At 31.9% G+C, this 125359-nt stretch overlaps 5 protein-coding genes across 6 annotated transcripts in view; 3 read left to right on the top strand and 2 right to left on the bottom strand.

The window, feature by feature from the left end:
• Nucleotides 1–7738: 7738 nt before the first annotated feature.
• LOC129221300 (uncharacterized) lies at nucleotides 7739–16565 on the bottom strand. Its single transcript, XM_054855760.1, has 4 exons — nucleotides 16390–16565; nucleotides 16114–16170; nucleotides 11631–11862; nucleotides 7739–8167 (listed from the first exon to the last, which is right to left on the bottom strand). The coding sequence occupies exons 1-4, from the start codon at nucleotides 16425–16427 to the stop codon at nucleotides 7823–7825; spliced, it is 672 nt and encodes a 223-aa protein (XP_054711735.1). The 5' UTR covers nucleotides 16428–16565; the 3' UTR covers nucleotides 7739–7822.
• A 284-nt stretch (nucleotides 16566–16849) lies between these two features.
• Nucleotides 16850–28236, top strand: LOC129221286 (metallo-beta-lactamase domain-containing protein 1-like). The gene is made up of 4 exons (XM_054855743.1): nucleotides 16850–17085; nucleotides 19989–20149; nucleotides 21618–21732; nucleotides 27924–28236. The coding sequence occupies exons 1-4, from the start codon at nucleotides 16926–16928 to the stop codon at nucleotides 28163–28165; spliced, it is 678 nt and encodes a 225-aa protein (XP_054711718.1). The 5' UTR covers nucleotides 16850–16925; the 3' UTR covers nucleotides 28166–28236.
• Nucleotides 28237–29572: 1336 nt separating this feature from the next.
• Nucleotides 29573–68236, bottom strand: LOC129221285 (UDP-N-acetylglucosamine--peptide N-acetylglucosaminyltransferase 110 kDa subunit-like). The gene is made up of 21 exons (XM_054855742.1): nucleotides 67905–68236; nucleotides 67485–67550; nucleotides 64560–64710; nucleotides 61445–61688; nucleotides 60240–60308; nucleotides 57957–58073; nucleotides 55197–55276; nucleotides 54434–54523; nucleotides 46950–47196; nucleotides 46453–46553; nucleotides 44172–44325; nucleotides 43988–44089; nucleotides 43448–43627; nucleotides 42380–42532; nucleotides 41996–42085; nucleotides 41776–41901; nucleotides 36860–37147; nucleotides 34445–34621; nucleotides 32940–33092; nucleotides 30456–30832; nucleotides 29573–30009 (listed from the first exon to the last, which is right to left on the bottom strand). The coding sequence occupies exons 1-21, from the start codon at nucleotides 67930–67932 to the stop codon at nucleotides 29853–29855; spliced, it is 3150 nt and encodes a 1049-aa protein (XP_054711717.1). The 5' UTR covers nucleotides 67933–68236; the 3' UTR covers nucleotides 29573–29852.
• A 260-nt stretch (nucleotides 68237–68496) lies between these two features.
• Nucleotides 68497–90465, top strand: LOC129220312 (diphthine methyl ester synthase-like). Of its 2 annotated transcripts, none has more exons than XM_054854709.1 (8): nucleotides 68497–68690; nucleotides 70476–70536; nucleotides 74100–74163; nucleotides 75231–75339; nucleotides 78083–78203; nucleotides 82329–82368; nucleotides 85771–85874; nucleotides 90174–90465. In XM_054854709.1, exons 1-8 carry the CDS (start codon nucleotides 68556–68558, stop codon nucleotides 90401–90403), a joined length of 864 nt encoding a protein of 287 aa, XP_054710684.1. In that variant the 5' UTR covers nucleotides 68497–68555; the 3' UTR covers nucleotides 90404–90465. The 2 variants fall into 2 exon arrangements, with proteins under 2 accessions (XP_054710684.1, XP_054710685.1); XM_054854710.1 differs by having other exon boundaries at nucleotides 85771–85862.
• A 15163-nt stretch (nucleotides 90466–105628) lies between these two features.
• The window catches only part of LOC129219923 (putative lipid scramblase CLPTM1), a 22135-nt gene continuing 2404 nt past the window's right edge, over nucleotides 105629–125359 (top strand). Inside the window, exons 1-9 of the mRNA XM_054854240.1 lie at nucleotides 105629–105765; nucleotides 106105–106314; nucleotides 113281–113433; nucleotides 114134–114251; nucleotides 114688–114773; nucleotides 119140–119257; nucleotides 120256–120358; nucleotides 122537–122775; nucleotides 124022–124308. Coding sequence (XP_054710215.1) covers nucleotides 105697–105765; nucleotides 106105–106314; nucleotides 113281–113433; nucleotides 114134–114251; nucleotides 114688–114773; nucleotides 119140–119257; nucleotides 120256–120358; nucleotides 122537–122775; nucleotides 124022–124308 — 1383 coding nt within the window. The 5' untranslated portion in view covers nucleotides 105629–105696. The remainder of the gene's footprint in view (nucleotides 105766–106104; nucleotides 106315–113280; nucleotides 113434–114133; nucleotides 114252–114687; nucleotides 114774–119139; nucleotides 119258–120255; nucleotides 120359–122536; nucleotides 122776–124021; nucleotides 124309–125359) is intronic.

The raw sequence follows: 125359 nt of genomic DNA on the forward strand, positions 1-125359 counted from the left end.
AGCTTGTAATACCTTTTGAAGAAGCAACTTTGAAATTTTAGCATTTATCTCTGCAACTTAGCTAGAAACTTAGCATAAATGGAATTTTACATTTTTCAATATGTGTGGGGAAATCAATGTAAACCTGTAAAATGGATTTTTTTTTTGGCTTTTTTTTAAAAAAAAACCATTTTTTAAAAAAACCAACGTGGTTTAAACCAAACAACCCTGCCCCTCCCTCCCATGTTTTTGTCTGTTTTCTGTAATGCATAAGGCCATTCTTTACTTTTTTATGTGTTGTTTTCATTACTGTGTGCAATCATGCTGTCCTTTTCGAATTGACCTTAAAAGAGAGGGGGCTGGTATTAAGAGAGTGACGCAGAGCTCCTTTTTAAGTGGGATACAGAATACCTCCAATTTTAGGGGGCCCGGGGGTTACTCCCCCAGAGGAATTATGCAAAATGGATATAAAATTCTGCATTTTGAAGTCTTATAAATGTTAATTGGAAATAATATGAAAATATTTTTTTTTAAAGTTTTACGCTTTAAAAGTGCTTTGTGATGCAAGTTAATACTTTAAAAGAAATGGTGCACAGATTTAGAAAATAGGTATCAAGAGAGTAACAAACTACCCATTTGAACAATTCTTAATTTATACACTTGATAAGAAATAAAATTGAAGCACACTTTGCTTAAGAGTTTCAAAGGCTTGTCTAATTATTTTCAAGGTTTGGTTGGTTAGATTGGGTTTTTGGCTCAAGAGCCCTAGTAGGTTATACTGCGCCAATTCTTTTCAGAGATTTTAGAACCTATTAATAATTTACACTTTTTATTCTCTGAAATTGAGTAGTAGATTACACAATTGTAACAGTATTGTTCAAACTTTGTAAGAAACAGCTATTTTAAGTTTAAAAGAAAAAATAAACTTTAGATTTCTCATTACAACAACCTTTTTTTAACTATAAGTAGTGCAGAAAACGCAAAGGAATAGGGGTAGTGTATCTTTTTTTTTTGTCCGGGCTCAACAGATAAACAAATGCAGTAGAAGTAAGATAAAAGCAATCAATACAAAAGAGTTTCCAAAATTCTGCATTCGGGATTAAATAGCAAAATATGAAGCATGTGAGTCACAAAGATTTATTTCAAGTAATATATTACAAACGTGAGAACCATGATTTTTACATTTTTGATGCAGGATGTAGCAAGGAGCTGAATTTGACATGTTTTGGCATTCCTCCCCTACAATTTGTTATAAATTTTAAAATTTAAGGTTTGTAGCCACACGTTTCCAAATATTCAAGGTTTTCAAGTACTTGAAAAAGAAATTAGTTTTTCAAGCACTTTCCATTTTTTTAAGGAACAAATTGCAATTTTTTGGGAGTTAGGGGCCCACTTCAAAGCAGGGGCCGTAAGCTATAGCTTGCTTATCTTATAGGCAGATTCGGCCATGCATGTAATTCACTCTTGCCTGCAGATTTTTGTTTGATTTTTTGTAATTTTAACGAAAATTCGTAAGTTTTTATGGTTAAAGGATTTTTAAGATTTTATCAATGTGTGTAAGGTTTTTATCAAATTTCAGCAAATTTTTCCATAACTTTTGATGACTGAATTACTCAGGTTTCAGTAATGACAATAACTGTCTCATTTAGACTTAGATGGATTATGACTTACCTTAATTTTTAAACAGTATTTAGAAAGTAAGTAAAATGGTACTTTCCCTCTAAGTAAAAAGATTCAATTAATCAGAATGCTCAGATAACTGAAATTTATTCAGTTTGCGATAGTATTTACTTTTCTTTCTCAAAAAAAAAAAAAAAAAAAGACAAGCCGAAAATTTCCCAAGAACATGAAGTACAGTTCTAACTATTAGTTTTATATACAAATTTTTTCCTTTAAAAAATAAAGAAAACACAGTCATAAAAACAGTTCATCAGGTAATAATGCGATCTTACAAAAATTGTGCAAAACTTTCGTGCTGGAAATATATCTCTCTCACATTTTCTTTTATTCAGACCTTTTCCTTATAATGTATGATTCTGGAAAATCAGAAATTTAGTTTTGAACTGCTAGGGATTGAGATTGCTATTTTCCCCCCTAAGAAATCAACGCATTGTTTACAGTGATTTTACGTTCTGTTTGTTCAATGGTTGGACAATTTTTCCAGTTTTTTGTTTCATTGTTAAATACATTCGTTGAGTATGGTGTTAACTGTTACATTTGATACTATTTTGCTGTACAAAAACCTTTTAGCTATGTACTTTGTTTGCAATCATACATTTCAAATCAGCCAATTTGATTTGAACGTGTGAATCCAGAAGGTTCTTCAAAATCTTCCATCTGTAACAACCCAAAACATCTAGTTTCTGAAATCACGCAAATTGAAAATAAGCATTCTGAAAAGAGAGAAAACAAATCGTAGCGAGTAGATCGTTCTGTTAGCGCGAATAGGGGAGGGGGGAGTGAGGGTCCCAAACGTCAATTATTATAAGTATTGCAGCTGAAAGCATAGCTCGTTTAGCCTATATTTTCATTCATATACTTGCCCAAATGGTTTTCAGTCCAAAATAGTGAATTTAGACCAATTTTCAGTACCCCAATGACAGCTGTACTATTTGTATTTAATGTTCGTTTTTTTCTTTTTCTTTTCTCCTTTCAGAAAAGGACATTCGCTATTCTCTTCATTTTCATTGAACTATTCAGAAAAGAAAAAAATCATGATTTTTTTAAAAAAAGATTTTGGAAGATAAGTTGTAACTATATAAAGTCCTCCCAAAACTGGGGGCATCGCCCCTTTCCCTCCCCCCCCCCTATAAATCCATCCATGCTCTTCTAAACATTCAAAAACAAAAAAGTTTTTTTTTTTTTTAAATTTTTGGAAGATGTGTTGCTACTAAATAAAGTCCTCCCAAAACTGGGGGGGGGGGCATTGCCCCCCTCTGCCCTCCCATAAATCCGCCCATGATTATTAACACCATTCATTCAATAAAATAATAATGTGATAAGCAGAGTGCTGTGCTGTAGTAAAGAGGGAATGATAGAAATATTTGGGTTGTTAAAATGCAAAGTTAATTCAAATTTATTTTGTATTTGTATGTTGGGTTCAAACTATCATTAAAAAAATAAAAATTAAATTAAAAAAATAAATAAATGCTTGTTTTTAAATTAAAGCTAGAAAAATCAGTTAACGTCAACAATGATGTACTCTCAGAGTTTCACCAAATGTTGTTACCCCTCAATGCAAAACGAAAGGGACATTTCTTCGTATTTATGAATCTATCTATGGAATTGTAACTCCAAACCAATTTTGATAATAGAGAAGTTTTCGATTTTTCAATTTTATTTTTATATGATATAGTAACATGTATAAACATCAGAGGTGAAAAAAATTTTGCGATACGATAAGAATTTTTTTTTAATTAATTTTTAAAGTTTAAGCGCTTGTGACGTCAAATGGCATGCGCTCTTCGATAGGGGAGAAGCTGAAGGTCACTCATTCGACTTCGAAGACGAAACGTAAAAGGCTTATCTCCTCGCATTTAACTCCTTGCGTTTCTGGAACATTAAACCTCTCCTCCTCTCGGAAATATTCGAATATCATCATTGATGTTACATGAGGAAGATTATTTAGATTGTGCTTTAACGAATCCGGTCTCCATAGTGTGTTCAAAAGGATTATTGAATTTCTAAAAAATAAAAATATCAGCACGCTCAAAATGTCCCTAGCGAAAACAAGGGATCTGCGGCAGAAGTCTGCCCATTCGCGCCCTGTGACGTAAGCTCGTGACGTTTCAGAAGAGCGTACTTTTGCCCGTGAATTTTTAAAAATTCATTAAAAATCAACCACGGTGTTTTAAAATTCGGCGATGGTGAATTTTTTAGTTTTGAGGGTCAATTAACAATATCCAATAGCCAAAATATGAACATTTAATAGGTTGCAACTTCCCTATTCTTTGTATATTCGAAACCCAATTTGATCAGGAGTGTTCTTTGCAGTACTTTAATTACAATTACAAGAGATATTGTAAATAAAAACTGAATTAATTCTTTCACAATTTTAATAGCAAAACCTTACTTTCAGATTAAAAATATTAGTATGAGAATGTGAGACAAAGTGAAATGCTTGGGCGGATACAGGGAAGAGGCCATGCCCCCCCCCCCCCCCCGCAAAAATTTTAAGAATAGTTAAAATCCCCCTTTTTTGAGCAAAAATGCAAAAAATTTCCCTTATAATGCATAAAAAGTCTAACAATGAGGGGGGGGGGCATGGCCACCCTGTAAAAGTTTCAAAAATAGTTAAAAACCTTTTTTTAGAGTTAAATATAAAAAAACCCATATTATTCCTCGAGGTCTAACATGAATATAAAAACAACGCCTAGGTGCCATAAAACCACACTGAGGAAGTTTCAACTTGTTTTTTTAAACCTTCTTTCCTAGCTTGTTGAAAAAAAATTTCATTGCAATTCATGTGAAGTCTAATATTAATGGAATCAAATGCTGGAGGGAGGGCATGGCCACCAGGCCACCCGACGAAAATTTCAAAAATATCAAGTGTATGCCAAATATTTCGGTTTAATTAGCATAATGGACTCGTCTTGTTAGATGTGCTTACTCCTCCCATGGGGGAAAGAACAGGGATATGTATTAGGAAGTGTCCCAAAGATCTATGACCGAGATGTCTCCCACAAAGCGAGCAGGAATAGCTGGATGGTTTCCGGTCTCTTTAGAAGGTACGCATATTGCTGTTTATGACAATAAAAAAAATAACCACAATTTTAGAATTTAGAGAAAATTTCTGTCTAGTTTCATAAATAATTCAATATAAAAATATGATATTTTGAGAAATAGATGTAGCCAGCAGTACACTTGTACCTCTCGTAGTCCTCTCTTTCCAGAAAAAACTTTCTTCCTCCCTGGAACACACAAAGAGGCTCAAAACAGATTTGATTTGCCACACTGCCGGCACCAAGAAATCTGTACACCCATTGCTGCCATAATTCGGATAAAGCTCAAACACAGCTATGCAAATTGATCTAAGATCTAAGATACAATACCTTCAAATACACTACTCTGATATACTAACGTGTTTCAATATTCCATCAGAATAGACGAACGAAAATTTGTTAATAAAAAGTTAGTAATAATAAAATGCATTTAATAATTGCCCATTAAGTCATGCTTTTAATATCTCCTCCCATTAACATCACCAAAAATAGTGTAAAACAGCCTTTTTAGAGCTACAATTTCAAACTATTTCCGGGAGAGGGTTCCAAACCTCTTGTTCCCTACCACTGCCAAAAATAATTCGAATGCATCTTTAAGACAGTAAATTAGAAAAATTTCTTGGTGTGGAATTGCGAATTTCCCCTCCAGGTATCAAAACGAAAAGAGTGTATTAAACTGCATTTTGTGCTCTATGAAAGCAAAACAAATCTGACGGATGACCCCCCCCCCAATCTTCCTCTTCTTAATGATATTGAAGATAATGCATTTTTAAGATATCAATTTTGAAAAATGGGCGGGGGGGGGGGGTTGCACACAAGCCCTTAATATTATGAAAGACAGTTAAAATACATTTCTAAAATTACAAATCAGAAAAATTTCCTTCGATGGGCCCTCAAATCTATCCTCCCTCTAACATCATCAAAGATCGTCTAAAACTGCATTCTTAGAGCTACAATTACGAAAAATAGACAGGGGAGTGCCACCAAACCTTTTCTCCCGTAACATTACCAAAGATGATCTAAAATGCATTTTTAAAGCTACAAATTCAAAAATTTACCCTGGGAGAAAGCCCTGGGCCTCCTTACTTCGGAGTTGATATTATACTTATGGTTGGTTCATATCGGCTTCTTCTTAAATCAGAAATCCTATACAGTCGCCTCAGAACAAACAGTACTGATTACAGGAATATCACTTTGAGGAGACGATATATACACACATTTGTTTTGAAAAGCCGAAAATAATTGGGAAGGTTATAGCTTTTGTGTCGCCTAGTGATAATTCCTTAAAAAATGCTCTGGTTAAAGGTGGGCTCTATATTGATATTTGTAAAATTCTTTAATTTCCAAAGCATCATATTTTTCCAAATGGCCCCCTCCGAGAATTCTGTCTGCATCCACCCCTGGTGAAATATTAACTCTGCTTTTAGCGCCACCTACCTAGAAGTATTTTAACTACATAGTCTATTTCAGTCAAGAAAAAATTATCTCTGGAAATCGAAGAGTATGATAATACAAGCCATTTTTAAAAATTAATGCTCATATTGAAATATTATTAAAGTAAGTTAATAATTTTAAATATTATTAAAGTAAGTTAATAAATTTTAAATATTATTAAAGACCTACCATTATTGAGTGCATTGTTTATTTGTTTAATACTAAGCTTATTTTTATTTTAAATTATTTGTACATTAACCAAAGGCATACAGGGCTAAGTGAAATAGTTCATTTCATTTACTTACTCAATCCTTTATCAAATCATTTATTAATTATTTCATTTACATTCCTTTATTTGATACTTCCAATATTTATACATTCATTCGCTATTTATTCACTTGTTTATTTTTCTTATACATTAACTTATTTATTTATCCGTTTTATGATTCATTTCCTTTTCATTTATTCATTCAGTCATTTGATAAAGATATCTTTAACAATAAAATAGAAAATATTTCATTAGATTTTTTTTTCACTTTATGCCATGAAAAAAAAAGTGAAAAATTTTCACAGCACAAATTTACTGCCAAAAAAAAAAAATGTTTCAATGCAATTTTATTGTAAAATATATTGTTATTTCTTTATGTACCGCATTTTTCACAAGAAACTTCCAATTTGTTCTGTTTGAAAAAAGTAAGTCATTTTGAATATTTCACTTTGCTCCACATTCCTCTACATTTTGAAATTCTAACCCTATCAAACAATCGGTAGCTATCAAGTAGTTATACCTAACAAGCATGAGAAGTTTTTTTTTCCAAATGGCCCCTCCGAGCACTTGAGTTAAGTACAGATATCTTCAGAGAAAACACTGGGGAAATATGCTTTTTAATACATGAATCAAGTTTTAGGTATGTACTGATTAACCTTTAGAAAACTATAATGGGCCACTAAACCTATTATTTTTAATCAGTCGTTTTTTTACCGATTGATTGGGTGGGCGAAAAAATAAGTTCTTGGTTAAGATTACATTTAATTAACTAGATTATGAAACTATACTGAATAAATTTATTGCACCTACAACATTAGAGTAGAGGTGAGGACGACACATTCATACTTTTATTTAGGTAAAAAAGGTAACAGAGAAAATTCAAAATGAAACTGCAATTTTTAAGGAAAAGATGAACCAGATTTTATAAACACAAGAGAAAGACAGACTTTTCGGGGAAAAAGGGAACAGTTGGAAGCTTTGTTACTATAGTTATCATTAAAAAATTATTTTTTTGTTCAAACAAAAAAAAAAAAAAAAATCAAGTGCACAACATCAATGTGAGAAAAACTGATTTCACATATTCGTTCGGAGGAAAATTGATAACTCAAATTAAAGTACAGAGGAAAATCCTACCTCAATCTTTCTTTTGCAATACTAGCCACTAAGATAAGGTGGAGAAATGCTTTAAGTTGTACGGTGCTCATGAACATCCAGAATAAAAAAAATGGTTGGCCAGCCGACCTTGCAATGAGCATTGAGAGAAAAAATAAACAATATGCAAACAAGAAAAGCAGACAAATATTTTTGAGCTGAATAATAACACCATATACCTTATGAAATGTTTTATTTTAAAAAGTAAAATATACACTGAAGCAAATTAAAAAAAAATGGCATCAACTCATATCTTAATCACTGTACATTATCTTACATGTACGCTGAAATTAGACATTCTTTGCTTTTCGTAATTTATGAATTCTACATTTGGTTCTAAATTAGTCTCTAACGATAAGAAATTTTCATTTTTCAGTTTAGTACTACGAGCAATACATTTTGAATGATAATAGTCTTTCTCTGAATTGTGTTCAATGACATTTGAGTTACTTTGAAATTTATTTATTTCTTCAAGAGTTTCGCTTTTAATAAATGATTCATCATCCATTGTTGAACAAGTCACATTTTGATCTAACCTTTTTGAGTGCTTTAGTCTGAAGTTTATTTTTCTTAGAAGATCAGACAACTTCTGATTTATGCACAATTCATTTTTCTAAAATAAAAAACATAAAATAAAAATTGTTGTCGTAAACTTAAATTAAAGGAATCATACAGTTTAAAATTTAAACAAAAAGATAAAGGCAAGATGTAATTTTTTTTAGAAAAACAAAATCGTATGCAAATATAATTTACGTTACTTCACAAGTAAAACACAATACCAAGACTATAAGGGGTAAATGGTAAAAATATTTTTGCATGAAAGTAAAGTTTTGCTTCAAAGATTAAGAAGTCAAAGCTCAGCTAACCTGAAAACTTTAAGAGCTCTTTTAGCTTGCATGACTTGCACTCCATTTGACACCATCAAAACATTATTTCTTTAATTTTCAAAAAATATTTTTATATTTGAAATATAACAAAATAAATGACTAACAGTGTTTTTTTATGTAATATTATATTATACTATTATAATTTTAAAAAAAGTAATCCCAAGAAATGCTTGCGGAAAAGAGAAAAGAGCATCGACACAATGGAAGCTGTTTTTCAACTTCATCATGATAAATTTGAAGTTGTGAGCAAAATCAATTTTCATCTAGATTGAGCATGTTTTGCACTGATGAAAGGACTCCATAACAGCCTTGAAATAGATATTTTCAGCATTTATTTGAAAATTTGTGCTTTATTTGTGTTGCTTTTTTATTTTATTGATTCGTCTGTTTCACTCAATTCATCTGTAGCAGTACACCTTAAAATTTGTCAACTCACCAAGACTTAGAGTGAAACGCCATTTCACCCATACAATAAGAATGTATTCAGTTTTTGGCAGAGAAATTCGGATGTTTCTACTTAATGATATGCACAGACGATTTTTTTTTTCAACTGAAAATTATTTCTTTAGTTGACATTTCATTTATTCATTTTTAAAATTATTTTTTGGCAACAGGGAAAAAAACAAATGATTTCTTTTTTGATATGATGTATTTATTTTATTGATCTTATTAATTTTAATCCTGTTTTTTTCTTTTTGAAAGCAGCTAAAGATTTTTTTAATGGAATAAAATGTATTTGCTGCTTTGTTCAAAAGGTGCTGCTACTTTATGTGTTCATTTATTATTATTTTTTTAAGCATCCAATTCTTCAGATGAGCAAAGCATATTTTATTTCTAGAAATCAGCTTAGAATATTTAAAATATGGTATAAATAATTTGCGATTTTAGCTAATTTTGAGAATTTTGATCAGATGCTAGAAAGTCAATTTTGGTATACAAGAAAGTAGGCTCGTTTAGTTCTAGGCGGAACTTCTTGTTTGCAATGCAATGATCAATAAATAAAATAATAACTTTTCATTATTAACAGGTATGACTGCTGTTTAATAGTTTAAACCAAAGTCAGTGAGTTATTTTATTGATATTCATTCTCCACTTTTTATGCTCTACCCTTACAATATAGTTATTAATCAAAAGAATATTTTATTAAAATTACAAACTTAACTTTTAGATTACTGCTTTAATGATTTAATGAATGTTTTAAGTTTAAAAACATTAAAATTAATAGATCAGAGTTAAAATTACTGAAAACTAAACTAGCTACATCTAATATGTAGCTAGTATGTATCTCAACAGTTGACACCAACAAGACACAAGCTATAGTACAGCTTGAGGACTTTGTATTTTCCAGGGATGACGTTTTACTTCATTTGAAAAAAATTAAAGAAACTAAGGCTCCGGGACCTGATAATATTTATCCAAAAATTTTAGTTGAATGTGCGGAGGAATTAGCAGATGTAATCGTAAATATTTTCAATGCTTCTCATAACTCGGGGACAGTGCCAGAGGACTGGAAGCTGGCTAACATTACACCGCTCTTCAAGAAAGGGTCTAAAGGGAGTGTGAGAAATTCTAGACCTGTGAGTCTAACTTCGGTGGTTTGCAAAATTTTTGAAACATTGATAAAAATTAAGATAGTAAATTTTCTAGAGACTAATAATCTATTGACTAGTTTTCAGTACGGTTTCAGGAAAGGCAAATCTTGTGCAACTAATTTAGTACATTTCTATGACAAAGTTCCCATGGCTTTGGACAATAAGAAGCCTGTAGATGTTGTTTACATTGATTTTCAAAAAGCTTTCGATAAGGTACCGCATGTTGCTCTACTTAGCAAATTAGCTGATATAGGAATAGGAGGGAAAACTTTCATTTGGGTAAAAAACTGGCTGACCGGAAGGAAACAAAGGGTAGTTGTAAGGGGAAATTACTCTAATTGGAGTGAGGTTTTAAGCGGGGTTCTTCAAGGATCAGTGTTAGGGCCTGTTTTGTTCATTGTTTTTATGAACGATATTCACAAAAATATTTCTGGGAACATGAATTGTTTTGCTGATGATGTCAAAGTTATGGGGACTATAGATAATGAAGAACAAGCAAAACAGCTGCAAGAGGATCTAGATCATATTACGGAGTGGGCTGATAAATGGGGTATGGCTGTTAATGTTGGGAAATGTCAAGTGCTACATTTAGGGCATGGAAATAAGTGTACAAGTTATTATTTGCAAGGTTCAGTCATTAGTCAGGCAGACAAAGTTACTGATCTGGGGGTCTTAATAAGTCAGGATTTACAATTTAGCCAACAGTGCAGCATTGCTAGTAACAAGGCCAATAAGATGCTTGGGTTTATCAATAGATCTATTTCAAACAAATCTAAAGAAGTTCTTCTGCCCTTATATAGAAGTTTGGTAAGACCTCATTTGGAGTATGTTGTTCAGTTTTGGTCTCCTTATCTTAAGACATTAATGTATTGGAAAGGGTTCAAAGGCGAGCTACAAGGCTAATAAATGGACTTTCTCACTTAGACTATGATTCCAGGCTTAAAAGGCTAAAAATGTACAGTCTTGAGCAAAGAAGAGACCGAGGGGATATGATTCATTTGTTTAAATTTATTAAAATGAAAGATGTTACGGGGCTGAAGTTTAGCACTGAAAACAGGACAAGGGGTCATTGTTTTAAGCTATTTAAATCTCAGGCTAACATGGATGTTAGGAAAAATTATTTTTTTAGCAGGGTAGTGGAACTTGGAACAGTTTACCGGAAGAGGTGGTAATGAGCAAGGGAGTAGATAGTTTTAAGAGGGCCATTGATCTTCACTGGGGATTGTAAATTGACTAGGACCAGTCTAGCTGGGCCCAGAGCCTGTTGCTGGTCGTCACTTTTGTATTTGTATTGTATTTGTATAATATCTAAATGAAGCACACCCATTTTGCAAAATATGTATTTTTACAAGGGCTGTTTTTACAGGTTTTATCCACCTTTGGCGAAAATGTGCCAACCCTAATTCCATTTCTTTTATTAAAATTCAAACCCTGATAACAGAAGAAATTTATTTCATGTTTCCTAATATGAGATGTGGAATTTAATATAATTTTATTTCAGAACCATATGTGCATTTATAAATATGAACTGCATTGTAACACTGGAAAAATATGGATACCAAGTGATGAAGAAACAAGGATAAGAAATGATGTTTACTTTTACTCCAAAAGTTGCAGATGAAAGTAGTTTCTTGTCTTGTAGCAGTTCACAGCCTGTTTTCAAAGATATGAATAATACACCCGTTTTCTTGCACCACATTTTCAATGAGTGGTAAATAGCTGAACTAGCTTTCTCAGGATTCAGCATGACAATGGATAAAGAGTTTTTCTCCAGTCCCCTCAAAACAGCATTTGTACCAACAATTAAATTATTTGACTTGTTCAAACTCCTAAAATTGAGTGAGAAAACGAGAATGAAATAGGGAATAAATTATTATCTATTTCAATATTGACAAGCACTCAAATGTGATATAATTAGTGTGTTAGCAGCAGCCAAGCCTGGTAGAAGAAACAGTGCTACAGGCGCTGCGACACCCATCATAGATTTTGAGAAGTTTTCGGACTACTTTTGAATTGGAAAGATTTTTTTAAATGCTTTCTATGCAGATATATGAAATTTAAAGTTTAACAGTACTTTCGAATGAAACAGGATAAAAAAGTTTTTAAAAAATGGCAGGAACTGAGGCAAGATGCTCATTTTGGCACCAACTTGTGAAGCTTAGTAGGTTCTTGTTCAGAAAAGAATAAAGACATCTATAGAGGCATATGTATAGCCCGTGTTCAAGAGGAAGGTTTTAGGGGTTAAACTCCTCCCATTGGGGGGGGGGGGATGGATGAAAAGTGCACATTTGACTGAAAATTAACTTTAATGTTGAGATGTGTACAGCATTTTTTGAAACGAACATTCTTTTTGAAGTTTCCCGGTAACTTACGATGGTTCTCTCTTTATCAACTAAAATCATGTTTTAGAAAAACAGTGATGGAGGAAGGAGGCAGGGGCGGATCTAGAGGGGGGTCATGGGAGCCATGCTCCTCCCAAAGCCTTGTGACCGTAGGAATTTTTTTAAGAAAAAAATATGAGAAGATATCAAAATTTAACATGTGTTTTACTGAAAAAGAAGTATAGGTAGAAGATAAAGAAGTATATTGGGAGATAAATTATGTCCCTATCCTCGAAACAAAACTTTTATTTCCAAAATTTTTCTCCATCTTTTACATCATTTCTTGATTCCAACTACAGACACTTGAACGATCTCTAAATGCTGCTGTTCTCAGAGTATACCTATTGTTCACAAGCCCAAAGAGAGCCTAAATTTTCGTTTTTATGGCTTTAATTTCAAAACTAGGGGGAGAACTTTCCTTTCTCATGCCTTTTCACAAATGCCTTGATATGTAGCAAAAAATTGCATTTTATGTCTTTAATTTAGAAAACATGTCAACGGAAACTAGCTTATCCAGCCCTTATCACTTAACTTGCTTAAAAGCAACTTAAATGAAATTTTTTGGGACTTCAATTACAAACAATTTTTGATAGGACCCCCTCCCTCCCTACTTTATATCGTGATAATAGCTTTAAAAGGAGGTTTTTGGAGGAGCTAACGAATCTTCCATCCATTTCTAAAGTATGTATAAATATAGTTAAAAATCAAATTTTTAGAGCCTCAAAGGCAAAATATTTCCAGGAAGGAAGGATTCTAAGCACCTTCACATTTCCATTAATGTAAGCAAACATTACGACTTAAAGGTGCATTTTTAGGCTGACAGCTGAAGAGGTAGAGAAGAGCACCCCTTCTCTTCTAACGGATGTATAATGACAGAATATTTTGGTTTCTAAGTTTTATTTTCAAAAAGTATTTTGGGGCCAGCGCATTTTCCTTTCTCTGTACATCATCAAAAATAGACAAAATGCATTTTTAGTTTCCTAATTTTCAAAAATTACTCGGAAATTTAAATTTTGAATTGAGGGAGATTCCTAAATTCACCCCTTCACCTAATGTCTCGATACCCTTAAAACTGAGTTTTTAAAACTTCATTTTAATAAAATTTCTGGAGAGTTCGGATTTTGTTCAAAAATTTCGGGTGGCCCCTCCCAAAACAATCGGCTGGATCCGCCACTGGAAGGAGGAACAGTTGTTTGGGCAGTCAATGCAAAGCACTGACTGCATTTAATATTTCTTCTCATAAGGAGGTTATGATGACTTAAGTGTTTGACAAAAAGAGATGAGTGTTGCCGCTACGAAGATGAATAATAATTGTGTTGGGTATTGTAATTTGTATCTGCAACGAACCCCTTCCTACAGTATGAAAGGCAATTAATTGGGAAATGTTATTTTTTTCATTTTATCACATGTAAGCGAACGAATAAGCACTCAAATTCAGCTCAGAGTTCAAATAGCAGTTATTGTCAAACTAGTAGCTGTTTGTACACATCAGGTAAGTAGCAGGCAAGTGGCCAAATTCTTACGCCAAGTGGCTAGAAGAAGGCAGTGTTAGTTGCTTGCGTGTTGTGGGAGTAATTAGAGTCCTGGATATCAGCCCTGAAACACAAGCTAAAGTGATTGCACTTAGAGAACACACTTTTAAAATGTTAGAAGAAATAGGCAAAATATGTGGAGTGAGTAAATCAAGTGTCAGGAGGTTATGGCAGCGGTTTAAGATGACAGGAAATGCTGGAACCAATCGTATTGGAAAATGAGGCCGAAAAAGATCAATTTTGGCTTGTTCTGACAAAAGTTTACATTGAATGAGTGTTATGAATCCTCGATTAACTAGTTTTGATCTGTCCAAGTCCATGGTGGCAGCTAGTGTTGACATTGCACCTTCAACAGTGAGATACAGGCTTTTAGAGTGTGGGTGGAAAGCAAGTCGACCGTACAAGAAGCAATTTCTCACGTCTCGCATGAAGAAAAAAAGGTTAGAATGGGCACGAAAATATAAAACATGGACTGAGAAGGACTGGGAAAAGGTTTTATTTTCTGATGAAACACATTTTGTGGTTTAGGGACTTATATCCAGGTTCGTGAGAAGGAGCAAAGGTGAATCTTTTCGTCCACACCACATTAATCAAGCACCCAAGTATCCGCCTAAAAAGACATTTTTGGGTTGTTTCCGAGTTTCAGGGACAGGATCCCTTGTTCTCGTAGAAGGAATGATGAAAAGTGCCAGCTACGAATCGTTATGGACCCAAAATGTGCTTCTAACCATGTCTACACTTTGGCCGAATGGAGATGGCGTTTTTCAACAAGACGGCGAGAGATGTCACACATCAAAGCAAATTGTCAATTTCTGCTGTGCCAGTCTAGTACATTCCACGCCAAAACGTGTCTGTGATGTTATTAAGTCTAGGGGAGGTCATATTAATTATTAGTTTAAAATGCATTCATGAGAAACTTGAATAAAACTGATTTTTTTGAAGAAAAAAAATGCATTTCCCAATTAATTGCCACAATACCGAATTTACTAGTAAGTAACCGCTCTAAGCCATTGCTAAGGCAGAAATACTTAAAATACACCACCAGCTCAGTTATTCCATCTGAGGACTGCAGTTTCCTGCTTTTTAGCATTCATCAGCCCAGAAACCCACCATTACTGCAATCACTCATCTGGGGCGCTAATTCTACATTTGCTACCAGTTTGTTTGGCTCTCTTGGCTCCTTTAAGAGGTTTTCTGCCTCCAGCTCAGTTAATTCCTATTCCAGGCTGATGAGTGCTAAAAAGCATGAAACTGCAGTCCTCGGATGGAATAACTGAGCTGGCGGTGTATTTTAAGTATCCCTTCCTATTTAGTTTTCTAAGAGAGCACTACCTTAGAATATAAAACCTGAAAACATCCTATCATAAAAGAATTTTTAATTTTCTTGGTACTAATTGCAATATACTGCACCAGTAAACAGATAATAGGTTCTAATCTAAGCAAGCAGTAAAATGAATAAATACTGTGGTTACTAAACGCAGCCAGAATTTACCTACTAGGATGTGGGGTTCATAACGGTCCTTAAATGCACGGTACAACCTCGTTTTTTCAGACTAACTGAGACCAAAGCAATCTGATTAAACCAAAATCCCATAATAAGCAAACACATTCTTAAATAAACAGATTTTTACTACAACAAAGTTCAACTGCAGTGATTTCGGACCGACACTCCAAAGCATGCCATATTGTTTGTTAAATTAGTATTATTCTTTATTGTACATTCTATGCAGGAGTTGTGTTTAATCAAAACAAAAACCGAATATTTGGCATATTTAATAGTTCCGTTCTTATGATTATTTAATTTAAGTAAATATATATATTTTAAATCTACAAATTTGATTCGGATAGACGGTGCTTGGAAAAACGAGTACTGTATAAAATATTATAATTAAATTGGTAATATTACTTAAAACCTAATCTTTTTGGTGTGCCCCCCCCCCTCTACTCCCTTCATTGTGACCAGAAAACAGAAATGAATTATTTGACACACTGTTGTGTTTTCCTGACAATGAAGCTAAAAATGAAAAATATTAAAGACGAAACCCCTCCCTTTAAGAAATTCTGCACACGGGCCTGCATATGTAACTATTACACTACGAACTAACATAATTTAAATTATAATATAAATAAAAAACAAAACGAGATATTGAGGAAAAAAAAATCTTACCTTATTTCCTTTTGAATATTTTCGATTATACTATCAAAGTTCTCTGCAAAATCAACCCTGTAAATGATTTATTAATAAGTGGAATAGGAAAAACACACACACACACAAATATTTATTACATTTTTTTTACATAGCAGAATTTTAAAACTTTCATGATTGTTCAATAACAAACTTTTGCTTGAATTGTTTTACGCATCAATTTGAATGTTTAATCAGCTGTAGGAAATCTGCTGTAACTATAGAAGTAAATAATGATAATTATCAAAATTTTGTTACCCCTGTGCTTCCCGCTTCTTTTTTCTTTTCTTGCCCATTTCACGTGTGATGAAAAAAAAAACAAACTAACAGCACTAAAGAATAAAAGGAGTAGATAGTGGATGTTATTATTTCCCTTTTAAATGTCCATCGACTACAAATTCATTAAACCCGATACATTATTGCATATAACCGCATGTTCCATGGGAAGGTAGCCGGCGAAACCTTGGCTGCATTTGGCTTGATATATCAAGCCAAAAGTAGCCAACTTGTAAATCTTAAATCGTAAAGTAGATTTATAACACATTCTATGGATTTCCATAAGCAATATTTATTTTATTGCTTGATAATTGTTATTTAAAAAAATATCTGAACGATAATTTGGCGAATATTTTAAAAAAAATTCTAACTCATGTGAGAAAAACTTGCCAAGCTAACTGGTGCCAATTTAAAGAACTGCTCTGTTTTGTTTACAGTCGGATCGACAACCGGGGCAGAAAAGACTTAAGAGAGACAGTTTTATTTATTGACTAAACATTTTATAGTTGGTAGAAATAATGACTATTTCTGTAGAAATAGTGAAAACTGGTTATTCATTTGTTGATAATGACAAAAACATAATGAAAGCCAACTGCACCTGTACTCTAGTAAAAGAAGGGAGCATCTCCGTGATAGTTGATACATTAACAGCTTGGGATGGTGCTTTTTTATTGAATGGTATAAAAATTATCAAAAAAATTTTTTTTGCCATATTGACTTTGTAAATTTTACAAGACTCAAACTTTTTAAACTAGCAATTTGTTTTGTTTATTCACGTATGATTTTTACCTTATGTATTCAATTTGTATCAAAGGGGGTGCTTTACATTTTGTGAAACTTTTAAATGGTAATATACAGTTACAATCTCGCATTACTGTAATGCCCTCTTATTGGGAGAGTATGAAAATATGCCTAAATGTCTGCTGACTATTTTATCATGAATTAAAATTAATGAAAATTTAAATTAATTTTAACAACTAGTAGTGTGAAGATATTTTTAACTTGAATGAGGGGTCTATACTTACTTTCCGCTTAGATATGGCTATTCCAGGCTGATGATTGCTAATAAGCAAGAAATCAAGTACATGAATGCCATTAGCTGGTATATGGGACATTTCAGGGTATTTGTGACATAGGGGTGTCCGTAACAAAACTTGTTAAAAGGTTAATATTTTTATATATATTGCAAAAGCATATTCCAAAGGACATGAACGTCATATTTTTTTTCTTTATTTACTTCATGTTATGCAAGTAATTGAAATCAAAACATCAAAAATACAAATTTTATTGTTATTGACTCTACATTGAATTTTTCTCCAATAGTGGCTTGAAATTCAAGTCGAAACTGGTGCTTGGGACAAATAAAGTAAAGGATCATCTCTAATACAGATAACAATTTTAATCAAAAAGTGCATTTGTTAAAAAATTATAAGTTGTGAAAATGATGATTGTAGAGTCCATAACAATAATTAGAAGAAAAGTTTTGTTAAAACTTTTATTTATGCATTTTATATTACTGAATTTATTATTTTCTAATATCACACCTATAGTGTTACAATATATTCTAAAATAAGTTTCATGATTAAATTCGGTATTTTTTATTAATTTTCTACATTTGGTTACGGACTCGACGAAACGTTACGGATTCTACATTTGGCAACTGTTTCAACGCAGCTCTTTCTTTACCAAAATGCTTGAACAGCCTGCCTAGAAAAAAAGAAGTAAAAGTAAGCCCTCTTAAAAGACTTACAATTTATACTTTAAAAAAACTTGGGGCTTTCAGAAGAATTTTGACTGCACAAGTCTATAGGAAGAGTCGGGGCACATTGGCCGGCTTCTCTACTTTTCTCTCTGTTTTTTATCTCATCATAAAATTCAAATAGCAGTTATATTTTCTACGATGAGTTTCATTAAATATTTCTCATCATCCCAAAAAAGGTTCTAGTACTAGTTGAAGGGATAATGAACTATATATTTCCAAAAATAGAAAGAAAAAATCATGCATATATTGCAAACGGTTGCTGGTAGTGTTGATATCTCTCCACAAAATCTTCCTTTTTTTTAAGAACAGAAATTAACAATTTTGAATTGTCCTGGTAACTTTCCTGATATTATGTGATTATGATGAATGTAATCCCTATCTACAATTTGTGGGGCATTGTAAAGAGATGTGTGAGAAAAAAGTGCTGCTCAACAAAAAAAAATCAAAGATTAAGAATGTTATAAAAGTTTTGTTTTGTGAGTACAAAATCAAAAATTTGTCTTCTAATTTAGTGAAATCCATGCCAAATTGGGAACAGGATATCATTTAAACTAGTGGAGGACATATTTCGTATTAGATTACTGTACCATGCATGTGTGTGTAAGTTAACCTAAACCAATTGAACAGAACTTGTGAACATTTTTGAGCTTGTCCCAGTTAACTTGTGTAGTACTGTTGTCAGGCTCTGATAAGTTGAATTTTGATCAATTGAGCTCAAACAATTTCATTCGTTAAAAAAAAGGAGTGAGAAAACGCAAAGTAAGACTTTGCATTGTGGATAACAATCAATATTGGCATTTTGCCAATCTCAGAATTTCTCTTCTTTGAGCCCAAAGTAAAATGAGCACTTCCAAAGTCTTGTTACTGGAGTCAGACTATATGCTGGTTCGAGTTTATACATTTAAAATTAAATTTTTGGGAAAAAGTTTCTTTTTAGCACTTTCACTAATTTTTAAACCTGCTTTATTTTTTAAATTAAACTAATTCTGGCAGAAAAAAAATTAAAAAATGTTTATTTATTTTAATAGAATAGGTTGAAGCTTCCATGGCCGAGCGGTGCTTTCTATGTCTGAGGTCGTGAGTTTGATTTCCACCGGTACCCTGGGTGTTATTTCCTCTCTTGCAATGTAACCCATTCTTAAGTTATCCTGTTTTTAGTAAAAATATGCATGGTGTGTTGTCTTGTTAGAAGCTCACCCCCTTGTGAGGCAAAAGTTCTTCCCCACAGCTGTACTATACGTTAAGTTTCGGATATCACAAATTTGCCATTTCAACTGCATTTGGGCGCAGACTTAGCTTTTTGGGCTTTCTGTTTTAAGATTCCATGTTGCTTGCTTCTATTTAGGCTGAACTAGAGTCACAACAAATTAATGAATGCAGTTAAAATATTTTTAGTGATTTTGGCCCAGAAAAGGGCCTTTGTTTGACAGAAAAATCAGACTCCGAATCCAATAATAATTAAGACGGAAAACTCAATCTATACTGAGGCCTAAAACCTATATCAGAGAAAGCTTTGTGGTTTCTAATTTTTATCTGTTGTCATCTCAAATTTGTTAATGAATTTAAAATGTCTGTAATTAAATAAGGCAAGATTTTTGAAGTGAGCGAAGTCCACACACAAGTGCAGTTGAAATGGCAAATTTGTGATATCTGCCATTTAACGTCGAGTCACAATTGTGGACATAACAATAAACTAACAAATATAATATGTTCTGCATTTGAAACTGATTACGTTCACTTAGTATTATTATCTATTTCTATTATATGTTACTGCATGTGTGATTAAACTGGCCTTAATGTACATACATATATAGTATAGAATTGGAGAAAAAAGGTCTAAAGCCGAGTGAGATAACCCATGCAATAGCCACACATGGACATTCAGATCACATTGGAAACCTGAACTTATTTACCAATGCTCTTCATATTGTTGGTCAATCAGTGTCAAGACAAGATGAATATCTCTTGCATAATTTTGAGGTAAATATGTAATTTTCATTTTCTCTGACTTTTTAAAACTCTGCTTATAGTACATGCAATACACTGACAGCCCGGTTATGACATCGAAAGAATGCAGTTTCGTCCTTGTGATGGAGTCTTCAGTCTGGAATGGTCAATAACTGAGTTAGAGGCAGATGTCATTGTGTTAAAGCTGAAAGTGCCTAATAACTGAGAGCTGGCTCTCTAATAAAAGTGTGCTTAATTTTGGAAAAAAGAATTAAAAAATCAGGAATAAAAAATCAACAATGGTTTGGAGAAAATTGTTATGTCTTATTTTATGTCTCTAAAGATCTGTTTAGAGTTCCTTTTAAAATGTTTTCAGAAGTAATCAGTGCTATAGCTGGGAACTCGCCTTGAAGTTCGGAGGGACTTGCCGAAAGAAAAGGTGGTTTGAAACCAGTTTATATTATTTTTACGTTATATTTATAATTAAAATTTCAATTGTTCACGAGAGGACACCCCCCCCCCCCACACAAACTACAGCACTGCACACTGCTACTGAGTTAAGTCATTGATTCAAATTTGGATTCATATTCTAAAAGACTTTGTAAAACACAATCAAGCCGCACAATAAGTAGATTTGTTAACACTGGTTCCAGGCTCATCATTTAGGGCGGTCAGGAGGACAATTTACTCCCTCTGGATTTGAGAAATCAAGATATTTTCACATATGTGGGCAGTGTTTATGTTGTTTTCCAATATGATTTGCACTGAGCATACATTCAGGGGTGCCCACAAAGGGTGATTACGGCGCAAGTTGTGCCACCAAATTTTTTGTGGGGGGATTTTTTAAATTTATTTATTGATTTATTTTTAATTTAAATTATTCATTTTATTTTATTGTATTCTGTTTATGTTCCATTTCATTTATTTATTTCGTTTGTGTGTGTGTCTCTCATCGGTGTAGCACTGAACTTTTCTAATAAAATAATTATAACAATAGTAGTAGTAGTAATAATAATAATAAATAAATTAATTAATTAATTTTTAAAAAAAGTAAATGAAATAAAAAAAGAGAACTAAAGAATTAAAAATAATTAATATTTAAAAAAAGTAAATAAAATAAAAAAGAGCTAAAAATAAAAAAGGGAAAGAGTGTTGAGAATTTTTTTTTTTTTTGGGGGGGGGGGGTATGGGCACCCCTGCATACATTCTTTCACACCCCAACACATGGAAAATTTTGAAATGATGGGCTTAACTGGTTGATAATACGACTATAATAATCAACCTTAATACTGACAATGGTTTCTCATAATATACTTGACTATTTCTGCAGTATTGTGTGATTTCTCATAAATGACTATCCCACAAAAATAAGTTGACATGCTGTAATTGCATGACATTTTTTGCTAACCCCACTGAAAAGCCGAAAATTTGAATATTTTTGAAGTGATAATTTTGTGTTTTATTCCAGATATAAAAAATTAGGATTCAATTTTTACCACAGGATCAACCTTATAAAATATCTGAGAATATAGAAGTAATTGCTACTCCTGGTCATACATTATCAGATGTCAGCATCATTGTAAAAAATACTGCATTAGGTGTTGTTGCTATTGTTGGTAAGTTTGAAAATACTTATGATTTTTTTTTCTTTACCAAAAAAACTTTGTAGCGAAAATCAGATAAAATAATTTTGAAACAATGTAAAGGTTTTACATTATTTTTGAAAATACGTTCTATTTCTTTCAATAATATTACAGTGGATTGTCACATGTGAGAACATCTGCATAAAAGTAGTATTTTTGCACGTTTTACACCATCGGAGTGACTGAAAGGCATGACGAATTTTCACCACTAGTTTACAAATTGAAACTTCTTCATAAATTTTCAAAATTTGAAGTTTCCTTTGAAAGATTCTTGCTGAAATGGCATTGTGGAGATGACTATTTGCGTCTGACGTTATCTGAGACAAACATTTCTTGTGTTTTCAGACCAGTATGTGCGTCAACTGTCTCTGTTCTCTGTTGTACTGAGCTGACGACACATAACCCCATTTCAAGTATGTCGAATCAATACCTTTGCACACCCCAAATAATTAGCATTAGCTTCTGTCATTCAACGGCCAGCGCATCATGCTCCAAAAATCACTTTTCAAACTAGGACATGTCAGTTATTGTTGAGTTATTCAGAAGGTATGGTAACCGATGTGATAGTGGACTCAAGTAAAATTTTTGGAAATTATGAAGAAACAGTTTAACCCTCTCTCCCCCCCCTCCCCATAAGAACTCTTCATATATGCATTCAAAAATCAGTAAAGTCACTACAAAATAACATTTTTATTTATTTATTTATTGAAAAAATTTTCAGTTTTAGAATGTGTTGTCACACAAAATTCTCACAAATGGCTAACCCAAATTTTTGGATCAGAAACACCCCTGTACTGTATGGTAGGTGCATGCCACACCTATGACTGACGTTCAGTGACTGACACTTATAACCACTAAGAAACAGACTTGAGGGCAATTTTTGTAAATGGACCATACCTGTTTCATGGGTGTTTGGAAAATTTTGTCACCTATTTGTACACATATCCAATGAAATTGGAATTTCGAGCATTTAAATGCTGCAATTGTCTTCAAATTTATTTATATGCTTGATTTTTTTTTTCAAAAGTTATATTTTGAAACTATGGACGTTTTATTCGTTAAGTTGAACTTAAGCTTCTTTGAAAAATTAGTTGATTATTTAAAAAAAAAAAAGTAGCAAGTTTTGTATTATTGTTTTGATTTTCAGTGATAAATTTAATGATGTAATCATTAATGAATTGATTTATGAATAAAAATTAAAAAAAACTCAGAAATAAATTGCTTAATGATGGTTATTTCTTAATGTACAAATTTAACCCTTAATATCTCTAAAATAAATGAAGATGTTCTGTGAACTTTTCCAGTGTTCCACATATATTGTCTTTCGTAAAAAATGCTAAACTGTACCCCTTGTAAAAAATTGAAAATTCCAGATCCAAAATAACTTTTCTAGAGAACTGTCCATATAGGTTTCAATTAGAGATGTAAAATTTAAGAAAATCAAAAAACGTTTACTGAGAAAATTAATTCTAAACAAAATGTAGCTCTTTATTATACTGTCTAAGAAAACATAATAAATGTTTAATATTGAAAAGTTATATACTCTCAATATTATCTTTTTAACAGAAATATACAAAAAACTTTTACTATTAAAAAAAACTAGCCTTTCTGTTTCTAACTACCAGTAGTTTTCGTTGGTCAAAACACCACATCCAAATTAACCACTAATCTTTGTATCCAAACAAACCAATCATCATTCAATTGTTGATTTTGAGTATGATGTGGTTTTTGTTAATTGTAATGTCAACTTTTTGGCAGATTTCTTTTTTTTTTGAAGTTGCAAGATTTAAAACAAAGTTTTTTTTTTGTTAAATACACATTGAATGAAAAAAACACTAAAATTTTGACTTAAACATTTCTACCAATTGATATTAATTTTGTCCTGTGCAGTGTTTTGTCTAGTTTTAGTTAAAAAAAATATCCAATTATCTTTTGACATACACAAAAATTAAATACAGTAAAATCTGTGTACAACGATACCGTTGGGACCTAAAAAAAATATCGTAATATACAGGTTATCATGATACAATAATAGACAGGTTTGATTATTCATGCTGACATTTTGCTGGGGCCAAAAAAAAATTTATAGACAGGTTGTCGTTATACACAGGTTTCACTGTAATCTAACAGCTTGCCTTTTTAAAGTTGGGTTTTTCATGTGGGATTACTGAACATGAAATTTTTTTTAAAAAAAGAGCTGTGAAAAGTAAATATTATAAATTTCTGAATACATTATTTTGTGCCAGAAATTTTAACTTTCCTGCGTGGAAATAAACCCCTTCAGAAAAAAATGACCCCGCCTCCTGCTGACCATGCTCATCACTATTTTCAACTCTGCTTTAATCCAATTGTATGTAGCAGGGTTATTGGCAACCTTATCTTCACCCTTTCAAAGTACGATGCAGAATTTAAAGCTTGAGGGGTAAAACTGTTTGGAGGGTCAAAAATACTGGCTTCACTGACCAAAATTTATAAAATACTGACCATATACTGTCTAAAATTATAAAAATTAACAAACTTTGGAGTAACAAAAAAGAGTCATACTTAGTGAAATAGATACTAAGTTTTGCTTATAAAATGCAGCAACATAATACACAGCTAATTTGGTACAAATTTTGACTGAAAGTTTAGTTTAATTCATATATTTATTGTATAATGAATAAAAAATTTTTGAAACTAGGAAAATAAATTAAAAGGTCTTGCAACTGTTTAAAATATTATTAAATGATTGAGAGCAGTTTTTCATTCACTTTTTCTCTTTGAAAAACTCAGTGGAAAACAACTTTAAGAAAAATTCTGAAATCAGAAAATACAAAGTGGAAAAAATATATAAATTGTACACTTATTCCTGTTAATTTTTAGTTAAAAACACCTATTAGTAAAACTCAGAACACATTTAGAAGAATGTTTTAATTTGAATTTTTAGAATTGTTTAACTAGTAAGCAAATATTTTTGCATATACAAAAATTACACTCTGTCTCAAAAAATATAGACACAAGCACTAGCACAATCAGAAATAGGAGGGGTTTTTTTCAGATGCTAAATTCCTTCTGGAGCGTTTTTTTTTAAATCAAAAATACCTTCTGAAGGTTTTTTTTTTTTGTTGATCAAAACAGCCCTTTCATATGCATTAACTACTGTATTAGAATTTGCATTTATGTTACAAGCAATAGCTCTGGAAGGGTGTTTTCACCCCCAATACCCTCCCCCTTCGCAGCGCAACTGGCCCCAAGCATAAAATACAATTCACAATAAAAATACAAATGGAGGAATTTATATCACATATGTGTATAATGATAACCAGTACGTGAAACACAAGTTAGGGTGATTTATTTTAAAAACATGTGTTGAATTTAAGAAAACTAGAAGAATAAGGTGTCCCATAATTAAACACTTTTTTAGTTTATGAGTTATACTTAAGGATGAGAAACAGTTACTAATGAAAATATGAAATTATGTTCTCATTACCTCTAGTTATTTCAAACACATGGTTTTCCATCGTAAGTATCAAGTTATTCCTGTGTCGAAAAATATTGGCTTTCAGTTTCATATAATTTTGGTGCCCGATGTTGCCCAAGGACAGATCCAGAAATTTATCAAAGAGTGGGCAATTGTTTTTTTTTTTTTTTTTTGTTTTTTACCATCACCTCTCCAACGTATCTGATTTACATCTACTCTAAAAGTTGCGTTTTATAAATTCCATTTCGTAATGATTCCTGGGAAATGTTTCAGATCCCCCTCCTCCTAACATCATTGAAGGTCGTCTAAAATTGCGCCTTTGTTCCAAAAGGCGCAATTTTAACAAAATAACGTATTGGAACGAAAAATTACCAGAGGAAAGTCACTCAAACCATTCCTTCCCCTAACACTACCCAAGATATATACAATCCTGTCTTTTAAGACTTAAATTTTGAAAAATGCCTGGCGGAAGGCCTCCAAAGATCGAGAAACAACCCTGTGCTGAGAAATAACTGGAGAAAACCAACATAATTATAGTACAAATACACAATACGTATATTTCTGCTATAATTATGTTGGTTTTCTTCAAATATCACCAAAGTTTAAAATCGCCCTTTTGAAATTTTTCTCCCAAAAAGCTTCTGTGAGGGAGATTTGAACCATATTTCTTTCCTTAAAATCATATCAAAGATGGCCTACACTATCGTGTTTGGACCTCAATTCGGAGAAATTACCGGTGCAGGGTTCTTCAAAGGATCGCCCCTCTCTTGCTTTTGCCACACGTTTAACATTGGATTTAAGTTTGGGCTAACCGATGGCCATTCCAAACGACACTGATATTATTCATGTTGAACTACAGATTTGTTGAGTTTGATACATCAGTAAGCGCTTTGTCTTGCTGAAATACAGTTTGGACCACCTAACAAATCCTGTATTGGAATAAGGTAGTCCTCTAATACTCGCTAATAGTTGAGAAAGCTCATTTTCTTGTTAAATTGCTAAATAAATGGATTTTCTTATGCTAATTCATAAGAATGCAACTTTGAAGTAGGAGGGAGAAGTTTACGGTTTCCATCAGTCCTAATTTATGAGGCCACATTCCATACTTATAGAGATATTTTAATCAGCAAAGGAACGATAAACATCTAAAAATATAGCATAATTTTACCAAAAAAAAAAAGCTTCAAGGGGGTTGCCCCCTAACCCCCCCTCCCCAATTTTTTTGGGCACCACATGTCTAAAGATATGTCAAAATTATGGGTTACCCTATTTTCGGTTTTTCTAAATGAATTCAACATATGATGCAGGGGTATCCCTCCCCCTGAGATCAAGAGTGCAACCCCTCTAAACATTGCAAAAGACTACCCCCCCCCCCGAAAAAAAACAGAAAAATACCCCTCAAAACAAACCTCTTTAAAAAGTTCAATGGCATAATCTGCACCATAACCTCCCCCCTCCCCAGGTGGGCATCCCTACATGATGTTTTTTCTAATAAATTAACCTTATCTTGTGCTTTACATACTGTTTATTATTAGTAAACACCATATGAATGTAAATATCCTACCATATTCATATTTTTACTATGAATTGTATTTTATGTTTGTTCCTGAATTTTTGGGACAGGGTGTAAGTTTACTTATACTGCAAGAACTTATGATGAAAGTTAAAGGCAACAAATTAAAATAAGAATTTAAACATAATAAATTTTTACTCATCTCGATATTGTACACAAATGCAACTGTCATGCATACCTTATTTCTCGAAAAAATCTTTGTATACTTGTACATTGGACAAAAACAGGAAAATGTTTCAAAGAATATACCCAATACCAAAGTGTGTATGGTTGCTAGGTTTTCCATAGAACTAGATCATCCCAATCCAATGAAAGCATAAGAAAGATTTTTATCAAGTAAAACAGACTACCAAGTAGGCGAAATCGGGCTGCTATATTAGCATCTCATTGCTTTTTTGGCATTTTTTAAAGTTGATTAGAAAATGAAAACAAAATTGGCAGTAAACATTATCTTAAACATAATTTAGTACATTTGCAAAAAAAACTGACTTTACTGACTAAAATCTGTTAATACTGACCAGTTTTATGCCCTGTAAGCTTTAAGTTCGTTAGAAAAGAGAGTTACAGTTGGTTCTTAGTTTAAAGACGATTTTTTACGGTTCGGAATGTTCCGCTGTAGTTTTAGAAGCACTCTATTTAAGGACGTATTCTACTTGGAAACGATTTGTTGTGGTCCCTGGATCCGACTCTATATTTCCAGTAACGCACAATTTCATCAATCAACCTTGATGGATTATTTTGATGTACCAAAGTAAGAGAAAGTAAAACTTGGCTATTATAATGAACGTTTTTTTTTCTTTTTAATTTGACTAATTTATAGGTATTAATTTCATAAGATATTGTTTTTCTAGCCGAATTCTACAGCTATTCATGCAATTAATTTTTTTTTCTTTTCTTTCTTTCTTGAATTTCCCACTTCACCCAAGTCATCACTCTGCATAAGTGGTCAAAAATTTTTGGTCCCTTGAGTGATGACGAAAGGAGGTTTCCTTGTATTTTTGTTCTTTATCACTTACTTAAAATAAAGGTAATTTTATCAATCTAAATTGGTTTTTAAAAATTTACAAAATATTTTGTAATTTTTAATTCTGTTTTTACTTATATATAATGAATATTACTTTTTTTAAATAGGTGATTTATTTGAAAAACAGGAAGATATTTCAAATCCACATGTGTGGCAAGTAATTGCAGGAAGTGAAAATGAGGATTTGCAATTTAAAAATAGAGAAAAGATACTGAATTCTGTTGATTACATAATTCCAGGACATGGACCTGGGTTTGTTGTAACTGAAGGTTTACGAGGAATTCATAAGTCAACAAAATTATCAGCATTGGCGCTAGCTGTTGAAGAGCCCAGGGCAGAAGAGAAATAGTGGGTTGGCAAAAAGAGAGGGTGAGAAAGAAATTGAAATTAAAGCATTTATGGCTGTAAATATCAATTTATTATGGAAGTAATTTACAAAGTTTCAAATAATAAATATTTTGAAAATTTCGTGTCTTTCTAATGTATTGTGAATTGAGAATTTTTTTTTAATATGCCTAGAGATCATAGCTACTGTCTGTACACATTTACAATGGAATTAGCAAATGGTCCAGGAAGATAATTCAATTTGAAAGAGGGGGAAAAGGAAAAATTTGATGCACGTTTCTTTCATTTCAATGACTTTGCTTAATATAGGGGCTAACACTCATCTGTAAAGGCAAACTCGTGCACCTCTGCAATGCGTCGATTACCAGATGGCCGCCAAGAGCCAAGGCGTACCCTTATCCTTATAAAACTTAGATTCTAAACCGTCCCACCTCAAGGCCCGCGCCTCTAGTTTCCGATTAGGCAGCCATGGCCTCTTGTCAGGCTGTATACCGGATGTTCACTTTTCGATGTCATTAGTGTTCAAACAGTACTAGAATTTTTTTTAAAAAATCCTACAGTAGATTCTGAAACAGTTCAACATGTTTATGAGATGCATTTTAAGAAAAAGAATAAAGCTTGAATGTTTTCAGCTGAAATTTTTGGATTCTATATTGTCGCCTCAGAACAACTCTGCGACATCTAACCCCAGGAATAACACTAAGATATCCTACTGTTGCTCTGAGGCAACAATATATAAATTTATAAGAAAAATGTTTTATCAAAGTAGGGGAAGGTGGGCTACAATGATACAAAGAGACATTGGAATTTCCTAAATAACTGTTTCACAGCCAATTTTTGCCATTTAGATGAGGTAAACAAGTTAATTACTACTCAGAATTTCATGCAGCACAAGGCTACCAGACCGTGTATAAGAGAAACAGTTTTTTTTCATTACACGGACCTCCAAACTTTTATGAAAGTTTTTACGTACTACTGTTTTCTGGGATTTAACTGAATAACAGTGTTGTTTGTTTTGCTAAAACTTAATGTTATTTCGAAATAAGCCCATAGTTTTGACATATCAGGTTGTATTTTTATATTCAATAACATTACGCCTTTGCGCTGTTTGGGGCCACAACAAAAGCAACCTTTTTGAAGCCTCATTGAGACATCTCAATGTAACCCCTAATAGACTAGTTGTAAAGAATAATTATTAGTAGATTTAAGTAATTGAGTAAAATTGTTGCTTTCTAATTGTGTTTTGACTATTAAAAGAAATAGAATAGCAAAAAATTAATTTAAATAAAAAGGTGGTTTCAATCGATTCACCTGAAATTGAAGTTTAAAATTCTATCTACAAAAGTCTAACTTAATTTTGTTTTGTAATGAAAAGTTATATCTGAGGTAAAATGTAAAGAAAAACATGACAGTGTTTAATACTTCATTTAATCAAAGAAACATACAAAATAAAATGTCCAGTCAGGATTTCGTCTTGAATCAGCAATAGAGATTAAAAAATACTACGAAATATGATTGATGATTATAAACAGTTGAACACATTCTTGATGATGCAGGCAGGAAATTTAAATTACTTCAAGGAACGCGGCAGCAGATTTCATTCTACCAGTCACACGAAATTTATACAGATTTAAATTAAAAAAAGAAAGGAAAAGGATATATGCAAGAACATATTCTGTTGGTGGCACAGTTCATGATAACTCGGTTATGTGATCAGGCTTTTCTCCTTTCTCATATTTAGCCCACATACAATAAAAGAGTCTTTCTAAGTTTGTTGCATATGTTTTGACATTGAATAGTGGACTTTCTGTTCGAGCCGTCCAAACTTTTGCTCGAATTGCCTTTAAACTGAAACAAAAAACCATTTTATCTTAGCATAAAATAATAGAATTCTGAAAGCAAATTTTTATTATACAGATAAGAGGAGGATGATGTGTGCAGTTATAAACTCAGCAAAAGAAGATTTGATATAGCATGCAACAATCATTTATTGATGACTTTCATCATTTACTTCCCTGTCATTAAAAAAATTAACGAAAATTCTCAATTAGAAACATTGCTGCTATTAATTTCCTTAAAATAGCGATTACAGTAATCAAAATATAGATGTTAAATTAATGAGCCAAAAACTAACTCTTCAATTTTTCTCATATTACTGCACTGGAAGAATATAGCATTTAATCTAATTAACTTCACCCAAAAATTTAAAACTTTAATCAGAACTAAACAACTTAAAGGGTAAGCATGTTTTACGATTTAAAAAAGAGAATATCTTGATTAGCTATTTCACTTACTATTCCTTATCAGTCCCAAGCCTTACAGCAACATCTTCATACTCTTGGCGAGTTCTAGCAATGAGTTCAGGTACCCCTAAGCAAGTCAACTGCGATGATGCTACTCTCGAAGCTAATGTCTCACCAGCTAATGTAACCATTGGTGTTCCTGCCCACAAAACATCCATCCCAGTTGTGTGCCCATTGCATAGCGGAGTATCTAAACAAAGATCAGCTAGCTGGCCACGCCGAACATGTTCTTCTTTAGTTGCTACATTGGAGAATATAAGCTGACTTGGTGACAATCCAAGTTGCGTTGCAGATTGGATTATGTTAGGCTCACCAACAGCAGGAAATCTCAGTAGCCATAGCACACTGTTAGGGACTCGTTTTAATATCTGAAAAATCAGAAAAAAAAGAAAAATAGAAACACTTTATTAAGACGGAAACTACAGTATTAATAAGAAAAAAGCAAAACCTTACAGAAGTATTCTTAATTCAATTTTGATTTTTATCATTTTCTTACAAAAAGCAGAAAAATTAAGATATTTAAACTTTGTCCTCAAATTTACAACATCTTTGTTTTATCACCAATACAACTATCTCATGTTATATAAATATCTGGTAAGTTTTTTTTTTTTTTTTCATTTTCAAAATCATACTCTATGAATAATAATCAAAGACAACAATATTTTGAATTTTAAATCAAACGATAACAGCTGCGGAGCTGCCCCTAGACAATATTTTGTGGCAGTTCATCCTTTCGAGGTCGGGCATGGTAACCCTGCAGGCACATGATTAGACTTAACACCTTTTAATCCCCTAATTGTGCATTATGCATGAGAGACACTGTTACTTCATCTAAAGATACTTCACAGCTCCAAGAATGTCTTGAAACATCTGAAAATCAATACAATAGACACTGGAAGGCCAGAAACAAAGTTCAAAAACTCCATTACTGATTGATGTTTACATTTCACCTGTTTTACACGGTTCGTCGATTTAAACCATGATTTAAAATAAAGTGATTCAAAAAGAAAAAAAAAATCATTGATTAAAATCAGTTGATTTTATTTTAAAAAATTAATTTTTCATTTTTAGAATGTGTTGCTTTAAATTTAACAATACAACATTATACAATCTTAACTGGCAAAACTACATAATCCCTATTACTGTGTCTGTAATAGATTTTCAGACCCTTGCAATTTTAAATGCACATATTCCTCTACTTCAGGATAAGCAGATTTTCGAATTTTCATTTTTTTACAATTTCCTTGATCAGTTTTTTTTTTTTTTTTTTTTTTTTGATAGCTTAGCAGTTTTTTATTATAGTTGAAAGTGTACTGGTAGGGATTTTAAAATTGGCAGCTATTTTAATTTTCTTCATCAGCATGTTTTCATCAATATACTTCAAAATTTTAATTTTATCTTCAATTGATAACCCGCTTTTCACCAGCCATTTTGCTGGAGTTAATAATCAGACTGAAGAAGACCAACCAGAAGAAAAGAGAAAGAATCTAACCTCTAGAGAAAACAGACAAATGACGTCAGCACCCTCCTCATACCAATGCTCCCCTATTCTCTTACCCCCCAATCCTCTATTCTCATACTTTCGAGGAAAAAAGGGTGAAGGGCTACATGCAGATGTCTCCATAACTGGTTTTGCTACAAAATTTTACAATGGAAAAGCATCAATTAAACCTGGCTTCTCTGGCAAAAATTTCGACATAGCGAGGGTTCCAAAAAATAAATTTCGAGATAACTATAGAAAACACTCAAGAGTTTTATGCAAAATGCAGGGTTTTTTTTTTTTTTTTTTTTGAGATATCAAGGGTTTTGAGATAAGGAGGTTTGAGATATCAAGGTTTAACTGTACTTCATATTGATGAAGTTTTTCATGAAAATACTATTTGTTAGCGATGTTAGGGTCTTGGTTTTTAACCATAGTTTTCTCAAAATCCTCAAATCAGGATCTGTGTTATGTTTGATGGTTGCTAGAGAGTGTTCGACAAGTCCAGATTACCCAGTCTGAAACTCTATGAAGTGAAAAATTTAAAATTATAGCTTGCTCCTCAAAGCAATAAAAAGAGGATGAGAGAGCAAGAGATAAAACAAAAACTGGAATTGGAAATTTGTTCAAGCTAAAAAAAAAAGCTACGTAATGATTTTTTTATTAACTGTTACTTATTATTTGTCTAGTAATTTGATTTTTGACACCCAAATCAATAGGTTGAATTTGGGTCATTAGTTCATTAGTTAAAATTGTCATTTATAAATATTACATCAACATTTTTTTAAACTATGATTTTCCTAAAAAAATAAGTCAAACTATTAAGATATTTCTGTTGTAACAAAGCCTTTTCTTTAAACCAGAAAGATACTCCAATACACTTTTAGTGGAAAACAAATATTAAAAAGTTCAATTGAAAAGACATTTAGTTTTTGTGAAATTGTAACCTTCTAAATAAAAATTTTCCATCAGCAAAAATGAAACCAGATACTTACATTTACCCAGACTTGTAATGTTAATGGATCTATTTTATATAGTTGATTAAAGTTGCAATAAACAATAGCATCTTCAGGTAAACCGTACTGTTGTCTTGATGTAATCAATATATTTTTTGGGGCTTCTTCGCCAGTTGCAGCTTTATTATTGATCTAAATAATGAAAAACACATGTCAAGAAGATTTTACCACACTTAAATGTTATTTCATCATTTATTATTTTTTTTTTTAACTGAGTGAGGTTAACATTTCTTCCTATATTTAAGTCAAAGTTATATATGCAAGTTTCCCAAATTTTACTCATAATTCTGAATATCATTTCATTTCAACTACCGTACAATCTTAAATATGACATACTTTCTTTTGCAAAAAAAAAAAAAAAAGATTATACATTGAGGTGTGAATCTTTTGATTTCATATTATGTTTGTTAGTGGCAAAGCCCCCCCCCCCCCCCGGTCTTCAGAAATATAATGTATTTTATCTGCATGTTTTCTTTTTTAAGTACAACTGCATCGTATATGCCCGGGAAAATTTTGGTGCACTGCCCAATTATATTTATTTTATACACTTAACTACACATTAAAATATATATATATATATATATTTTTCAAAAACGTTAGTCTCAATGATAAGGGTGAGAGTTATTCAGGATCAGTGCTCCCCCCCCCCCTCCCAAAAAAATCTTGGATATTAACACATATGGCCAATCCTGATACAATATTTTATACATAGTAAGGACTGTTGCAAAACAACTCAAATTTCGGTTTAAAACAAAAATTCCATGATCAATGAATCAGAAATGTGACATTATTTTGTTTGAATAAATCCCTGCCTTTTGCTAAATTATGTTTGCTGATAAAGTAAAATTGAAATGCAACATAAATTCAATATTTCCTTTTATTTTGCTTGTTAAAAAGTGTCTGGCAAATGGACTCTTTCAAAGAAACAGCTTTAGCTTTTTAAACACGATTTTATTCTTATTTATCCAAATAAGTCTGAGGAGTAGTTCCATGACTTTCATTAAAAAACTTCACATTTAAAAACATTTCTGAGTTTTGAAACTTAATAATTTATAACATTCTTGATAATTTTAGATAACAGTATTCCTACTTTATACCTTGTATTATTTTATTTAATTGTATTTTATGAAAAATACTCTTATTATTTATATTTTTCATTAATCCTTCTCATATAAATAGTTTACACATTTTGCATTCTGTAAAGTTATGGCCAAATCAAATGCAATAATGATTTTGTAGTTCGTGATACTGTTAGTAATTTAGTCAGTTTTTATCAACCTGTTCACTTTTTACATTTTCTGAATATTCATTCAAATAAAAGGTTAACCAACATATCTTAGAATTTCCATTAATGCAATAAAAATGATTAAAATCATTGCAGTGACTTTTTAAATTTGATGATCAGAATTATGGGTTCATTCGATAATTTCAAGAATTCCTGCATTTAAATAACCTGTCAAAAATTAGAAATTCAAAGTATTAACCTGATTTGTTGCTAAACCATTTTGCACAACTATTCCATTTACTGAGGTCTGTACTTGTCCAGAGCTTATCATAACTTGTACAGGAGTAGCTGGAAGTTCAATAACTGTTTTGACCACTTCTACTTTTAGTTCTTCTTCATTAGCAAGTGATGTTGTGACAGCTACTTCACGAATTTTCTAATTGAAAGGGGAAAAAAATTCTTATTTAAATAAAAAATGAAAACTTTTTGTAAACAAATTTTTAGAGACGTACCGAGTACTCGGTAACTACTCGGTACTTGGCCTACTCGGCCAATTTGCCGAGTACTCGGTACTCGGCAAATACCGAGTAGTTGCAAAAAATTGAATATTGTCCAAGACGGATACTAAAATTTATAAAAAAAGAGCAAGCATTATATTCTGCAATCATTTACAATTAAAATTTATAAGTCAAATTTAAATTTTGAGAATAATGAAGTTTGTAATGCTTCAATGGAATAAATCTTTATTTTAATGTCCCCAAAGTTAATAAAACTTATTTATTAAAAATTACGCAAAAAATGTAAGTATAGAAAATATGGAATTTTTATATTAAAAATGGATTTTTGCTACAAACAAAAATTAGTTATAAGAAATGTAAAAATACCTTTGCTTAAAAAATAAAACAACCTTAAAAGTACAGTGCAGGAACTCTGCAGACACGTGTTTTGGCATTACAAGGAATTCCTTTTTCAATGCAAAAAATGGGGGCTCGTAGATTTAAAGGCATCCGACAAAAGTCGTATTTTTTTGTTGAATGTCTTTACATTCTTTAGCTCACATGTTATGCACTGAAAAAGACGTTCCTTGTAACGGGGAGGGGGGGGGGGGGGCAGAAACACGTGTCTGGAGTGTTCCTGCACATTTGTTTTATCTGCTTTTAAAAATTATTTATGTTTGGCAGATTAGAACTATAATTGATTGGTATACAGTGAAACCCTTCCTAACAGACACCCCTCTTATGCGGACAATTTTTAATTCCCCAGTTCCAATGCAAATAACATTATTAAACCCCTGTCCTGCGGACACCTCTATATTGCAGAAAATTTTTTTGTCCTGTTAGTGTCTGCATTAGAGGGATTTTACTGTAATTTGTTTTAATTCCAACTTGATTAATCATACCTTTTATTTATTTATTTTTAATTTAAAAAATTATTTTTTTGTAAAATTTTTGACACAAACAAAATTGTATATATATAATGCGTAATTAAATTTCAGCAGGAATTTAGTTTTAAAAACTATTATATGGACAAGGAGGTTTATACTACTATTACAATAAGTTCAAAATTCATCACATGTGTGTCGGTGGTTCTTCTTAAAACATAATTGGTACTTGGAACTCGGCCGAGTAGTGAAAGGCCGAGTACTCGGTAACTCGGTACTCGGCCGAGTAATAAAAGGCCGAGTACTCGGTACTCAGCTAAAGTGCTACTCGGTACGTCTCTACAAATTTTTTTTTTCAACAGCATATCATCAACTGTTTTCAAAGCTATTTAGTTGGAGATTCAAAATGAGGACATTAAATCACAAGCCATGAATACAAAAATCATCTTTTTTTATATGTGATTTTAAATTATTAGGGAATTCGTCATTTTCATTAGAATGGTGGATTAAGTACTACTTTGTGTACCGTTCTATACTGCTGCTTACCAAGCAGCTTTAACAAGATTTTATTACTTTTGGCTATATGACAATAATATAAACATATTGGAAAACAGCAGCGCTTTTCCATCACACGTTTTGGTTAAGATGGTGATGAAATATAAATTCAATATTCCATTTCTTGGATTGTTTCAAAATTAAGTCAAAATTTATCAAACTACATTTATAAGAAATTTCTTAATAGTTACACATTGCAGGTAGTTCTTAAAATTTAATATGCAAAAGCATTTAAAAATGTTTTTTTTAACTATAAGATTGAGTTTCAGAACAGATGTAACAACTAAATAGGGGTTAAACAATTAAGTGATACAGAAAATGATGCCAGTCCATCTTCCCAAAAAAGCAGAAGATTTTTTTTTTGCAGAAGATATTACACAACGTTATTCCGCTAAATAGAATTAAGCCAGTAAGTAAATGAAATTAAAAGGTTACAATTCACATCAAAGACATAAACATCTTTTAAAAACTTCTTAAAAAATTTGTTTAATTATAAAATTTCCTCGTCTCTCTCTTTTGAAAGGCTCAGCCTGAATTTAAAAATAATTTACAATGGAATTAATGAAATATTTATCATGATTATAGTACTTGAAAATCTATACTTGAATTTTAAAGGCAAAGGTTTGAAAGAGCCGACTATAATCGCATATCACAGTGCTAAACTTCATGAATAAATTTCAGATTTACTGAGAAAGTTAAATATAAGAAACGTAAGTAAAAAAATTGAGCAACACATACCTTTACTTCAGCTTTTTCAATTATGGGTGACAAGTCTGTTGCATTGACAATACTGACATTATCAGGAACATCAGATTTTTTGCCTCTCGACTCTTTATCATCAATGATTGCTCTTTCAATTAAATGAGGAAACATTTGCCTGTGATCTCCTACAAAAAAGGTATCTGGCATATATGCCAGTTTTTCAGAATATTGATGAGCTAGTTTCAATGGTGAAGTGATTTTGTCTGTTATAATATAATCCATGAACTGTGCCCCACTAGTACCAGGGTAACCTAACCACATAACCTAGGAAAAAGAGGACACTTATTAGTTTTCATATCTAATAAAATTGGTTACATATGAGATCTTTTAAAATTTCTCAAAAAGTTCACAAATGTCATCCTTTGAAATTGAGAGGGATCTTGAAAATATGAGTTTTGGACAAGGGGAGAGAGGACGGGAAAGAGGAAGAAGTGTGACATCCCATACTTTGGTGGAAATAAAAAGTTTCATGCAACAATATGTTTGTGCAACACAGTGTTACGTGTGAGAGAAGGGAAAGTGTTAAGCAGGGATCAAAGGGATCAATTCAAAAAAATAGGACATCTTTTGAAAATATAGGGGAAAAAATGAATGAAAACAGCAATAGTAAAAATTATGCATACACATTAAAAAAACACAATACAGTGAAACCTCCCTTAACGGACACTCCCGAATAACGGACATCTCTAATTAACGGACATTTTTGCAAGTCCCAGTCCCTCAATATAGGCCATTCCATGTAATTCACTCATAATAACGGATACTCCGAATAACGGACAGTTATTTCACAAAAAATTTCCCTTGCGATCGTAGCAATTTCGTTTTTTTTCTTTTCACAGAATATCTTAGTAACTGCTTGCCTTACAAAGCTTTTCATCCTCCACAACTGATATTCCACCCACCCCCCGTCATTTCCTTATCACTGTTTCTTGGAATTAAAAGGGTGGTAACGGGCAGAGGCAGCGATTGGGGCTTAAAAGTTGGGGGCAGAAAAAAAAGAACTAAAAGGCATGGTACTTTTTTCGGGCAGCAAAAAATGAAAAAGAAAATAAAAGTCATAATTTTGTAACGGTTAGTTTTGAGAGTATTGAAGCAGGTAAGTGAAAACTGATGTCAGTCTAACAATTAACGTACGTTTTTCTTAAGATTTTAATGAATTTTGTACACAATAACTATTCAAAAGTTAAGATAAAAAAGAGGAAACTGGGCGCTTTTTCTAACCGAGGCTCTCAGGAGATGCAATTGAGCAGACCGGCGCCGGTAGTAGTCGGCGTGGTTTCGTTGGGTTGTTTAATTTTTAGACATGAAAAAGATTTGCCCATATTCAGGGTCATATTGCCAACTGTCAATCATGCAATAGTGATACTCGAGATAAAATAAATAAATTAACCATAAAAAGTGTGTGTGTGGGGGGGGGTTGCTCCGCCGAATCGGCGCTGTTGGTAATGGGATATTCATTGCAAAATGTTAAGTTGCCACCGAACAACACCTCTGTATTCCAACCCTTGGATCAGGGTATTATTCGGAGTTATAAAGTAGGTTACAGAAAGCTTTTACTCAGGCACATTCTTTCACATATTTCTTCGTGTAAATCTAGTGAAGAATTAGCAAAATCTGTAAGTTTTGGATGCTGTTTCGTGGATCACGTCAGCTCTCAAAAAAGTGAAACCTGGGAGCGTTTTTAAAAGGCAGGGTTTTCATTCAGGAGTGAAATGATACTTGACAGTGCATTAGTAGGAGCAGAAGAGGAAAAAGAACTTAATGAGCTACTGGTTCATTTGGATTCAAAAGTCAGTGCTGAAGACTACGTTCAAATTGATGAAGACTTGTGGATTGAGGAAGAGAACTTGAACTTTTCAAATTTAATTTCTCACAACACAACTGAACTATGTGTTCTTTCTGACGATTATGATGATAAACTTCCTGTGATTGAAAGTGATGTTTGCACAATTAGAGACTTTTCGGGAGCACTGAAATACAATTGAAAAACTTTTTCCTGAGCAAGGGGGACACTGAAGAACTTGCTAAGGTAAATGATTTAAATATTTACAGTGGCTCCCAAAAGTGTTCGTACACTTTGAAATTTTTTAGTAAAATCAAAATATCTCGAAACTGAATTCGAATATGGAGTCCAATATTTTTTCACATCATTCCTATGTCATTCTAAATACAAGCCATTGGTTTTTTCAAAATATTAACGGACCTACTTTTTGAAATGGGTCAGAAAACGAAGAGACAGAGAAATAACACGCCACAAAAGTCAATGTACACCCAAATATTTTCGAATAAATTCATGATTAAAATTATCATATGCCGTTTTATTATTATTTTTGCGTTGTGTTGACCCTTATAAGTCATTTGGCTTTAATTTTTTGTTTATTTATTTTTTAATATTGTGCTTATTGCTATAAAATCGCTGGTATTCGTAAAAAACCGCAAACACCATTCAAAATTCGAATTTGTTTCCCACAGTTGCGGTAAATTGGTTTGAAATGTCTCTAAATTAGTTAATTTATTTGTTTGTATAGTAAGGTTCTTGAAAAAATGCTTTACAAAAAGGAATCGGACCGAAAATAAGGTAAGAAAAGGTCAACGGGTAAAGTTGACAAAACGTGATCAGAGATATAAAGTTGAAAAAAATATGAAAAAAACACATTTGAGTACTGAAAAAGTTTCTACAGAGTTAAAAAAAAATTTTACGTTTAATTTTCACCTAAAATTTTTCGACAAGTTCTCTGATAAGCTGGATTAAATGGGGCCTCTTCCCGCAGAAATTTTCTTGGTCGTGCGAAAAACAGAAAGCTTACGCTTTTCGTCGCAAAATCAATGATAAATAAGCTAGAAACGTTGTAGATTCACGTCTTACTTAAAGATAAAAATTAATTCAACATTTCTGGTTAAATTGTTGCATAACTTTAAGTAGAAGAAAAAATTGGGAACTTAATCTTAAGAACTTAGTTGGCTCAGTTAATCAGGACGGTGGAGGTGTTCTAGTGTGAGGGTGCATATCAGCATCAGGATTTGGTAGTTTGTAATTTTTTGATGAAATAATGAATCATGTTGTTCCTTTATATAACCAATTTTGAACTCTTAACCAAAAATTTGGTTATTGGAAACAACTTTGTTTTTTATCAAGGTAACGATATGAAGCACTCGGTTTTCAACGTTTGCGTCTAGTGCCTCAAAAATCGTCCTAAAATTCAGAAAAAAAAAACCCTCAATCTCCAGATTTGAACTTAATGTAACGTATTTAGAGGCTAGATTACGAAAATACGGCTTTAAAACGAAAATAGAGCTAGAAACAGTAAGACTCGAAGTGTGGTTGAACACTTACTCAGAAATTACGCAAAAAAAAGAAAGAAAAAGAATGAAATCTATTCCCAGACGTTTAAAAGGTGTTATGAATACCATATGATATTCTACTAATTAATAACTTAATAAAAAGTTAGATTATTCAATAATAAATAGACATTTTATAAAGTGTACGAAGACTTTTGTGACATAGAATTTCCGGCACTTTTTGGTTTTTGATTTTTTAAAAATTAAGTTTTAATATTTTTAAAAAACTTTTCATGTAGTTTTGGTAAAAATTAATCATAGATCTTATAATTAAATACCGATTCCGAAATATTAATTCTAACCAATGGATTGGGGCTTATTTCGTTGAAAGTCGTAGGTGTACGAAGACTTTTGGGAGCCACTGTATGTTGAGAAACAAGCTTGTAATGCAAAAAAGAGATGTCAAACTGTTTTAACTGATTACTTTAATTGATTAAATGCTTTTTAAGACAAATGTGTGCTGTCAGTATACCTTTATTAAGAAAAAAAGATTAATTACACTTGACGTAAAATTTAGTAAACCTTTCGAGATTAATTACACTTGACGTAAAATGTAGTAAACCTTTCGCAATCGTTTTGATTGTGTTCTACAAAGGGAACAATAGCCCATTTTGAAAAAGGTAAATTAAGTAGTTCCTCCTAATAGCGGACACCTCCCAATAACGGACAAAACTTCTAGTCCCTTGACTGTCCGCTATTCGGAGGTTTCACTGTATATATATCAGTTGCTATTCTGCCATCTCAATAAAAAGAGATAAATTTTTGAACCAAAGCAAATTAATGAATAAAATAAATAAATTTGATTTCAATTTAAAATTATATAAAAACAAATTACAGAAAACTTTTAAATCTCTTACAAACAACTGATACTTTTTTTTGAATCTCCAGCATCTTTTAGCTTATCTTAAACTGAATTTTTTGGAAAATAATTTAGGTTCCAAGGTTTTTTTTAAAAAAAATTTCTAGATTTTCTTTTGATTTTTATCATGTGTTGCTTATAAATAATAACTAGTTTTTCAATTTACATCTAAATTTTCTTTGTCTTTTCCTGAGTTTTATAAGTGTTAAGAGTAACAATAGCATATAAACTAGTGTTTGGCTTACTTGTTTTGTTACAATTCCCTTGTTCATAGAAATGCCTTTTCATGAAAGCTTGACCATAGGAAAAAGTCAGAATAACCTTTATAACTTTTATCAACTATTAAGAATAAACAGCTTTACATTTCCATTTTCATATTTAAAGATAAAATCCGAATATTTATTGATGGGTCAGATATTCTCATCGACATCTATATAATCGTTATACTTATGCAATCCATTCGATTACGTGTGTGTCAACTGGTCAAAACCACATTACAAGTCACAATAGCGGTATTGGGTTATGAAAATTTGGGAAGTAGTAGGTTTTAAATAAGGTGATGTACAGAAGAGAGGAGGGGTCAAATACATTGAAAAAAATGCATGACATTTGAGGCAATCCAAATACTTTTTATATTCTCTTCAATGGAACTTCAGGCTAAAAAACTATGTAAATAAATGAAAAATATATTTACTTGAATAGGTGCTGGTCTCAATGCAAAAATTTCATTCCTAGCACCTTTAGTATAGCCATTCATATTAACTAAAATGTGAATACCCTGTTCATGTATGAGATCAGCAGCTTTTCCATTGCAAGGAGTCTACCAGAAAAAAAAATCAATTAAATTAAGAACATGGATGAACAATAATAAAAACTAGATTTTAAATTTAAAAAAAAAAGCAGGTAAAAAATACCTGAGACAGATCAACAAAGTGGTGAGCTTCTTGAGAAATTTTTGATCGAAATGTAGTTCCGTCATCAGGACTGAGAGCATAACAATAAATCTAGAAGGGGGGAGAAAAAAAAGTGTTTAAAAACTTAAGCCTTTTTTGTTTCAAGAAAAGCAATAATAACACTGAGATTTATTCTGTTTTCAGCTGCAATTGGTTTGCACTTCGGGAAAAAACATTTTTGATTTCAAAAAATGCAACCCATCTCAACCTCTAGAAACAATACAATTCATATTCAAAATATAATATAATTCTAATGAAAACATTCTAAAATACATATGAAACAAAGGGAGGAAAAAAATATTTTTGTGCAAAGGATGTAAGTTGTAACATGGATAACTTATTTACCTCAACTTTATCTTTGTTGTGCATACCAGGAACGCTTTGCATAAGATGAGAAGTGGGGTGATTTCCGAAATCGGAGCTAACATAGCCTATTCTTAGAATTTTGTTTTTCAGCTCCCGAGAATGTTGATATGGAGGCTTGTGTAGTACTTGAATCTAAAAATGACAGGGAATGTATTATATACATACGTATAGCTATGAATATTACCATGAAAGACCGAAATTGGAGAATGTCGATTTTCACCAGTGATTCATGTATTAGGCCATTTGTCGATGACTTTAGTAAGTACGTTAATAGACATTCAGCAGCTAATGTCCCCATTTGCCAGATTTCGGACTTGCATGGTAATGCATACATTAAATTAGCAAAAATAAGAGAAGGAGTAAGGTTTATTTCATTTCTTCTACACCAAAAACAAAAACTTTTAAGGATCAAATAAAAAAAAATATGATTCTTGAATGATTAGGAGGATAATAAATAGCAAAAAATAAAAATATTGAAAAAATAATTGGTAAACAGAAATTGAAATCAATAGTAATTAGAAGAAAAATCATATCATCTTTTAGTAGAGCAGTATGTTAGGAAATCAATTATTACTTGCACAAAATTTTGGGAATACTTCAGGAATTCGTGAAAAATGGTGTGAACATTTAATCAACTTAAAATAAAAAGAAAAAATCAGAACTGCTTTTACATTTGATTACTGTTGTGTGCATGCTAAGAAAAATCAATGAAATTTAAAAAAGTTTTAAAATTTTTTGTAAACTAATACTAAATCAAAATTGCAACCTATGGATCAAAGGATGGTCAAAAGTTTGGTATTAAAATAAACTTATCGGGAAAAACATCTGAGAATTTTAAACAATGAACTTTTAATACAACATATAAGGCAATAGGTAACAGTTACATAAAAGCTGTACTCCTTGTCAGCAGTGAGAATTAGGATAAATTATTTATATGAACTTTTAATTATTGATTTTACAATTGCCTTAAATAGCAAATAAAGGTCCAACTATTTATATTCACTCTTGTACATACACAATGATACACACACAAAAAAAAAAAACTACCTTTTCCAGACATAAGTTAGCATGACGAGCAGCAATAGCTTTTCGAAAATCATGTGAAAGAGGATAGAGCATGCTGTGATGTGGATGAACAGAGGGTAATCTGTTCTTATCTAGTTGGTCAGCAACTATCGACACTAATTTTTTCATGCGAAGTTCATAGTCGGTCCAATCACAAACAATCTGAAAAACATAGTATTAAATAAAATTGCACAATAAATTGAAACAAATGGCAAATTAGAAAGAAATATTTGAGAACACAAACATCAAAATATTTTATTTTGCTATCCTTTTTATCTGTTATCTCACAGTTATAGACACATTCGAGAATATATTTAACAATTTCACTCTTTTAAGTTGTAAGATATAATTTTTAAAAATTTTCTTGCTGCTCCTGAAGAAATTTCCAAAGCTCGCTCCCCCCACCCCCAACACTTTGATAGAGCTACTTTGCAGGAAAGGGATAAAACTATTTGATACAAAAGAGATCACTTGTAAAAAATTTAGTTTTACAATCATAAAGGAGAGGAAAACAAAAATTACCTGTAAGCAATGAGCAAGATTGCAATATGCATCAGGAAAATCAGGTTTCAACTTCAGGGCAGTTCTATAGGAAGTTATAGCTTCTGGTATATTTCCTGAATCCTAAGCATAAATGTAACATAAGATAAAAGGAATTTGAAACAGTTTAGCAACTAAAAGAAAAAATACATGTTTATATAAATACCTTATGAATTGAAGCTAAGTTGCTATGAGCATCAGCAAAAGCAGGATTAATTTGTATAGCTCTAGAATAACACTGCATTGCAGCAGGAATATCACCCATTTCCTTCAAGGTATTTCCCATATTAGAATATGCATCAGCAAAAGTTGGTGAAATTCTGAAAAGAAAAAATTACATGCATTTTAATGACTGCTCACACAAGTTAAAACATTTCTTAAATTTTCAAATGTACTTTCAAAAAAAAAAAAAAGTCAAAATGATCACCTCAATGTTGGGATAATATTGATAAAACCCTGAAATTAATTTAATTTTAAGATAATGACAAGGACAAAAAAAAATGCTTGGAATTTGTAATTATTGACTATCGGATGGTTGGTGCTTTCATACAGCTTGAATCCTATTTTGGTGTACATAAAAAATTTACAAATAGCGAAAAAAAAAAAACCTTTTGTACTAATCCTTTGAGCAAACATATGAATTCTATATTCATTTATTGAGCACAAGACTTTCCTTTCTTTTAAATTTTCATTTAGTAAATAGCTCTTAATTTTTAAATGATGAAAAACAAAGGTTTTAAAATCAAGATTTACAGCAGTTTGGCCTTTAAAATAGTAGGACCTTAGTATTGAAAAAAGTAACGAAATTGTGTTCATTGGGAAAAAAAAAAGAAAGAAAACAGAATATAACTTGAGAAAGAGCAGTTTATTCAAAAGCCATAACTTGGTTAAGTGCTTTGCAAGAAATTTTTCAAAACCTATTCAAAATATTTAATTAAACCTAACTATATGCACATAAATAACCTGCTCAAGAACTTTACACTGTTACTTAAGAAAGGCTTTTGCAAGTGGTAGAAAATTGCTTTTGCTAAAGGAGCTCAAAAAGTCGTTATTTTAAATCATGAAAACCAGAGAAGTTGGTGTTAAATGCTTGAAATTTATTATAACTTGAATCCTACAGATTGCAAAAGCTCATTTAAATGAAAAAAAAACAGCAACTCGATGTTTAGATTTTCAGCATTTGAAAGAAAAGTAGGGGCAAAATGAGAGGGAGTTTTAAGGTCAACGGAGTTGCACTATAGTTGTAACCGAAGAATGTTCATACAAGTATAAGTATGAATTGCCCCATGTTGCACTTCAATGAAATGCAACATATCTGAACCATACCAAACAGAATGTACTAGCTTTATCACTCAAAAGGACATCTTCCTACTTCTGTTTGGTCCAGCCCTTGATCTATTTAGCTCCATTCACAGATGCCTTGGGATTCTTTGAACAGATCATTGGATGATTAACCACTTCTTTTCCATTCTGTCTTAACTGTTTGAAGCTTGGACCTGATACTGATAGCACAAACAGCAGGTTTCGAGTCTTATGGGTCTTTAAGCTTGTGAGCAATAACAATAGCTGTCAGGCAGGAATTGACACGTGATAAATGTTTGAAATTCTAGTCGATAAGCCCAAACATATAACAAGGATGTCCAGACTAAGGAATCGTCAACTGTCTTTGCATAAATTTTAATATTGTTTTGAGCTAGATTAGGTCACTAGGTACGTAGTAGTAGTAGCCCTGGTAGGTGCTGCTCTACAGCACGATTTAGAAAAATTTCAATAAAAGCCTACCTAGGACGTTATCTTTAAAAACTTTTTCTTGAAACTTGAAAATGTCCACTCACAACCCTTTGCTTCTCACAGCCTCATACATGGTCTGAAGATGACATAAGTAGAATGAATAAAGAAAAGGAAAAAAAAAACCTTTTAAAAACATAGCAAAGGTAGCTAAAGCTCAGAAACTCTTTCCTCCTTTTTTGAAACCAAGTTTAATTCACAAATTTACAACTTTTTTAATGAAGAAAATACCTATAGTTGGGGCAAAACCATTGAGAAGCGATAAAATGGAGGAAATGAAAACTCTTTGGTGAAGGAAAGAACCCAAGTTCCAAGATAGATTTTAAAGAAAAGCATTGGAAGAAATCAGGTTTCATTTGCTAGTTTCACAAAAAACACGTCAACCATTCGTCATTGTTGAGTCATGTTAACTTGTGCTCTTTGTCCAAGCTTTTGCTTAGCAAAGATTGGACTAGCTACCTCCATTTTAATTCCTGCTCAAAGGGCAAAACAAACTTGCAGCCTTGTGAAGTCTACGCAGATCCAAATCACAACATTGCATATATTGCCAGGTTAGGTTTGTCCTTACTATAAGAGACTTTACATGAAATATGCATAATAAATAAGAATATATTGGGTTATTAAAAATAACTATGGATTACAGATTTAAAAAAAAATACCTTATAGCTTCTTTATAATGCATTAGTGCTTCATTTAATTTTCCTTGTTGTTGTAGAACACTGGCTAAATTCGAATGTGCTGCAGCAAATTCAGGAAACACCTGCATTGTACAAGAAAGTTATTTGTAATTTACTAGAGCACATGAAGTATAAATGGTTGTAAATCCCATTTGGTTCACAGAATCAAAATATTCATATTACTTAATATATATTGCTGACAGGTAAAAACAAAGTGATCAGGAGTCTGCAGATGTAATACTTTTGCCTTAAATTTAGTTTTTTCAAATGTTTCTTAAAAATTCACAAAAACAGGAGCATAAAAGCCTGGATAGAACCATGTTCATGACATCTACATAGTTTTAACCAACATAAAGGTGTCGAACAGTTATGCACATTGATGTTAAACTCCATTTAAAAATTCAATTATATAGTAGTAAATAAGCCTTGACTTACTGGCCCTGTAGTTTATCAAAGAAAGCATAAGTTACTTTTCTTACCTCCAATGCCTTTAAGTACAGTCGTGTAGCTTCTTCTATGTAACCTTGTTCCCTTTTAATATTCGCCAGATTATTAAGAGAATCAGCATGAGTTGGACATAAACGAAGAGCAGTATTGTAACAATCTTCAGCTTCAGGGACAAGACCTTTTTCCTTTAGTGCATTTGCAAGATTACAGTAAGCATCGGGAAAATTGGGCTGTAATTCAATCGCTCTACGATAGGTGTCGATAGCTAAGTCTATGAGACTGAAAAAAAAAATATATATATTAAACCAAATAATCTGGGTATTTTCTATTTTGTCATAACTGCAAGAATTATTATAATGATTTGTATATACAGTCCAACCTCCATATATGTCGAACTTGCACACATCAAAGTTTTCTGTATATCGAAGTCCCAGCAAATTTCCAAGTCCATTAAATACAAAAATTGCTTCTATATATCAAAAAAATCTCTATATATAAAAAAAAATCGAGACATTCGTACATTCTTTTCCACTTATTCCCCCAAGTTTATTTCAAATCTCAGTTGCAACCAGTAATACAGTAAAATCAGTTTCAAGTTATCCCTTTTGTCGGATAATTATCATTCCTAGTCATTTTAGATTCAGTGAAAACTCAAGTAGATTGATTTTTTACTTTTCTCTCGATTACACTGTCAAAACAAAAATCCCTTAATGTTTGGTAAATTTAGTAAGCAGAGTTCCTGCTATTATGCGAGATCAGAAAGCCGTGATAAAAGTACTGAAACTTACAGAAAACTTACCCAGAAACATGAAACGGCATTACAGTCAGCGAAAATTAGTTTCAAATTTAATGTTTCAGAAGATTTTTGTGATAAACTAAGATCTTTTTTATGTATCTAAATTTCTATATATCAAATCCCCCCCCCCCACAGTTTGCTACTTCGATATATGGAGGTCCGACTGGTTACAGGTTATTATACGTACAAATAAAATGCGAGACAAAAATAAATAAGACATTAATTAAAATGAAAATACTTTACTTCTATTCGATGATGCAATCTTTGTCAGAGTTTTTTTTTTTGCTGCACCCTGTATACTGCTGTGCTAAGCACAAAAGTGGAATCTGCAGCTGAGCTCAAGCTGAGATATTGTGTTTTGAAGTTTGGTTTTTCCATACATTTATGTGTGCGTAATTCAGATGTCTTTTTTTTTCAGAATTTTTTAACAAAATAGTTCTAGATCAAATGACCCTAAAACATTTTATTTATTATTTAAAATATAAAATAAAGAAAAACTTGGTTATAATAACTCAGTTTTGTTCAAAAGTACAGTTATGACTGCTTTTAATGCTTAGCACGGGCATATGAATAAACTCCAGTTTAAGTTTTGGTTCAGCTTTAGAAACCATTACGCAGTTTTGAATTGGAGTTTCTGTTGGAAAGAAAAAAAAAAACAAATTCTATTTGGACTTAGACTGGATTGGAAAAAATCAAAACTCAATAGCTTTCATTTTCAGTCAGTAAAGTTACATGGTAAGGAAGGGAAATCATAGTTATTTTTCTTTCAAACAATATCAATCATGTTTGAAAGTCAAAAATTACAATTACTATTTCAAGTTTCAAAGGCAATATAAAAAAGAAAATGTAATTGTTATAATTGGACACCCCTTACCCAATATGGTGGAACGTCGACTTGACTTCTTTCTGGTGTTTGACCAAGAATGCTCTCAGTTGTAAAACAAAAAGTTTGTTTTTTTAATTAAACTTACCTTTATGTGTACTTCTGTCAAGCAGAAAAAGATGGATGGATAGCATATATTTTTTAATGTTTAACCCTTTATATGTTCCCAGAAATAAGAGCTATTAATAAATCCTATTTTTATTCATAAAAAAAATCAATTTTTCATTTTTCCCGAAAAAAAACCGGTAAAAAAACTTTTTTCCACCACTTCAAAATTTCTGGAAATTTTACATCTCTAGTCATAAATAATAAAATAATCACTTTGAGGATGGGGTGCCACTAGTTCTTCACTAACATATAAGACAATATAAGAAAGACTTTACAGCACAAAGAGAGGATATAACACGGCTATGGCAGGAATCAAACCTCCAACCTCCGGCAATCAAAGCAAAACTTCTAACACAGAGCCATGGAGGCACTAACTTTAACATTTGCTGGCTGTTTTTCAAAACTTGCCATTGAATCACAATGCATAAAGGAATGGAAATTGAGTGCAATCTTGTTCTTGCAAAACCATGTAGTAAAAGTAGAGGGCATTTTATGGTATAATAAGCAATGTGCCTCAGAGCAGCTAAGGCACATTACTATGATGAATATCCATGTTTTGAAATGCTGCACATGCACCTTAGGCATAAAAGACTGGGCATGAAATTAAAATTTTTGGGTTGAGGGAATTATTAATTTGAGGAATTTTATCAAATGATGATATATGAGCACATACCTAGATCTAATGAGAAGAAACAGGCATCATTTACTTTTTAAAAAGATGCAATATTGCAGAACTGCCTCCAAAATTTAAGAATCATCAGTCAAAATTTGCTGAATAAAAATATTAGAGGTCACAGTGATTTCCAATTGAGGTGCCCTTAACTGCCACTGGTATGAAGATTTTAGTGTCTGAACGAAGTTTTAGTATTTCAAACTTTTTCCAAGTATTTTCAAACTGGGCTGCTAAGGCCAGGCATTTAAAGCAGACAAAATCGTCCATGCTGTTAATACTTTAGCAGGCAAAATTGATGAAATGCAACAGAAGCATCTGTATTATTTTTTAAATCGTACATGTATTAAAATTACATATGTGCACTAGGGTGGCTCTTATTTTTCAATTTTGTAGAAGGTTAGCTCCCAACCCCCTATTTTGTTCTAATGGACAAAAAAATGAAGTGTGCAAAATATTAGCTCAATCGAAGTTTAAAGGGTGCCTTAAATAGCATGAAATTATAGAATTTTCACAGAAAAGATGTTTTTTCATCTTTTTTAAAGTTTAAAAACAGATTTCTACCAGATCTGGATTTTTGGCTTTATTTCTGTCATAAGTGTTATTTAATTCAAACTGCTTTTTCCTGTGACTTTGTATAGCTTTCCCGCTTTTCATCTGGTTCCTTTTCAAGCGGCGAAACTTTTTTGACAAGATGGTTCTCGTGATGTTTTTGCAATCATTTCTACAACAATCTCCCAAAAGCTTCTCTGTCAGTTTTTATCCGAGTTATATATGTAAGAACACATAAATTTATGAGTATATTTTAAATTAGTATGTATAACATGGCATTTACTTTTGTTGAGTGAATGTGAGAAAACACTTATGAAAGGATTATGAAAGGTAATGTATTTATATTCCAAAATAAATCCATATATTTTTTCATGCATTACTTTTTTCATGATTAGATAAGTTTAATTTGTAACTATTTTTATAAAATGCGTATCGTTTACTTATTTTCTAACGAGGTACAGCATTGTCTTTTATTACCAATTTTCACTTTAGAGCAGTTTGCGCTGCTGGTATTTTTTGTCCGACTATTGTGACTATCAAACTAGGCTTGTAACATAGCATCAAAGTCTACTGGTAGCTGTTCACACAAGTTAAGAAAACATTTTCATATTGATCTTTTTGATTACATTCCTAGTCAAATTGTTAGACTAAAAATACCATCAAATAGGCAAATTGTAAGCTTTATTTTCTTTTTTACAATCTAAAACTGTAAATATGACAAAAAAGAAAGAATTACATCACTATTGCATCAAGAATTTGTTTTCTGGCATAAAAATCAAATTTGTACTATAAGAATGGACACTGAATTGATTAATTAGCCTAAAGTAAGAAAAACAACATTAAAAAAAGCACAAATTTGCCAATTACAGCAGACACGTGTTTCGGCTTTACAGAGAACGCCTTTTTCAATGCAAAAAGTAATGAGCTTATGGATGAAAAGACAGGTATTTATTTATACAATTAGCCTAACTCTACGATGCAGAAACAATTACAGAATTTTTTTTCAGGAATTTCAGGTTAAAAAAAGGAGGAGTAAAGATCTTTTTTGGGGAAGAGACTTGAAATTATAGATCATTTCTCTGACATTGCGCCTACAGATGTTTTGAAAGAGATTAAAAATGAAAAGGATAGGAAATTCTGAATTCCTCAGTGCGAAATAGGACACTCAGGCTTCATGGTTAGTGCTGACAAAAAACTAGCACAAAAAGAGGAGGGGAAAAAATGAGTTTTTTGAAAGAAAAGAACTAATGAAGAAATGGAATAACAATATGTCTTATCAACAGCGTATGAATTAGCTTCTAGCTTCAAACAACCCAATCAATGATGTTTTTGACCACAGGTTCTTTTTATTCTCCACCATGCTTGGTTTTCTTGAACAACACCTTTCGTTTCAGAAACAACAGCATGATGATCATCAAGATTTGTGAGAATTAGCTATAATACTTTTACCAGGATTCTAAAGAATGGGATATCATTTCATATGCCAGGTCCTGCTAGGTGGATGTCAAAGGCTCTTTATACACTCAAGATTTAACTACTTTAAGGTCAGTGTCTGTTACCTAAACGGGAGAGGAACTCTTTAAGAACATTATGTATTTTTCTTTTGCTCGAGTATACACTCGTCCTGCTTTCTCTCCACAGAATCTATTAAAGCTTCCTATCGGGATTTTCTATTCATGCGTCAACTGATCTGATGAGGATACTGATCCAAAAATCAGTAAGGTGACTCTAAAAATTTTTTTAAACAATGTCTTATATTTGGATTCCGAAACTATGGTTCTCTCTCTATTAGATGATATTATTCCAACCACGGTTAAGAGAATTATGACTCAAATTATGCTAGAAGCTGACAAAAATTTTGTAATACCTGTAACAAAATATTTATTTACCCGATTTTCTATCAGTTCCAATTTCCTTAACAAAGGCTTCAACTTGGAAGGATGAATTTGAATATTATAAGAGGAATGGAAAAACTTGACAAAACGTTTGTGAATGATGCTGCAGAAAGAGGTTTAAAATTGATTCAGTAACACAATAATATTCTCACGAAAGATGAAAGTGAGGGAAAAAACTTGTTTCACACATCATTGCTGAAGACTGTAAAAACTGCCCTACTGATACTAAATCCTTACTTATGAAAAAATAATGTTCAACATTCAGGGGTCTGTCAAGGATTTTTCACAGGGTCCGTTTTTTGTGAAAAATTAAATAATTTTGTGAAAAATGAATAAATTTTGTAAAAAATAATTAATTTCGCAAAAAAAAAAAAAAAAAAAAAAAAGTTTGTTAAAACGAAATTTTATAATTTAGAGATGGCACAAACTGCATCAATTAAACTTTAAGTTGAGTGTTTTCCTCTTCTATGTCGAGAATATCATTCTGGAATGTTTTTCTGATATTTGGCGGGGGGGGGGGGGGGGGGGGGGGCATCGCTCTCTCAAGTATCAATATTTATCTACCATTCTACATTTTGTTAAATTATACTACAAATATTTCTGTCCAGTATTTGAAATAATTGTAACAAAAAAATAAATAAATAAATAAAATTCAGAATAGGGTTCAGCATTTAACTTTGTGACCCAAGACACTCTTAAAAAGCACAGAATTTCGTTTAAAATGTATAAATTCCGTGATTTTAACAAAAATAACAAGTTATTTTAATTGTTTACCTCTTAACAAAGCGTAATAAACATCAAAAATTCGAAAAATTGGATTCCGATAGCGGATGCAAAGAGATCGCAATTCTCAAAGTGAAGGCATCAAAAGTATAAAAACGACTTGTAAAAGAAATATTTTTGATAAAATTATTTAAAAAATTGCATTTTAGAGTCCTATGATAAACATTTTGTTAACATCTGTGGACACAGTTGAAGCAAAAAAAAAAATAAATAAATAAATAAATAAATAAATGAAATAAAATAAACCATCTATTCAGCATTTTAATTTTTGACTCATAACAGAAAATGGAATTTTGCTTTAAAAATTTGAAATGCGAGTTCTAACAAAAATAAAGAGACTTTTCATTTATTTGCATCCTAATAAAGCTAAGTTAGCTCGAAAAAAAAAAACAAAATATGACTCTCATATCAGATTTAAAGGATTGCATTTTTCAAAATGTAGACATCTAAAGAAAAAAAACGGTAATAAAAAGAGTTTATTTAAAGTTAATAATCCTTGTTAGCATCGAAAAATCAAAACCCATATAATTTTCTCCCAAAATAACAATTAAACATCGCACCGCACCTCACTGTAAAAATGCAAATATTGACAAGCTAGTAAAATGAGAATATTTTCTAATCAAGTCATTATAAAGGTTCAATGCCAGATGCTAAGTGGTGATAATTTTGAAGTTGGTAACCCTATCTGAAGCGATCATATTTTTTCCCCACCCTTACTATCCTTTTGCAGTTCTAAGTTCATTTCCAGACATATATTATTATTGTTTATTAAATCATGAGGGGTGAGAAAAGTGCTTACCAATGCCTTTTCAGAAAAGTTTACAACAACACCGCTGCTAATTAGCTGTGATAAAACAAACAACCATTATATTTATTTGGCAGTAGCAATTATTTATCACTTGCAGGAGCATCGCAAGAGCGCCCATTTTTTTTCTTTCAAAATTAGTCGATTTTGTATAAGCTGATCCCTCTAATTTGACTTCAAAAAAGGTTCCAAAAATTATCGGTTTATACACAGAAACATGCATTGTTTTGCTTTCAGATTTGCTCTTTCAATTAACAATTTGTGAAAGATCCGATCTTGTTTATGAGAATTTTGTGAAGGGTCCGTTTTGTTTGATCGGAATTTTGTGAAAGGTCCGTTTTGGTTGATCGGATTTTTGTGAAGGGTCCGTTAACGGACCCAAATATCCTCTGGCCAGACCCCTGACATTGGTTTATTCTACTATGTTTTGATTCTATAGAAATTATTAGTCCAAATAAAATGAATAAATACATTTATTTATTCATTTTATTTGGACTAATAATTATTTATTCTCTACAAATTGTTGCAATTTTAAAGAAAAATTCAATCTTTTAAAATTTAGGACTGACAAAATTTAGATTTTTAGGACTGACTGAACTTCAAGGTATTTGAGGCATCCCTAGAAATTGTCTGATTGAAGGGAAATTTTGCACAGGCTGTTCTTTTGTCCATTGGAACAAGTCAAGAGGGTGGGAGCAATGACATCTTTACTTTCGAAAAATGCCCAATAGCTAAGGGCCACCCTAATGTGCACTTTGCACATACATAAATCTCTATTTCTCGGATTTATCTTTCATTATTTATCCTATGCAAAGTACCAACTAATACGTATACAGTTTGGTTTTTTCTCATTTGAAGTTTGAGTACATCTCGTTTTTAGTCAATACACCAAAGTTGATAGCAATCCTCTGATATATTTAAGTTGCAAGTTGCTGTTACTAATAGGATAGATAAAAATTCATAGCAACTTGATGTACATATAGTATACTATACAAACATATTTAACAAAATTATATTTACTTACCCTTGTTCGTAATACACACATGCTAAATTTCCATGAACTACTGCATTGCTGGGATTTAGATTCAAAGCTCGTAAGTATGCAGCAACAGCTCTAACAAAAACGAAAAGAAAATTTTTCAAATGTAATAAATAATAAACTTGATCATCATAAAATAATGTTTATGCATTTAATAAAAAAAAGAAAGAAAGAAAGAAAAGGGCCTTCATTTATTTATATTAATATATATCTAAATACTGAAAAAAAAACCTACAAAATTTTGCAAAAGTTAAGCACTTTTTAATACTTAACTATGGAATATTCATCTTCTCTCCCATGATTTAATTTTTCATCTATTCAAATTAAGGGATCAACTAGTAGTATCCAAGGTTCAAAAGATCCATTCATTGTTGAATTATCAACACAGAAATTTTTAATAGAATAGGAAGTGCGACCAAAGTTTTAAGAATTTCTGTTCAAACTTTAAAGTCTTTACTTCGTTTTGCTTTTTTTTCTGGCACCAACAATAGTGTTGATTGCGACAAACTTTTTATGGCTCTCAGTATTATTAAATTATGTTAAACGATACTAAAAGTTGTGTGCAATTATGAACATATAGAATGCAATTTCTATGCAATCACTTATTTATAGTAAGTTTATTCAAACTGAAATGTCATATTTTAAAAAGTGAAGACTTAGTAGTGCTTGTAAAAATAAATTATTTTATTTATGTTTAGCTTTAGTACATTATACAAAAGAAAACAGCAGCCAAAAAAAAAAAGGTTACCTGTCAAAAATCCTTGCTTCTTTAAGAACATTTCCCAAATTGATGTAAGCATCAAGAAAATTTGGATCTAATGCCACTGCCTGAAAAGGGATACATAAAACAAAACCACAATAAGTAAAAGTTATCTTTTTTTTCCCACAAAACTATTAATTACCATAACATATTACGAAAAAGGTCCTACATAATTTGTCAATTACAATACAGAAATCTGATTCAAATGTCATACAATTCTCACAGACTTGAAAAACTATGTAAGGTATCTTGCACTTTCATGTACTTGAGTTTCCAGCTGCCATATCAGCAAATCAATTTTGTTCATGTTTTCTCAATACTATACTACTGACACCATTATCAACTACTTGATTGTGAATATTCTGGTAAGTAGACAAAAAGAAAAAAACTAATTTTGAACTAGGCAAGTGGCCAGTAGACTTCTTTAGCAAACTGGCCACTTTTATCAAAAACTGAAGAATTAAAGGCTGACAGATGCTTTTCATTTAATAACCTTTTGCTTACACAATTGTTCTTGGATAAAATATGTAAAAAAATTCATGTAAGTAACAATCTCTAGCATTAGGAGCCTCATACAAAGTTCACTTAGTAATTTTTATAAAAAGTTAAAAAATATATTACACACACAGAACTTAATAAACTTGTAGAAAAAATAATTGGGAATACATATATATACAGGGTGCTGCAAAACTAATGTCTATACTATAAGGGGCGATAGACCCAGCCGAAAAAAACTTTCACATTGCAATGTGGGGTCGGGATGCAAACAGTGGACCGCAAGAGAGCATTCTCTGAAGTAGATGAATCATCCATCTTTTGCAGAGTCAATCATTTGTACGCTATTCCTTTCCAGAGTTGCAGCACAATTTGAATCCAGCTTCATTTACAGGTGCGCAAATGACAACGCTAAAGAAAGGGTAAGACTTAAGTGTGTCTTATATATGTGTTTTCCAAACAGGCGAAGAATATTTTAATGTTTTCACACACACAAATCTTGGATACAGGTTCATTTCTTTGTGAAAGACAAAATACAGGTCGACCATGAGAATGACATATCGAGTTGAAGCAAATCCTGGAGGCAATGGACAACCAGCCTGAATGAATCACGCGATTAATAGATTTGGGGAGATAGGGATCTACCATCGGACGGTATGGCGTGTTCTGCGCGAGGAAAAGCTGCTCTTACTATCTCCAGTGGGTTCAGTCCTTACAGACAACTGATTTCCCACAACGTCTAACAGTTGCAAAAAGTTTCTTTGTTGTCAAATTGTTGTTCTCCGTTTCTTTTGTATTCTAAATTTTTGCGAAGCAAGTACCCTCTCATGACCCAATATTTGCTTTCTGATCCCACATTCCATTGTGAAAATTGTTTGTGTAGTCAAGGTCTAATCCCCCCCCCCCCCCAGGACAGACTATTAGTTTTGCAACATCCTGTATATAGAGATAATACTTTTACTGCTAGTATTACTGGGTGATGTTACTTTTTAACTATTTTTCTACCCAAAAATAATTAAATGTTTTACAAGCTTCCACCACTCATATAGCTGTAGATATCAAATCCAAGAACATTTTATCACCAGGCTGATGTCCTAACCCCGACTCCCACCCACACACTACAAATCACGGTTGGTAAAAAAACCGTTTTTTTTTTTAAAGTTTAAATACTATTTGCGAGAAAAACAAATAATTTTCGGAAGGTAATTAAGGTTCCGTGTAATTAACAGTTATTCAATAGTCATATTATACCTAATTTCTTGATTAATTAATGAGATAAGAACAAAATCTTGTAACTAAATTAAATAATTAAAATAGCTTTCTGCTTCCAATGAACAAAAGGGGGGGAAAAACTAAGAATTATCTGTACCCAATAGTCATAAAGCAGCATAGGTGTATAGCCAATCAAAATCTTTTGAGAACACAGAATCCAAAAAAAAAAAAAAAAAACACCAATGGAGAGTGTAGTTTATATATGAAGATTTATATATTTCTCAATCAATTTTTACACATACATTTGCATTTTGTTCTGGGAATTCAAAAATTTGTCTTTTAATCTTCCTACATTATAATATAAGGAACTATTATGTATCATAATATGAAGTATAAACTTTTTTAAAATTTGATTCAAAAAATATTATTTGTGTTCACCTGCAGAACAAATCTTAATTTTTAGGTGCAAACAATTAAGTTAGACTGTTGATTACCTTACAAGTCAAAGTTAAAATTCCAGGAAAGTGCAAATAAATGGGCAAAAATGTCACACCCCTGCAACAGGAGTGAGCAATATAATGGATTGCATCTACAACAAAAGATTCAATCCTTAGTAAATCTTAACTAATCATGCAAATTAAGCATAATGATGGAAGTTGACTGAAATCTGCTTTATGGCACATATATAAAATAAAAATATATTAATTTTTTTTTTCGATTAAAGCTTGTAATACATTTTGAAGAAGCAACTTTGCAATTTTAGTATTTATCTCTGCAACTTAGCTAGGAACTTAGCATAAATGGAATTTTACATTTTTCAATGTGTGTGGGGAAATCAATGTAAATCTGTAAAATGGATTTTTTTTTTGGCTTTTTTTAAAAAAAAACATTAAAAAAACCACATGGTTTAAAAAAAAACAATTGGTTTAAACCATGGTTTAAACCAACATGGTTTAACAAACAACCCTGCTACAAATGGCACATTTTTACAATATAAATTTTTTAATTTATATGTATATTATAAAAAGGTATACACTGCACCTTCTCAAAGTGATGAATGGCCAGCCAAATTTCTCCCTGGGCATTGAAAACACATCCAAGATTACTCCAAGCAACAGCAAACGTGGGACATGTCTCAATTGCTTTCAAATAACAAGCCTATTGGAGGTGGTGATTAAGTATAAAAAAAAGAAAAGAAAAAAGAAAATTGCATAGATTAGTTTTCATCAAACATGTTTTGTTGTATATAGTCAGTGTTCTGATAGCTAGGCAGCTTCGCTATTTGATCGCAGATCGCCGGGCGCACTTTTCAGGCAGAGTGAAAAAAAATTTTTACTTTGCTTTGAGATACTTTTCTCAGCAAAAAGAAAATAACGTATACATTTTCATGCTACCTGAATCGCTATTGCTTGGTACGCTTAGCACGCGCAATAAAAAATTCAGCATAAATAAAAGCAAATTAGCGCACGCAAAACGCAACAGAACCACCGACTATAGGAATTTAACATGCCCAAATGTCATGTTAAAGTTATATAAATTCCTCCTTAAATTTCATTTAAAAGTACTATCACTTACTGATAATTTAACTAGTCCAATTTCTTACATCTTACATCTGCTTTCCAATACTAAAAGTAGGACAGTACTGGTAATAAACTGTGGAGAAAATCAAAAGAGTGGAAACTTATTTATCGAGAGAAATTTAAATTTGAATACATTTTAGTGTTTATAAAGATTTTATAAAAAAAATAAAAATAAAACTTTTAATATTCTCCACAAAATTAAAACCCAGCATAGCAAACTAAACATTTTATTATTACCACTGAGCTGGAGAAGTTGACAGGACTTAGAGCTTGGAATCCCGGGTGCCAATGAGATCCACGAGCAGCCAACTCTCATAGCAATAGCTCTCTCAAGCATATGCAAAGCCCTATTATTAACGCTATTTCTTAAGGAAGAAAAAGAAAATTTATTATTAGAAGAGTCCAGACATCATAGTTAACAGCTGTAATCAGCCTTCCTTTATTTTTTATAACAATGATAAAACATCAAAAATAAAGAAAAATTAGGGCCCAAAAAAAAAAAAAAAAAAAAAAAGTCAAGAAAGCACAGGGCAAGACAAAGATTAATGAGAATGATTTTTAACAAAGAAATACACAGATAACATATAACAGGATAGAAGTATTTTAAGATAGTAACTTAGCAAGTTAAGGAAGGCTGCTCGGCATATTCACTTAAAAAAAAGTCCTACAAAGATGTAATTCAAAAGAAAAAAATCAACAAATAGACATGTTTTACAAGTTTTCATAGGCAACATTTCAAGAAGCAATATTCAATACCTAAGATTTTTTAAAAGGCCAAGTTCCTACATTATATACAAATGACATGCAGCAAAAAAGAAAAAAGAAAAGAAAAACATGCAAACAGCGCAAAAAAAGCATCTTTCAATTTGCAAGCTGCCATACTTGGTTTTGAAGATTCAAATGCAATTGTTTTTGAAATGACTTAAATTTAAAAAAAATTGATAATGGTGAATAGCTTTACATTAAGAGCTACTTGCATTATATAAAAGATGCTTTTCTTTTTCTTCTTCATCTGACAAGCGCAAAGAGCAAGTGCACCTCCTGAAATTAATAAGCAATTTCAATATTAAATAGTTCATAAAATTTCCATTTCGTGCATATTTCTTCTAGCTCTTCAGCTGACCTCCTGTAACTAACATCTATATTATAAATTAGAAGTCAACTGCAAGTAGACTAATCAATTTTATCGTCATGAAATTTGGCCTTTTAAAAATGACAATACTACAAAAAAAAAAAAGAAAGGGGGGAAAAAGCTGAGAAAAGTGAATGAAATACTGAAACTGAAAGGCAGAACAGATTCCCAACACAATCCTTTATAATTGGACAGTTCTATTTTGAAAATGTGTGAGAAAAATAAGAATGCTAGAGCTTCATTCTTATATTAGTGTGTTGCAGTAAAATTTTAGAGATTAAGAAAGTTTGCAAATAATTTTTAAAAAAAATACAAAACATCAAATTAAAAAGTTTTAAAAAAATGAATGAAAAATCTGCATCTTTACATGGAATTTAATTTATTTCAAATATGAGAATTTGCGATGTTTGTCAATAATTAAAAAAAGAAAAAAAAAAAGATTGTCTTTCCTTGTATAATATTCAGATTATTACACGAATAGCATTTTCTTTTTTATGAAAAGCCTTCTACTGAAAAATTAGGGCTGTTACTAATAACTGAAATACTTAAAGGATAAAAATAAGTTGCCTATGAAACAATAATAAACAAAGGAGTGTTTGAAAGTTTAAATACCTTGGCTTCATCTAATCTTCCTAGTGCTTTTAAAAGATTACCTAAATCACTCCTAACACAATATAAATCCTAAAAGAAAATACAAAAATTCAATCAAAGTATGTAATCAGAATATTAAGTTAAGAATATTTTTTCAAATATGATTAAGTTAAGAACAATTGATCTAACGAACAAAGAAACTACTCTAAAGAAGTATGATTTTCAAAAATAGCTTGTAAGAAAGTTGGATTTTTCATAGCAGCAAAAATTTTTTTGTTCAAAATGTCCCCCGTAAAGCCCGCTGACGACCCGAAATAAAAGAAACAGGGCAACAGTAAGCCTTATTATATTTTTTCCTGCCATAAAAGTTGTTCAGCATGATTCTCAGAACACTGCATGACACAATGCCTGATACAGCTGAATGCAACAGGTTGGAATGCTTGCAGAAGTCTCACAAAATAAATTCCTCAAATTGGGGATGATGTCGAAAACTAAGAAGTTGGACATTTTATGTTTTACATAAAGGTAACTGAGTAGTAGAACTTACAATTTCCAACTTTATATTTTACAACATTATTGTCAATTTAAGAAGTTTGTGTTTCGTAAAGTTTTAGCAAAGCATTCTAACATGTTATTTCTTCAGGTATAATGAGATACAACATAGTAGTGTCATGGAATGTACTGAAGATCAGCTGAACAATTCTTACGGCAGGAGCAAATAAAATAGGCTTGCTGTTGTCCTGTTACTTGTGTTTTAGGTTTTTAGGGACCCCTACAGATGTGACATTTTTTATTAAAGATTTTTGCTGCAAAAAAAAAAAAAAAAAATCAAGCCTATTTTTGAAAACCCAACTTCTTTCAAACAGTTTCTTCAATTTTAAATACATTTTTCAAGTTTGACTGAATTTTATTAATTTTTATTCTTATCCGTCATTTTGTACATTTTCATGGTTTACAAAGGAGTAGAAACTCATTTATGGTGAAATATATCCTTTCACATTAATTCAAAAAAACTTTCAAAATTATAACTTCGAAAATATTTATATCATACGACACTTTTTACGACAAGGTTTTGAAAAAGCTTATTCTAATTTTATTTTGCTGCACAAAAGTATTTATTCATTTCTTTTTTAAATATAAATGTTTCAAACAAAGAGTATTTGCATAATATTTTTATATGCTATAAAAATGAGTATGCAACAGATGATACGTAAGAGCTTACTTACAGGATTGTACTGCAGAGCAGATACGTAAGCTTGAACAGCTTGCTCCATGTCGCCAGCAGCAACTAATGCTGCTGCTAAATTGATGTAACCATCAATGAAATCTGGCTTCAAGCGCACAGCATGTCTGTAGTTATCTAAAGCTTCCTGTAATTGTCCTCTTTCTTTGTATACATTTCCCAGATTTGAATAAGCTTCCGCCAACATAGGATTCTGCTTTATGGCTAATGAACTAAAATGAGCAGATCTAAAATAACAAGTAGACAATTATCAATATTGTTACACTTCAATATGAATAAAAAAGTTGAAAATACAGATAAAAATTGAAATTACAAGAGGGGGGGGGGAATTGCATGGAATCTTATTTTATACTAAAAAAACTGTACGATACCTAGGTATACTTTTAAAAACTAAAACGAATAATGCAAACTAAATGCTTATTAAAATAATTTTACAATAACAAATTCATGATCATCTATCATCGTTCTGTGAACAAAGCATTGCTACAGTAGCTTATTGAATATTCCTCTCAAAAACTGGCAGAATTTAAGATTATAGAAACTTAGAGTACTATGTTGGCTAAAAGCTTACCTTGTTTGATGCAATTTTTGTTTCCAAAATGGGGAAAAAAGGGTCCAAATTGAAAAAGTTATAAATGGCTAATTGAAAAATTATCTGTCTTAAAACAAATATTATGCATATATTTTTATTTTTTTTGTTTTGAAATATTATAGTAGTCAACATTTTAGTTTATTTTTTATGAGGTTTTAAAGAAATTGATTCACTTCATTTCCTAACCAAAATAGACCAACCTTTACATCTCCATCAACAATGTACTCTTTCAATATGTAACATTGTTCTGGGCATAATTGAACGTTTGACCTTCAGGTTTGATGATGGTGATGGTTTAAGAAATTTTCATTAGAAATTGCAATTACTTATATTGGAAATGGAAATGTGCAAGGACCATGGGATTTTAAAGAATATTCCTGACTGACCTGCTGCTGGTCCAGTAATAATACTCTAAATCATATTAGTCTATATGTATTTTACTTGGGGTCCAGTTCCATTGCATAAGAAAAATTAAAGTTTCCCAATGAAATTATTTTAATACCACCTTTAACTTTAATGGAATGAGTATGGGCTCTTAAAAGTGTTCTTAAGATACAGAGATCGTACAAAGTTCCTAAAAGGAGATGACTTTAAGCAGGCTTGAAGTATATCTGCATGCGTTTATCAAGGGAACCACAGGAATAGTTTGATAAATCACCGGTAAATGCGAAGATGACACCTCTTACAATGTTGTCTTAATCTTTAGTTCCTTTTGAGTTTTATCCATGGCTTTTATATTCAAACAGTGGCTCATTGAATGTCCATCCTACATTATGGTGCAGACCGTTTGAAGATGTTTTTCAAATGACCTATTTTTTTTTTATGAAGTCTTTCTGAACGGAGACATTCAAAGTAGTTTAAATCTGGAGTGGTCAGTTTATCCACCACTAAGTAAAATTGCTATGATTTAGTTAAAAAACCGCACACATATATCCTTAGTCTGCCTGTTGATTTTGGTTAAATTTATTAAACGTTTTTCAGTTCCATCGGGTATGCCGATAAACATTAATCTACGTTCTGGTATCATAGACGAATCGCTGATCGATTACTAATTTGGTTGCGTGATTGGAAACTTACTCATTCAGTAGGTTGCAATTATGTATCAATCTTGTCTGGAACATATAAACATACAAAAACCACTCTCTCCCTCTCTATTTGTAATATTAGTATAGATGTCGACGTGCAAGTTCGTGGCTTTCATACAAAGAAGAAATTTTTGAATAGGTGCAGTGGTTCCGGATATTACCCGGAACATATAAACATACAAAATAAACCATTTCTTTTCACAATATTAGTATATAGATAAAGAACCTCAAAGGGTAGCCCGAAATGAATGCAAAATTACATCTTTTAGAAACATGGATTAATACCTGCTATCTGCGCGACTTGAAATCAAAAACTAATTTGCTTGAGGCGAATCCAAGTTATAATTTATTTGAAAAAATTTTGATGCAAAAACATTCTGCAACTCTAAATGGTTCACAATATCCAAGGATAATAGAATGCTACATGCCTTATCCTCTGCAGCGTCAGATGTAAGGTTTCGACGAATCTTACGCCGACAACAGGATTTTTTTCCCTTTTACTCGTTTCTATCTCTTAGCAGTTGGTTTTAATGCTTCTATCCCTTAGCAGACGGTTTAAAGGGAATTTTGAACTCCTTTTTTTTTTTTACAATTGGGGGTGAAACAGCACTTGTGTTCATGTATACAATAGATCAGTACGAAACATAAACCGGTAGTGAAGACCAACTATTGGTTTAAAAAATTAGTATAAGTGTGTATATGCATAATTTATAGCTTATGTCACTCAGTAAGCATGCACCTTTCATATGATGGAAGAATTTTTCAAATAGCTGTAATGGTTCTGGAGATTACCTCGAACATATTAACACACAAAAATCTGCCCTTTCTCTTTATAATATTAGTATAGATTATATCACATATTAATTATGTGAAGTAGATATATAATCTCCTTGATACATTATTCTATCAATTTTAGCTAATATTATTAATTTAATGAGTTTTCAGTGGTAGTATTTTATTTTGTTTTATAGTTCTGTTTTTGGTTTTAATGAGCCAAATTTTCAGTAACTAGAATTTGTTTCCGCTTTCCCTGCAACTTCAACTAACCAAAGTTTCACTGTAATCATATTAACCCTACAGCTTCAAAGGAGAATTTATTGATGCAGGAACATAGCAAAATATTTTAGTTGCTAAAATCTCAAGACAAATAGAAAAAAAAGGAGCTTAGATGCTATTTAAACATTCAAAACTTTACATAGTAATAAGAAAAACTCTAGCAATTTAGCAAATATAAATAACTTTAAAAAAACGTACTCTAACGTGTAAACATATAAAAATAAAGAATGGATATAAAATCATTTTAACTGGAAAAAAATTAAACAAAAATACAAAGTAAATTGTATAGAAAGAGATAAAAGGTTTGAATAGTCCTAACTTTTCACAATAGAAATATTCATGATAAGGTTAATAGTTTCTCTTACTTGTCATGCCTTCGACACTGAAAGTGTATGGAACTCAAGAGCAACAGAACACCAGTATTGCTGGAATCTTGCCGCCATAACTGCATGCAGTGATGTTCAGCATTTTCGTAATCACCAGCTTGGTACTCTCTGTGAGCAAGCTCTGCTAGACCTTAAAAGTTTCATGAAATTTTAATCAATAAATTTTAGTTAAGATTGTTTTCTTTTTCTTTTTGCAGTTTTACTTTTAAGAGAATTATTCAAATTATTTAATGATTGTAAATCTCCAGTTCTGCAGCTTCACTAGGGGCCTATTTTTAAGAACCCTAATGGCCCCTACTTTTTTATATTTTGATACTTAGGCATCAAATATAAAAATAATTTGAATAAATTTTCATCATTAAGTAACAAGAGTAGTGATGTGGATCGGGTAAATACCCAGCGGGTAGGTAAATATTTTTTGGGTATTTACCCAAGGCCTGGGTAAACACCCAAAAACTGGGTATTTTACAAAAAAAATGCAAAAAGTGAAAGGGATTTTTTTTTTTTAAATCTAAATATAAAATAATTGGTAAAGCTGACACATACATATGTATTACACAGTTCATAATATTTTTTTATTGAAAGACTTGTTGAAATTATGAAAGAAACATGTTGTGAAACAAAGAATCTTTCTTTTCAATGTCATAATTGGAGAAGTATAAGCAATTCAATGATGAACTTCAGAATTTCAAATCACAATCTAGGTTAGTCATATCCAAAATTAAAAAAAAGGGGGGGGGGGGTTAGCATGAGGGATGTTTGGAAGAATAAACTGAGAAATTATTAAGACACTGTGATGTTATTTATTTATTTTATTGCTGTTTAAATGATAACGTGGTAAATATAGAAACAGTTTTCACATTAGTAAGCAAAAAAAAAATCAAATTATTGTTTTCTGTTGCCTTGCTCATTTGCATTTGCTCCCTGGTATTTCATGATGAAGATTTATTCAAACTATTTTTAATACACGCAATTAGTGATGTAGGGCGGGAAGGTAAATATTTTTTTGGGTATTCATCCGAAGGCAGGGTAAATCCTCTAGTAATTGCACATTTTGCAAAAAAATTTTGGGTGGTATCAAAAGGTGAGGATTTTCTTTTTAAAACATAAACCGAAAAATGAGAGATTAAAAATATAAAAATTTATGTATTATAATTTTTTTAATTAAATGTTTCATGAAATCTTATCAAAAAAAAAAAAAAAAAAACTGCCAGAATTTAGAATGAACTATTCTAAAACTTAAATGGGATGTTTTTCTTTTTTTGTAACAAGTTAAGCTTTTTACTTTTTGTAGAATGACTTTTTATATCTAAAATTTGGCTATCAACATTGAGTAGGCATATCCAACACATATAATGTGAATATCATATTAGATTGCTAAGTTTTTTCACACAATAATTTTTTAAATATGTGATCAAAATACAATTTTTGGGCAAAAATTTATTGTTTTGTATATGGTTGGTTATATGCATAGTGGAATACATACAGAAAAGTATTTTAGTTGAATATAAATTTTTGAAATAAATACCCGGGTAAATACCCATTTTGGGTATTTACCCAGGTATATACCCTGGGTATTTACCCCTAAAAATAAATACCCGGGTATTTTACATCACTAAACAAGAGCAATTGCAAATGAGCAAGGCAACAGAAAACAATCTTTGGATTTATTATTATTATTATTATTATTATTATTTTGCTTATTAATATGAAAACTGTTTCTATATTTATCACGTTATCACTTAAACAGCAATAAAATAAAAAATAAGATCAGTCTTAATAACTTTTCAGTTTATTCTTCCAAACATCCCTCATGCTTTTTTTTTTTCATTTTGGATATGACTAACCTAGATTGTGATTTTGAAATTCTGAAGTTCATCATTGAATTGCTTATACTTCTCTAATTATGACATTGAAAAGAAAGATTCTTTGGTTCATGATATGTTTCTTTCATAATTTCATTTAGTCTTTTCAATAAAAAATATTATAAACTGTGTAATACATGTTTATTTATCAGTTTTACCAATTATTTCATATTTAGATTTTTTAAAAAAATCCCTTTCACTTTCTGCATTTTTTTGTAAAATACCCAGTTTTTTGGTATGTAATGCTTTGGGTTTTTGTAAAATACCCAGGCCTTGGGTAAATACCCAAAAAATATTTATCTACAAGCTGGGTACTTCCCCGATCCACATCACTAATTCTAACTAATCTTATAATAAGACCTGGAGCCTTAAATTAAGTTCTAAAATAGGTCTTTACTTATGTTTGGTGTATAGGCAATGGATATATTGTATCCTATTTTCCGGATTGAACAAAAATAAAAAAACCTCTCTACACATCTATATAAAAACATTTGTAATCATGCCTCTTAATTCTAAAAGCTCTAAAATAATAATAATTATAAGCAGATCAGGTGTATTATAAAAAATCAACCTTAAATATTCTCACGCCATAGGGAAAGCAGTCTTTATGTAACGGACAATGAATAAATTTTACAAAATAAGAAGAAAAAAAAGAATTTATTATTATTTTTTTTGGGGGGGGGGGGGGGGGCTCTAGTGTGATGAACTTCTTTTTAACTCCTGCTAGAGTAAGAGCAAATGTCCATCACACCACCACATGCCCTTGCTCTTAAATATGAGATGACCCCACAAATTTGAGCTTTACTAGTTTTGAAGGACCTATTTCCTTCTTTATGAAAATACCAGTTCCATTATGATCCAAACAACGTACATGACTTAAAAAAAAGTCACTTCAAAAGTCAATTTTAAAATTCAACCTTTAAATAATATAAAAATATATACAGAAGTACCTAATATAAACCACAAAAATGATGAGACTAATTTGACACTGAAATGGAAAGATGAAATATATAATGCAAAGTAAAATGTTTGAGCTTACTTTGTAATGCTACAGCATTGGGTCGGTTTAGATCATTCGTTTTGCTCCTTTTATTGCCATTAACTCCTAAACAAAGAAATAATTATTAGAGACTTTGATACAAATGAGTATATGAAAATATAATTTTTGAAGCTTTTGCAACAAACAAATGAAATGTAAGCAATTTACTGCCATAAAATGACCTACAGCAAAATACTTCATAAATAATCTGCATGGCTGTTTATTTGTCAATAATAAAACATTTTAAGAGAATAAACACACACACATACGTTTACAAAAAGACAGATGTAGGTATAATTAAAACTTAAGCCCCGTATATTCAAGGCTCCATTGAAATTTTAAAACGACCTTGAAAACCAAAAACGAACATAGATAACGAGAAGATATGAGAGATTTGATGTATTTTCCGAAAATAAATACCTGATGATTCACTAACTATTGCAGCCATCGCAATTTATAGTGAATTTAAGTCCCCAAATTTTGTCTTGCAAATACAGTTCAAGGTACTTCTGAAAAACTTGTTTTTGTTTTTTTCTTTTGCGCAGTTTACTTCAAGTGACGTAAACACAAAAAACTTGATTGTAGATCTGGATAAACGAAGATAGTAATCACCACACCATTGTATGCCATCAATTCATATTAAATTAATTTTGTTGTCGAAATTAATTGCCAAAACTAATTTCTTTTACAATACAATTAAAAAATTAACGCCGCATTAACAAAGCTTCATGTGTGACGTCACAAATGCAGGTAGACCTTTACATTAAGTTGAGCTGTAAATCCCTGGTAAACCCGTATTTAAAAAAAAAAAGCATTTCTTCCAACGAAGATATGTCAACCGATTTTTCTTTTGCTTAAACATTATATAAAAAAATATTTTTACATTTTCTCTTTAATACAATAGTTAAAGCATCAAACTTGAGAAAACAAAGGCTTCTGCAGTGGTGAAGCCGATTTTTAGTTTTTTTTATTGATTGATTGATTTGATTGTTTTGTTTATGTTGCTACGCGTGGTTTTTTAAACATTCAAACGGAAGATATTTTATAATTTAATTTGTGTATAATAAAAACATGCTGTACTTAATAGGCTTAGGTTTAGGAGATGTGAAAGATATCACTGTCAAAGGCCTAGAAGTGCTTAAAAAATCAAAAACTGTATATTTAGAAGCTTATACTTCTATATTAACTGTTGGCAAAGAAGCATTAGTGCGATATTTAAATCTACTTTTATTAAAACAATTATAGAAATGACTCATTGATATAGGCCCTAGGACTGGTTAGGCGGGGATATTTCGATAATATGGAATCCGACAGGGTCATCTCATTTTTGGCGTAAACAATTTTATATTATTAACCCTGCTGATTTATAGTTACTCTATGTGAATAGATGTTTCCGTTCTCTTTGTTTAGATTTGCAATGAAAAATACCTCTGGCGCAGGCGCTGAAGCCAAAAATTGGGGCCAATGACGAAAGATCGCCAGATTCCCAATCATCGAAATCTTCCCGCTTAGGCTAGCCCTATTAAATCAATTACCTTTAAGTGATAAATGAAAAATTCAATGCATTGAGCAAATGTGCAGTTGTCATTAACCTGTTTTACATTTGATTATTTTAAAATTTGGTCGCTAACCCAAGAGTAGAAACAGCGTGATTTTGCAAATTCCGCAGCCTATTTTGAAGTTGGAGGTGAAAAAAAATCCTAAAATTAAAGTTAAAAAAAGAAAAACTTAAATTTTGACGGTTCAAGATTTGTTATAAATGCATTATTTTGGGGAGGGGACTTTTATCATTTGTTCAACAAACTTGTATTCTCTCAATAAGGAGTAAAATTTTTAATTTGTTCAAATTTTTTTAAAAAAAGTACTGTCAGCCCTGCTTAATCAGGTAATGTATAAATGAACACCCCGCTTATACGAATAAAATGTCCCGGAACTGAATATTTCCCCATAGAAGAAATGTTAAACATCCCCACTTAATCAAATAATTTCCCCAGATAATCAAATAATATTTATCAGCTTTCGCAAAACTTTTTCATATTTTTTTAAAAATAAATTAGAAATAAGTAAGAACAATTGTTGACGTAAAAATATAAAACAATATTTTTCGCCTTCAACGGGCTTAAAAAAACTTATATTTTTCATCAAAATATTTCCTCCATTCTACCTCATTTCTTATGCTGTTGCCATTACAAAAACCAATAAACAGCATAGTCAATAATTAAATTCAATAGCACAAAGAAATGTACACATTTCAGACGATAATTAATTGAAAAACATCAAATGTGAAACACGGCAGACGAGAAGGGAGAAAAGGACATGGAAAAGTATTCTCAAAAGACCTTGGAGCAAGCAATCCACTTATAACAGATTCCAATTTATTCATTTTGGAAAAGTTATCTTAACTATTTCCCTTTACCCCACATTTTCAAAACTTAAAAATTTCAATATTTTCTTACCCCAAAGAGCTACAAATATCATCTAAATTTGAGTTTTGAAAGCTTAAATTGAGAAATATTGCCTAGAAAAAATTCCTGAACGTTCATCTTATCTCCTACTGTTATTAAGGATGGTTTACACTTGCGTTTTTAAGACTGTAATTTCAAAAACTTTCTGAAGGAATTCTTCGAACCACCTCTACTGGATGTATCGCTTATCATCTGAAAATCATCTAACGATGCATTTTAGGAGCTGCAGTTTCAAAATTTTGTCGGGGAGTGCCCCCCGATCCCCCTATATCAGGGTTGGGTTTTGGGGCATAGATTTTTATTCAACAGATTTCCTTTAATTTCTTAGCACATGCAAGGCCGTGCGTGTATTTCTAGTTTAATATAAAATTAATAAATTAATAAGAATTTATTTTCAATAATTATCATAATTTTAATATGAAAATTTTATTAGGGAGCAACATAGAAAAATTTAAAAATTATTTAGCTTGAATGAATTCTTTATTACATGGGTTATTAATTATTTTGAATCTATTACCTTTTATAGGAAGAATTTTATGAACGGGAAGTAATTCTTGCTGATCGAGAAATGGTTGAACAGGATTCAAGTAAGAAAGAAGTACTTTTATTTTCCTTTTCAAAAAAAAAATTAAAATTTGTTGTCAAGTAGCATTTTAGCCAAATACATGGCCAATTAATTGGCTGCTTGGCCAAGTATTGATTTACAGAGTACGGAATGTCGATTATTTTTTTTTAAAAGAATTATCGACTTGAAAAATTTTATACTCATTCAAATAGCAGTATGGAACAAAAGCTTATGATCATTTTTCAAATGAAATTCAATTTAAAATTCAAGACTATTCTTTAAAAGGTTTAGATCAAAAGTTTTGCATTAGTTAAATTATTTTTGAAATGTATGAAAAGAATGACGAATAAAAAGAGTAAAAAGGCTTGAGATTAATTTGAAACTTTCATAACTCGTCTGACATTTGTTTCAAATAAAAATTCATTTGATTATGTAAAAGCTTAATATTTTCAAATTATAACATAATTTGAGCTTTAAAAACAAGAAGAAAAAGAAATAGTCAAGAAATATGTTAGCCTAGCAAAATAAAAATCTACCCAAGTTCCTATCACTTAGTAAATTGATAGAAGACCAAGTACAAGCTGCATATTGAGGGTTCCATATGGCATTAAATGCTGTAGCATATAAATGTAAGTATTGTAATGCAAAATTTTTTCTTACCAGAATGTAAGAATGAATAAACTAAACTCAGTGGTGGAACAGCCTGCAGTGGACGAGATCTACTTACTGTTCCCATCTCAGCTTAAAAGATTGAGAGTTCTGGGGTGCGAGGCAGATGTTCAGGTTAACTGGTCAACCAAATACGGAAATCCCTGGCTTTAGTTCTCAAACACGCTTGGTATTTGTTTTATTGACCCATAGAAAGGATGAAAGGCTGAGTCAACCCTGTCCAACCCAAGAACCGACTCTGGGTCTGTAGCGCAGAATCGCTTCCATTGAGCCAGTGAGCTTCCAAGAATGATTTTTTTTTTAATTAAACCTTCAATTTCATTTTCAAAGATATTTTAAACACCTCTATAAGTGTATTTATTCAGTGCATTGAAAATCAAAAAATGCATCAAAAATTTAGTCAAGCGCATTTTTGTGCTTTATAGTATAAAAAAAATTAGCGTCATGGAAAATGGAAGAAAAAACTAATTTGGATTTTTTAAAATGTTTGATTGAATGTTTTTTATTAATTATTATTTTTTTTTAATTAAAAATGTCAAATTTTCTAATGGTTAAAAAACAAAAAAAGTACACGGCTTTTCTTTCTCTTTCATCATATTTTTAGGAAGTTTGTATTTTATGGTCTTTATTGTTTTTGGACATTGCGACTAATAAGGTGAAGTTGAAGAAAATCAGCAAGTCAGCCTTGGCCTGCAAACGGCTGTGGTGCTTTCAAAGAAGACATTACACTCCTCTAAAAATTGTCTAGGTGAATTTTCACGAAAAAAATTAATGTCTCTGGACATCCAATTTTTTTTTCATCTATAGATAGATATGAGGAAAAGGGATCTCCAGAAAAGGATTGCATCCTATACAATATATTATTTAAAGTTACTATGCATGAACATTACGTTCAACATAGATGCATTAAAAATGTTGCATATATATTGACTTTTGGGCAAAGCCATTTTAAGAGATGTATCAATTGCAGTCCAAAAAAACCCAAAATGATCCCAAATATGTTATATCCTTGTTTCACTGCATGATGTTTATGTAGAATATGGACACCAGAAACTGTGCTTAAATATTTTTTGGATCAATAACAAATGTATCTTATAATATATGTCTATTACTGGGCAAAAAAATAAAAAATGTATTGAAATATTATTTCTGGAAATCATTAAAATTTAACTCCATTATCTAAAAGTAGAATTAATACGTTCTTCATAAAGTTCATGCAGGTTATTAAGGATATGATATATTTGGGGTCCTGTAAGCTGTTTTGTACAACAATTTATACGCTTATTAAAATGAAATTGACTTTTTGTAAACGCTATTGGAATTTTAAAAATGTGCAAAAGACCAAACAAAACTAGTAAGTAGCTAAATTAGGTGGCCCTTATTTTCCTGTGCCCAAGTTTGGCTTATGCATTTCAAAACCTAGGACCAGACTAGCTGGGCTCAGAGCCTGTTGCTTGTCGTCACATTTATATTTGTATTAGTATAAAATAACATTTAATGCATGGTTTCAATAGATTTTTAAAAATGTCTCTTTTAGGAAGGATTCAGATTTAACTGAAACTTAAAATTACTTCGTTTTGAAGATAAATTAGGATTTTCTTATTTGATAAAAATAAGCATAATTTGAAAAAAATGTTCCAGAATGACTTGTCTAGAAGAAAAGTACCAGAATTTCATACTAGCACATCCTAGTGCCGGGCTGTCCAACTGCAAAAAGCCCATGGGCCAGAATTCCGGTCACCGATCACCTGGTGGGCCGCAGTTTGAAAAAGTTGAACAATAACCTCTTACCTCTTATACAATAACAATTAATAGTTGAATTATTAATTATAAAACAATGAAACAGAAAAATTATAAAACAATTTGCTTAAATTTTAATGGGAAAACTGAGGCTGATCTGCCTTCTTTACAAAGGCAGGACTGTCAACATCGATGTTTGTCATAGTAGCAGAAGAAAGTCTATCAATGAACTGTCGGAGAGAGAGCTTCTGTGACGATTCTTGATAAAGTTCATCACCGAAAAAGCACTTTCGCCTAAATGTGTGCTCCCAAACATGGAAGTGACGAGAGCAAATTCTCAATTTCTTTTTCAAAATCAACAAAGGCCATAGAGTCAGTGAGGGGGCTCTTTGTTTTTAACCAATTCCTGGCAGGTTTTGATCATGGGTCACGGTATTTTTGATATTTATGTCGAGTCCGTAACGTGACCTTTTTTGCCATAGCTTTTTAATTTACTATTTGATTAGCATGTTATTTTATTTTGAGCTTTCCTACCAACACACCAACTCAAATTGAAATAATTTGCAAATCAAGCCGTAAATTTAAAATTATGATCATGTTACGGACTCTACATAAATATCAGAAATACCGTGAAATGACCCTCATCTGAAATGTTTCTCTCATCCCTCCCTGTCCCCCCCCCCCCAATACGAGGCAAAACTATTTCTAGGAATTCGTTTGAACACCAGCGTGTAGGGTAGGACTGCTTGACCTTGATTTGTAGATGTCCTGTACCTTTTTCTCCCAATACAATGAAGTGAGTAAAAGAGAGATCAAGAGGAAATTTTGGGGACCCCGGCTTGACCAAGAATGGTAGTCTCGGATGCTTCTTGATACCGATAAATGTCAAAAAAAGAAATATGCTGAATAAGAAGTTGGCGGGCCACCAGTTGGACAGCCCTGTCCTAGTGCATTCTAGAACCGTGATAAATTGCATTTTACAGTATACTGCATACTATGAAGATGCTGCTACTGTTTTTTATTTGTTTGTTCGTTTATGGAATAGGAAATTCATATGTGTTAAAGATCTTCAATCTACACTTCCAACTAAAGGACTATTTATGTAGTAATGATTTATGGAAAATCATAAATTTTTATTTTGTTTATGTTGATTACAAAACAACTTTTTTTTCCTAGATTCTATTCTTGAAGATGCTGTTGAAAATGATGTTGCATTTTTAGTTGTTGGCGATCCTTTTGGGTAAGTTCAGTCACACCTTCACTTTTGGCTTTATTTCTTGTACTTTTGTTTTCTTTTCTGTATCTCTCTCTCTCTCTCTTTCTGTATCTTTTCTTTTCTTGTATGTTTATACACAGGGGGCATTCATATTTAAGGTAAAATGGTGCATTTTTTATTAGTTTCGTATTAAAAAAATTTTTGCAATGGACATTTTATATAAAAAATCTTGATTTCATTGACATGTTACAAATAAGAAGTTAAAAGTGGCATAGAAAATAAATGGGCATATTTTTTACAATATCAAATTCTCAAGTTCGTGAATGTTGAGTCCGAGCTAAAAAGAAAATTTTATTGTTAACCTTTTGCTAAGACTCAAAAATAAAACAAGAGGGAAAAATACTCTGTTGTTGAAAAATTCATGAATTATGAAATGAAATATCTCTGCACCTCTTAGTTTCAAACAAAAGGCATAGTTTCTGCTGAACTTGAATCCCAATATGATTTGCAGTGGTTTCAATCAAAAGCTACTGGGGTGAACTGGTTTTGGGCTGATTTGTTTGATTGTAGCTCTTGTGGTTATTTTTGAAAATGCCAGCTGCAGATTTTGGCTCTAATTCTATTTTCAGTTTGTTCAATGTTTCAAGGCTCGTAGCTCGCTGTTAAAATTCGACTATCTTGATGAAAAATGTCTCATTTAATAGAATTTTCTCTGCTATTTCCAAATATGTACTTATTTTGTGTGTTGGTTTTTTTGACATTTCAGGAATCTTTTCTTATCATCCCCTTTGGTTTGGCAGATTAAGTCAAATTCACCCTGTATATTTATATATATATATATATATATATATATATAAATATACAGGGCATATATATATATATATATATATATATATATATATATATATATATATATTTGTGTGTGTGTATATGTGCATGTAACTAGTGATACTTTCAAGTAACCTTTTGAGATAGGTGCATTATTGTGGGATTTTAATTTTGAAATAATAATTAAACATATTGTTTGTGCAACCTCAATTTAAAAAAAAAAAAAAAAGAATCTTTTTTTTTTTTTTTTTTTTTCAAACTAGAGCTACTACTCATACAGACATTGTTTTGAGAGCTCTTCAAAAAGGAATACCTTATAAAGTCATTCACAATGCATCCATTTTAAATGCCATTGGATGTTGTGGTCTTCAGGTAAGTTATTTTTCTTTGTATTTTGAACAAATATGTTTTTCAATCCTTGCACTAAAGACTAAAATAATAATTATAATTATGTTATTTTGAATCACTGTTAGGAATATCAGTTTGAGATAGTTTTGCTTTTCTACACAAAATGATTCATGTTTTTGTAATGTTTTCAAACTTTTGTATGTCAAATATGATAGTACTCCTGAAATCTAACATAAATATGAAAAGTTATCCATTAATGTGATTTGGATCAAACTAGACCAATCTCTATTTGCTGTATTCTTCTTTTCCTGATAAACATATGATTCAAAAATGTACAATCTATATTCTCATTCTGTATAAGAGGCTGTCCACAAATGGTGTCACACTTTGAAGGGGAGCGGAGTTCATGATATTGTGACAAGAGGGAGGGAGGAGGTAACACAAGAAGTGAGACACCAGGCATTTTTTTTTAGAATGCATTTATGGAAAATAGCATAAAAAGGGACAAAGTGCAGGGAGAGAGTATGATGAAGTGTGACACTTTGGTGGTAATGCAGAGGTAGTGACAAGGAGGTGTAGGGCAAGGCCATATCCAGAATTTTTTTTCGGGAGGGGCCGGGATTTGCACATTGCCCTAACACCACACACATATATATATTTTTATATAGACACATATACACGCATAAAAATATTTACCCTAGAAGATGTTTTTATCTCAATTTTTAATTCTACTTTTTATTATTATTTCTTTTTTTTCTTTTTTCTTTTTTCAGTTTTTTTCCCCCACCTTGTAGTGGAAACGACAACAGGAGAGTGGCATTCTAAGTGGGATGTAGAACATCCATAATTTCAGGATGTCCGGGGGGGGGGGAATTTTTGAAAAATAGATACAAAAATTTGTATTTTGAGGCCTTATATGGGGTAATTGAGACTACGAAAATAAAAAGAATTTTTTTTTTTTTGTTTCAATCAGAAGTAGTGCAGAAAATGAAATAGAGTAGAGTAAATGTTATAATGCATTAGGCATAAGATAAAAACATGCAATAACTAAAAGAACTTCGAAAATACTGAATTCGATATTAAATAAATGGCAAGACGTGGAACATATCAGTTAGAAAAATGTATCTTGAAAAGTATGCCACACAAACGCGAGAATCATGATTTTTGCCTTTTTTATGCTAGATGTATCAAGATCAAGGAGCTGAATTTAGCACATCTTAGTAACCAGATACTAGCCTAATCGGAAACTAGGGACCCAGCCCTTGGGGTGCCCCTGGCTCAAAATCGGTGCAGTTTAAGTTTTATAAGAGTTTTAGGGGAGGAGGGCAAGTCTACCAAACTGACAAGGGGGAGGGGGACTTTCTTGGCCCTGGACGGCCTTGAATTGAATTGGGAAAGAGAGCAGGAAGTCCTAATAAAGGTCTAAATTTCAAGTATGCTTTGCAGCTAATGAGAACTAGAATTGTGTTTTCTGTATTTCTTCAAATTTTCACTCGTTTAATGGTTACAAAAGTAAGAATAAAAAAACTTGGTTGTTTTCTTTTTCTGACATTAGAAAGTTTTTAAAAAAAACTTTCCTCTGTTTTACAGTACAAAACATTTTGGGTTTTAGGAAGGGGGGGGGGAGCGTCGCCCCCCCCATACAGCCCTGATGTAGGGGGGTTAAAAATGTCGGAAAAAAGTGTGACATTGTTTATATGAATAGCCTCTAATATCAAACACATGCAAACTTCAATGCTATGAAAACAATGTCTTCTTTGATGTTGCTCGTGTTGAAACACATGCTTTGCCTCTCTCTCTGAATTAGTTGACGTCCTTCAGGAAATAACTTCCACCTGTATGTAAAACAAAGCTTAATTCTCATTCATTCTATCTTTCCCATAGCTATTGCTGTCTTATAAATTGTATATATATATCGCCGTGGACATTAAAGAGCTGTAACTGAAAATTTTATTTATTTATTTTTCTTTTTTATTACTATACAAGCTTGCTTATTCGGTTTCCTCTGGGGGGAAAAAGAGCGGAATAAACATCCTATTTCAGCCTTTCCCTATTGTTAGTATTGAACCCAAAACGCGTTTCTTCAAATATCTCGAAAACTCATTTCCCCAGATACTGTCATTTACTTGCCCATGGCAGTATATCTTTCATTTTGTCAAAACATATTTAAAAAAGCTAAATTTAATTTTTTTTTGATAGACGAAAAGTACTGCAATTTTACTGAAGTTTTTCTTTTTAAAAAATGAATTATAAATAAATTAGTAAATTAATTTCAAATGTCCATAAAGTTTTAAAATTTTTGTGAAAGGCATTATTGTGTTCTTCTATATTATTTGCGGCTGATGACAAAATAGGTAGTTTTTGAGACTCAGTTTCTGACATTCATGTTTATCTTGAGCTTGCAGCGAATATATACATCATCCAATAAGCAGCACAGCCAGAAGTTACCTTCTGGGTGGAGTTTTGGTCATAACCACCCTTACATGTATGAAAACTTCTATATTAGAATTGGCAATAAATGTGTTAAGACCAAGGATTCTGGATGAGGGGGTGTACACCCAAAACCTTCCCCTTGCTCCACTACTGCATCCAACCTTTGATGCTAATTTTGCATAGCATATTGTTCACTGAACAATAGCAGTTTCTTAAATGAAGTGTTTCGGCATTAGGGTGACTTAAATTCCCTTAGTTAAGGCTGTGTATGTATGTAAGTCTACTCATGGATGTATATACATTGATTTTTTTTAAAAACAGTTGCACTTTTTAGCTTTATAGATTTGGTGAAACTGTTTCAATTGTATTTTGGACTTCAGACTGGAAACCTGAAAGTTTTTATGACAAAATAGAAACAAACAGAAGAAAAGGCCTACATACATTGTGCTTACTAGGTATTTCTTCAATATTTTATACCTTAATTATTAAAAACAGTCAATGAAATTTTTTTCCATATATTTAGAGTTTCTCTTTTTCTTCTTTTGAATTGAGAATCATGGTAGAATTGTTAGAATAATGAACAAAAGTGTGAATTTCTTAAATGGTGAATTTTTTGTAGTAGCAGCATCATCTTAGTTTTAATGTCATACTTAACAGTGTCGGCAGGCTGAATGTTCAGTATTCGGCCAAATCACTAGGGAGCATGCCAAGTAAAATCATGACAAGAAGTTTACATGTAAAGTTTTTAATTGCCAACCAAGGGCAAAAGTTTTTTTTTTTTTTTTTGAGCAATCACGGTTGCTTATTGCTTTTATTTGACTGTTTTTAGCATTCCTATGATTTTATTTTCCCACCAGCACCATCTGCAGCACCACCGTTGGCCGTCCGCCTCAGGATGCTGCTCCTCTAGCAAAAACTGTCTCCAGGTTGCATCAATATCCTACACTTACACGCATGCATACACGCACGTACACACACACAAACACATACACACAACACATACGTACATACACCTACACACACATGCATACATACAGACACGTACACATACATACAGATACCTACACATACACACACAACTACCCACACACTCATACCTGCACACAGACACAAACACACATGCCTACACACAGGGGCGGCAAATAGGGAGGGCAAGAGGGGGCGGTCGCACCCCCGAATTTTTGAGCAGAATGATAAAAAATGGTTAAATTCAATTTTTGTAAATCGCACATCAATGTTCATTTTAAAACAATCTCTCTCGTTCTCAATAATATTTGATGAAACTCGACACATTTCCTGGCACATGCAAGTGTTTTCCGTTACTTAAAAGATAATTTAGGAATTCATGAAGCATTTTCTGGCCTTTTCAGTACAGAAAAAAACTGACGAAGGACGACGGTGAGCTTTAACTAAAGAAGTAATTTTTCTATATAGGCTAACTACTTCATTTTGTATGTGCAGTGTAACGATCTGGCCAGGATCTATAAATTTTAGGCCCGCTGCAACAAAATCCGTAGGGCTTCTCCCAGAGGCCAGCAGTGTATTTGCAACATTAATAAGCCTGAGTGCCTGTCCCCCCCCCCTTTTTTTTCAATTTCTTGGGCCGTTGGACCCTTTAAGGACGAGCCCCCCTCCCCCCGTCACTGAGGGATTTACAGGAACGCAGATCCGGGCCTGAAACTGGAACGATGCTTTCTACAGTATCAGAGGCCCGTGCAATCAAGTGGTATGCATGATTTTCTAAAGAAAATTGCATGGTACTTTGCATTGATTGTTACGCTTATATGGTCTTCCATAGTTTCAATAGTTAAAACTATAAAGCATTTCTCAATAATTTCAAAGCAGTGATTTGACGCCTGGCAGAATTATTGCAAAACGATTCTTTAAATGATGAGAAAGCTAGTACCATTTAGCATGAATGGCTTCGTTTAATTTGTTTATATTGTGGAAAGTTTTTGAACAGTATTTTACTCTATCAAGACATCTTCAATCCGTTACCTTTATTTTTAGACAGTTTTTAAAGTTGCCTGGGTGATTTTAAAGAGCAAGATCTGAAAAGTGTATTTTCGTGCATAACTTTGTTACCTCAATTATTTTTTAACTATACCAACCAGTTCAGTTAGTCAAGAAAGATCATTTTTACGTCTCAGGAGGTTCGAGAATTATTTTCGAGGCAAAATGGGTCTTTTTTTTAAATTTTTTAAATTTAAATCTTTAGCCGTACTGGCAAAAGAGCAAGGCCCTGGGCATTGATGGAGTAGTGCATGATTTCCTGTTCTTCTGAATTCCGAAAAGCATGCAATAAAAATTCACTAAAATGTTAAAAACTGTAGTATCAAGGTGTTTAATATAAAATGAGTTAAAATTTTGTCATAAATTTTAATTCATTTTAGAATAAGTTATCAAGTTTTCAAACATTATTTTTTGTTAATATTAGTCCCGTTTTATGACTACCTCTTGTTAGCCAGTGTGTGTTTTGTACCATACTGAGATAAAGAATAAATACCTTTGTGCTGAAAATCTGCGGACTCGGATACATCGGACAGACCCGCCGTTCTTTGAAATTTCGGTTAAAAGAACATCAAAGCTATGTGAGAAAACAACAGCTGAATAAATCCAGTATTGCTCAACACTGTTGGGAATCGAATCACTCTTTTGATTTTAACTCTTATCAAATTATCCAAAAATGCCCCAATTCGTTGGATCTTGATTTTTGGGAATCTTTTCACATCCTGAGGAACCGTTCTAATTTAGTTAACGATCTTACTGCAATTCCCTATTTTTCCTCTGTGTGGACTCCTTTGTTAAAATTGGTTTAGATTTTCTATTATTTTTATGTAAACGTCGTACATTTCTTACTTTTATTTTTTCATTTTTTGCTTTCTTATTTCGTTTTGTGATTAACTAATTCCAATATGTTTATCCTTCACTCTGTTTTTTCTGCATTTCTCCATTTGATACATTGCTTCCATACATAGTTTTTCCCGCTGGTAAATTTATTGCTAATTTATTCAGAGTGGTTTCATTTTTGGACTTTTTGCATTGTTTATGGGTTTTCTTTTAAAATTTATTACTTAACGGTTTTTTCCTGATGGAATTATATAATAAATTTTGTCTCCATGTGTCATTTTATCTTTTTTGTTTTGTTTAATTTCTATTTTTTGATATTTATACTACCTCCTGTTCCACCGTGTTGCTTTTCTCGGATGACTTTTCATCCAAAAGCTCACACTTCTTTGCATTGAAAAAGGTGTTCCTTGTAACACCGAAACACGTGTCTGCAATCATTTGCAAGTTTTGTGCTTAATAACGTTGGATTACTGACATTTTAACATACTGAGATAACTTATATTTAGGAAATTCGACCCCCCAAATGAAATGCTGAAATGCCGCCCCTGCCTACACACACATACACATACACCCTACACACAAACACACATACCCCCCCACACACAAACACACATACCCCCCCCCCCACACGCATAAACACATGCCTACATACACACACACACACTCGTGATTACAAAAAATATAATTTGAATTCAAGAGGTCAAAATTCAAATTATTATTTATTTATTTATTTATTTATTTATTTTTGCCAGCACTGTATTTTTTGAGCAAAACCAAATTTTATACATTGAGGTCCAAAACTAATTCACTCCGTACTGAACCAAAGTATCCCTAGTTCTAGTGTCTTCAATACTGTCATTCCTTTGAAAACAGAAAGTGTAAAGCTGATGCTGTGACAAAATATCACAGCAGCAACTCACATTGAGTTGCTTCAAAGTTTTTCTATATCCTCAAGGAAGACCTTTTTTTTTTTTTTGAACTGCTTACTACCAAAAAGTATCGTACAAAAAATATGGTGGCCTACCAGATCTTAAACTATTTGAAAGTTTTGTTAAATTGTTTATCTATTGAATATTTGCATAATATGTATAACCTTAAGTACAGTGTATGCAGAATCGATACTTTATTTATTTTTTTAGTTTCCTGTAGGTTTTTTGAACTTACTTTTTAAATATTAGATAAAGTGTATTAGAATGTTCAACAATAAAACTTTAATGATTTTGTTTTTAAAGACAAATTTTAAGTTTTACATTATTTGCTGTGAGCACAGTAGCACGACGCTGCAACCTGCATTGCAGATTCTTGAGAAATTCTGCAAACCATTTCTTTGAAGAAAAAAAATTAAAAGTTTCAGTTAACGAATATTTGCACTTCATTCTCTGTGATATAATCTACCGGTCACATGCACTTTTATTAGCCTCTTAACTTTAAGCATTTTTTGGTGCTGATTTCTCTTACAGACTTTTTTTTTTTAATTTTTAATCTGTGTCGCAGAATGCTGAAAAAAATCTGCTATTGGGGCATCGAGTAAATTTTCCCTTTTAGAATTGTTTCATCTGTGCTTTGCATTACACATAAAAGTTGTGCTTTAAAATTTTTTTTTTTAAGAATAGAGTGTATGATGTCAGATAGTTTTAATGACTTACTTATTTATGAAATGAAATAAATAAATAAATGATTTTATTTGTTGTTGCCTTCAACTTCTGAAACTCTACAATACTGATTTTTAGATCTGAAAATTAAAGAACAGTCAGTTGAGAATTTGATAAAGTAAGTAGCATTGAACTATTACTGTGATTAATCAGGGGTGTCTCTCTCCCCCCCCCCCCCCACCCTATTTACCATAAAATCCCCTCCCAGAATAAGATCCTGTCCAAAAAGGGAATAATATTCCTCAACCCCCCCCCCCCCCTATTTCAATTTTATGATGTCCCCTGGCTTACTGTTTGATTAATATTATTATTTTATCAGTTGCATAGTTACTCTTGCTATTGTATCCTTTTAAGTTTATTTATATACCATGCCAGTTTTTGGAATGCTTTTTTTCTTCTGATGTAGCTTTTATTTCGTAAGTGGAGATATATTTGAGTTAGTTCTGTCATTTAAAGTAGTTCTATATGTGGCCCACAACTTTAATTTAGGCATAGGCACACACTTTTGGGGTTCAAGGGCGCCCATATGCAAAATTGTAAGGGGGGGGAGCTCAGATATTTTCCCCATGGTTTAGTTGGGTATTTTCCGCATGAAAACCGATTTCAGGACAGATTAGTCATAAAAATTTGAAATTTTTAAAAACTTTTTCATCAATGACTTAAGAGGGAACGTTTTTATATTTTTAAAAAGGAAAAAGTACTTAAAGCAAGGAAGTTCTAATTTCTGGGGGGGGGGGGGGCTGGAGCCTCCACTTGCCTCCCTATATGGGCACCCTTGTTGGAGTTTATATGATAGTTTTCTGATTTCAGTTTTTTACAGTATAACCCCAATTTAATGATTATCAAGGGACTAGAGAAAGGACAAGGGAAAGGATAAATCAAGGACATCGTTAAATTGAGGAGCCTAGACATTCAATGTAGTCAAATCTGGACCAGTGAAATGTGTCATTAAATTGAGGAAATTGTTAAATCGGGTATTGTTAAATCGAAGTTATATTGCCTAATCTATGAAATTTAATATTAACTATAGATTATGATTAAGGTGAAAAAACAACGTAAATAAAGCACAAATATTCGAGAAAAATGCAGCATATAGCTGCATTTTTCTCGAATATTTGTGCACAAAATGCTTGAGCCACATCTTTTGCTACATCTTTTGTGCAGCATATAGGTTGTGTTGGTGAGCTTTTTGCACTGATGAAGAGGCTCCATTGTAGCCTTGAAATAACTATATGCTGCATTTTTCTCGAATATTTGTGCTTTATTTACGTTGTTTTTTCACCTTAATCATATTGTAGCACAAAGCTTATATGATAATTTTTCATTTAACTATAGATTATTATTATGTTTTTTTTTTTTAACTTTTGCATTCTTTTTGTGACTTGTAAACTTTGAAATAGTTACAATGTAATGCAATAATTAAGTAAGTCGCATCAAATCATGTTAAGTAGTGGCTTTATTTTGTTACATATACAACTAGTGGTACCCCGCACGGCTTTGTCCATAATAGAAAAATTAAAAGATCTTTTGGTTCGCCTGTATATTTACAAATAATGTATGGTGAATTTTTTTGTACCTATGTTACGGTTCCACGTAATGATAATTTTGTATCTCGCCAATTGGCTTGTGCCCATGTTACGTTTCCACGTTATGATAATTTCGTAATTTACTCCTGCATCTTATGATAATTTTGTTCTTAAAATTGGAATAAGAAAAGAACCACATCGAATTTTCAAAAAATCGCTTCGAGGTGCACACCCCCATATTACAAACTAACCTTGTGCCAAATTTCATGAAAATCGGCCGAACGGTCTAGGCGCTATGCACGTCACAGAGATCCTGACAGACAGACAGAAAGACTTTCAGCTTTATTATTAGTAAAGATGAATAGTACATACAACAAAGAACCCTAATTCTTTGAATCATCATAGTGTAAATTTTCCTTTTCAGTTGTGAACTTGAGGTATTTTATCTAGAACATAATAAATGTAAGTAGTTTTAAACAAAGGTCTGCAATTTCAAAAATGCAAAATTTGCATAATAGTTTATGTTTTTCAATTTACGGATGGAATTGTTTGAAACAAAATGCTTGAGCCACATCTTTTGCTACATCTTTTGTGCAGCATAATACACCTTGATTGATAGTTTTTTTTTTTTTTCTTTTACAACATATTGTATGTTACAAATTGTTATTCAACTTAATCTGAACTTAAATTAAAAATCAGCATATGCCTTCTACAATTGACATACAGTAGACCTTCATTTTACACGGGGGTTACGTTCCACGAAAATGTAGCACAAATCAAAACCGCATGAATCAAGACTTAATAATAGTGTTAAAATAGAAGAATGGGAAACAGAAAAAAAAACCCTACTGAATTCTAGTGATAGATTGATACATGTTATATTTAATGTACACTTTTGAAACAGATGCACAACGTGCATAAAGAAAGTATGAATTAAATTAGTGTTTTAAAAACAACTGTCTGTGGTAGCTTTTTGGCAGTTGTGGATTTTTTTTTTTTTTTTTTTGTGATTTTTTGTAAGACCTTAACGCATCCATGATCACTTGCATCCCTTCCATGATAGGAACTTTCTTCTCTAACAAATCTTAAAGAACATTTGCCACTGTCAAGGAATGGCTCAAAATGTTCAGTGTGAAGGGTTTTGTTTGCATGTCGTCATCAATGTTGGTATCCTTGTTGGTTTTGTTCTCCTTTGTTTGTCTTTTTTTTCCTCTAAAAGCTTTTCTTCCAGTGAGCTCTGTATTGTGTCAGTTTAATAACTTTACTTCTGGAAGCAGCTCTGACTCCAATTGACAAAAATATCTCCAATGGCTCATGCTTGCTTATTAGCACACCAAAATGCAGTTTGTTACAAGTTATCTGCAATCTCAGAAGTTTTAAGATGAGTCTATTTGAATGAGGGAGAAAAGCAAAATTTTGATGTGCATGTTCTGCTCATTTGCATGAGACTTTGCTTAATTCAGAGGCTAACACGCATCTGCAAAAACTGGAATCCCTAAAAACTAATAGATGCATCCATTTCTGCCCGTAAACCGGATGTTTCCCTTTTTATACAATCCCTGGTCTGACAGCAATATACAGCACTTATAAATATGCTTAACAAGAAAAGTGCTTCATTTCTATTTGATTAATAAAAATATCTTTTTCTTTAAAAATAATTTTTCTTTTCACCTTAAAAATAAATACAGTAATTGATTAAAATTGATCCATTTTACATAAAATCCAACTACCCAAATTTCAATCATAAGTTTGTGCTTGAAATTTCCAAATTTTCAATTTCCCGGGGGGAGGGGAATTCCCCCTGAAATTTCAGTTTTTTTTTCTGCCTACCATTCTATATCTATGTTACAAATTTCTGAATTAAAAATTTATGCATGCAATCATTTCAAACCAAACATCTGCATTACATAAATACTTATTTATGTTTCAAACCAGCATTCTAAAAGTAATAAATAATGTATTAACTTATTCTATGAACATTTGTTTTTTTACAGGGGTAAAAAAATTTTTGAACCTCCTCGTTTTATGACAGCATCCTGTGCTGCTCAGCAATTATTGGAAATTATAGCTAAGAAACAATCTGAAGGTACAGATTTAGGTATAGTATTTTATACTATTTTTATATTTATTCCAGGTCATGTCTAACAGGCAAGCCCTTGCGATTGAACTTTCACACATTAAATCTGCCACTCATCGTCTCTTGGCTGCTATTGAAGCCATTTTCAAATGAATATTTTCTCATTTTTTCATTTTCATTGTAACTTTGTTTTTGTAGGTTTTTTATGTAATTTTATCGCTGTCTTCTTCAATTGAAAACATATTTTAAACTAACCAATAAGCCAAACTTAATTATTGCTACCCATAATATGAATATTCAAGTAAATTTACAACAAGATTTAATTTTTTTAATTAAATTAAAAAGTGTTTAATTTTGAAAAGTAGCTTTAAGGTAGATTATGGGGCACTTGTGAACACACACACACACACAATATAGGAGCTCATGTGAACCGTTTCCATATCCTCTCTGTTGAAAAAAGGTGTAAAGATTTATAATTATTTTATAACAACCAGTTTATAAATTTATTGATAATTTAATTACATTGGGTCATTCCATGTCACGTGATCCAAAGTTTTTTCATCACATTTTTGGATTTCTTTGAAATTTGGCTCATCGATTGTAAGGTAATTAAAAGTGCAAATTTTTAGATTTCTATCTCTATTATTTTTTTTATTTATGAGACTTTTTTTGGAAAACCCCTCTTTTTTTTCATGGATGCTTGAACATAAAATGGACGATAACTCAGCATCAAATATAGATAGAAAGATTTGGTAAAAAGCATTTTAAAGTACATTAGTTGCTATTTAATATGATATGCAGTATGACTAATTTTGTAGAAATTTTCATTTTTAAAATTAAATTTGCGTAAATTTAAATTTGGGATTTTTTAAAAACATATTCCCAAAAAATGTTGTGTATTTTATCATTATTTGTTCAAAATTTCAACTTGGGATCTCAATGAGATCATATTTTTATGAATTTTTGAATAAAATTTCACTTAAGAAATAATGATATTTTCCAGATTCTATTTATTTAAATATGGGGCTCTCTTACTGGGGTGATGATCTAGTGAGTAGTAAGTAAACATGACCACGCTTGATATGAGCTGAGATGAACTTGTAAATTGGTAAGGCCCCCCCGCCCCACTACTTGTTATCTTTTTTTTTTTCAAAACTGTTTTCAAAATTAAAAAAAAAAACAAAGAAAAAAAATGCTGGTATGTAAGAGTAATAATTAAAAACAAATGCTGCCAAACATCAGAAGTGACTGGGGCTCATAAATGGGGGGGGGGGGGGATCACAAACACTAAAAGTTGGGAAAACTTTAACAGACAAAAAAAACCAGGGGTATACTCTAGATATGCCATATGCTCTCAAACATTTTTTATGCATATCATGTATATGATGCATACACATATTGTGTATAATGGATTGCTGGGAGTATACCCTCAGAAAAATTGATGGGAACATCACTGAATAGAACCCCACTCATTTGCAGCATTTTTTTTTTTTTTTTTTTTTCAGAAAGTGGGATGCTGGAATGAAGCTTAACGACATGGAAGGTTATGCTGAAAAGAGCTAAGTTTGTTTGATCTATAACTGCTTTTAATATATGTATAGATAGATTTCGTTGCATTGCTCTCCTTCACAACAGAAATTAAAAAGAAAAGAAGCAATAAAGAAAAGTAAAGACAGCAGTTCTCCGGATGTTGTAAAAAGTTATGTGTGGACAGACATATGATCTGATACTTTTTTTATTTGTAGTTTTGCGTGAAAAGAATGGAAAAACATTAAATCAACATGGGGGAAACACTATTATGCTATGATCTTGGGGCAAACTATTTCTTTCCTCCTTCCAAAATTTTGGATTGGTGCTGGGGTAGGGAATGAAATGAATCATAACTTTCCTTATCAGATATTGAATTACTCAAGTACACACATACCAGTTCATTTCAAGCATAGTCATGTTTACTTACTACTCATTTGACCATCTCTAGTAAGAGAATCCCATACTTAACTATATAGAATCTGAAAAATATCATTATTTCTTAAGTCAAATTTTATTCAAAAATTCATAAAAATATGATCCCATTGAGATCCCAACTTGAAATTTCGCACAAATGAAGATAAAGTACACAATTTTTTTTTTGGGAATTAAAAAAAATCATTATATGTTTTTTTAGAAATTTAAATTTTAAATTTATATTTAAATTTTTAAAAATGAAATTTTTTTTACAAAATTAGTCATGTTGCATATCGTATTAAACAGCAACTAATGTAGAGAAAATATTGTGTTTCCAAGATTTGATAAAAAGCTGTTAAAATGCTTTTTATCAAATCTTTCTATTTATATTTGGTGCTGAGTTATCCTCCATTTTATGTTCAAGCATCCATTAATAAAAAAGAGAGCTTTTCCAAAAGTCTCGTGAATGAAAAAATAAAAGAGATAAAAATCTAAAAATTTAAAATTTTGATTATCTTGAAGAGGGTATAATCGATGAGCCAAATTTCAAAGAAATCCAAAAATGTGAGTGAAAAAATTTCTCAAATTTTGGATCGTTTGACATGGAATGACCCCAATGTTATTAAATGTTTATTTATTTTATTATTTTTTAAATTATTTTGTGACTAAATAGTTGGCCAACAGTTTAGTGTTGTATAATATTTTCAAGGGAAAAAGGCAAAATATTTTCCTTTAACTAAAAACTGAAGTTTAAAATAATTTTTAATTCATCATTATATTCTGTTGTATGAAACACATGTAAACAATTCAAGACATTTTTTTTTTTTAATCTGAAAAAAATCCAGGCACAAAGAAAAGACAAATCAATCATTGGATACTTTTGCTCTGAAAAATTTATACTATTTTTTGAAAAATTAAGAAATTAAAAACAAAAAGGTTTACATGTGCCCTCCTTTCCCCTATACTTTTGTTGACAAATTTTTAATTGTACAAGCAGTACCCGCACAATGATGTCCGTGCTAAGAATTTAAAGGAAGTCTGTTGAATAAGAAAAAATTCATGCCCTCCATCCCCCGTTTTACATACGTTAAACGTTGTCACAAGAAAGTTAAGCTACGCCGGAGTCTTCTTTTTGCGCATGCGCGAGATGGCTACCAGTCATAGCAGACCAAAGTCAGTGTTAAGTGTTAAGTTCCGCCAGATAAACATCTTTTAAAAGTTTCTAAGCATCATTTAAAACTCAAGCTGAGCTGTAATTTGAAGGAAACATGTTTATCTTTCTGTCTTTCATCGTTTGAGTTATTATTTAGAGAGGTTTTACCAAAAACGGTTAGGATAATTGCATTTCTTGTCAATGAATCGCATATGGTTACATTACGCCATAGTTTCCTTTTTGCAATGTTTCTAAGCGTAATAATTCATTGCTTGAATTGAAGATTATATGTATATTTTTTTAGCTCCGTAAGAATTCTCTGTGGTTTGAGAGTCGATTTGATTTCTTAATCCATTAGTTTCTGATTCCAAGCTAGAATTCGCTTGTCAGGTCTTCTGCGCATGTGAAGTGCTCGAGATGGGGTCTGAAGAATTGATGGAAATTTTTAACGATGTGTTCAAAAATTCATTTAAAATTTTCTAGTCCAAAAATTTAGAATTTGGTATTCAATGTGCAGACCCCTGGGGTGCATTTGATTTTTGTTCCTCACTGCAGAAATTTATTTCATCCATGTAACGAAAATGACATCATAGCAGAAACACAAATCAAAGTTAGCCTTGAAAAGTGGCTCAGTTAGAATCACAATTAGAATTGCTTACATCTCCAGTTCTAATTAAGTGAGAGAAATGGAACAAACACCTTCTTGTTCAGAAAAAACCCTTTCCAACGATATATAATGTTAGGAGTTGGGAGGATTTTTTCAAATACCAATGTGGTGAAACATATTAATTTTTAGCTTAATTAATTAATTAGAAAAAACTAATTCGAAATCTGAAATTCGGGCTTTGAGGTGCAGACCCCCCGGGGTACGTTCGAATTTTGTGCCAAGTTTCAGAGCTGTAGGTGCTATGGGGCTTTTGGCCATCAGGTACAAAGAAACACTGTCACCTTTATATATATATATATATAGACTACCAATTATTGAAATTCGTTTTTAGCCTTCATTGAAACTCCTTCTCATTTGTCTCCCCCTTGGAACCTAAGGGTGAAAGGGCTGTAACATTTTTAATTGTATGTAGTTCAACAAAGTATGTTGCAATTCAAAATATCAACTTTTGATGTACAATACAAATGTTGCTTAACTTTTAAGTTAAGTACCTTTTTTTCCCTTGTACTTTTGTGCCTAAATAAACAAATTTTATTGTTTTGTCTTTTACTTTTAGCATATACAGAAAACACAGTTTGTGTTGGCTTGGCAAGAATAGGATCAGATAGCGAAACAATTATTGCTGCTCCATTGAAAAGAATAGCTACATATGATCTAGGGAAACCTCTGCAGTCATTAATAATATGCGGAGATCTACATCCTGTAGAATTGGACATGCTAAGCTATTTTGCTGAAGATAAATCATGGTTTAATGAAATGAGACATTCTCTAAATCCTGATGTATAGTCATTTTACTGTGTCATGTATATTGATTTTAAGTAATAAAATTTTATGCTGTTATACAGTAAAACCTGTAAAGTTGACCACCTGTCTATGTTGACCGGTTTTGTCAGGAACGGAATTAGTCCTATCGTATATAATGAAGGAAAACCTGTGTAACTTGACCACCTCTCTATTTTGACCACCTGTCTATCTTGACCACTAATGTGCAGCAAATTTTTTCTTGGAGCACAGTAAAAAATCCTTTGTAAGTTGACCACTTGATTGTTGATCCTTTGTAAGTTTTTTTTTTTTTTTTTTTCTAAACTTAAGCAAATTATTTTATTTTATTATTTTTTGTATAGCTTTCTAAGAATATTTTTAATGCTTTGATGCCAGACCAGCATTTTACCAACTAAATAAAACAGCAGCATAAAGCTTATCTAAACCTCCTTGTGAGTTAAACTACATGAGAGAATTTTATTCTGCATACTCTTTTATTCTGCAAACTTGTTTTTCTGTTGTTGTTCTATTTGAGTAGCCTTCTCTGTTCAATAAAGCCAGGTGTCAGTTGAAAAGTACAAAGTCCTTTCTTCCAGCTGCAATGTTCTGTGGCAACACTGTAATTGTGCTAAAGGGAAAAGTTTACTTGTAGTATTTCTGGTGCAAGAAATTAAGAAAGAGGACATTTTCATTTTCAGCTGCCTTTTGGAACTTACTAGGAGAGTCCAGCTTGTTGCTCTGTGTTATAGTTTTGCAGAAAATGTCTTCAAAAAGAAAGTTAGTTGAACTGGAAATTAATAAAAAGTACGAAATATTGAAAATAATTGAAAAGGGAGAAAGCCAGAGGAAATTAGCTGACACGTATGGAATTTCAAAAACTACAGTGTCTAATATTGTAAAAAACGAGGAAAAAATAACAAAAATACGGTTGGAAAACTGTAGCAGTAATAGAAAACCAAAACTGAGAAAAACATCAAATGAAGAAATTAATGTGTCAGTTTGGGAATTTTTCAAACGGTGTTGTTCCAAAAACATTCCAGTTTCAGGACCAATGATTCAAGCTAAGGCAAAAGAAATTGCATGTAAACTTGGAGTTCCCGAATTTACTGCCAGTAATGGGTAGTTAGAATCCTTCAGATTGAAAAATAACATAAATTTTCGGATCCTTTATGGTGAATCTGCTTCCGCAGATTCTAATGCAGCAGATGATTGGAAGTCTAAACTGCCCGAACTTTTAAAAGAGTATCCATTTGAAAATCAATTTAATGCAGATGAAACAGGACTGTTTTTTCGTCAGTTGCCGACAAAATCACTTGTATCTAAAAATTAAAAGTGTTATGGAGGCAAATTGGCTAAAGAACGATTGACTGTTTTACTCTGCTGTAGTGTCACTGGTGAAAAGCTGAAACCCTTAGTAATTGGAAACTCAGCACGTCCACGTGCTTTTAAAAGAAACTGCGTGAAAGCTGAAAATCTACCAGTGATATGGAAAAGTAATAGAAAAGCATTTATGAATTTATCAATTTTTGAAGAATGGATAAAGGATATAAATTCCCAGATGAAAAGTCAGGGTAGGAAGATAATTTTATTTATAGATAACATATCTAGTCATAAAATTGTCAGATCTTTCAGCAATGTTAACATAAACTTTTTGCCTCCAAATTTAACATCACTTGTGTAACCTGTCGACCAAGGGATCATTTGTGCCTTTAAGTTGCACTATCGCAAATTAATGTTAAAGTGTCTGATCACAAAAATTGAAGAGTGCAATGATGTTTCTAAATTTTGCAAGTCAGTTAATGTTTATGACGCAATTCTTTGGCTGGACAATGCATGGAGAAATTTACCACCATGTACGATTTCAAAATCATTTTACAAAGCAGGATTCAATGATGCAAAAAATATATCCAGTGAGTAAGTAGTAGTAGATTTTGATTTGAAGGATGACATACAAGCTTTAACAGTACATATTAAAGAAGAGCTTGCCAAGGATGAAGAATTTTTTTCATTTGATAATGAGATTATTGTACACGAAGAATGTCAAGAGACTGCAGAAGAGATAGCTAATAATCTTGTGTCAAACTTGAAAAAATCTCGAGACACAAAAGATCTAGAAGACAGCGAAGAGGAAATAAATGAAGAAATGGAAAAGCCCCCTGTAACTTTTGCTGAAGCACTAAATTGCACTAAAACTTAAATCAGTTATGCCTCAAATAAACAACCAGACATTTTGGAAAAACTTATGGATGTTTATATTTCCATTGAAAAACATTAGGCTAATGATAAACGATTGATATTAGGCTAATAATAATGAAAATGCGCCAAACTTCAATTACGAATTATTTTGTTGAAAAGTAGATTATCATGGTCACAAATGTATATAAGAATAAAATTAAGCGAAAAATTTGTTATTTTTGATTAGCTATGAATTTTTAGGAACTATTCATATCAAGTAAGTACCTTTTCATAAATAATAAGATTTTTGCTTTGATAAATTTACTGAAATTTTGAATTTGCATGATACGTTTGTTATATGTCATTTTGGGAAATTAATCTCTAAAAATATTTCAATAACATTTTTAATTATTGTTTCAAAGTAATGTTAAATAATGAAAGTGAATGGAACATAAAGAGTAAGTGTGGATTAGTCAAAAAATGAATATATGTTGCAAGAAATGACAAAAAAAAAAAAGGGTACCACCCTTTATAAGTTGACCACCTGTCTAAGTTGATCACCAAAGCACTGCACCTCAAGCGGTCAACTTACACAGGTTTCACTGTAGTTGCAAATTTGTTTAGTACATTAAAATAGAATGATTTACAATTGAATCTTCCAATACATTAAACTGTCTTGTCTCCCTCCTGAACTTAGAAAAATGTATGCAATCAATCCATCTTTTAAGTTTAAAAAATGTTTTTTAAAGACTGAAGACTGTTTCTATAAGTTTGATTCAAACTAAAAAGTATGAAATAAAAGTATATGCTTTCTTGATTTGCCACACTCCAAAACTGACATTTAAAAAAAAATTCTAATGGCAGATTGAAGGACAACTGCAGTTACAAATAGCAAACATAGAAACAAGAAAAGAACAAAAGTAAAAACAAATACAACAACATCATTGAAACTACAGTAAGTCAATAAATCGTACATCCTGTGCCGAGCTCCCCAATATTTCTCCACAAGTGTCCCAAGTCCAGCGACTCAAATGTTTCGCATCCATTTCTTCACGCATGCTGCACAGAAGGCAAATAGAACTTGACAAGATTTTTATTTGGTGGAGATGCTTGGCGAGACCATCGTGGCCAGTAACAAGGCGAAATATGGCAACAGATCTGTCTCATGGCAAGAGTGGAATATTTGTGATTTCCTCAATCCATTTCTCATCTTTAATTGTAATTTTTTTGTTTTTTTCCAGGAAGAATAAGAGAATTTTTTATTAACCGTTTGGCGGTATAGAAGGGAATTGGTTTATAAGTTACTTGAACAATTTTAGTTGCTTTCTCTGCCTAGGAATTTGCCGCCTCATTTCCCTGTCGTCCACGATGTGATGGTACCCATTCAAATATAACCTCTTTGTGGTTTTCAGCTAAGTCATTAAGGGCCAGATGAAAAATTGGACACTGATTTTAATATCTTTATGGTAACTCTAGAGCAGCCAATAAAATCAAAATTAAAATTCAAAGAAGAAATATAGGCCGTGTAGTAAAAGCTATTCGTACAGATCAGTATAATGCCTATTTCTTCCCTCAAACTTTTAATTTTGTCAGCTGCTTTAGAATAAACAAAGATATTAAGATCAATGTCAATTTTTGAATGTTGCTACAGTCAAACCCCGTTAACACGAACTCGCTTAAAGCAAAATTTTGCTTATCGTGAAGTAAATGCCACTCCCTGTCAGATTAAGCTACAAGTTAGTGTTAAATCAATTGCTTAACACAAAGAGGAATTAGACGAATTCCCGCAAAAGACGAAGAAAATTTTAAGGTCTTGGGTAAAAAAAGGGAAAAGAAAATAAAACTCCATCCTCTTACATGAAATTACTTTCAAAGGTTGAAAGATCTGCACTTGGACGCAAGCGACATGGATGTCAGTTAGAAAATTTTTCTCCTTGTATGAAAATATTGATAATCTTGTTGCTTCAAGAAAAGACAAACAGTAAAAAAGCTTGGATGAACAGTGAAACCTTTATCAAGTGGTAAATATACCTTGATTTAAAATTTAATTGTGAAAAAAGAAAAAATTTAATGATTCGGGACAACATGTAGAGGTTTAAGGTCTAAAAGCGATAAATTGTGCTATTTTATCCGCCAACACTGCAGCGAAAATCCAGTCTTTCGATCAAGAAAAATCAGATGTTTTAAAATGCAGTCATAGAGAAATGCCCCGAATAGCCATTGCCTGTTTTGAATTACTTGTGTTTCTTAATTAAACTATAAATATAAATGCTTGTGTGTACATTTTTGTAAAAATGTACTTTGGTTCGTATATTTTCTAAGTCACGAAAACAAAAAACTTGTCTACTTACACAAAATCAGGTAAACGTGGAAATAGGTTAATGTAAAATTTGGTTAACATGAAATATTTTGGCGTCCCCGTCGAGTTCATATTAACGAGGTGTGGCTGAGTGTGTGTATCAAGAAATTGTATACTTCTTTTATTTCATACCTTTTAGTCCAATCCATACTTATAAAAATAGTCAGAGTTAAAAAGCATTTTTTATATTTTATTTTAACAATTTTAGTTTTGAAATTTGAAAGGAAACTTAAAATTCAAAACATATTTACCTGTTACCTACCCTTATTACAATGAAAAACAAGGCATTGACTTTCTATTTCAATAAATGTATTGCACATAATAGCTTATATTACCATTAATTTTTTTCCAATATTTCTGGCTTGTATGTCCGAATTTAACATAGAGTAAAGAAATTACTTAGAGAGGTCCCTCTATACTAAGAAATTGAAGCTGCACCGCTGTATCAAGATCCTTAGCTTCTTGCTAAGTATCCTGAGATACATCTAGGTTCAAAACATTCCATTAGATTCTCAATTGGTTAATTCAAACTTAGGTATTAATGCAAGTTTATGAAGCACGTTTTTGAAATTCCATTAAAAAATGAATAAAAATGCGAACCAATCCGCCAGCTACTTTATTTGGTCTCTTTCCGAGATTGGTGAAAACTATTCTTGCTCAGCGATCATGTCATCATAATCCCGCCTATCATTGCACCTCTGTATCCCATAATTCCGGCTTCAATTTCACCTAAGTTTTACTATAGACGGGGCCTCTCTATGTATATTTCTTTACTCTATAGAATTTAAAAGTAATCTTGTACACATATAGTGAAAACAAACTTTTAAAAATGCCAACAAATATCTGTTTGCTTAAGTTCGTATTTGAAATTACTTTGTTAACTTTATCAACAATTTATTTCTTCATTTTTTCATTGTTTTTGGCAACAAGTTAAAAGTGGAAGTATTTTTTCATAATTACTATTATTTTTCATTGTTTCTGGCAATAATGCAGCAGGTAAAATGGAATATGTGTTGAACAAATATACCTCCATTATTTGAGTAGAAAGAATAGAAAATGACATGCAGCAATATAAACATTTAATAAAAACCAAACACAGTGGCACGACACAACAGCTCATGGAGACCAAGGGCTCTGGGGTGCTAGGCAGATGTTCTGGTTAGGTGGTCAGCCGAACGCAGAACCCTCAGGTTCAGTTCCCAAGCAAGCTTGGTACTTATTTTATCAACCCACTGAAGAGATGAACGGCTGAGTCAACAATGCCCGACCCGGGAATAGCACCTGGGCCTATGGTCACTAGGCTTTATAAAAATTTAATACTTAATGCATTACGTATTGTAGAAATCATTTCATGTGCTTATTGGATAACTTTTCAAAATCACAAAACTCGCTTTTATAAGGACAATTCCATGAAAATGTCAGCCTTAACAAAATTCTAAGTATCGTGTATCATTTGAAAACTTGAACTATATATTTTTATTGAAAGTAAGTCAAAACAGATGTCGACCCTAGTTCAGGATTTTTTTGTGATCATTTGGTAAGCTGTAATCAATGTTTTTCCTAAAAAAGATTTCAAAACTGAGTGAAAATAGTTTGTGTATTTTGTTAAACAAATTATAAAGTATCGTACGGCAAATGTATTTAAAAAAAAATATCTTTCTGGTGTTTTATTTGGAGGCAATCTTAAATTCAGTTCATAATCACAGTTACCAAAAAAAAATTAACTTTTCCCCTCTGCATGAACTTAGACAACTTGTATTTTATAAATTTCTGTGTAACATAATACTACAAATAAAAAACTATAATCTGTAAACATTACCCCCCTCCCTCCCTTGAATAAGTAGCATAAACAGCATTTTTTAAATTGGCAAGTCTGCATTTTTTTAATTATTTAAAAAAGTAAAAAAAAATTTAGTGTTTTTTAAAAACGATATTTTTGAGAAGCTGCTTAACATATCAAACACCGCACTTGTCCCTATAGACTTTCAATTTATGCCCTTTTTTTTAATTATTGGCTTGCCTAACCGAGAGCAGCCTGCTTGATGGCTGGCTAATGCTAGTGTGAATGGAACAGCATGTAAAACTGGTGAGTCGTTTAAAGTGTTGTTTTCTTTTTTAAATCAAGTTTCTGCAAATTTCATTTTATATTTTCTACATTCTCAGTTTTTCATGCCACAGAATGTCTTTACAAAAATATAATTCACTTAATTTGAAGAGTGCTTCTCTATAAGAAAATTATTTTTAAGCCTTGAAAGAAAGTTGAGGAATAGCAAACCTATTTTGGTGTGAAGTAAATTCAGTTACTTTAAAATCACAAGCAGAACAAACCTCGTGTATTGTAAAAAGTTGTTTTCTCATGAAAAACTCACACAAATACGAAGTTCCGCTAATAAAAATTTATTTTCATAATTCACATTTTTTTTGGCTTTTACCAATACATATTCAAAAATTTCTACAAGCAATGAAGTGATATTTCATTTAAACAGTACAATACATGCTTCTATTTATTAGGAGGTGGAAAAATCATCTTATAAACAGTACTAAGAGCATAGCTTAAGACGCCAACCTCAACTAAAACAATCATACCAAACATGAAACGATCAGAACCACCTCTTTTGAGCCACACAGGATTGCCATCATCCACCTAAAATTCAAAGAAAATACACTGTTTTATGTTTTATTACCAACTTCATTATACATCACCTAAGTAAAGTACCCCCCCCCCCCCCCCGACTACACTACCCAAAACCAAAAATGCATCCGACTCAAAAATACTTACCGTATATACTCGCATATAGTTGAGTATATAAGTCAAGAAATTTAGTGCAAAAAATGAGGTTAAAAGTTAGGGGTAAACTTATATGCCAGGCAGAATTTCCGAAAATTTTACCTGAGCAATTCTTGGGAGGATGGATTCGAAAACTTGAATTTTTCCCCGATTTTACTCCAACCCTTTTAAACAGTTGCATAATTACAGTAAACGGCAGAGTAGACAAAATGTGCGGAAATTGCCCCATTCGCAAATTTTCTGATAATTGCAAACCAATGCTCTTTTTTTCCCCCATTTTATAAATATTTACAGTGCTGAATTTCATTGATAATTCAAAATAAAAGCAACAAGCATCAAAAATCGTAACAGCAAAATCGAATCCTTCACAAAAATTGCAACCACAGAAGTGAATTGGCAAATTAAATTGGTTTTATTTATTGAAATTATAAGGTATCATTTCAAAATTAAAAAGTCAATTTTTAACCCCCGACGCAACAAGGAAGGAGGCAATAAACTTGACATGTGTATCTAGTTGTGGCATCGTAGTTCCAGCTTAGTATCGTCTTTGTAGATCTTTAATTTTACTGGCGATATTTATTAAAAAATGAATTAGCGTTTTTTGTAATTTTGGTAGTAAAAGTTTTCTAGTAAGTTAAAAATATTGACACCAATCAAAAGAACGAATTTTTCTGTGTTAAATACTTTTTTGGAACTTTCCAAATTATATACAGCGTAGGTCTCGGCGATGCATCGCCAAAAACCAGTGTGCATCCCACATTGTTTAACCGGTTTAGATCTTTTCTCTAAACCAATGCATTGATTCTTCTCCAATGTACAGACACCAATCCAGGGTTGCTGCTGTTTTAATTTCTAATTTTTTCACACTAATGTTAATTAAATTAACAGTGTATCAATCCAATCTGACTTAACAATGAAGGTGCAAAGAGTTAGACCTACGTTTCTCCCAAAACATGCAAGCAATGCACACGTTTTTAGTTATTGACAAAAGATTTATTGATGAAGTAAGTTTATCATGTAACCACTTGCCAGAAAAAAAAATAAATAAAGAGAAAAATAGAAACAAAAAATGCAGACATATTTTGGTGTTACAAGCAGTGGAGTTCCTAGCACAGGTGCCACATGGATCGGTATCTCGAAATGACACCGAACCCATCCCCCCCCCCCTCCAAAAAAAAAAACTTTAAATGCTTTATGGAAATATGAAATTTATACAATTTTCAGACAAAACTCGTTCCTATTTTGTGCTGTATCAAAAGTCTGGAAGACAAATACAAACTTAATCCATTTTATACAAAATTTTCCCCATAGACGCCTTACGTAACCTCCCCTTCCTCTGGAATATTGGTAACTCTATTTTTGTTAAATTTTTTAGATTAAATATAATTTAGGATTTATTGGTGGACATTTTCAGAATTGAAGTACAGTCAAACCTCTATATATCGAACTTCCACATATCAAAATTTTCCATACATCGAAACCCAGCAAATTTTTATGTTCATTACATAGAAAAATTGTTTCTACATATCGAAATTTTTTTCGAGACATTCGTAGATTTTTTTTCCATTTGAGATTGTTTGTCTCATGAAAAATGAAGGTTAGGGGAGAAAATTATGTTTACTAAAGGTTGCTAAGAAACTCATAAGAAATCTGGGTTTGAGGGGTGTGTAGATAGATCGTTGTTTCGTTCTGAAGTTCTTAAATTCCCTCAAGTTTATTTCAATCTTAGTTGTAACCAGTAACATTGTAAAATCAGTTTCAAGTTCTCCCTTTTGTCTGTTGATTATCATTCCTAGTCTTTTTAGCTGCAGTAAAAATCATTCAAGTTAAGTAGACTGGTTTACTTTTCTTCCGATTACATTGTCAAAATGAAAATCCTCTAATGTTGCGGATCAAGTTGATTTGAAGAAGAATGAAGATTTATGAAGGCGAAAAAATGTACTTTCTGTTATTTTTTTAATTATTACCTTTTATTTAATCTGTTGCTCGTATTAATTAGAAATTGGGTTTCATACACGTAAATTAGCTTTAATTTTAAAGTTTTAAGAGACTTTTAGGATAAAATAAGATTGTTTCTATATATCGAAATTTCTATATATCGAATTTGTTTCCGACAATTTGCTACTTTGATATATGGAGGTTCGACTGTATATTTTTTATAAACTATGAAATCCTCTTTGAATGCCACCCGGTGCGGAGTCCCCCCCCCCCCTCCACTGGTTACAAGAAACCTTTAAAATGCAAGAATATGTTGATAAACACTAAGTTTTTCCTTAATATATTATCAGTAATTTAGCATATGCATCTCATAATTTACAAACAACTGAAGTCATTTAAACATCGATGATTCTATGATGTTCTAGAATGATTTGCACTTGTCTCTTTCTGACGTGGCGGACATATGACGACACTTTATGCTAATCAGGACATGCTGTACTTATAGTGATTCAGCCATTGGCTCATTCTTTCCTTCTAGCTTTTTTTTTTAGTTTACCTGCTGGTAGATTGCAGTAAAGGTATTTGAATCTCTGGCATTATTAAGATATTGAGTTTCTGGTCATATTTATCAGAAAGTATTAATTGAGATTTTATTTTTTTTAACGTCGATAGATAGGATCTGATTAAATCTTCAAGCATTGTCCGAACTTAGTGTTCGTGGAATATCTTGAATTGATGTATCAAGTATCTAGAAATTCATATCATGAAATGTTTTTCGTTACAATCTTCGGTAATAGTAAATTAGGATTAGTAAACTGAAATAAGATTGAATTTTGATATAGTTTTAGATGAAGCTTAATTTTGAATATGGCTTTGAGTAAATAACTTTTTCTTTGATTTTAATTTATACAATTGTTAATCCTTAATAAACTTGTTATTATTTATAATAGGACTTTTTCATCACTTAGTTTAAAATGATTCACGCAATAGAAAATGAATTTCTAACTGATAGTTTGGTTGCTCTACTTACGCAGCATCAAACTTCGCTAATTTATTAGCTTTGCATTATTAGTATTCTTTGCAAAACTTGGGCTATTACTACTCATGCAATATGCTGGAGAATTAGGTATAGCCCATCATAAAAGAATCTTTTGAATGGAATACATGACTTTGCATTCATTCACACACATATTTTCACATTGAAAAAACAGGCTGTAATCTCGAAAGTTGTCTTTAATATTTTTCACAAACTTGCACTTTTAGCACTGCTTTATAATACAAAATAATTTCTTTCTGGTGCTGGAATCTGTTAATTTGTATCTGGTATGTTATACATTTTTTATACTTGGTATATATTTTGTAAAATTTAAACAAGTTTGTTAAAAAAATTAAAAAACATCGTGATGCATTGCTTTGCTACATGGTGATGCATCGCTGCATTGCGATGTAAGGTTGGCAATGCATCACGGTGAAGAAATTCCTACATCGCCCAGCCCTAATACAGTTTTTATCTTTTAAAGTAAATTTTAAATACAATTCTCTACCTTTATACACACAATTGGTAACAATTTCATTGTTGGAAGTAAAGGAGAAAAACTCAATGACTTAAAATTTCTATCTGCTGCCAGTTTCCATTTGTTAGCAATGCGTGTTATGACCCGCTAGATTTATCCTCGTATGAAGTCGGTCCTATGGGTCTTAAATTTTCTTAATATTAATTCTTCCTATTGATACGAGGTTTGTATTATTCTTTTTGTATTATTTTGCTTTTTCTCGGCATTCATCAAAAAAAAAAAAGAGATAAGGGAAGGGAAAACCAAATTTTTTTTTTTTATTATTGTAAAGAAGTGTAATTTCATCAGCAGGAATGGGTCAATGCCGCCTTTATGCTGAATGAAATGCAAAAGATTATTTCCAACCTTTCCAGTAGCAGCTTTAGTATCACTATTACATACATACAGGGTTGTCAACTGCTCCCCAAAAATAGCAAAACTCCCCAAACAAGTAATTTTTCTCCGTACTTTCCGTTCGGTCTTAATTCTGATCAGGCTTACCAAAGATTTTAATAACATTAAATTCATTTATATCATATTTTGCTAGTTTATTAGGACAGGCATGTACATATGAGAAATTAAAGATGCTTATACTTGCATGACATAATGTTTAAAGCTGTTTTATTAATTTAAAAATAATTATTTTTATGCCAATGCTAAAATGATTATCAAAGCTCAAAAACAATTTTAGATACGTTTAATTTTATTTACATTGATTTTTATACAAACTACGGAGCTGCTCCGCAATATTTCAAAATGCTTCTCAAAATAACCACAATTAGGAGATTGATATTACTTTAACAAGCTAAACTTTCTAAATACAAATGAAAATTATTTATAAAAATATTTACCTGATATTGTCTCTGAAGTTCTTTTAATTTTGGCAAATAACCTAAATCTGAACTTGATCGTGCTGGAATGGATGTGCCACGAGACAACTGCTTAAGCTTTGAAAGGCCCTTAAATAATTAAATTAAAAATATTAGAATAATATTTATTTAATAACAATAAAACAGCATCTTAGACAAAATCTTCAAGATTACATTAATTCTTCCTCCAATGACAAACTTTTCTCTTTACTAAAAGGGAACCATTTTAGTGAAATCTAACCCCACATATTATTTATTCCCCACATTTACAGTATTTAGTTAATCTATCACCACATTCACCAGAATCTCTCTAAATGATGCACAAAAACATAAAAATCGCTCAAACCACTTTTCTTCATAACCTGAATATGAATTAATTGAAATTTTAAGATAATTTTGACATTTAAAAAACCATGTGAGGAACCAGCAGCACGGTGAGGAGCAGCGACAGATACAAAGAGAGGGTCCCCCCCCCTAAACGGTCGACAACAGTATTTATCCATATTATGTTCAAACACTTTATGCATAAAATGTAAACAATTGCAATATATTTTCAATGATTATTTTTGAATGTAATTGTATAGATTTGATCTACCATTTAATTCATTGCTTATAAAATTAATTTGCAATGATTATCCTAAATTAAGGGCCTCCTTATTCCTGGCTGATTTGTTTTTGTTTTTTTTTTTGACCCTCAAGCACACACACAGTTTCAGAAATCTTTCTTACCCAAAACTGTAGGCTTGTTTAATAGGGATAGATAGGCCATAACATTTTTTTTTCTTTTTAACGCCTTGTGGAATGCTTGAGAATAAAATACTAAATTCAAAAATTACTTGATAACTGTAAGGCAAAAAGCTTCAAATATTGTCCAAATGTAGAGTCCACAACATGACACTTTCTTCCCATAACTATTTAATTTACTGTTTGATTAGCAATAATTTGATTAGCACTTACTGTTTGACTAGTTTGATAGGTCTCTCGACCTATGATCGGAAAACTTAGCTTCTATCTTCAAAGGAAAAAAATTTATAAGTGTTTTTAAATAGAGTTCGAAAACTTTCATTTTGATTCTGGTTGTCAACCATTTTATTTTCTCGTTTCAGTTACGCTTTTTGAATCCATTGTTTATTTCCTTATTTTGCATTTAATTTCTTAAACTTATTTTATTTCGTGTTTCCATGGTTACGCTTTTAAAATCCGTCTCTTTCTTCTTTTTTGCCTTCTGATTTTTTTTTTTTTTTTACAAATTTTAAGCATTACAAGAATTCTGACTAGCAAATACCAATAACGAATAAATCTTTATTCTGAAAAATATAGGACTCCTGCACTGTTTTTGGTTGAAGATAAGCCCTGATTAATAGGTAAACTGAATTTTTAGTGAATTCATATTATTATTTAAAACTTTATGACACTATATTTATTGAAAGAAAAAGGCTGATGTTTGAGAAATGTTAAATACTCTTCACTAGCTTGCTTGTCATACCAATTTTTTGACCAATACAATCAATATTTTTGGACCACACCAATTTGTTTTAGTCTGCCCCCCCCCCCCCCAAACTATAATTTATGTATGCCACTGATTTTGACGTGCTTTTTAATATTCATTTCCAGTTTTGAAATGATTAAAGAACCTTTTGATAAGAAAAAAAATATTAGCTGAATTGTTTGAAAAGTGCTACTACTTTATTTCTTTGTTTGTTCATTTTTTACCTATCCATTTCATCAGATTAAAGAGGCATATTATGTTTTTAAAAATCAACTTTAAATCATAAAAAAACGAATGTTCAACATAATTTGAACTTTTAAGTCTCCTCTTATCGACATATGCAGTTTAAAAAGCTACACCGAAATCTTAAGAAAAATCGCCAAATTTAGTGAATTTCTGGGGGAAATGAAGACATCTTTCACACATGTTAATTTGCAGATAGCTGTCCTGCCTCGTGCAAACAATGAAGTTGTGTGATAATTTGACCACAGATTGTATGGAATTGGCAAACGTCCACTTAAGACGGGTCTTATCTGAATTAGGGGGAAAAGTATGATGTGAGTGTTCCGCTCATTTGAACGTTACTCTGCTTAATTTAGAGGCTAACATACATCTGCACCGCCTCTGAACTGGAAGTTTGCCTTTCCATCAAATCTGTGGTCAAACAGTTTACCTCAAATTTTTTGTCAATAGAGACTTTTCTTAAAATTTCGACCAACTTCAAGACCTAATTCTGAAAAAACAGGGGCACAAGGGCAAATAATTTGCCTCAAAAAAAAAAAAAGGATCAATATGCTCCTTCAATTGCTACCTACTATTCCTGTGATTCCCTGGTCAGTATCAGAGCTGGCAATTTTAAGTCAAGACATTCTCATTAGGACCGTTTCCATGGACACTTTCGACCCTGGAAAAAACTTGCTTTTCACTGCATTCCGGTTATTTGCGGGGTTTATGTAGAATCTTTCTACTCCTGCTAGCTTCTGGAGTGAAAGCGGTGTTTTTACCCAGAATTCATTACGCGAAACAAGTTTGTCTACTAGCCGCTAAGGATGCTGGGTAAAAACTGCTCTCTGGTATAATAATGGGAGAACCTCTTTTTACATGGCAACGGGGAATTTAATTTTTAAATCGGTTTTTTGTGGAGCCAGAGCAGGGATTTACAGGGCCGAAAAGTGCGTTATGAATGCAGCTTTTGAGAAATTCCTAGACAAGCCGATTTCAGAGTTCGTTCATTATTAATACACATTACAAACAAGAAAAAAGAGATGGTCAGACTATCCTCTTAAGATGATAAATTTTTTTAAAAGATCTGCTAAAAGAAGTACATCCAGACTCGAATTGGGCAACTCTGCTCAAGATTTTATTAGAATGATAAATTAGTATCTAATTATTCCCATCTAATTGTTCGTGAAACTTAGGAAAAGACGAACAATCTAAATTTTCGTCACAGAATACAATTTGACCTTCTGAGACAGCAACTTTCTCATTACAGTTTTTATTAATGTGTTAGGGAAATGCTAAGGCTTTAATTCAAATTAAACTGACATGAGATAGCTCTATGTACGTAAATATGCACTACGGTCCAGTTTACAGACTAAAGAATTATTGTAAACCGAGAAAAGAGAGAGCACAGAATTAATAATAAAAGAGTTGATTCAACAAAAGTTCAACCTGAATAACAACAAAGTTAACAGAATCAAACACTTTCAATTAACAATGAATTACCCTTAGAGCGTTCATCATGGAATATTTTACACAAAAAGACAAATTCGTAGCTTGTACTCTTGATCAGCACGAAGTGTCCTTTAAAAATTTTACTAACTTTTGTACTAACTGTAACTTTAATATGTCATTTCGATTTTGTGAATTTTTAAAATATAAATTATTTAAATTTATCTTGTATCTTTTATTTTTCAAAGAAAAAAATACAACATGGCTCTCCCGTTATGTTCTTTTTCTTTATAAAAAAAGTTTTTTTTGAAAATGATTTTAGGCTTAACCTCAATTTTTTTTGACTGTGTAGCTATAACCGCTTAGTTATTTCTCTTCAATCTTCATTCAGTGTTCATGGTATAGATGAATATTAGTAATACTTTGATTATCTTGAAATAAAAGAAACTGAACTGAAACATAAAATTTTAGTATAATGAGTTCAGAAGAAAATGTTGCTGTGGCTGATCAAGTATCTGAATCCACTGCTAATACTGAGTCACAGGTAGTTTCATTGTGTTGCATGTTTACATATGTATAGTGTTGCTCAATCAGTTAAATTCTCCTAAAACTAGGTTAAGTCTGAATGATATATAAACTTATCTTTTTAAAAACTAATTCTCATTTCACAGTTAAATTTAAGTTTTCTGTAAAATGTTTATTTTGCTTCTTAATCGTCTTGATTAAAAAAAAAAAAAATCAATTGACAAAATATTGACGTAGCATTAATGATTATCCTTCCATCGAATGTGATAGCTGTGCCATTTTAGTGAATTTTTAAACGACGTGTTTATCGGTAAATTCAATCACTATTATATTTAATCAAAATTTTATTTTATTTTAGCCCGCTAATCAACAAGCACCTCAGTCTGCACCCCAACAGCAACAGCCTCAACATTCCATCTGGTCCATTCTTAAAGGCATCGTATTACGAGCCGTCATAATTTATTTCATTACAAGTTTTTTTAGAAGACCACAGCAGCCTAGCAATGCTCCTAGCACTGGAATGCCTTCCAAAACCTCTATGAATCTTTTTCCAACTGGAACTGTGATGGTAAGATCTCTCTGCTTGTTGAGATGAGTAATTTTTATGTGAAAATTACTTTATAAATCTCAAATAATTCATTTTTCTGTGATCTGTGAAATTATATTAGTGTTTCCCCCAATCAAAAAAAGGGGCAGGGTGCTTCCGGATTAACAGGCACTTCTATTCAATTAAAAGGATTCTTTATCAAAATAATTTTGTTGCATAATAAGTTTTCAATTGTTATTATCTGTAAACAAAATGCATACAATCCACATGTTATTTTTCAGTACTCATTATTTTTAATATTTGATTTGATAAGTTTACGTAAGCAACTCCACAAATTCGAGTTCATTATTAAATCAAATTCAAATCTATCAATGAAAAGATCAGTATTTTGCAGTTGTAAAATGCGCATTTGAAAGTTGATCCTTGTTTGAAAAACTAGTAAGCAAAGAAAGTCGGCTGGAATGACTGAGCCATTGAAATTTTTTTTGTGTGTGGGGGGGGGGGGTGAGGGATATTTTTTTCCTTTATGGGGAGGGGCTTTGATATTGGGGGAAGATGCACCCTTGTACTGGGGTGGAGGGGGAAGGGAGGCACCCCTGTAGTAAGTATTACATTATGAGTACATGAGTTAACATCTGAAAAATATGTAACATGGATAAAATACATATTTTAAATTTATATGAATTTTTTTCGCCATGATATTCTAGTGGATTAGGGAAACAAGGGTGTCCCATTTCGATCCTTTTGCATGAATTTCTGCCTTTCAAGAGAGACTATTTGCTTTTGTAAACAAGTGTTATAGCTTTCAAAGGGTGCTCTGCAATGCACTCTCTTTTTCAGGAGCAAGGCACTGTGTCCTCCTAAACTTGCATGGGGGAAACACTATTTCTCATTCCACACTCTTATAAGAGTCGAAATCGTAGGCTTGCTCTAAAATATTTCTTTAAAAAGGTTTATTCTTTTCCCCCATACAAGATTGGTGTTGTATTTACTGTTTTTTTACCGTGGTTTTAACCAGTTTTGGAAAACCTGTTTTCTGCATGGTTTTTACCATCTTAAAGAGAAATAAATACATGACATTTTTTAGTTTGCCATTTCTGTGAACTTTTTAAAAGTAAATTAAGGTTAAAACTGTTTGTGCTTTAAGTTCTAAACATAAATAGTTCTCATCTTCATTTATATTAAAATCAGTTTTCAGGAACAGTAATCATTCATTCTTAATTTACAGCAGCATTCTAACTTTAGATCTCCTATTTAAAAACCTTCCCCCTCAAATGTTTTGTTTTGAAATATGGAGAGGGGAGGTTTCTGAATGAAAAAGACAGCAGTTTTTCAAATAGTGTTGATGAAATATGAATTTTTAATTGATTTATCTCATTTTTGCATGCTCTGACAACATAAACACTTAAAGAAAAAAAAATTTCTTCAAAAAATTTGCATTGATTTTTTTAATCATATGATACTGAAGTTATGCATATTGAAAAATAAATAAAAATTGTCAACTCTTGGCATAAACAAAATAATTGTTTGTATAACTTGATAATGCCAGGGCAAATCAAAAAGTCTTCGCATCTATTTTATTTGGCCAAAATACGGCTGTGAATACAAAGCAAACATATACAGTTCCTTGAACTACCAGCCGTATCTGCTTTTTGCTCGGAATACCGGAGCTGCTATCAGTCATTTAAGATGATTGTTGTTTTTCAGAGGTCCACAGCTTATGAGCAGCGAAGTGTTATTCGTTTTGTACGGAGCAAGGGACAAAAGCCCATAGCAATTCACAGGGAAATGCACCTACAGTTCAGACCTTGTCCTAGTGATTTTCACTCCACTAAAGAAGTTTCTAGCAGGACAGAAATTCACATGTGATGAAAAAGTCAAGAACGTGGTCATACAGTGCATGGTTCCAGAGAGAGCCGGAAAAAATCTGTCACAGGGGGATCTCTAACTTAGTCCTGCGATGGGACTAGTGCTGGGCGATGTTGCAGATTTTAACATCGCGATACATCGCCAGTAAACATCGCGATATTCCGATACATCGCGATATTTCGATGTATTTTTTTTCATTAAATCAAGGGTGTCCACGAAGGGGGAGGGGGTGGGGTAAGGCGCAAGACCTGCAAAAGCATGAGTCACATAAAAACACAGAAGATTCATTTTAATTTCATATTTTGGAAGACAGTCCCCATTTCAAACAATGACCCCAGTCCACTGCGCATTTTTTGTGCGGGGGGGGGGAGTCAGAGTAGGGGTCTGACTGAAAGAAAGAAGTAGCAAGGTGAAGGGGAAACGTTTTGATTAGAGGATTCAGAGTCTTGGTTGTTGCTTTTCTTTTTTCTTTTGAGTGGAGAAGGAAAAACTAAAAAAAGGGAAGGACTAAAAAGTTTGTGTCAGGGGGTATTTGTCCCGACGGTCCCCACCCTGTCTACGGCCCTGCCATCGACATAATATCACGATGCTTCGCCATTGGCTGCGAGAAGCGATGCTTCGACTTCAGTCGCCGAGTCATCATAAGCCGCGATGTATTCTCAAAGGCAGTTCTTCTGACGCATCGTGATGCATCGCGGTGTATCAGCGAGTAGTCTCGCCGAGTCATCCGCGATGTATCTGCGAAGGCAGTTCTTCCGATGCATCGTGATGCATCGCGGTGTATCAGCTAGTAGTCTCGCCGAGTCATCCGCGATGTATCTGCGAAGGCAGTTCTTCCGGCGCATCGTGACGCATCGCGGTGTATCAGCGAGTAGTCTCGCCGAGTCATCCGCGATGTATCTGCGAAGGCAGTTCTTCCGATGCATCGTGATGCATCGCGGTGTATCAGCTAGTAGTCTCGCCGAGTCATCCGCGATGTATCTGCGAAGGCAGTTCTTCCGGCGCATCGTGACGCATCGCGGTGTATCAGCGAGTAGTCTCGCCGAGTCATCCGCGATGTATCTGCGAAGGCAGTTCTTCCGATGCATCGCGGTGTATCAGCGAGCCGGGGAGAATCGCGAAGGTCCCGAGCGAGCGCAATCTCGCCGAATCATTATGAGGCCGTTCTTCCTTCCGACACATCGCGGTGTTTCAACGAACGCGGTCTTTCGCAAGCATCGTGGTTCGCTCAGACGTTCTGATGCCGTTGGAAACATCGCGGCGCATCACGATGTATCGTGATACATCGCGTTTCACCGGGAATCGCAGTGTATCGGAAGAACAGTAAATATAAACACCGGCGTGGCGATGATTGCTTGACACCGGTGTTTTGCGATGTATCGCCCAGCCCTAGATGGGACAAATGCCTGAACCAGTGTGGTGATTATGTGGAGAAATAGTGTATGTGACATAGCTTACTACGTATATTTGTAAATACCTGTAGGTGTCTTTTTTTGACAAATAAAAAATAGGCACAAAGACTTTTTGATTTGCCTTCGTATGAATCATATTGACTCATAATTAGGACTCGACCAATGCATCGGAACGATGGTTCAACAATTTAACCATCGGCATTGGCGGCCGATGCTAGCTTGCAGGAAACATCGGCCTATCGGCCTTAAAAAACATTGAAAAGCCGATGGAATTGGCCAATGTTTTTGAAAAAAGGACCTTCGTTGTTGTGCTTTTTCATACAAAGTAAAGGGATTTATTGTTTTCATATAAAGTTGTTTACTTAAATTTCAGTATGAATTTCTATTTTAGTCATCCCAGAAAGAGTTTTTAACACACTTTTATTAGCTTCACCTGTATGTATGTATGTATCTTGTAACGGAATCTTGCAGCTCAAATTTCGCCCACTTCCTGCGATCGGATTCTTTTGAAATTTGGCACGCGACCTCAGACCCAATGACAATGCAATATTCTATAATCAAAATTAATTAACTCTTTTAATTGTTATTTTCCTCCAATTTTAATCGATGTTTCGGCATAAATCCAACAATGTGAAAAAGGAAAATTTTTTAAAAATACATTAAAAAATGCTCGCAAAAATTATTTAAAAATATCTACAAAATCCTTTAATTTTTCTGCATCAAACAAAATTTGTTCCAATGTTCCGAGGTAATTAGAACATGAAATGTAATTGTTTTTAACTGATTTTATGCCAAAATTTAGGTGAGCCTTCAATTGGAAATTCATTGCTAATCAGACCATTGTGGAACAAAACTTTTATTCAATCTTCCCATTTTGTGCTGTGGACCAAAAATATACTAAAATAAAAATTGTTGGCAGGTTTAAATAGACACATTTTTGATGAAATTAAAAAGCATTGTTAAAATCATTGTTCCTTAACGTTTTTATTGTAAAAGGCATATGACAGAAAAGTTAAACTTTTTGAAGAATGACCTATATAGGTGCATTGCAATTTGTTATATAATAGATGGTAGGTATATTATGTAAACAAAACTAGAGATTTCCGCAGTAGAATATAAATGAGTTTGAAATCAATTTCAAATACTAAATTCAAATGCTTCATTAGAATTTTTCTTCATATAACTTTTGGACGCTTCATTTCTCTTAAATTGCGTACTTTTCTGTTATAAGTCACTTGACTTGGCCACTCATTGTCATGGCGAAAATTGTAAAAATTATATTTAGATCGTTGCCACCTTTGCTCCTCTGTTTCAAATTTTACATTTTAAATCACACTACTAATGCTTATTTATGAGCTCACTACATTTATTTGGCTGATTATTTTGCATGTTAATGGAGCATTTAAAGTTGGTTTGAAGAATTATTTTATTGGATTTTTATGTCATTTATTAGCTTGTTTTTTATTTGGAATATTATTTTACTCTTAATGGTTTAACTTAATGATTTGGAGGATTATTTTTCCTTTTTATGGAATTTTTAGTCTTGTTTCAAGTCCTGTTATGTTTAAATGTACATTAGAAAGACAAAATGATGTACGATATCTGCAAATGAGTAGTTCTTAGGTAACTTTGACCAATCATATTAACTAGAAATAAAATGAAAAACATACACCAAAGTTAAAAATATCAGGGGTCTGGCCAGAGCAAATTTGGGTCCGTTAACGGACCCTTCACAAAAATTCGATCAACCAAAACGGACCTTTCACAAAAATCCAATCAACCAAAACGGACCTTTCACAAAATCCCGATCAACCAAAACGGACCCTTCACAAAATTCTGATAAACAAAAACGGATCTTTCACAAATTGTTTATTGAAAGAGCAAATCTCAGATTAAAATAATACAGCATATTTCCTGTATAAAAACGATAATGGTTGGAACCTTTTTTAAAGTTAAATTAGAGGAATCAACTTATACAAAATCGGCTAATTTCGCAAAAGAAAAAAAAATCGGCACTCTTGTGATGCTCCTGCGAGCCATAAATAATTACTATGGCCAAATAAATATAATGCCTGTTGAGATAAATAAATACCTTTATGCTGAACAGTAAAGTAAGACAAAACAACGTTAGAAGAAGCACAAATCTGTAAATTACAGCAGACACATGTTTCGGCGTTACAGGGAACGCCTTTTTCAATGCAAAAAATAATGAGCTTATGGATGAAAAGACATCCCACAAAAGCTCTGCCTGTTGGTTTCTTTGAAAGAAATTAACAGCTGAAAGTCAGTTTAGTTTATAATTTTGCTTGTTTGTTTTATGCAGCGGTGTTGTTGTAAACTTTTTTGAAAAAGCGTCAACATTCTCTGAATAGGCGTAATAAGCACTTTTCTCCCCACTCATGATTTAATAATCAATAATATACAGCGAAATGAACTTAGAACTGCAAAGGGTAGTAGGGGGGGGGATGTGATCGATTCAGATATGGTTACCAAATTCAAACTAATCACCACTTAGCGTCAGCGTCTAGTGGTGCGATGTTTAACTGTTATTTTGGGAGAAAGTTATATGGGTTTGATTTTTCGATGCTAAAAAGGATAATTAACTTAAAATAAACTCTTTTATTTGCCGTTTTTTTCTATAGATGCCTACATTTTGAAAAACGAAATCTTTTTACATTCGATATATTTCATTCTTTTTTCTAGCTAACTTCGCTTTATTAGGATCCAAATAAATGAAAAGGGTTCTTTATTTTTGTAACAAAGCTTATTTCAGGTTTTTAAAGCGGAATTCCATTTTCTTTTATGAGTCAATAATTAAAATGCTGAATCGATCGTTTATTTTTTATTTATTTATTATTATTATTTTTTTTTTTTGCTTCAACTGTGTCCAGATATTAATGATATGTTTATCATAGGGCTCTAAAATGCAATTCTAAAATAATTTTATCCAAAATATTTATTTTACAAGCCGTTTTTATACTTTTTATGCCTTCACTTTGAGGATTGCAATCTCTTTGCATCCGCTATGGGAGTCTGATTTTTCGCATTTTCGATGTTTAGTACGCTTAGTTAAAAAGTAAAGAAATAAAATATTTTTTTATTTTTGTAAAAATCACGGAATTTATTAGTTTTAAACGAAACTCTGTGCTCTTAAGCAGTGTCTTGGATTAAAAATTTAAATGCTGAACCCCTGACTGAAATTTTTTTCTTACAGTTGTTTTAAATACTATACAAATAACATTTCTAGTATAATTTAACATGATGTAGAATGGTAGATAAATATTGATACTTGAGGGGTGCCCATCTCCCAGTGAGCGATGCCCCCCCCCCCCCCCCAAATACTAGAAAAGCACTAAAGAATGATATTCTCAACAGAAAAGAGGGAAAACACTCAACTTTAAGTGTCAATGATGCAGTTTCCACCATCTCAAGAGTCTAAACTTTCGTTTTTGCAACAAAAAAATTTTTTTTTTGTTTTGCAAAATTATTTGATTTTTCACAAAAGTATTTGATATTTCACAAAATTATTTGATTTTTCGCAAAAAACGGACCCTGTGAAAAATCCTGGACAGACCCCTGAATACGCCTGTAACAGAAAAGTACCCTTGAGATTTCGAAGCTTGCAACACAATGAGTGTAATGTTCTTTAATGATTCTAAGTTATTAGAAATTAATTATTTGACATTAAGATTGAAATTATTTTCAGGACTTATATGTATATTTATCCGAAGATAAGAAGTTATCATTTAAAGAAGAATCTTTGATTTGGATGCAACCGAATATAGTATATGGTGACTGGTATGGTGGTCCTAATGCAGATGGAACCTATAATTTTGAAACTGAAATAACAGCAACTGAGGTAACATATCATTTTTTGTTTAATAGAAAACTTTGCAATCTATTTTTCTTTAATATTTCAAGCAGGTATGAAAATTTTTTGATGCTCCAGAATGGTTTCGGATAATGCTCCTGCAACAATTTAATTGTACTCTGCTGATTCATTCGGCAGATAATGAAGAGGAACTTCGCCACTTCTTTTTATTCACATTTTCCATATTCATAAACTTAATTTTAGGTGAGAATTGAATTGACCATAATCAACACACGCAAACTAATTTATTTTCTACACACTGACACAGTTTACATGATGGGCAGCCAATTTGCTCCCGAATAGCAGTCAAAAAATAAGTATTAAATAATATAATTACTTTTTGCTATTACTTCCCCCCCCCCCCTTGAGGATGTAGTTGTAGCCGATTGAGTACCCGAGAGCCATATGATCTCGGGTACTCTCTGCCTCTGCGCAATCGTAAAAAGCCCTATTGTGCAATTATGGAGGTCCCAATTATAAATCATGGGATCCCTTTCAAGCATTACAAATCTAACCACTTGGAGCATATAATTTCTTATATGAGACTCCTAAATTTTTATGCCTTCTCCTGAACTCCCTACTGAATTCTTCTAAAAAATTTTCAACCAAAAAGTCTATTCCCCAAAACATTAATTAGATTATTATAGTTTGTGTTTTTTTTAAATATTTGTTACACTGTTTATTTCAGAGTATGCAAAGAAACAGCAGTATATGGTTGCATAGTTGCGTTGTGAAGCATGGCAAATCACCAAATCCTCGAGATAAGAGAAAATATTCCAGACAAGATGTTGTTTGCAAAAGTAAAAGTAAGTTAAAACATAAAGCACTTCGATCATACCCCCTCTCCCTACCTATTAAGAATTCATTGTGTACATATATATTTTTTCAAGTTTTATTTTTCATCCTTGTGTAAAAATTGAGATTATATATATTTATACAAAATATCTTTGTCAAAAAGTTTTTGTAGTTTGTTTAAAAAGAAAAAAAAAGTCGTACAAGTTTCATTATGTTTCTATTCCACAAGATGTATGTAACAGGATTGTTATAAACCATTTTAAATATCAAAGGAACAAGCTGTTTAACATTTGGTTTTCTATGTTGTGCCTATTTCTAGTTACAACAATTATGTAGGTATGAAAAATTATGTTACTATTTAGGTCCAATCTAAAATATCTGGGTGAAAATATTTTTTCACAGTTTAGGGCAACAAAACACAACATTAATCTTGTGTTTTATTTTCAGGAATGAATAAGTACAAGAAGATAAGGTATAGGCGTACACATAACTTGTTAACTGGAGAAACAACAGCAAGTGCTGAAGATATTAAAGTATGATAAATCTTGATCCTTTTTGCTATTATTTAAATATAGTTTTAAATTGTATTTTTAGTTTTTTCAAGGTATATTAAATCTAGCACAAATATTTTCTGTCATTCAGGGGTCGAAGTAGTCCTATATATCCTATATTTCCTATATTTTCAAAAAAAAACATCAAAATCATCCTATATTTCCTATATTTTTCAAAAATGTCCTATATTTCCTATATTTCCGTTTTATAACATATATATCTTTTAAAAAGAACGGTAAATAAACTTTCGGACATCGGATTTTTCGCTGAAAGTAGTGCCCAAACGAATTTCAAATTAAAAACCTCAACTGACTAAATTCTGCGACAGGCATCTTCTCTCATTGGCTACAGCAATGTGACGTCACTCTATAGTGGGTGGAGTTTCGAGAACTAATGCTGAAGTTGGTTTTAGAATTTCGCATTTGGGGGGGAGGAGGCAACAGCCGTTTGTTTTGTTTACCATCATGGTTTTCTGTGGTATATTTTTGCGTTCAATGCCTTTTCTGATCGGAATGTTCTAATTTTCTTTTTGCAATCTTTTCTTTTTGTGGAATTTTGGAATCGTGGAATGGTTAGTTCCTTATGATGTTAAAACGTAGTTTGTTGTAATAAGTGGAATTATAATAGCGAAATCGCATCGCTTAACAACATTTCGTGTGGAGTTGTTGAACCAGGAGGACATTAATTCTACAAATTTTGGTGCATGGTGCACTAAAGGAAAAGATGATTTCATCGCTTTTTGCCATTTTTGCAACTGTTCAGTGCCATTAAAACAATAGTGGATTTTCGCAATTGAGGCAGCATGCTAAAACATTCAAGCATAAAGAAAACTCTGAAAAACATCAGAAGGATCCTTCTCAAGCTCTGTTTGTTCTTAATACAAGTCGTAAAGGGTTCAGTTTAGATATAAAATCTAAGAGCAGTGGAATTAGTACTTGGGTCATGAGTGAGGAAGAAAAAATATAAATTATCTTTCTTCAAATTTTGTTTAGTTATTTAGTCTATAAAGTACACTTTTTTCAAAAAAATATCTTTCAACTACAGGAAAATCGTTATAGATGTAAAATATTTTGTTTGAGATTTTTTTAAACAAAATCATTAATAAGAATAACTGAATAATATATGATATGTATTATTTCTTTTTTCGTAGCAAAATTATTAATATAATGTGTCCTATATTTGTCCTATATTTTTTGTGGAAAATGTCCTATATGTGACAAGTCGGTCACTTCTACCCCTGGTCATTGATTCATTTATCTATCTGTTATATTTTAAGAATTCTGTATGAATCTTCTAATTAAATGATAGGCAAAACATGGACAGTCAGAACTTAACTTTCAAAATTTTAGATTTATATAAAAGTTATAGTTCAGATTTCATTATTAATAATAAAGTGTCAACATATTCTAAAGTTATATTATTGTGTTTCATATGAAAGAAATTATGATGCTAACAATAGAGATTCCCTGAATACCAAAATTTTTATTTCGGTATTTGGGGTTTTACTGAATATTCAGTTAAAATTCAAACTGAATATTCCACCGCATAATTGAATTTTATGCCAATTTCAAATACAAAATTTTAATATATTTTGAAAAATGTAAATTCATTTTCCTTTAACATTGTAAATGTATCGTTATTATTGAATATTATTATTAAATTAAGATCATTCTAAAAGCAAAAACAAATTAATGTAGCAAATGGCTAATTTGGTATGTTTATCCTCAATTCTGCTTAAATGGATTGTTCACTTTTTTCCTGATATAGCATTTGATAACTGATAATCATGGTAACATGTTTCCATTTCTTCCCTTTCTTTAGTAAGTAAGCTTTTAAATATAAATGTGATTTCAAAAATGGGTTTTCAAATGCCTTGACATTTTAAACAAAATCTTTGTTTTTATTAACCCAGTTATGGCTTATTTGTATGCATTTATTTAAACATTCAAGTATATTAGAAATAAATAAATACCTTTGTGCAGAAATGTAACTGGTAATCAACAATGTTTTTGATGCACAAAATTAGCAGATTACGGCACACACACATGTTTCGAGGTGAATCTCTTTTTCAATGCAAATAGTGAGGTTTTGGATGACAAGACATCCTGTAAAAGCAACAAGAAGGAATGGTAAACAGTTTAAATAGCAAACTAAAAAAAAATAAACAAGAGAAAATGGAACTAAGAGCTGAAATTTATTACATGATTTCCTTAGAGTTAGGCAATAAATTTCATCAAAAATCCCATGACAATAAAAATGGAACCACTTTTGAATAAATTAGCAATAAATTTATGTTGGAAAAAATTGCCAAGATTTTATTGCAACATTTAGTAAAAAACAGAGCTTACATAATGATAATACAGGAAAAACTTGAATAATGTTGGTTCGACAGCAGAACAAATTGCTAAAGATTTGAAATAAAATGAAATAAGAAGGACAGAACAATAACAGCTGTATGACTAAAACCATCTATATAAATAAAACAAAGAATAGATGTGTGTGTATGTTTATATGTTTCCTATACAAAATTCCACTGTTTTCATCAGATCTGGACCAAATTTGGCAGGGAGATACTTGGGCACCCGAGAAGGAACGTAGGGGGGTTTTCAAAGGCCAAAAAAAAAAGCCAAACCATTCGAATTTTAATTTTAAAGCCTGAAAATGGCATTAAACTGCTCTTTCTACCTGAAATAATTATCCGATTAGTTCGAATTTGACGCCATTCGAAAGCTTACAAAAAATATCCATAGAGTTCCCTCACCTCCTTTAAGTTGAAAAAAAAAATTTAAATCAGCCGGAAAAATTTAAAAAGCGTCATCTCTATTTTCATGTGGGAAAATTATCGTTTGCGCGATCTCATTTTAAATTAGCGTAAATAAAGTTTCAGAAAGTTGCCACTTTTTTTTTATCCACTACGAGGAAATGATTTTTTTTAGATAAAAATTTTCCCTTTTGATTATTATTTTGCGATTTATCTTCTTCCTTTTTTGTTTTGGATTTTAAATGTTTCGTTGAATTTATTCGGGAATTTTTGATTTGCTGCTTTCTTTCTTAAAGAATGATTATTTTAACGGGAAATTCACATTTTTTTTCTTTAGTTGAAGTCTTATTGTTGAACATGCTTCACTTGACAGAACTTTTATTTTCGAGGTAAACCGTGCAAAGCCGGGCATTGCAGCTAGTAGTACATAAAATACACTGCCAACTCAGTCATTCCAATCAAGGACTGCAGTTTCGTGCTTTTTAGCACTCATCAGGCCGGAATAGAAAGTAATTGAGCTGGAGGCGAAAAACCTCTGAAAGGAGCAAAGAGAGCCAAAAAACTGGTAACTTGTTTGTCTCTCTTGTCAACAAGCTACCAGTTTGTAGTAGCTTGTTGACAAAAGCTAGTTGTCAACTCTTGGACCACCTGTTCTGTCCTAAACCAGTTTCAGACAGTCCAAAACTCAACCCTGATTAGAAGTATTGATGTCTTTCTTTAACAAAATATTTCAAATGGAAATTGCGAAATCTGCAAAATTTACAGGAACATAAGTATAGTAGGCAGCTGACGATATTGTGCCTTCCCATAAGTAATTTTACTCCTTTTTTAAAAATTTATAATCTTTATTCTGCCCCCCCCCCCTACCTTTTTTTGGAAAGACAGGAGGATGTGTACATTCATGATGTTTACTCAGTTTTCAAAAGTTCAAGTTTTAAAATCACTTGTTTGCGTTTTAATTGTTATGAAATGTTTTTATTTGTATTATGAAAGCTTTCACATTCACACTTGTTCACATTTTGTACAATGTGAATTAAGTTTCATAACTTAAATATTTTAGTTCAAAGTGTAGAATATATGTTCTGTAAGACTAAGCAATTTAATAAACTTTTGAATAAAAACAATTGTGAGCTCAATAAAACTCCCCCACCCCCACCCCCTACTCAGCAGGAAAAATTGCTTAAAGTTTATTTGTAACTTTCTCTTGAACCTCAATTTGACAGGAGTTTAACTTTTCACTGAATAAGCATGAATTTTAATCACTTATTTTAAACACTTGTACATAATTGTATAACATAAAGTCATCGGTTAGAAATATGATCCAAATCCCTTAGGTGTTGTCTCTATAGTTGGGGCAAACCTAACCTGGTAGCCTTGTATCGCTGATTAGGATCTGCACAACCCTCACAGTGCTGCCTGGTTATGTTTGCCCTGACAGTAGTTTAATTTTCTGTAGTAATAGCATTTATGACCTTTGTATCATCTGGGGCAACAAAATTTTCTTTGCATGCTGTGTTCTAGTTTTCTATGATTGTTTATACAATTAAAATTTGCATTAAACAACTTTTTGTGCATGTTTTGATTAGAAAGCTGAAGAATCACCTATGGAAATAATCTCTCACTGGCATCCCAACTTAACTTTAAATATTATTGTTGATCATACTGCTTGGGTTCAAGGGAGTGTTCCTCAACCTTTAGACGAATGTAAGAATTTTTAAGTTACTCTTAACCTTTTTTCATGTTCATTGTGCATCTATTTATCTCTTAAATTTCATGATTTTTTTTTTGTATTATTACTTTATCTTTACTAATAATAAAGCTGAAAGTCTCTCTGTCAGGATCTCTGTGACGCGCATAGTGCCTAGACCGTTCGGCCGATTTTCATGAAATTTGGCACAAAGTTAGTTTGTAGCATGGGGGTGTGCATCTCGAAGCAATTTTTCAAAAATACGATGTGGTTCTTTTTCTATTCCAATTTTAAGAAGCAAATTATAATAAGCTGGACGAGTAAATAACGAAATTATCATAACGTGGAAACGTAACATGGGCACAAGCCAATTGGCGAGATACAAAATTATTATTACGTGGAACCGTAACATGGGTACAAGCCAGTTGGCGAGAAAATTCACCATACATTATTTGTAAATATACAGGTGAACAAAAAGACCTTTTAATTTTTCTATTACGGGCAAAGTCATGCGGGTACCACTATTAACAAATATAATAATAGATGATGGATTTTCAGAACTGCCAATCTGTATGATTCTTCTGTTCAATGTACAAATTATCATGTTGCACATATTTTGTCATAAAAATTTTTCAAAAATAAAAATCTATGATTTCACCAGCCTTTGATACTATTTTTTATGCTTTTTATAGCTTAAAAGAAATTGAGCCTTTAACACTGCATAAAAATAATGCAAAGTTTATTGAAGTAGAAAAGCAGACTTGCCCCTCCATCTGCTTTAAGGTTATCGACCACAAATCCAAATTTTCTTTTGTAAAGAGAAGCATTTCAATAATAATTTAGTTTAAAATGTAATTAAGTTTTTCTTGAGGATCCTGTTATTCTACAGCTGAGATAGCTTCAACATGTGCTTCCTAAAGTACATCAATGTCAGGTTAACTATATTAACACTGTTTTATGTTATGTATTTTCACAAAAGTTTTCTCAACTTATCGTTATTTACATTTTATTCCAGTTGTTGAATTTGATCCATTATCTGGTGATTACTACCCCATTCTTTATGCAAATGATTATTGGAATTTGGTTAGAGACTACACACCTATAAATGATTCTGTCAAGTAAGCTATGCTGATTGAACTTCTATGAGTTATTTCTGCGACTTGTATGACTTATGCAAATAAATGCAAATAAATGAAATGTGATATATTTTATATGTTATGAATGCGACAATCTTAAATATTAATATATATGAGTAAAATCATGCGTGAGAATTGAATCAATTTACTTTGCTCTTGAAAAATAAAAGAGCAATAAAGCACAAATTAGCAGGAATACTGCGTACTCATGTTTCAAGAGTTGCTAGATACCTCTTTTTCAATGAAAAAATGGATGAAAAGATATCAGACGAAAGTCTTAGTCAGATTTATTGTGCTTAGTACGCAAGACATTTTCCTGATTTTTTTTTTTTTTTTTTGAGCAATCATATTGATTATTGTTCTCACTTGACTCTTTTGAATTCCTATGATTTTATTTTCCCCTCCCTTCCCTCTGCAGCACCAGCGTCGACTGGCCTCACGATGCTGCTCTTCTAGCAGAAACCGTCTTCAGGTTGCTTCCATGTCCTACATACACACGCATGGGTACATACACACACATGCATACACACACACTCATGCCTGCACACAAACACACGCCCACACATACACACTCGTGATTGCAAAAAACATAATTTGAATTCAAGATGTCAAAATTCAAATTATTATTATTATTTTTTGTTAACTGAAATTTGATTAATGAAAGAACACTGTTTCAAGAATAATATGTCATAGATATTAAGTTCTTCCCAAATATTTGAAGCACAATTTATTCTACCACAAAATTTTGTTCTACTTTTAAAATTGGTAAATTTGCCTTTCTTCCTTTTTTTCTGGGGGGGGGGGGGGGGTATTGTGCATCATTGGATATCATCCATCTTCCGCATAATCTTATGGAAAATTTTGTATTTTCTCCTTTTTGCTTGCTGGCCACTCTCATCCCTAGCTTTTAAAAAACTTTGAAAACTGCTTGAAATAAAAGAGTGCTTCAAAGCCTTGAAAAATGTCAAAATATGTCTTCAATCCTTGAATTTGTGATGTAATTAAAAAATGTACATTAAAAAAACTTGTGATTTTTTTTTTTCGTTTGCTGAGGTTCTCCTAATTTATTTGAATAGTCCAAAAAATCCCTTTTTTTAAAAAAAAAGTTGTAGAAAAATTTGTTTTTTTTTTTTTTTTTTTTTTGAACTGGCATTAAATTTAGTGCGCTAAAAGAATTAACTTATTTAGGACTTCCACTTAGTTGAATTTTCACAATTGTTAACTTATTACTTTTTTAAAACATTTTCTTTGAAACTTGCCAACCCTGTGTTCTCTCAATGTTGTCTGCTGTGTTTAAAATTTCAATGCTTTCATATTTTGTAAATTTTTCAAAGAAGTTGGAAGATATTTTATCATCTGCTACCTTTAAATCTGCTTTTTATATTTTTACAGTTAAGTTTATTAATTTGAATTTGAATAAGCTATTGAAAACAGCAATCAGAGCTGTTGTTAACCAAATCTATAGGTTTTAGTTCTAGGTACTCTTCTCGCATGCTTTGAGCTCTAATACTAAGAGGAGAAAGAACTGGGACGTCCGTTTTTTTCGCCAAGTGAATATGGCAAAAGAAGCGCTCTTTTTGCATTTAAACTCAAGATTTATTCAGTAAAGCGTTTTGCTATCATACATTTTTCAAGTCCTAGCAGTAAGAGTATTTAGTTGGAATAGTATACATTAAATTTATATATGAAAAACGACAACTGTTAGGTGAATTTATTTTCAGTAAAAGTAAAGAAAAACATATTTAAGATGTGTAGCAGGTTTCCCTCTTTGAACAAACCTTCTGTACTGTTATGAAAGTTGATATTTTTTTGTCTGTCCCATTGTGATTTATGGTGAACCAATGGTTCTTACTGTACGGAAACAAAATGTCCAAAGTTAGCATTAGTATATAATGACATAAAAAAACAAACCTGCCAATTGTAGCTGTGACTTTAAAATATTAACCACAAGTTACACTGGTAGTAGCCTCTAGTTTATAATGAAATGCTTTGATTGCATACAGTAAGTAACAAATAAAAGAGTACTGATGTAAAGTTAAAAGTCAATAAAAAATAATTTGCAGACCTAAAATGTTAAGTCTGGTATGTCCAAGGTTTTTTTTTTTTTTTTACATAGCTTGAATTTTAAATAACATATTTCAATGTCTTGTTTACACTTAGGATGCTTCCTTTACATTTGGTCTTCCAGCCATTATCTTTGTTTCGCTGGCAGCTGTACACAGCTCAGGCTATGCGATCTCGTTGGACTTCGTTCTTTGGGCAAGATTTACTGGAAGAAAGTGATGAAGATCAAGATTACATGAAAGAAGCTCTCTTGGAAACTTCGCCAATTCTTTTAGGCCTCACTGGTGTCATTACCATGGTTCACAGTATTTTTGAATTTCTAGCATTTAAAAATGGTAAATGGTTTTTGTTTTTCATTTCATGTTCAATAATGAAACCAAGTTCCTTTATGCAGCGATGAGCAATGTGATGTTCTGATTATTTGGATATAAACACAATAAAAGGATGATTAAAATGAAAAACAATGCATATAAAGCACCAACTGTCAAGAAAATGCTGAAAAGAGCTTTCTCAAGGCTACAATGAATCTTTGTTCGCAACATTAGTGCAAAAGTGCCTAAGTACGACAAAAACATTGAGAGTGAACCTCAAAGTAGAAAATCATGGGTTCAGTCTTGAATTTTTTGTGCAGCACTTTTGCACTGATGAAAAGGCTCCTTTGTAGCATTGAAATAGCTGTGTGCAGCATTTCCTTGTCAATCTGTGCTGTTTTTTACACTGCTTCAATAATAATTTGGCACAAAACATTTTTTAGTCTATTTTCATTTAACAGTAAAAGAAAACCTGTAATATTTTTTTAAAGCTTTAAATGACTTTGCAGAGAGTATTATCTTAGTCTATTTATTATAAACTGTGGTATCATTGCAATTACAACATAAAGTATTATTGGTCTTAGTTGTAGTGATTATTATGTAGCTATCTTCCATTTGTACAGTAAATCTTTGCCTAAAGTGATTTGATACATAATTCAATATGGTGCAAAATTTAGTTATTATTGCTGTTGAACTTAACAAAATTCAATAGTATGATTTGCATATACTAATCACATATTCCTTTTATCTGTTTCACTGTCATCATTTAACCTGTATACAATGTCATCAGTTATTTGTTTAACCAATATTTTTTCCTTATTTTTTCGTTCAAATCTAAATATTCATCAGCAAATTTTCTGGATATAAGTTTGATTACGGCTTATTTTCAAAAAAAAAAAAAAAACTGAATCAGCATCTGATTCAGTTTGTAATTAAGAGTGTCTTTGAATTCTACTATAGTAATTGCAAATTTATTTTATTCAAAATAGCTGCACAGTATTTTAAATTAAATTCCATCCTGGAATTTCTTTGCTAAGTAGTTCTAGTCAATTAAAACATCATAAATTGTCTTTTATAATTATTATTCTGTTTTCATATATTTTTCTATTTCTTTTCCTTTCTTTCCTTGTTTTGCAACATTTTGTTGTTTTTAAGCATTAAGGAAATTAATAAATTATGAAATTATTTACTCACAGGGTATTTTGATTGGAAACAGTATTTGAAGATAAATAATTATATACTTTTTTTAAAATGTACTTTTTTATTACAGAGATACAGTTCTGGAACAACAGGAAATCTCTAGAAGGACTTTCTGTGCGATCTGTCTTTTTCAATGTTTTCCAATCAATTGTAGTTCTTCTTTATGTATTAGACAATGATACCAACATGGTGGTTCGCTTTTCTGTGTTCATTGGATTGATAATAGAGATTTGGAAGATACATAAAGTAACCAATGTTGAAATTGACAGAGAGAACAAATTTCTAGGTATTGTGCCAAGAATAAAATTGACAGACAAAGGATCATATGTTCAGTCATCTACAAAGCAGTATGATATGGTAAGGCTTAAAATAGTTTTTCTTGTAGCTTGTTTGTTAATGATTTAAATCAAAATTCGGTATTAGTTTGAAATTCATTTGAAAACCCTTTATCATTTTTATTTTTGAAGCAATATAGATAATACTGTAACCTATCACTCCGTCACCCCTCTTTATATTGCTCATTTTTGCATATCATGCTCATTCTTTGACTGCTTAAAACCTTCCTTTGATTTTAAGACCACTGATGTTGTATAATGCTCAATCCAATTGCGCAAATGAGACATTTTTCGCACATTGCATCACACTTCATTCTCGGAGTTATGAACTTCGACTTTCAATATTCATAGATTCAAATATGAGGAACCATTATGTATCTGAATATGAAGCGTCAACTTTTTAAAAAGTTTTCTTGTATTTAAAAAATAATCATTTGAATTTGTTGCGAGCGTGACTGTACAGTAATGCCTGCAATACATACAACTCATTATTTTTCATGTACAAAATTTGTTTTTAAGAAGTTGATACTTCATATTATGAGACATAATGGTTCTTTATATTCGAATCTATCACAATCAAAAGACGAAGTTCGAAATTCTGGTAATAAAGTGCCAATATATGAGTAAAAATGTCAAACCCCGTGCAAATAGATTGAGCAAAAAATAATGCATACTAACTCAGGAAAGTCTTTTTTATTTCATTTTTAGACATTGAACCTAGCAGAGTTTCCTCCCCCCCCCCCTTTAATATTTGTTGTGGTAGCAAAATCGAGGGATTTGTTGTAGTTTAAGCTGTAACTTGAGATCCTTGTTTCACCAAAGCACAAAAGAAGTGTTTTTAAATTAATTTCTAATCTTCAAAAAGTATTTGGAAGGGGTTTTTTTTTTTCTTTAAATTCACCCTAATGGTTAAAAAAGTTTAAAGTGAATGTATGACATACTTCATCATTAAATTAATTGTTATTTTCAGTAATCTAGGTTAAATTTTGTGTTTTAATGCATTTCATTTTTGCTATCCTCCAGCGAATATGTCATGAGCTGCTACTGTGTTATTTAATGTTCTTGTAAATAGC

Source organism: Uloborus diversus, chromosome 4 (assembly GCF_026930045.1).
Source record: "Uloborus diversus isolate 005 chromosome 4, Udiv.v.3.1, whole genome shotgun sequence".
Classification (NCBI taxonomy): Eukaryota; Metazoa; Arthropoda; class Arachnida; order Araneae; family Uloboridae; genus Uloborus; species Uloborus diversus.

What these genes read in the sequence shown, in the direction of transcription:
- LOC129221300 (XM_054855760.1), bottom strand. Translation starts at nt 16,427, where the DNA reads ATGGGCAAGAAAAGAAAAAAGAAGCGGGAAGCACAGGG. An exon ending in AATATTCAAAAGGAAATAAG is followed by an intron (nt 11,863 to 16,113) that starts GTAAGATTTTTT and finishes ACTCAATTTTAG; the next exon opens with GAGTTTGAACAAGTCAAATA. An exon ending in CTGCAACTTTTGGAGTAAAA is followed by an intron (nt 8,168 to 11,630) that starts GTAAACATCATT and finishes TTTTTATTTTAG; the next exon opens with AAAAATGAATTGTGCATAAA.
- LOC129220312 (XM_054854709.1), top strand. Translation starts at nt 68,556, where the DNA reads ATGCTGTACTTAATAGGCTTAGGTTTAGGAGATGTGAAAGATATCACT. An exon ending in CTGTTGGCAAAGAAGCATTA is followed by an intron (nt 68,691 to 70,475) that starts GTGCGATATTTA and finishes TACCTTTTATAG; the next exon opens with GAAGAATTTTATGAACGGGA. An exon ending in AATGGTTGAACAGGATTCAA is followed by an intron (nt 70,537 to 74,099) that starts GTAAGAAAGAAG and finishes TTTTTTTCCTAG; the next exon opens with ATTCTATTCTTGAAGATGCT.
- LOC129221285 (XM_054855742.1), bottom strand. Translation starts at nt 67,932, where the DNA reads ATGGCTGCAATAGTTAGTGAATCATCAG. An exon ending in TGTACTTAAAGGCATTGGAG is followed by an intron (nt 46,554 to 46,949) that starts GTAAGAAAAGTA and finishes TGTACAATGCAG; the next exon opens with GTGTTTCCTGAATTTGCTGC. An exon ending in ACTTTGTTGATCTGTCTCAG is followed by an intron (nt 41,902 to 41,995) that starts GTATTTTTTACC and finishes TTTTTCTGGTAG; the next exon opens with ACTCCTTGCAATGGAAAAGC.
- LOC129221286 (XM_054855743.1), top strand. Translation starts at nt 16,926, where the DNA reads ATGACTATTTCTGTAGAAATAGTGAAAACTGGTTATTCATTTGTTGAT. An exon ending in TGGTGCTTTTTTATTGAATG is followed by an intron (nt 17,086 to 19,988) that starts GTATAAAAATTA and finishes TATATAGTATAG; the next exon opens with AATTGGAGAAAAAAGGTCTA. An exon ending in AGGTGTTGTTGCTATTGTTG is followed by an intron (nt 21,733 to 27,923) that starts GTAAGTTTGAAA and finishes TTTTTTAAATAG; the next exon opens with GTGATTTATTTGAAAAACAG.